The sequence below is a fragment of the Ambystoma mexicanum genome, chromosome 12 (assembly GCF_040938575.1).
Source record: "Ambystoma mexicanum isolate Mex_15411 chromosome 12, UKY_AmexF1_1, whole genome shotgun sequence".
Classification (NCBI taxonomy): domain Eukaryota; kingdom Metazoa; phylum Chordata; class Amphibia; order Caudata; family Ambystomatidae; genus Ambystoma; species Ambystoma mexicanum.
The window spans coordinates 1,003,466,344-1,003,601,779 of record NC_090936.1 but is presented as its reverse complement, the minus strand read 5'-3'; the positions used below and the strand labels follow the sequence as shown (position 1 = coordinate 1,003,601,779).

Below are 135,436 nucleotides of genomic sequence, written 5' to 3'. Positions count from 1 at the left end.
TCACCATGTGCAGGGTTATCCCTCCCTGCGAAGCCATATAGGCCTCATCCCATATATTTCCCAGGAACAGGTTAATCCCTTCCCGATGAGCCAATATACAAACCCCATAAATCTTCCCTGTGCAGGTTCATCCCTCTCCGCAGAGCCCTTTAAGAATCCCCCACATCTACTATATATCATTTCCCCCCACCCCCATGAGAATCCCACAGATCTCCCATGTATATGTTCATTCTTCTAGAGATCTCCCGTTTATAAGTTCATCCCTCAATTTAGAGCTGAATGGAATTTGCACACATTAGCATGTACATCCCTCCCCGTGCATCCCTACAGAAATCCCTCACATCTATGTGTCTGCTCATCCCTCCGAGCACAGCCGTATAGGAATAGCACACATAGGATTGAACATATTCCTCACTTCCCACTGAGCCCTACATGGATCTCACAGATCCCCAATGTTCATCCTTCCCAGCAGAGACCTTTAGGAATATAACAGATCCCCCATGTACAGGTTCACCCCTCCCCGCTCAGCTGCATAGGAATCCCTTGGGTCTCCCATTTTCAGGCTTCCCTGAAGAGCCCTATAGGAATATGCCAGATCTCCCATGTAAAGGTCCAGCCCTCCCCACCCAGCTGTGAAGGGATCCCTTGGATCTCCCATATTCATCCTTCCCTGAAGAGCCCTATAGGAATATACCAGATCTCCCCTGTAAAGGTCCATCCCTCCCCACCCAGCTGTGAAGGGATCCCTTGGATCTCCCATATTCATCCTTCCCTGAAGAGGAATATACAGATCTCTCATGTGCATGTCCATCCCTCCCCGCCCACCTGCATAGGAATCCCTTGGATCGCCCATATTCATCCTTCCCTGAAGAGCCCTATAGGAATATATAGATCTCCCATGTACAGGCCCACCCCTCCCCACCCAGCTGCTTAGGAATCCCTTTGATCTCCCATATTCATCCTTCCCTGAAGAGCCCTATAGGAATATACCAGATCTCCCATGTACAGGTTCATCCCTCCATGCCCAGCTGTATCGGAATCCCACGGATCACCCACGTCCATCCTTCCCTGCAGAATAGGAATATAACACATCTCCCATGTACAGGTCCATCCCTCCCTGCCCACCCGTGTAGGAATCCCTTGGCGCTCCCATATTCATCCTTCCCTGAAGAATCCCATAGGAATATTTCACATCTCCCATGTACAGGTCCATCCCTCCCTGCCCACCCGTATATGAATCCCACGGATCACCCATGTCCATCCTTCCCTGCAGACCCCTATATGAATATACCAGATCTCTCATGTACAGGTCCAACTCTCCCTGCCAAGTGGATAGGAATACCTTGGATCTCCCATGTTCATCCCTCCCTGCAGAGCCCTTTAGGAATATAAGATCTCCAATGTACAGGTTCGTCCCTCCCTTCCCAGCTGTATCGGAATCCCACGGATCACCCATGTCCATCCTTCCCTGCAGAGCCCAATAGGAAAATAGCAGATCTCCCATGTACAGGTACATCCCAGCCCACCGAGCTGTATAGGAAACCCACAGATCTCCCATGTTCATCCTTCTCCACTGAGCACTATATGAACATAAGATCTCTTATCCCTGCCCGCCCAGCTGTATAAGAATCCCTTGTCTCTCCCATATTCATCCTTCCCTGAAGAATCCCATAGGACTATACCAGATCTCCAATGTACAGGTCCACCCCTCCCCGCCCAGCTGTATAGGAATCCCTTGGATCTCTCGTGTAGTGGTTCATCCCTCCGCACTGAGCTATATAGGAATCCCTTGGAGCAGGTTTATCCCTCCTCCCGTTCTTGGATCCGTATTTTTTCACCTGCACACAATGGGTCAGAATCACACACAGGTGAATTCCTCCCCTCCCAAATGAGGCACTCACAGACCTCGAGGGCTTGGAACAACTATTACATAATTTGTTTGCATGCCCCTGTCCAACCAAGACTGCGTGTGATCTTTGGAGTGGCTTAATCCTGCAAGCCCCACGTCTTTAGACCACTCACACGCTCTTCTTCTTGTTTTTGATATGACGCCTTTTCAGTGTATCTTTCTCGCGTGTGTTTTTTACTGCCCTTCCTCTATTGATGTGAAAAAAATATGAGCGCTTTTCAGTCGATCCTTCCTGCAGTTGGGTGATAGTTTGCCACTGCTCATAGATGGCTTCTTGGTCTTGGGTTGTGATTGTTGCTCAGGGTGCGAAAGGAGCGTTTAAATGTATCCAAAACAAAACGGGGCTCGTCCGGGATTTGAACCCGGGACCTCTCGCACCCAAAGCGAGAATCATACCCCTAGACCAACGAGCCAGCTGTGAGCAGAGCCATGAGCGAGCAGTCAGCCTTGTGGCGTGCCACATCAGCACTGCTTCCTATTTTACTGTTCATTTATGCATGATATTAAATGGGAGTTTTGTGTTGCAATCACAACTGATCGTTAATATCAGTTCACCCTCCTATTAAATTTAGAGGTGGAAAGACATTGCCCGTTTTGTTAATTTATGTACACAGTTTTGAAAAAAAGAGGTGTCATTTTGCTGAAAGCAACTCTGATTCTGTTCGATGCCCCTCCCTGCCTGATCCTCTCCATGATCTCTAGCATCTTGCACTGCGCGATTGAAACATGAATAAGAGGATACTGCTCCAGTCTGTGGAAAAGTGGATCTGAGAGTCTTATGAAATTATGCACAGCAGCTGTGCAGTGGCTCGTTGGTCTAGGGGTATGATTCTCGCTTAGGGTGCGAGAGGTCCCGGGTTCAAATCCCGGACGAGCCCTCACTTCTTTTTTGACTCTTTCCAAATACGAAATAAACACAAGATTTAAATCTTCTATCACAATAAAACAACAGCAGTTTAGGATTTGAAGCCGCAACCCTATCGCACCCAAAGCAACAATCATACCAATTGACCAAGAAGCAGACCCACATAGAGCAAGGTGCTGAGATGGGAGTGGAATCTTTCACAGCTCCAAGTCCATTGAGTGCAGCATAAGGGACTGGGTCTGCTCAGAGCATTTACACATCGCAATCCTAATGTGGTGAGCTCAATGGAATAAGGGCAGCGAGCCGGTCCTTGGAGATAGAGCTCTGATTACACATTTCTTTACATGGGCTCTTGGGTGCCAACTATTGATTTTCGCAACAGGGTCCAAAACGAAATTTTTATTTTCGCTATGACGGCACAAATTCCATCTCCAGGGCCAAAGCACACATTTTACAGCACATGTAGCAGCAGTAAATGGAAGAAAGCCATAGCATTACAGGCATGGCATGTCTAAATATAACCCCTCAGCAACAGTCGCCTAACCTGCTGAGGTGTGTCTGCAGCATTCTGCTTTAGTATTCCCTACCTCTCCCATGCCCGCAAACCGCTTAAGCCGGTCCCCCACTCACACACCTCCCCAATCAAGGCTAAGGGGACAATGATGCAGCCTTCCCCCTTTGAAATGAGCAACACTTGCTAATTTTGCAAGCTGTGTACTAAGCTTTATTAAGTCCGAGCCCAGCACGGGAGGAGCCAGAAGCCCTGCTTCGCCCAGTGATATCGAAGAGCATGTCACTGAATCTTTTATATTTCATGGTTTGTGGTTGTAGAAACTCCACGGGGCAACATAATACTCCTGCCCCCCCATTGTTTGAGGAGAACAGGGGCAAGTGTGCCCTCTATCCCCATGTACTCGTTGCCTATACCTGAAGCGCCCTTAATGGTTGCCTGGTCCGTGCAAAGCAGCGTAAGCGGCAGAGGGGAATAGGTACACGGTACAAATGCCCCAGAACTTCATGCACTCTGCCTTGCCCTCCACCCTCCTCTACCTTCGTTGAGAGTTTTCCCATTTTTAGAATACACTTTTCTTTTGCTGTCAAACGTTTTGCTAGGAATTGTCCCCAGTGTTTAGCGGCTGAACGTTGACCTCACTATATCTCCTCATTGGATAATCCTTCATTACCTCAACGGCCTTCTTCTTCGGCCTAGTACTTAAGAGGTATCAATCCGCATGACAGGGACCCTTTCCTTTTTTTTTTGTTGTGGCAGATTCCACGCTTTTCCACCAAGAGCCCAATACCCACAGATGAAGGTTTTCTAGTGTGGGAATCCCCCAGATTTCCCATCTACAGGTTCATCCCCCCCTGCAGAGCCGTATAGGAATCGCATATTTAGGAATGCACAGGTTCATCCCTTGCGCAGGGCCCTATAGAAATCCCAAGGATCTCCAGTGTACAGGTTCAACATTCCCAGCTAAGCCATCTAGAAATCCCTCATATCTCGCATGTATCGTTTCCTCCCTTCTTGCAAATCTAGTATGGAAATCCCCCAAATCTCCCAATTACAGGTTCATCCCTTCCGGCAAAGCTGCATATGCATCATCCAATATATCTCACAGGAGCCGATTCACCCCTCCCCGTGGAGCCCAATAGGAATCTTGCATATAGGAATGCCCAGGTTCATCCCGTCCGTCGTGCTCAATAGGAATGCCAAGGATCTTCAGTTTAAAGGCTCACCATTCCCCTCAGAGCCCTAGAGGAATCCCCCATATCTCCTGTGTTTCGTTTCCTCCATCCCTGCAAAGGTAGCAAAGGGACCTCAGATATCTGTCATTTATCGGCTCATCTCTCCACGCAGAACTGTATAGGAATCCCATTGATCACCATGTGCAGGGTTATCCCTCCCTGCGAAGCCATATAGGCCTCATCCCATATATCTCCCAGGAACAGGTTAATCCCTTCCCGATGAGCCAATATACAAACCCCATAAATCTTCCCTGTGCAGGTTCATCCCTCTCCGCAGAGCCCTTTAAGAATCCCCCACATCTACTATATATCATTTCCCCCCACCCCCATGAGAATCCCACAGATCTCCCATGTATATGTTCATTCTTCTAGAGATCTCCCGTTTATAAGTTCATCCCTCAATTTAGAGCTGAATGGAATTTGCACACATTAGCATGTACATCCCTCCCCGTGCATCCCTACAGAAATCCCTCACATCTATGTGTCTGCTCATCCCTCCGAGCACAGCCGTATAGGAATAGCACACATAGGATTGAACATATTCCTCACTTCCCACTGAGCCCTACATGGATCTCACAGATCCCCAATGTTCATCCTTCCCAGCAGAGACCTTTAGGAATATAACAGATCCCCCATGTACAGGTTCACCCCTCCCCGCTCAGCTGCATAGGAATCCCTTGGGTCTCCCATTTTCAGGCTTCCCTGAAGAGCCCTATAGGAATATGCCAGATCTCCCATGTAAAGGTCCATCCCTCCCCACCCAGCTGTGAAGGGATCCCTTGGATCTCCCATATTCATCCTTCCCTGAAGAGCCCTATAGGAATATACCAGATCTCCCCTGTAAAGGTCCATCCCTCCCCACCCAGCTGTGAAGGGATCCCTTGGATCTCCCATATTCATCCTTCCCTGAAGAGGAATATACAGATCTCTCATGTGCATGTCCATCCCTCCCCGCCCACCTGCATAGGAATCCCTTGGATCGCCCATATTCATCCTTCCCTGAAGAGCCCTATAGGAATATATAGATCTCCCATGTACAGGCCCACCCCTCCCCACCCAGCTGCTTAGGAATCCCTTTGATCTCCCATATTCATCCTTCCCTGAAGAGCCCTATAGGAATATACCAGATCTCCCATGTACAGGTTCATCCCTCCATGCCCAGCTGTATCGGAATCCCACGGATCACCCACGTCCATCCTTCCCTGCAGAATAGGAATATAACACATCTCCCATGTACAGGTCCATCCCTCCCTGCCCACCCGTGTAGGAATCCCTTGGCGCTCCCATATTCATCCTTCCCTGAAGAATCCCATAGGAATATTTCACATCTCCCATGTACAGGTCCATCCCTCCCTGCCCACCCGTATATGAATCCCACGGATCACCCATGTCCATCCTTCCCTGCAGACCCCTATATGAATATAACAGATCTCTCATGTACAGGTCCAACTCTCCCTGCCAAGTGGATAGGAATACCTTGGATCTCCCATGTTCATCCTCCCTGCAGAGCCCTATAGGAATATAAGATCTCCAATGTACAGGTTCGTCCCTCCCTTCCCAGCTGTATCGGAATCCCACGGATCACCCATGTCCATCCTTCCCTGCAGAGCCCAATAGGAAAATAGCAGATCTCCCATGTACAGGTACATCCCAGCCCACCGAGCTGTATAGGAAACCCACAGATCTCCCACGTTCATCCTTCTCCACTGAGCACTATATGAACATAAGATCTCTTATCCCTGCCCGCCCAGCTGTATAAGAATCCCTTGTCTCTCCCATATTCATCCTTCCCTGAAGAATCCCATAGGACTATACCAGATCTCCAATGTACAGGTCCACCCCTCCCCGCCCAGCTGTATAGGAATCCCTTGGATCTCTCGTGTAGTGGTTCATCCCTCCGCACTGAGCTATATAGGAATCCCTTGGAGCAGGTTTATCCCTCCTCCCGTTCTTGGATCCGTATTTTTTCACCTGCACACAATGGGTCAGAATCACACACAGGTGAATTCCTCCCCTCCCAAATGAGGCACTCACAGACCTCGAGGGCTTGGAACAACTATTACATAATTTGTTTGCATGCCCCTGTCCAACCAAGACTGCGTGTGATCTTTGGAGTGGCTTAATCCTGCAAGCCCCACGTCTTTAGACCACTCACACGCTCTTCTTCTCGTTTTTGATATGACGCCTTTTCAGTGTATCTTTCTCGCGTGTGTTTTTTACTGCCCTTCCTATATTGATGTGAAAAAAATATGAGCGCTTTTCAGTCGATCCTTCCTGCAGTTGGGTGATAGTTTGCCACTGCTCATAGATGGCTTCTTGGTCTTGGGTTGTGATTGTTGCTCAGGGTGCGAAAGGAGCGTTTAAATGTATCCAAAACAAAACGGGGCTCGTCCGGGATTTGAACCCGGGACCTCTCGCACCCAAAGCGAGAATCATACCCCTAGACCAACGAGCCAGCTGTGAGCATAGCCATGAGCGAGCAGTCAGCCTTGTGGCGTGCCACATCAGCACTGCTTCCTATTTTACTGTTCATTTATGCATGATATTAAATGGGAGTTTTGTGTTGCAATCACAACTGATCGTTAATATCAGTTCACCCTCCTATTAAATTTAGAGGTGGAAAGACATTGCCCGTTTTGTTAATTTATGTACACAGTTTTGAAAAAAAGAGGTGTCATTTTGCTGAAAGCAACTCTGACTCTGTACGATGCCCCGCCCTGCCTGATCCTCTCCATGATCTCTAGCATCTTGCACTGCGCGATTGAAACATGAATAAGAGGATACTGCTCCAGTCTGTGGAAAAGTGGATCTGAGAGTCTTATGAAATTATGCACAGCAGCTGTGCAGTGGCTCGTTGGTCTAGGGGTATGATTCTCGCTTAGGGTGCGAGAGGTCCTGGGTTCAAATCCCGGACGAGCCCTCACTTCTTTTTTGACTCTTTCCAAATACAAAATAAACACAAGATTTAAATCTTCTATCACAATAAAACAACAGCAGTTTAGGATTTGAAGCCGCAACCCTATCGCACCCAAAGCAACAATCATACCAATTGACCAAGAAGCAGACCCACATAGAGCAAGGTGCTGAGATGGGAGTGGAATCTTTCACAGCTCCAAGTCCATTGAGTGCAGCATAAGGGACTGGGTCTGCTCAGAGCATTTACACATCGCAATCCTAATGTGGTGAGCTCAATGGAATAAGGGCAGCGAGCCGGTCCTTGGAGATAGAGCTCTGATTACACATTTCTTTACATGGGCTCTTGGGTGCCAACTATTGATTTTCGCAACAGGGTCCAAAACGAAATTTTTATTTTCGCTATGACGGCACAAATTCCATCTCCAGGGCCAAAGCACACATTTTACAGCACATGTAGCAGCAGTAAATGGAAGAAAGCCATAGCATTACAGGCATGGCATGTCTAAATATAACCCCTCAGCAACAGTCGCCTAACCTGCTGAGGTGTGTCTGCAGCATTCTGCTTTAGTATTCCCTACCTCTCCCATGCCCGCAAACCGCTTAAGCCGGTCCCCCACTCACACACCTCCCCAATCAAGGCTAAGGGGACAATGATGCAGCCTTCCCCCTTTGAAATGAGCAACACTTGCTAATTTTGCAAGCTGTGTACTAAGCTTTATTAAGTCCGAGCCCAGCACGGGAGGAGCCAGAAGCCCTGCTTCGCCCAGTGATATCGAAGAGCATGTCACTGAATCTTTTATATTTCATGGTTTGTGGTTGTAGAAACTCCACGGGGCAACATAATACTCCTGCCCCCCCATTGTTTGAGGAGAACAGGGGCAAGTGTGCCCTCTATCCCCATGTACTCGTTGCCTATACCTGAAGCGCCCTTAATGGTTGCCTGGTCCGTGCAAAGCAGCGTAAGCGGCAGGGGGGAATAGGTACACGGTACAAATGCCCCAGAACTTCATGCACTCTGCCTTGCCCTCCACCCTCCTCTACCTTCGTTGAGAGTTTTCCCATTTTTAGAATACACTTTTCTTTTGCTGTCAAACGTTTTGCTAGGAATTGTCCCCAGTGTTTAGCGGCTGAACGTTGACCTCACTATATCTCCTCATTGGATAATCCTTCATTACCTCAACGGCCTTCTTCTTCGGCCTAGTACTTAAGAGGTATCAATCCGCATGACAGGGACCCTTTCCTTTTTTTTTTGTTGTGGCAGATTCCACGCTTTTCCACCAAGAGCCCAATACCCACAGATGAAGGTTTTCTAGTGTGGGAATCCCCCAGATTTCCCATCTACAGGTTCATCCCCCCCTGCAGAGCCGTATAGGAATCGCATATTTAGGAATGCACAGGTTCATCCCTTGCGCAGGGCCCTATAGAAATCCCAAGGATCTCCAGTGTACAGGTTCAACATTCCCAGCTAAGCCATCTAGAAATCCCTCATATCTCGCATGTATCGTTTCCTCCCTTCTTGCAAATCTAGTATGGAAATCCCCCAAATCTCCCAATTACAGGTTCATCCCTTCCGGCAAAGCTGCATATGCATCATCCAATATATCTCACAGGAGCCGATTCACCCCTCCCCGTGGAGCCCAATAGGAATCTTGCATATAGGAATGCCCAGGTTCATCCCGTCCGTCGTGCTCAATAGGAATGCCAAGGATCTTCAGTTTAAAGGCTCACCATTCCCCTCAGAGCCCTAGAGGAATCCCCCATATCTCCTGTGTTTCGTTTCCTCCATCCCTGCAAAGGTAGCAAAGGGACCTCAGATATCTGTCATTTATCGGCTCATCTCTCCACGCAGAACTGTATAGGAATCCCATTGATCACCATGTGCAGGGTTATCCCTCCCTGCGAAGCCATATAGGCCTCATCCCATATATCTCCCAGGAACAGGTTAATCCCTTCCCGATGAGCCAATATACAAACCCCATAAATCTTCCCTGTGCAGGTTCATCCCTCTCCGCAGAGCCCTTTAAGAATCCCCCACATCTACTATATATCATTTCCCCCCACCCCCATGAGAATCCCACAGATCTCCCATGTATATGTTCATTCTTCTAGAGATCTCCCGTTTATAAGTTCATCCCTCAATTTAGAGCTGAATGGAATTTGCACACATTAGCATGTACATCCCTCCCCGTGCATCCCTACAGAAATCCCTCACATCTATGTGTCTGCTCATCCCTCCGAGCACAGCTGTATAGGAATAGCACACATAGGATTGAACATATTCCTCACTTCCCACTGAGCCCTACATGGATCTCACAGATCCCCAATGTTCATCCTTCCCAGCAGAGACCTTTAGGAATATAACAGATCCCCCATGTACAGGTTCACCCCTCCCCGCTCAGCTGCATAGGAATCCCTTGGGTCTCCCATTTTCAGGCTTCCCTGAAGAGCCCTATAGGAATATGCCAGATCTCCCATGTAAAGGTCCATCCCTCCCCACCCAGCTGTGAAGGGATCCCTTGGATCTCCCATATTCATCCTTCCCTGAAGAGCCCTATAGGAATATACCAGATCTCCCCTGTAAAGGTCCATCCCTCCCCACCCAGCTGTGAAGGGATCCCTTGGATCTCCCATATTCATCCTTCCCTGAAGAGGAATATACAGATCTCTCATGTGCATGTCCATCCCTCCCCGCCCACCTGCATAGGAATCCCTTGGATCGCCCATATTCATCCTTCCCTGAAGAGCCCTATAGGAATATATAGATCTCCCATGTACAGGCCCACCCCTCCCCACCCAGCTGCTTAGGAATCCCTTTGATCTCCCATATTCATCCTTCCCTGAAGAGCCCTATAGGAATATACCAGATCTCCCATGTACAGGTTCATCCCTCCATGCCCAGCTGTATCGGAATCCCACGGATCACCCACGTCCATCCTTCCCTGCAGAATAGGAATATAACACATCTCCCATGTACAGGTCCATCCCTCCCTGCCCACCCGTGTAGGAATCCCTTGGCGCTCCCATATTCATCCTTCCCTGAAGAATCCCATAGGAATATTTCACATCTCCCATGTACAGGTCCATCCCTCCCTGCCCACCCGTATATGAATCCCACGGATCACCCATGTCCATCCTTCCCTGCAGACCCCTATATGAATATAACAGATCTCTCATGTACAGGTCCAACTCTCCCTGCCAAGTGGATAGGAATACCTTGGATCTCCCATGTTCATCCTCCCTGCAGAGCCCTATAGGAATATAAGATCTCCAATGTACAGGTTCGTCCCTCCCTTCCCAGCTGTATCGGAATCCCACGGATCACCCATGTCCATCCTTCCCTGCAGAGCCCAATAGGAAAATAGCAGATCTCCCATGTACAGGTACATCCCAGCCCACCGAGCTGTATAGGAAACCCACAGATCTCCCACGTTCATCCTTCTCCACTGAGCACTATATGAACATAAGATCTCTTATCCCTGCCCGCCCAGCTGTATAAGAATCCCTTGTCTCTCCCATATTCATCCTTCCCTGAAGAATCCCATAGGACTATACCAGATCTCCAATGTACAGGTCCACCCCTCCCCGCCCAGCTGTATAGGAATCCCTTGGATCTCTCGTGTAGTGGTTCATCCCTCCGCACTGAGCTATATAGGAATCCCTTGGAGCAGGTTTATCCCTCCTCCCGTTCTTGGATCCGTATTTTTTCACCTGCACACAATGGGTCAGAATCACACACAGGTGAATTCCTCCCCTCCCAAATGAGGCACTCACAGACCTCGAGGGCTTGGAACAACTATTACATAATTTGTTTGCATGCCCCTGTCCAACCAAGACTGCGTGTGATCTTTGGAGTGGCTTAATCCTGCAAGCCCCACGTCTTTAGACCACTCACACGCTCTTCTTCTCGTTTTTGATATGACGCCTTTTCAGTGTATCTTTCTCGCGTGTGTTTTTTACTGCCCTTCCTATATTGATGTGAAAAAAATATGAGCGCTTTTCAGTCGATCCTTCCTGCAGTTGGGTGATAGTTTGCCACTGCTCATAGATGGCTTCTTGGTCTTGGGTTGTGATTGTTGCTCAGGGTGCGAAAGGAGCGTTTAAATGTATCCAAAACAAAACGGGGCTCGTCCGGGATTTGAACCCGGGACCTCTCGCACCCAAAGCGAGAATCATACCCCTAGACCAACGAGCCAGCTGTGAGCATAGCCATGAGCGAGCAGTCAGCCTTGTGGCGTGCCACATCAGCACTGCTTCCTATTTTACTGTTCATTTATGCATGATATTAAATGGGAGTTTTGTGTTGCAATCACAACTGATCGTTAATATCAGTTCACCCTCCTATTAAATTTAGAGGTGGAAAGACATTGCCCGTTTTGTTAATTTATGTACACAGTTTTGAAAAAAAGAGGTGTCATTTTGCTGAAAGCAACTCTGACTCTGTACGATGCCCCGCCCTGCCTGATCCTCTCCATGATCTCTAGCATCTTGCACTGCGCGATTGAAACATGAATAAGAGGATACTGCTCCAGTCTGTGGAAAAGTGGATCTGAGAGTCTTATGAAATTATGCACAGCAGCTGTGCAGTGGCTCGTTGGTCTAGGGGTATGATTCTCGCTTAGGGTGCGAGAGGTCCTGGGTTCAAATCCCGGACGAGCCCTCACTTCTTTTTTGACTCTTTCCAAATACAAAATAAACACAAGATTTAAATCTTCTATCACAATAAAACAACAGCAGTTTAGGATTTGAAGCCGCAACCCTATCGCACCCAAAGCAACAATCATACCAATTGACCAAGAAGCAGACCCACATAGAGCAAGGTGCTGAGATGGGAGTGGAATCTTTCACAGCTCCAAGTCCATTGAGTGCAGCATAAGGGACTGGGGCTGCTCAGAGCATGTACACATCGCAATCCTAATGTGGTGAGCTCAATGGAATAAGGGCAGCGAGCCGGTCCTTGGAGATAGAGCTCTGATTACACATTTCTGTACATGGGCTCTTGGGTGCCAACTATTGATTTTCGCAACGGGGTCCAAAACGAAATTTTTATTTTCGCTATGACGGCACAAACTCCATCTCCAGGGCCAAAGCACACATTTTACAGCACATGTAGCAGCAGTAAATGGAAGAAAGCCATAGCATTACAGGCATGGCATGTCTAAATATAACCCCTCAGCAACAGTCGCCTAACCTGCTGAGGTGTGTCTGCAGCATTCTGCTTTAGTATTCCCTACCTCTCCCATGCCCGCAAACCGCTTAAGCCGGTCCCCCACTCACACACCTCCCCAATCAAGGCTAAGGGGACAATGATGCAGCCTTCCCTCTTTGAAATGAGCAACACTTGCTAATTTTGCAAGCTGTGTACTAAGCTTTATTAAGTCCGAGCCCAGCACGGGAGGAGCCAGAAGCCCTGCTTCGCCCAGTGATATCGAAGAGCATGTCACTGAATCTTTTATATTTCATGGTTTGTGGTTGTAGAAACTCCACGGGGCAACATAATACTCCTGCCCCCCCATTGTTTGAGGAGAACAGGGGCAAGTGTGCCCTTTATCCCCATGTACTCGTTGCCTATACCTGAAGCGCCCTTAATGGTTGCCTGGTCCGTGCAAAGCAGCGTAAGCGGCAGGGGGGAATAGGTACACGGTACAAATGCCCCAGAACTTCATGCACTCTGCCTTGCCCTCCTCCCTCCTCTACCTTCGTTGAGAGTTTTCCCATTTTTAGAATACACTTTTCTTTTGCTGTCAAACGTTTTGCTAGGAATTGTCCCCAGTGTTTAGCGGCTGAACGTTGACCTCACTATATCTCCTCATTGGATAATCCTTCATTACCTCAACGGCCTTCTTCTTCGGCCTAGTACTTAAGAGGTATCAATCCGCATGACAGGGACCCTTTCCTTTTTTTTTTGTTGTTGCAGATTCCACGCTTTTCCACCAAGAGCCCAATACCCACACATGAAGGTTTTCTAGTGTGGGAATCCCCCAGATTTCCCATCTACAGGTTCATCCCCCCCTGCAGAGCCGTATAGGAATCGCATATTTAGGAATGCACAGGTTCATCCCTTGCGCAGGGCCCTATAGAAATCCCAAGGATCTCCAGTGTACAGGTTCAACATTCCCAGCTAAGCCATCTAGAAATCCCTCATATCTCGCATGTATCGTTTCCTCCCTTCTTGCAAATCTAGTATGGAAATCCCCCAAATCTCCCAATTACAGGTTCATCCCTTCCGGCAAAGCTGCATATGCATCATCCAATATATCTCACAGGAGCCGATTCACCCCTCCCCGTGGAGCCCAATAGGAATCTTGCATATAGGAATGCCCAGGTTCATCCCGTCCGTCGTGCTCAATAGGAATGCCAAGGATCTTCAGTTTAAAGGCTCACCATTCCCCTCAGAGCCCTAGAGGAATCCCCCATATCTCCTGTGTTTCGTTTCCTCCATCCCTGCAAAGGTAGCAAAGGGACCTCAGATATCTGTCATTTATCGGCTCATCTCTCCACACAGAACTGTATAGGAATCCCATTGATCACCATGTGCAGGGTTATCCCTCCCTGCGAAGCCATATAGGCCTCATCCCATATATCTCCCAGGAACAGGTTAATCCCTTCCCGATGAGCCAATATACAAACCCCATAAATCTTCCCTGTGCAGGTTCATCCCTCTCCGCAGAGCCCTTTAAGAATCCCCCACATCTACTATATATCATTTCCCCCCACCCCCATGAGAATCCCACAGATCTCCCATGTATATGTTCATTCTTCTAGAGATCTCCCGTTTATAAGTTCATCCCTCAATTTAGAGCTGAATGGAATTTGCACACATTAGCATGTACATCCCTCCCCGTGCATCCCTACAGAAATCCCTCACATCTATGTGTCTGCTCATCCCTCCGAGCACAGCCGTATAGGAATAGCACACATAGGATTGAACATATTCCTCACTTCCCACTGAGCCCTACATGGATCTCACAGATCCCCAATGTTCATCCTTCCCAGCAGAGACCTTTAGGAATATAACAGATCCCCCATGTACAGGTTCACCCCTCCCCGCTCAGCTGCATAGGAATCCCTTGGGTCTCCCATTTTCAGGCTTCCCTGAAGAGCCCTAAAGGAATATGCCAGATCTCCCATGTAAAGGTCCATCCCTCCCCACCCAGCTGTGAAGGGATCCCTTGGATCTCCCATATTCATCCTTCCCTGAAGAGCCCTATAGGAATATACCAGATCTCCCCTGTAAAGGTCCATCCCTCCCCACCCAGCTGTGAAGGGATCCCTTGGATCTCCCATATTCATCCTTCCCTGAAGAGGAATATACAGAGCTCTCATGTGCATGTCCATCCCTCCCCGCCCACCTGCATAGGAATCCCTTGGATCGCCCATATTCATCCTTCCCTGAAGAGCCCTATAGGAATATATAGATCTCCCATGTACAGGCCCACCCCTCCCCACCCAGCTGCTTAGGAATCCCTTTGATCTCCCATATTCATCCTTCCCTGAAGAGCCCTATAGGAATATACCAGATCTCCCATGTACAGGTTCATCCCTCCATGCCCAGCTGTATCGGAATCCCACGGATCACCCACGTCCATCCTTCCCTGCAGAATAGGAATATAACACATCTCCCATGTACAGGTCCATCCCTCCCTGCCCACGCGTGTAGGAATCCCTTGGCGCTCCCATATTCATCCTTCCCTGAAGAATCCCATAGGAATATTTCACATCTCCCATGTACAGGTCCATCCCTCCCTGCCCACCCGTATATGAATCCCACGGATCACCCATGTCCATCCTTCCCTGCAGACCCCTATATGAATATAACAGATCTCTCATGTACAGGTCCAACTCTCCCTGCCAAGTGGATAGGAATACCTTGGATCTCCCATGTTCATCCCTCCCTGCAGAGCCCTTTAGGAATATAAGATCTCCAATGTACAGGTTCGTCCCTCCCTTCCCAGCTGTATCGGAATCCCACGGATCACCCATGTCCATCCTTCCCTGCAGAGCCCAATAGGAAAATAGCAGATCTCCCATGTACAGGTACATCCCAGCCCACCGAGCTGTATAGGAAACCCACAGATCTCCCACGTTCATCCTTCTCCACTGAGCACTATATGAACATAAGATCTCTTATCCCTGCCCGCCCAGCTGTATAAGAATCCCTTGTCTCTCCCATATTCATCCTTCCCTGAAGAATCCCATAGGACTATACCAGATCTCCAATGTACAGGTCCACCCCTCCCCGCCCAGCTGTATAGGAATCCCTTGGATCTCTCGTGTAGTGGTTCATCCCTCCGCACTGAGCTATATAGGAATCCCTTGGAGCAGGTTTATCCCTCCTCCCGTTCTTGGATCTGTATTTTTTCACCTGCACACAATGGGTCAGAATCACACACAGGTGAATTCCTCCCCTCCCAAATGAGGCACTCACAGACCTCGAGGGCTTGGAACAACGATTACATAATTTGTTTGCATGCCCCTGTCCAACCAAGACTGCGTGTGATCTTTGGAGTGGCTTAATCCTGCAAGCCCCACGTCTTTAGACCACTCACACGCTCTTCTTCTTGTTTTTGATATGACGCCTTTTCAGTGTATCTTTCTCGCGTGTGTTTTTTACTGCCCTTCCTCTATTGATGTGAAAAAAATATGAGCGCTTTTCAGTCGATCCTTCCTGCAGTTAGGTGATAGTTTGCCACTGCTCATAGATGGCTTCTTGGTCTTGGGTTGTGATTGTTGCTCAGGGTGCGAAAGGAGCGTTTAAATGTATCCAAAACAAAACGGGGCTCGTCCGGGATTTGAACCCGGGAAAGCGAGAATCATACCCCTAGACCAACGAGCCAGCTGTGAGCAGAGCCATGAGCGAGCAGTCAGCCTTGTGGCGTGCCACATCAGCACTGCTTCCTATTTTACTGTTCATTTATGCATGATATTAAATGGGAGTTTTGTGTTGCAATCACAACTGATCGTTAATATCAGTTCACCCTCCTATTAAATTTAGAGGTGGAAAGACATTGCCCGTTTTGTTAATTTATGTACACAGTTTTGAAAAAAAGAGGTGTCATTTTGCTGAAAGCAACTCTGACTCTGTACGATGCCCCTCCCTGCCTGATCCTCTCCATGATCTCTAGCATCTTGCACTGCGCGATTGAAACATGAATAAGAGGATACTGCTCCAGTCTGTGGAAAAGTGGATCTGAGAGTCTTATGAAATTATGCACAGCAGCTGCGCAGTGGCTCGTTGGTCTAGGGGTATGATTCTCGCTTAGGGTGCGAGAGGTCCCGGGTTCAAATCCCGGACGAGCCCTCACTTCTTTTTTGACTCTTTCCAAATACGAAATAAACACAAGATTTAAATCTTCTATCACAATAAAACAACAGCAGTTTAGGATTTGAAGCCGCAACCCTAACGCACCCAAAGCAACAATCATACCAATTGACCAAGAAGCAGACCCACATAGAGCAAGGTGCTGAGATGGGAGTGGAATCTTTCACAGCTCCAAGTCCATTGAGTGCAGCATAAGGGACTGGGGCTGGGGCTGCTCAGAGCATGTACACATCGCAATCCTAATGTGGTGAGCTCAATGGAATAAGGGCAGCGAGCCGGTCCTTGGAGATAGAGCTCTGATTACACATTTCTGTACATGGGCTCTTGGGTGCCAACTATTGATTTTCGCAATGGGGTCCAAAACGAAATTTTTATTTTCGCTATGACGGCACAAATTCCATCTCCAGGGCCAAAGCACACATTTTACAGCACATGTAGCAGCAGTAAATGGAAGAAAGCCATAGCATTACAGGCATGGCATGTCTAAATATAACCCCTCAGCAACAGTCGCCTAACCTGCTGAGGTGTGTCTGCAGCATTCTGCTTTAGTATTCCCTACCTCTCCCATGCCCGCAAACCGCTTAAGCCGGTCCCCCACTCACACTCCTCCCCAATCAAGGCTAAGGGGACAATGATGCAGCCTTCCCTCTTTGAAATGAGCAACACTTGCTAATTTTGCAAGCTGTGTACTAAGCTTTATTAAGTCCGAGCCCAGCACCGGAGGAGCCAGAAGCCCTGCTTCGCCCAGTGATATCGAAGAGCATGTCACTGAATCTTTTATATTTCATGGTTTGTGGTTGTAGAAACTCCACGGGGCAACATAATACTCCTGCCCCCCCATTGTTTGAGGAGAACAGGGGCAAGTGTGCCCTCTATCCCCATGTACTCGTTGCCTATACCTGAAGCGCCCTTAATGGTTGCCTGGTCCGTGCAAAGCAGCGTAAGTGGCAGGGGGGAATAGGTACACGGTACAAATGCCCCAGAACTTCATGCACTCTGCCTTGCCCTCCTCCCTCCTCTACCTTCGTTGAGAGTTTTCCCATTTTTAGAATACACTTTTCTTTTGCTGTCAAACGTTTTGCTAGGAATTGTCCCCAGTGTTTAGCGGCTGAACGTTGACCTCACTATATCTCCTCATTGGATAATCCTTCATTACCTCAACGGCCTTCTTCTTCGGCCTAGTACTTAAGAGGTATCAATCCGCATGACAGGGACCCTTTCCTTTTTTTTGTTGTTGTTGCAGATTCCACGCTTTTCCACCAAGAGCCCAATACCCACAGATGAAGGTTTTCTAGTGTGGGAATCCCCCAGATTTCCCATCTACAGGTTCATCCCCCCCTGCAGAGCCGTATAGGAATCGCATATTTAGGAATGCACAGGTTCATCCCTTGCGCAGGGCCCTATAGAAATCCCAAGGATCTCCAGTGTACAGGTTCAACATTCCCAGCTAAGCCATCTAGAAATCCCTCATATCTCGCATGTATCGTTTCCTCCCTTCTTGCAAATCTAGTATGGAAATCCCCCAAATATCCCAATTACAGGTTCATCCCTTCCGGCAAAGCTGCATATGCATCATCCAATATATCTCACAGGAGCCGATTCACCCCTCCCCGTGGAGCCCAATAGGAATCTTGCATATAGGAATGCCCAGGTTCATCCCGTCCGTCGTGCTCAATAGGAATGCCAAGGATCTTCAGTTTAAAGGCTCACCATTCCCCTCAGAGCCCTAGAGGAATCCCCCATATCTCCTGTGTTTCGTTTCCTCCATCCCTGCAAAGGTAGCAAAGGGACCTCAGATATCTGTCATTTATCGGCTCATCTCTCCACACAGAACTGTATAGGAATCCCATTGATCACCATGTGCAGGGTTATCCCTCCCTGCGAAGCCATATAGGCCTCATCCCATATATCTCCCAGGAACAGGTTAATCCCTTCCCGATGAGCCAATATACAAACCCCATAAATCTTCCCTGTGCAGGTTCATCCCTCTCCGCAGAGCCCTTTAAGAATCCCCCACATCTACTATATATCATTTCCCCCCACCCCCATGAGAATCCCACAGATCTCCCATGTATATGTTCATTCTTCTAGAGATCTCCCGTTTATAAGTTCATCCCTCAATTTAGAGCTGAATGGAATTTGCACACATTAGCATGTACATCCCTCCCCGTGCATCCCTACAGAAATCCCTCACATCTATGTGTCTGCTCATCCCTCCGAGCACAGCCGTATAGGAATAGCACACATAGGATTGAACATATTCCTCACTTCCCACTGAGCCCTACATGGATCTCACAGATCCCCAATGTTCATCCTTCCCAGCAGAGACCTTTAGGAATATAACAGATCCCCCATGTACAGGTTCACCCCTCCCCGCTCAGCTGCATAGGAATCCCTTGGGTCTCCCATTTTCAGGCTTCCCTGAAGAGCCCTATAGGAATGTGCCAGATCTCCCATGTAAAGGTCCAGCCCTCCCCACCCAGCTGTGAAGGGATCCCTTGGATCTCCCATATTCATCCTTCCCTGAAGAGCCCTATAGGAATATACCAGATCTCCCCTGTAAAGGTCCATCCCTCCCCACCCAGCTGTGAAGGGATCCCTTGGATCTCCCATATTCATCCTTCCCTGAAGAGGAATATACAGATCTCTCATGTGCATGTCCATCCCTCACCGCCCAGCTGCATAGGAATCCCTTGGATCGCCCATATTCATCCTTCCCTGAAGAGCCCTATAGGAATATATAGATCTCCCATGTACAGGCCCACCCCTCCCCACCCAGCTGCTTAGGAATCCCTTTGATCTCCCATATTCATCCTTCCCTGAAGAGCCCTATAGGAATATACCAGATCTCCCATGTACAGGTTCATCCCTCCATGCCCAGCTGTATCGGAATCCCACGGATCACCCACGTCCATCCTTCCCTGCAGAATAGGAATATAACACATCTCCCATGTACAGGTCCATCCCTCCCTGCCCACCCGTGTAGGAATCCCTTGGCGCTCCCATATTCATCCTTCCCTGAAGAATCCCATAGGAATATTTCACATCTCCCATGTACAGGTCCATCCCTCCCTGCCCACCCGTATATGAATCCCACGGATCACCCATGTCCATCCTTCCCTGCAGACCCCTATATGAATATAACAGATCTCTCATGTACAGGTCCAACTCTCCCTGCCAAGTGGATAGGAATACCTTGGATCTCCCATGTTCATCCCTCCCTGCAGAGCCCTATAGGAATATAAGATCTCCAATGTACAGGTTCGTCCCTCCCTTCCCAGCTGTATCGGAATCCCACGGATCACCCATATCCATCCTTCCCTGCAGAGCCCAATAGGAAAATAGCAGATCTCCCATGTACAGGTACATCCCAGCCCACCGAGCTGTATAGGAAACCCACAGATCTCCCATGTTCATCCTTCTCCACTGAGCACTATATGAACATAAGATCTCTTATCCCTGCCCGCCCAGCTGTATAAGAATCCCTTGTCTCTCCCATATTCATCCTTCCCTGAAGAATCCCATAGGACTATACCAGATCTCCAATGTACAGGTCCACCCCTCCCCGCCCAGCTGTATAGGAATCCCTTGGATCTCTCGTGTAGTGGTTCATCCCTCCGCACTGAGCTATATAGGAATCCCTTGGAGCAGGTTTATCCCTCCTCCCGTTCTTGGATCCGTATTTTTTCACCTGCACACAATGGGTCAGAATCACACACAGGTGGATTCCTCCCCTCCCAAATGAGGCACTCACAGACCTCGAGGGCTTGGAACAACTATTACATAATTTGTTTGCATGCCCCTGTCCAACCAAGACTGCGTGTGATCTTTGTAGTGGCTTAATCCTGCAAGCCCCACGTCTTTAGACCACTCACACGCTCTTCTTCTTGTTTTTGATATGACGTCTTTTCAGTGTATCTTTCTCGCGTGTGTTTTTTACTGCCCTTCCTCTATTGATGTGAAAAAAATATGAGCGCTTTTCAGTCGATCCTTCCTGCAGTTGGGTGATAGTTTGCCACTGCTCATAGATGGCTTCTTGGTCTTGGGTTGTGATTGTTGCTCAGGGTGCGAAAGGAGCGTTTAAATGTATCCAAAACAAAACGGGGCTCGCCCGGAATATGAACCCGGGACCTCTCGCACCCAAAGCGAGAATCATACCCCTAGACCAACGAGCCAGCTGTGAGCAGAGCCATGAGCGAGCAGTCAGCCTTGTGGAGTGCCACATCAGCACTGCTTCCTATTCTACTGTTCATTTATGCATGATATTAAATGGGAGTTTTGTGTTGCAATCACAACTGATCGTTAATTTCAGTTCACCCTCCTATTAAATTTAGAGGTGGAAAGACATTGCCCGTTTTGTTAATTTATGTACACAGTTTTGAAAAAAAGAGGTGTCATTTTGCTGAAAGCAACTCTGACTCTGTACGATGCCCCTCCCTGCCTGATCCTCTCCATGATCTCTAGCATCTTGCACTGCGCGATTGAAACATGAATAAGAGGATACTGCTCCAGTCTGTGGAAAAGTGGATCTGAGAGTCTTATGAAATTATGCACAGCAGTTGTGCAGTGGCTCGTTGGTCTAGGGGTATGATTCTCGCTTAGGGTGCGAGAGGTGCCGAGCCCTCTCTTCTTTTTTGACTCTTTCCAAATACGAAATAAACACAAGATTTAAATCTTCTATCACAATAAAACAACAGCAGTTTAGGATTTGAAGCCGCAACCCTATCGCACCCAAAGCAACAATCATACCAATTGACCAAGAAGCAGACCAACATAGAGCAAGGTGCTGAGATGGGAGTGGAATCTTTCACAGCTCCAAGTCCATTGAGTGCAGCATAAGGGACTGGGGCTGCTCAGAGCATGTACACATCGCAATCCTAATGTGGTGAGCTCAATGGAATAAGGGCAGCGAGCCGGTCCTTGGAGATAGAGCTCTGATTACACATTTCTGTACATGGGCTCTTGGGTGCCAACTATTGATTTTCGCAACGGGGTCCAAAACGAAATTTTTATTTTCGCTATGACGGCACGAACTCCATCTCCAGGGCCAAAGCACACATTTTACAGCACATGTAGCAGCAGTAAATGGAAGAAAGCCATAGCATTACAGGCATGGCATGTCTAAATATAACCCCTCAGCAACAGTCGCCTAACCTGCTGAGGTGTGTCTGCAGCATTCTGCTTTAGTATTCCCTACCTCTCCCATGCCCGCAAACCGCTTAAGCCGGTCCCCCACTCACACACCTCCCCAATCAAGGCTAAGGGGACAATGATGCAGCCTTCCCTCTTTGAAATGAGCAACACTTGCTAATTTTGCAAGCTGTGTACTAAGCTTTATTAAGTCCGAGCCCAGCACGGGAGGAGCCAGAAGCCCTACTTCGCCCAGTGATATCGAAGAGCATGTCACTGAATCTTTTATATTTCATGGTTTGTGGTTGTAGAAACTCCACGGGGCAACATAATACTCCTGCCCCCCCATTGTTTGAGGAGAACAGGGGCAAGTGTGCCCTCTATCCTCATGTACTCGTTGCCTATACCTGAAGCGCCCTTAATGGTTGCCTGGTCCGTGCAAAGCAGCGTAAGCGGCAGGGGGGAATAGGTACACGGTACAAATGCCCCAGAACTTCATGCACTCTGCCTTGCCCTCCACCCTCCTCTACCTTCGTTGAGAGTTTTCCCATTTTTAGAATACACTTTTCTTTTGCTGTCAAACGTTTTGCTAGGAAGTGTCCCTAGTGTTTAGCGGCTGAACGTTGACCTCACAATATCTCCTCATTGGATAATCCTTCATTACCTCAACGGCCTTCTTCTTCGGCCTAGTACTTAAGAGGTATCAATCCGCATGACAGGGACCCTTTCGTTTTTTTTTTGTTGTGGCAGATTCCACGCTTTTCCACCAAAAGCCCAATACCCACAGATGAAGGTTTTCTAGTGTGGGAATCCCCCAGATTTCCCATCTACAGGTTCATCCCCCCCTGCAGAGCCGTATAGGAATCGCATATTTAGGAATGCACAGGTTAATCCCTTGCGCAGGGCCCTATAGAAATCCCAAGGATCTCCAGTGTACAGGTTCAACATTCCCAGCTAAGCCATCTAGAAATCCCTCATATCTCGCATGTATCGTTTCCTCCCTTCTTGCAAATCTAGTATGGAAATCCCCCAAATCTCCCAATTACAGGTTCATCCCTTCCGGCAAAGCTGCATATGCATCATCCAATATATCTCACAGGAGCCGATTCACCCCTCCCCGTGGAGCCCAATAGGAATCTTGCATATAGGAATGCCCAGGTTCATCCCGTCCGTCGTGCTCAATAGGAATGCCAAGGATCTTCAGTTTAAAGGCTCACCATTCCCCTCAGAGCCCTAGAGGAATCCCCCATATCTCCTGTGTTTCGTTTCCTCCATCCCTACAAAGGTAGCAAAGGGACCTCAGATATCTGTCATTTATCGGCTCATCTCTCCACACAGAACTGTATAGGAATCCCATTGATCACCATGTGCAGGGTTATCCCTCCCTGCGAAGCCATATAGGCCTCATCCCATATATCTCCCAGGAACAGGTTAATCCCTTCCCGATGAGCCAATATACAAACCCCATAAATCTTCCCTGTGCAGGTTCATCCCTCTCCGCAGAGCCCTTTAAGAATCCCCCACATCTACTATATATCATTTCCCCCCACCCCCATGAGAATCCCACAGATCTCCCATGTATATGTTCATTCTTCTAGAGATCTCCCGTTTATAAGTTCATCCCTCAATTTAGAGCTGAATGGAATTTGCACACATTAGCATGTACATCCCTCCCCGTGCATCCCTACAGAAATCCCTCACATCTATCTGTCTGCTCATCCCTCCGAGCACAGCCGTATAGGAATAGCACACATAGGATTGAACATATTCCTCACTTCCCACTGAGCCCTACATGGATCTCACAGATCCCCAATGTTCATCCTTCCCAGCAGAGACCTTTAGGAATATAACAGATCCCCCATGTACAGGTTCACCCCTCCCCGCTCAACTGCATAGGAATCCCTTGGGTCTCCCATTTTCAGGCTTCCCTGAAGAGCCCTAAAGGAATATGCCAGATCTCCCATGTAAAGGTCCATCCCTCCCCACCCAGCTGTGAAGGGATCCCTTGGATCTCCCATATTCATCCTTCCCTGAAGAGCCCTATAGGAATATACCAGATCTCCCCTGTAAAGGTCCATCCCTCCCCACCCAGCTGTGAAGGGATCCCTTGGATCTCCCATATTCATCCTTCCCTGAAGAGGAATATACAGATCTCTCATTTGCATGTCCATCCCTCCCCGCCCACCTGCATAGGAATCCCTTGGATCGCCCATATTCATCCTTCCCTGAAGAGCCCTAAAGGAATATATAGATCTCCCATGTACAGGCCCACCCCTCCCCACCCAGCTGCTTAGGAATCCCTTTGATCTCCCATATTCATCCTTCCCTGAAGAGCCCTATAGGAATATACCAGATCTCCCATGTACAGGTTCATCCCTCCATGCCCAGCTGTATCGGAATCCCACGGATCACCCACGTCCATCCTTCCCTGGGGAATAGGAATATAACACATCTCCCATGTACAGGGCCATCCCTCCCTGCCCACCCGTATATGAATCCCACGGATCACCCATGTCCATCCTTCCCTGCAGACCCCTATATGAATATAACAGATCTCTCATGTACAGGTTCAACTCTCCCTGCCAAGTGGATAGGAATACCTTGGATCTCCCATGTTCATCCCTCCCTGCAGAGCCCTATAGGAATATAACATCTCCAATGTACAGGTTCGTCCCTCCCTTCCCAGCTGTATCGGAATCCCACGGATCACCCATGTCCATCCTTCCCTGCAGAGCCCAATAGGAAAATAGCAGATCTCCCATGTACAGGTACATCCCAGCCCACCGAGCTGTATAGGAAACCCACAGATCTCCCATGTTCATCCTTCTCCACTGAGCACTATATGAACATAAGATCTCTTATCCCTGCCCGCCCAGCTGTATAAGAATCCCTTGTCTCTCCCATATTCATCCTTCCCTGAAGAATCCCATAGGACTATACCAGATCTCCAATGTACAGGTCCACCCCTCCCCGCCCAGCTGTATAGGAATCCCTTGGATCTCTCGTGTAGTGGTTCATCCCTCCGCACTGAGCTATATAGGAATCCCTTGGAGCAGGTTTATCCCTCCTCCCGTTCTTGGATCCGTATTTTTTCACCTGCACACAATGGGTCAGAATCACACACAGGTGGATTCCTCCCCTCCCAAATGAGGCACTCACAGACCTCGAGGGCTTGGAACAACTATTACATAATTTGTTTGCATGCCCCTGTCCAACCAAGACTGCGTGTGATCTTTGTAGTGGCTTAATCCTGCAAGCCCCACGTCTTTAGACCACTCACACGCTCTTCTTCTTGTTTTTGATATGACGTCTTTTCAGTGTATCTTTCTCGCGTGTGTTTTTTACTGCCCTTCCTCTATTGATGTGAAAAAAATATGAGCGCTTTTCAGTCGATCCTTCCTGCAGTTGGGTGATAGTTTGCCACTGCTCATAGATGGCTTCTTGGTCTTGGGTTGTGATTGTTGCTCAGGGTGCGAAAGGAGCGTTTAAATGTATCCAAAACAAAACGGGGCTCGTCCGGGATATGAACCCGGGACCTCTCGCACCCAAAGCGAGAATCATACCCCTAGACCAACGAGCCAGCTGTGAGCAGAGCCATGAGCGAGCAGTCAGCCTTGTGGAGTGCCACATCAGCACTGCTTCCTATTCTACTGTTCATTTATGCATGATATTAAATGGGAGTTTTGTGTTGCAATCACAACTGATCGTTAATTTCAGTTCACCCTCCTATTAAATTTAGAGGTGGAAAGACATTGCCCGTTTTGTTAATTTATGTACACAGTTTTGAAAAAAAGAGGTGTCATTTTGCTGAAAGCAACTCTGACTCTGTACGATGCCCCTCCCTGCCTGATCCTCTCCATGATCTCTAGCATCTTGCACTGCGCGATTGAAACATGAATAAGAGGATACTGCTCCAGTCTGTGGAAAAGTGGATCTGAGAGTCTTATGAAATTATGCACAGCAGCTGTGCAGTGGCTCGTTGGTCTAGGGGTATGATTCTCGCTTAGGGTGCGAGAGGTCCCGAGCCCTCACTTCTTTTTTGACTCTTTCCAAATACGAAATAAACACAAGATTTAAATCTTCTATCACAATAAAACAACAGCAGTTTAGGATTTGAAGCCGCAACCCTATCGCACCCAAAGCAACAATCATACCAATTGACCAAGAAGCAGACCAACATAGAGCAAGGTGCTGAGATGGGAGTGGAATCTTTCACAGCTCCAAGTCCATTGAGTGCAGCATAAGGGACTGGGGCTGCTCAGAGCATGTACACATCGCAATCCTAATGTGGTGAGCTCAATGGAATAAGGGCAGCGAGCCGGTCCTTGGAGATAGAGCTCTGATTACACATTTCTGTACATGGGCTCTTGGGTGCCAACTATTGATTTTCGCAACGGGGTCCAAAACGAAATTTTTATTTTCGCTATGACGGCACGAACTCCATCTCCAGGGCCAAAGCACACATTTTACAGCACATGTAGCAGCAGTAAATGGAAGAAAGCCATAGCATTACAGGCATGGCATGTCTAAATATAACCCCTCAGCAACAGTCGCCTAACCTGCTGAGGTGTGTCTGCAGCATTCTGCTTTAGTATTCCCTACCTCTCCCATGCCCGCAAACCGCTTAAGCCGGTCCCCCACTCACACACCTCCCCAATCAAGGCTAAGGGGACAATGATGCAGCCTTCCCTCTTTGAAATGAGCAACACTTGCTAATTTTGCAAGCTGTGTACTAAGCTTTATTAAGTCCGAGCCGAGCACGGGAGGAGCCAGAAGCCCTACTTCGCCCAGTGATATCGAAGAGCATGTCACTGAATCTTTTATATTTCATGGTTTGTGGTTGTAGAAACTCCACGGGGCAACATAATACTCCTGCCCCCCCATTGTTTGAGGAGAACAGGGGCAAGTGTGCCCTCTATCCTCATGTACTCGTTGCCTATACCTGAAGCGCCCTTAATGGTTGCCTGGTCCGTGCAAAGCAGCGTAAGCGGCAGGGGGGAATAGGTACACGGTACAAATGCCCCAGAACTTCATGCACTCTGCCTTGCCCTCCACCCTCCTCTACCTTCGTTGAGAGTTTTCCCATTTTTAGAATACACTTTTCTTTTGCTGTCAAACGTTTTGCTAGGAAGTGTCCCTAGTGTTTAGCGGCTGAACGTTGACCTCACAATATCTCCTCATTGGATAATCCTTCATTACCTCAACGGCCTTCTTCTTCGGCCTAGTACTTAAGAGGTATCAATCCGCATGACAGGGACCCTTTCCTTTTTTTTTTGTTGTGGCAGATTCCACGCTTTTCCGCCAAAAGCCCAATACCCACAGATGAAGGTTTTCTAGTGTGGGAATCCCCCAGATTTCCCATCTACAGGTTCATCCCCCCCTGCAGAGCCGTATAGGAATCGCATATTTAGGAATGCACAGGTTAATCCCTTGCGCAGGGCCCTATAGAAATCCCAAGGATCTCCAGTGTACAGGTTCAACATTCCCAGCTAAGCCATCTAGAAATCCCTCATATCTCGCATGTATCGTTTCCTCCCTTCTTGCAAATCTAGTATGGAAATCCCCCAAATATCCCAATTACAGGTTCATCCCTTCCGGCAAAGCTGCATATGCATCATCCAATATATCTCACAGGAGCCGATTCACCCCTCCCCGTGGAGCCCAATAGGAATCTTGCATATAGGAATGCCCAGGTTCATCCCGTCCGTCGTGCTCAATAGGAATGCCAAGGATCTTCAGTTTAAAGGCTCACCATTCCCCTCAGAGCCCTAGAGGAATCCCCCATATCTCCTGTGTTTCGTTTCCTCCATCCCTACAAAGGTAGCAAAGGGACCTCAGATATCTGTCATTTATCGGCTCATCTCTCCACACAGAACTGTATAGGAATCCCATTGATCACCATGTGCAGGGTTATCCCTCCCTGCGAAGCCATATAGGCCTCATCCCATATATCTCCCAGGAACAGGTTAATCCCTTCCCGATGAGCCAATATACAAACCCCATAAATCTTCCCTGTGCAGGTTCATCCCTCTCCGCAGAGCCCTTTAAGAATCCCCCACATCTACTATATATCATTTCCCCCCACCCCCATGAGAATCCCACATATCTCCCATGTATATGTTCATTCTTCTAGAGATCTCCCGTTTATAAGTTCATCCCTCAATTTAGAGCTGAATGGAATTTGCACACATTAGCATGTACATCCCTCCCCGTGCATCCCTACAGAAATCCCTCACATCTATGTGTCTGCTCATCCCTCCGAGCACAGCCGTATAGGAATAGCACACATAGGATTGAACATATTCCTCACTTCCCACTGAGCCCTACATGGATCTCACAGATCCCCAATGTTCATCCTTCCCAGCAGAGACCTTTAGGAATATAACAGATCCCCCATGTACAGGTTCACCCCTCCCCGCTCAGCTGCATAGGAATCCCTTGGGTCTCCCATTTTCAGGCTTCCCTGAAGAGCCCTAAAGGAATATGCCAGATCTCCCATGTAAAGGTCCACCCCTCCCCACCCAGCTGTGAAGGGATCCCTTGGATCTCCCATATTCATCCTTCCCTGAAGAGCCCTATAGGAATACACCAGATCTCCCCTGTAAAGGTCCATCCCTCCCCACCCAGCTGTGAAGGGATCCCTTGGATCTCCCATATTCATCCTTCCCTGAAGAGGAATATACAGATCTCTCATTTGCATGTCCATCCCTCCCCGCCCACCTGCATAGGAATCCCTTGGATCGCCCATATTCATCCTTCCCTGAAGAGCCCTATAGGAATATATAGATCTCCCATGTACAGGCCCACCCCTCCCCACCCAGCTGCTTAGGAATCCCTTTGATCTCCCATATTCATCCTTCCCTGAAGAGCCCTATAGGAATATACCAGATCTCCCATGTACAGGTTCATCCCTCCATGCCCAGCTGTATCGGAATCCCACGGATCACCCACGTCCATCCTTCCCTGCAGAATAGGAATATAACACATCTCCCATGTACAGGGCCATCCCTCCCTGCCCACCCGTATATGAATCCCACGGATCACCCATGTCCATCCTTCCCTGCAGACCCCTATATGAATATAACAGATCTCTCATGTACAGGTCCAACTCTCCCTGCCAAGTGGATAGGAATACCTTGGATCTCCCATGTTCATCCCTCCCTGCAGAGCCCTATAGGAATATAACATCTCCAATGTACAGGTTCGTCCCTCCCTTCCCAGCTGTATCGGAATCCCACGGATCACCCATGTCCATCCTTCCCTGCAGAGCCCAATAGGAAAATAGCAGATCTCCCATGTACAGGTACATCCCAGCCCACCGAGCTGTATAGGAAACCCACAGATCTCCCATGTTCATCCTTCTCCACTGAGCACTATATGAACATAAGATCTCTTATCCCTGCCCGCCCAGCTGTATAAGAATCCCTTGTCTCTCCCATATTCATCCTTCCCTGAAGAATCCCATAGGACTATACCAGATCTCCAATGTACAGGTCCACCCCTCCCCGCCCAGCTGTATAGGAATCCCTTGGATCTCTCTTGTAGTGGTTCATCCCTCCGCACTGAGCTATATAGGAATCCCTTGGAGCAGGTTTATCCCTCCTCCCGTTCTTGGATCCGTATTTTTTCACCTGCACACAATGGGTCAGAATCACACACAGGTGAATTCCTCCCCTCCCAAATGAGGCACTCACAGACCTCGAGGGCTTGGAACAACTATTACATAATTTGTTTGCATGCCCCTGTCCAACCAAGACTGCGTGTGATCTTTGGAGTGGCTTAATCCTGCAAGCCCCACGTCTTTAGACCACTCACACGCTCTTCTTCTTGTTTTTGATATGACGCCTTTTCAGTGTATCTTTCTCGCGTGTGTTTTTTACTGCCCTTCCTCTATTGATGTGAAAAAATATGAGCGCTTTTCAGTCCATCCTTCCTGCAGTTGGGTGATAGTTTGCCACTGCTCATAGATGGCTTCTTGGTCTTGGGTTGTGATTGTTGCTCAGGGTGCGAAAGGAGCGTTTAAATGTATCCAAAACAAAACGGGGCTCGTCCGGGATCTCTCGCACCCAAAGCGAGAATCATACCCCTAGACCAACTAGCCAGCTGTGAGCAGAGCCATGAGCGAGCAGTCAGCTTTGTGGCGTGCCACATCAGCACTGCTTCCTATTTTACTGTTCATTTATGCATGATATTAAATGGGAGTTTTGTGTTGCAATCACAACTGATCGTTAATATCAGTTCACCCTCCTATTAAATTTAGAGGTGGAAAGACATTGCCCGTTTTGTTAATTTATGTACACAGTTTGGAAAAAAAGAGGTGTCATTTTGCTGAAAGCAACTCTGACTCTGTACGATGCCCCGCCCTGCCTGATCCTCTCCATGATCTCTAGCATCTGCACTGCGCGATTGAAACATGAATAAGAGGATACTGCTCCAGTCTTTGGAAAAGTGGATCTGAGAGTCTTATGAAATTATGCACAGCAGCTGTGCAGTGGCTCGCTGGTCTAGGGGTATGATTCTCACTTAGGATGCGAGAGGTCCCGGGTTCAAATCCCGGACGAGCCCTCGCTTCTTTTTTGACTCTTTCCAAATACGAAATAAACACAAGATTTAAATCTTCTATCACAATAAAACAACAGCAGTTTAGGATTTGAAGCCGCAACCCTATCGCACCCAAAGCAACAATCATACCAATTGACCAAGAAGCAGACCCACATAGAGCAAGGTGCTGAGATGGGAGTGGAATCTTTCACAGATCCAAGTCCATTGAGTGCAGCATAAGGGACTGGGGCTGCTCAGAGCATGTACACATCGCAATCCTAATGTGGTGAGCTCAATGGAATAAGGGCAGCGAGCCGGTCCTTGGAGATAGAGCTCTGATTACACATTTCTTTACATGGGCTCTTGGGTGCCAACTATTGATTTTCGCAACGGGGTCCAAAACGAAATTTTTATTTTCGCTATGACGGCACAAATTCCATCTCCAGGGCCAAAGCACACATTTTACAGCACATGTAGCAGCAGTAAATGGAAGAAAGCCATAGAATTACAGGCATGGCATGTCTAAATATAACCCCTCAGCAACAGTCGCCTAACCTGCTGAGGTGTGTCTGCAGCATTCTGCTTTAGTATTCCCTACCTCTCCCATGCCCGCAAACCGCTTAAGCCGGTCCCCCACTCACACACCTCCCCAATCAAGGCTAAGGGGACAATGATGCAGCCTTCCCCCTTTGAAATGAGCAACACTTGCTAATTTTGCAAGCTGTGTACTAAGCTTTATTAAGTCCGAGCCCCGCACGGGAGGAGCCAGAAGCCCTGCTTCGCCCAGTGATATCGAAGAGCATGTCACTGAATCTTTTATATTTCATGGTTTGTGGTTGTAGAAACTCCACGGGGCAACATAATACTCCTGCCCCCCCATTGTTTGAGGAGAACAGGGGCAAGTGTGCCCTCTATCCCCATGTACTCGTTGCCTATACCTGAAGCGCCCTTAATGGTTGCCTGGTCCGTGCAAAGCAGCGTAAGCGGCAGGGGGGAATAGGTACACGGTACAAATGCCCCAGAACTTCATGCACTCTGCCTTGCCCTCCTCCCTCCTCTACCTTCGTTGAGAGTTTTCCCATTTTTAGAATACACTTTTCTTTTGCTGGCAAACGTTTTGCTAGGAATTGTCCCCAGTGTTTAGCGGCTGAACGTTGACCTCACTATATCTCCTCATTGGATAATCCTTCATTACCTCAACGGCCTTCTTCTTCGGCCTAGTACTTAAGAGGTATCAATCCGCATGACAGGGACCCTTTCCTTTTTTTTTTTGTTGTTGCAGATTCCACGCTTTTCCACCAAGAGCCCAATACCCACAGATGAAGGTTTTCTAGTGTGGGAATCCCCCAGATTTCCCATCTACAGGTTCATCCCCCCCTGCAGAGCCGTATAGGAATCGCATATTTAGGAATGCACAGGTTCATCCCTTGCGCAGGGCCCTATAGAAATCCCAAGGATCTCCAGTGTACAGGTTCAACATTCCCAGCTAAGCCATCTAGAAATCCCTCATATCTCGCATGTATCGTTTCCTCCCTTCTTGCAAATCTAGTATGGAAATCCCCCAAATATCCCAATTACAGGTTCATCCCTTCCGGCAAAGCTGCATATGCATCATCCAATATATCTCACAGGAGCCGATTCACCCCTCCCCGTGGAGCCCAATAGGAATCTTGCATATAGGAATGCCCAGGTTCATCCCGTCCGTCGTGCTCAATAGGAATGCCAAGGATCTTCAGTTTAAAGGCTCACCATTCCCCTCAGAGCCCTAGAGGAATCCCCCATATCTCCTGTGTTTCGTTTCCTCCATCCCTGCAAAGGTAGCAAAGGGACCTCAGATATCTGTCATTTCTCGGCTCATCTCTCCACACAGAACTGTATAGGAATCCCATTGATCACCATGTGCAGGGTTATCCCTCCCTGCGAAGCCATATAGGCCTCATCCCATATATCTCCCAGGAACAGGTTAATCCCTTCCCGATGAGCCAATATACAAACCCCATAAATCTTCCCTGTGCAGGTTCATCCCTCTCCGCAGAGCCCTTTAAGAATCCCCCACATCTACTATATATCATTTCCCCCCACCCCCATGAGAATCCCACAGATCTCCCATGTATATGTTCATTCTTCTAGAGATCTCCCGTTTATAAGTTCATCCCTCAATTTAGAGCTGAATGGAATTTGCACACATTAGCATGTACATCCCTCCCCGTGCATCCCTACAGAAATCCCTCACATCTATGTGTCTGCTCATCCCTCCGAGCACAGCCGTATAGGAATAGCACACATAGGATTGAACATATTCCACACTTCCCACTGAGCCCTACATGGATCTCACAGATCCCCAATGTTCATCCTTCCCAGCAGAGACCTTTAGGAATATAACAGATCCCCCGTGTACAGGTTCACCCCTCCCCGCTCAGCTGCATAGGAATCCCTTGGGTCTCCCATTTTCAGGCTTCCCTGAAGAGCCCTATAGGAATATGCCAGATCTCCCATGTAAAGGTCCATCCCTCCCCACCCAGCTGTGAAGGGATCCCTTGGATCTCCCATATTCATCCTTCCCTGAAGAGCCCTATAGGAATATACCAGATCTCCCCTGTAAAGGTCCATCCCTCCCCACCCAGCTGTGAAGGGATCCCTTGGATCTCCCATATTCATCCTTCCCTGAAGAGGAATATACAGATCTCTCATGTGCATGTCCATCCCTCCCCGCCCACCCGCATAGGAATCCCTTGGATCGCCCATATTCATCCTTCCCTGAAGAGCCCTATAGGAATATATAGATCTCCCATGTACAGGCCCACCCCTCCCCACCCAGCTGCTTAGGAATCCCTTTGATCTCCCATATTCATCCTTCCCTGAAGAGCCCTATAGGAATATACCAGATCTCCCATGTACAGGTTCATCCCACCATGCCCAGCTGTATCGGAATCCCACGGATCACCCACGTCCATCCTTCCCTGCAGAATAGGAATATAACACATCTCCCATGTACAGGTCCATCCCTCCCTGCCCACCCGTGTAGGAATCCCTTGGCGCTCCCATATTCATCCTTCCCTGAAGAATCCCATAGGAATATTTCAGATCTCCCATGTACAGGTCCATCCCTCCCTGCCCACCCGTATATGAATCCCACGGATAACCCATGTCCATCCTTCCCTGCAGACCCCTATATGAATATAACAGATCTCTCATGTACAGGTCCAACTCTCCCTGCCAAGTGGATAGGAATCCCTTGGATCTCCCATGTTCATCCCTCCCTGCAGAGCCCTATAGGAATATAACATCTCCAATGTACTGGTTCGTCCCTCCCTTCCCAGCTGTATCGGAATCCCACGGATCACCCATGTCCATCCTTCCCTGCAGAGCCCAATAGGAAAATAGCAGATCTCCCATGTACAGGTACATCCCAGCCCACCGAGCTGTATAGGAAACCCACAGATCTCCCATGTTCATCCTTCTCCACTGAGCACTATATGAACATAAGATCTCTTATCCCTGCCCGCCCAGCTGTATAAGAATCCCTTGTATCTCCCATATTCATCCTTCCCTGAAGAATCCCATAGGACTATACCAGATTTCCAATGTACAGGTCCACCCCTCCCCGCCCAGCTGTATAGGAATCCCTTGGATCTCTCATGTAGTGGTTCATCCCTCCGCACTGAGCTATATAGGAATCCCTTGGAGCAGGTTTATCCCTCCTCCCGTTCTTGGATCCGTATTTTTTCACCTGCACACAATGGGTCAGAATCACACACAGGTGAATTCCTCCCCTCCCAAATGAGGCACTCACAGACCTCGAGGGCTTGGAACAACTATTACATAATTTGTTTGCATGCCCCTGTCCAACCAAGACTGCGTGTGATCTTTGGAGTGGCTTAATCCTGCAAGCCCCACGTCTTTAGACCACTCACACGCTCTTCTTCTTGTTTTTGATATGACGCCTTTTCAGTGTATCTTTCTCGCGTGTGTTTTTTACTGCCCTTCCTCTATTGATGTGAAAAAAATATGAGCGCTTTTCAGTCGATCCTTCCTGCAGTTGGGTGATAGTTTGCCACTGCTCATAGATGGCTTCTTGGTCTTGGGTTGTGATTGTTGCTCAGGGTGCGAAAGGAGCGTTTAAATGTATCCAAAACAAAACGGGGCTCGTCCGGGATTTGAACCCGGGACCTCTCGCACCCAAAGCGAGAATCATACCCCTAGACCAACGAGCCAGCTGTGAGCAGAGCCATGAGCGAGCAGTCAGCCTTGTGGCGTGCCACATCAGCACTGCTTCCTATTTTACTGTTCATTTATGCATGATATTAAATGGGAGTTTTGTGTTGCAATCACAACTGATCGTTAATATCAGTTCACCCTCCTATTAAATTTAGAGGTGGAAAGACATTGCCCGTTTTGTTAATTTATGTACACAGTTTTGAAAAAAAGAGGTGTCATTTTGCTGAAAGCAACTCTGACTCTGTACGATGCCCCTCCCTGCCTGATCCTCTCCATGATCTCTAGCATCTTGCACTGCGCGATTGAAACATGAATAAGAGGATACTGCTCCAGTCTGTGGAAAAGTGGATCTGAGAGTCTTATGAAATTATGCACAGCAGCTGTGCAGTGGCTCGTTGGTCTAGGGGTATGATTCTCGCTTAGGGTGCGAGAGGTCCCTGGTTCAAATCCCGGACGAGCCCTCACTTCTTTTTTGACTCTTTCCAATTACGAAATAAACACAAGATTTAAATCTTCTATCACAATAAAACAACAGCAGTTTAGGATTTGAAGCCGCAACCCTATCGCACCCAAAGCAACAATCATACCAATTGACCAAGAAGCAGACCCACATAGAGCAAGGTGCTGAGATGGGAGTGGAATCTTTCACAGATCCAAGTCCATTGAGTGCAGCATAAGGGACTGGGGCTGCTCAGAGCATGTACACATCGCAATCCTAATGTGGTGAGCTCAATGGAATAAGGGCAGCGAGCCGGTCCTTGGAGATAGAGCTCTGATTACACATTTCTTTACATGGGCTCTTGGGTGCCAACTATTGATTTTCGCAACGGGGTCCAAAACGAAATTTTTATTTTCGCTATGACGGCACAAATTCCATCTCCAGGGCCAAAGCACACATTTTACAGCACATGTAGCAGCAGTAAATGGAAGAAAGCCATAGAATTACAGGCATGGCATGTCTAAATATAACCCCTCAGCAACAGTCGCCTAACCTGCTGAGGTGTGTCTGCAGCATTCTGCTTTAGTATTCCCTACCTCTCCCATGCCCGCAAACCGCTTAAGCCGGTCCCCCACTCACACACCTCCCCAATCAAGGCTAAGGGGACAATGATGCAGCCTTCCCCCTTTGAAATGAGCAACACTTGCTAATTTTGCAAGCTGTGTACTAAGCTTTATTAAGTCCGAGCCCCGCACGGGAGGAGCCAGAAGCCCTGCTTCGCCCAGTGATATCGAAGAGCATGTCACTGAATCTTTTATATTTCATGGTTTGTGGTTGTAGAAACTCCACGGGGCAACATAATACTCCTGCCCCCCCATTGTTTGAGGAGAACAGGGGCAAGTGTGCCCTCTATCCCCATGTACTCGTTGCCTATACCTGAAGCGCCCTTAATGGTTGCCTGGTCCGTGCAAAGCAGCGTAAGCGGCAGGGGGGAATAGGTACACGGTACAAATGCCCCAGAACTTCATGCACTCTGCCTTGCCCTCCTCCCTCCTCTACCTTCGTTGAGAGTTTTCCCATTTTTAGAATACACTTTTCTTTTGCTGGCAAACGTTTTGCTAGGAATTGTCCCCAGTGTTTAGCGGCTGAACGTTGACCTCACTATATCTCCTCATTGGATAATCCTTCATTACCTCAACGGCCTTCTTCTTCGGCCTAGTACTTAAGAGGTATCAATCCGCATGACAGGGACCCTTTCCTTTTTTTTTTTGTTGTTGCAGATTCCACGCTTTTCCACCAAGAGCCCAATACCCACAGATGAAGGTTTTCTAGTGTGGGAATCCCCCAGATTTCCCATCTACAGGTTCATCCCCCCCTGCAGAGCCGTATAGGAATCGCATATTTAGGAATGCACAGGTTCATCCCTTGCGCAGGGCCCTATAGAAATCCCAAGGATCTCCAGTGTACAGGTTCAACATTCCCAGCTAAGCCATCTAGAAATCCCTCATATCTCGCATGTATCGTTTCCTCCCTTCTTGCAAATCTAGTATGGAAATCCCCCAAATATCCCAATTACAGGTTCATCCCTTCCGGCAAAGCTGCATATGCATCATCCAATATATCTCACAGGAGCCGATTCACCCCTCCCCGTGGAGCCCAATAGGAATCTTGCATATAGGAATGCCCAGGTTCATCCCGTCCGTCGTGCTCAATAGGAATGCCAAGGATCTTCAGTTTAAAGGCTCACCATTCCCCTCAGAGCCCTAGAGGAATCCCCCATATCTCCTGTGTTTCGTTTCCTCCATCCCTGCAAAGGTAGCAAAGGGACCTCAGATATCTGTCATTTCTCGGCTCATCTCTCCACACAGAACTGTATAGGAATCCCATTGATCACCATGTGCAGGGTTATCCCTCCCTGCGAAGCCATATAGGCCTCATCCCATATATCTCCCAGGAACAGGTTAATCCCTTCCCGATGAGCCAATATACAAACCCCATAAATCTTCCCTGTGCAGGTTCATCCCTCTCCGCAGAGCCCTTTAAGAATCCCCCACATCTACTATATATCATTTCCCCCCACCCCCATGAGAATCCCACAGATCTCCCATGTATATGTTCATTCTTCTAGAGATCTCCCGTTTATAAGTTCATCCCTCAATTTAGAGCTGAATGGAATTTGCACACATTAGCATGTACATCCCTCCCCGTGCATCCCTACAGAAATCCCTCACATCTATGTGTCTGCTCATCCCTCCGAGCACAGCCGTATAGGAATAGCACACATAGGATTGAACATATTCCACACTTCCCACTGAGCCCTACATGGATCTCACAGATCCCCAATGTTCATCCTTCCCAGCAGAGACCTTTAGGAATATAACAGATCCCCCGTGTACAGGTTCACCCCTCCCCGCTCAGCTGCATAGGAATCCCTTGGGTCTCCCATTTTCAGGCTTCCCTGAAGAGCCCTATAGGAATATGCCAGATCTCCCATGTAAAGGTCCATCCCTCCCCACCCAGCTGTGAAGGGATCCCTTGGATCTCCCATATTCATCCTTCCCTGAAGAGCCCTATAGGAATATACCAGATCTCCCCTGTAAAGGTCCATCCCTCCCCACCCAGCTGTGAAGGGATCCCTTGGATCTCCCATATTCATCCTTCCCTGAAGAGGAATATACAGATCTCTCATGTGCATGTCCATCCCTCCCCGCCCACCCGCATAGGAATCCCTTGGATCGCCCATATTCATCCTTCCCTGAAGAGCCCTATAGGAATATATAGATCTCCCATGTACAGGCCCACCCCTCCCCACCCAGCTGCTTAGGAATCCCTTTGATCTCCCATATTCATCCTTCCCTGAAGAGCCCTATAGGAATATACCAGATCTCCCATGTACAGGTTCATCCCACCATGCCCAGCTGTATCGGAATCCCACGGATCACCCACGTCCATCCTTCCCTGCAGAATAGGAATATAACACATCTCCCATGTACAGGTCCATCCCTCCCTGCCCACCCGTGTAGGAATCCCTTGGCGCTCCCATATTCATCCTTCCCTGAAGAATCCCATAGGAATATTTCAGATCTCCCATGTACAGGTCCATCCCTCCCTGCCCACCCGTATATGAATCCCACGGATAACCCATGTCCATCCTTCCCTGCAGACCCCTATATGAATATAACAGATCTCTCATGTACAGGTCCAACTCTCCCTGCCAAGTGGATAGGAATCCCTTGGATCTCCCATGTTCATCCCTCCCTGCAGAGCCCTATAGGAATATAACATCTCCAATGTACTGGTTCGTCCCTCCCTTCCCAGCTGTATCGGAATCCCACGGATCACCCATGTCCATCCTTCCCTGCAGAGCCCAATAGGAAAATAGCAGATCTCCCATGTACAGGTACATCCCAGCCCACCGAGCTGTATAGGAAACCCACAGATCTCCCATGTTCATCCTTCTCCACTGAGCACTATATGAACATAAGATCTCTTATCCCTGCCCGCCCAGCTGTATAAGAATCCCTTGTATCTCCCATATTCATCCTTCCCTGAAGAATCCCATAGGACTATACCAGATCTCCAATGTACAGGTCCACCCCTCCCCGCCCAGCTGTATAGGAATCCCTTGGATCTCTCATGTAGTGGTTCATCCCTCCGCACTGAGCTATATAGGAATCCCTTGGAGCAGGTTTATCCCTCCTCCCGTTCTTGGATCCGTATTTTTTCACCTGCACACAATGGGTCAGAATCACACACAGGTGAATTCCTCCCCTCCCAAATGAGGCACTCACAGACCTCGAGGGCTTGGAACAACTATTACATAATTTGTTTGCATGCCCCTGTCCAACCAAGACTGCGTGTGATCTTTGGAGTGGCTTAATCCTGCAAGCCCCACGTCTTTAGACCACTCACACGCTCTTCTTCTTGTTTTTGATATGACGCCTTTTCAGTGTATCTTTCTCGCGTGTGTTTTTTACTGCCCTTCCTCTATTGATGTGAAAAAAATATGAGCGCTTTTCAGTCGATCCTTCCTGCAGTTGGGTGATAGTTTGCCACTGCTCATAGATGGCTTCTTGGTCTTGGGTTGTGATTGTTGCTCAGGGTGCGAAAGGAGCGTTTAAATGTATCCAAAACAAAACGGGGCTCGTCCGGGATTTGAACCCGGGACCTCTCGCACCCAAAGCGAGAATCATACCCCTAGACCAACGAGCCAGCTGTGAGCAGAGCCATGAGCGAGCAGTCAGCCTTGTGGCGTGCCACATCAGCACTGCTTCCTATTTTACTGTTCATTTATGCATGATATTAAATGGGAGTTTTGTGTTGCAATCACAACTGATCGTTAATATCAGTTCACCCTCCTATTAAATTTAGAGGTGGAAAGACATTGCCCGTTTTGTTAATTTATGTACACAGTTTTGAAAAAAAGAGGTGTCATTTTGCTGAAAGCAACTCTGACTCTGTACGATGCCCCTCCCTGCCTGATCCTCTCCATGATCTCTAGCATCTTGCACTGCGCGATTGAAACATGAATAAGAGGATACTGCTCCAGTCTGTGGAAAAGTGGATCTGAGAGTCTTATGAAATTATGCACAGCAGCTGTGCAGTGGCTCGTTGGTCTAGGGGTATGATTCTCGCTTAGGGTGCGAGAGGTCCCTGGTTCAAATCCCGGACGAGCCCTCACTTCTTTTTTGACTCTTTCCAATTACGAAATAAACACAAGATTTAAATCTTCTATCACAATAAAACAACAGCAGTTTAGGATTTGAAGCCGCAACCCTATCGCACCCAAAGCAACAATCATACCAATTGACCAAGAAGCAGACCCACATAGAGCAAGGTGCTGAGATGGGAGTGGAATCTTTCACAGCTCCAAGTCCATTGAGTGCAGCATAAGGGACTTGGGCTGCTCAGAGCATGTACACATCGCAATCCTAATGTGGTGAGCTCAATGGAATAAGGGCAGCGAGCCGGTCCTTGGAGATAGAGCTCTGATTACACATTTCTTTACATGGGCTCTTGGGTGCCAACTATTGATTTTCGCAACGGGGTCCAAAACGAAATTTTTATTTTCGCTATGACGGCACAAACTCCATCTCCAGGGCCAAAGCACACATTTTACAGCACATGTAGCAGCAGTAAATGGAAGAAAGCCATAGCATTACAGGCATGGCATGTCTAAATATAACCCCTCAGCAACAGTCGCCTAACCTGCTGAGGTGTGTCTGCAGCATTCTGCTTTAGTATTCCCTACCTCTCCCATGCCCGCAAACCGCTTAAGCCGGTCCCCCGCTCACACACCTCCCCAATCAAGGCTAAGGGGACAATGATGCAGCCTTCCCTCTTTGAAATGAGCAACACTTGCTAATTTTGCAAGCTGTGTACTAAGCTTTATTAAGTCCGAGCCCAGCACGGGAGGAGCCAGAAGCCCTGCTTCGCCCAGTGATATCGAAGAGCATGTCACTGAATCTTTTATATTTCATGGTTTGTGGTTGTAGGGGCAACATAATACTCCTGCCCCCCCATTGTTTGAGGAGAACAGGGGCAAGTGTGCCCTCTATCCCCATGTACTCATTGCCTATACCTGAAGCGCCCTTAATGGTTGCCTGGTCCGTGCAAAGCAGCGTAAGCGGCAGGGGGGAATAGGTACACGGTACAAATGCCCCAGAACTTCATGCATTCTGCCTTGCCCTCCTCCCTCCTCTACCTTCGTTGAGAGTTTTCCCATTTTTAGAATACACTTTTCTTTTGCTGTCAAACGTTTTGCTAGGAATTGTCCCCAGTGTTTAGCGGCTGAACGTTGACCTCACTATATCTCCTCATTGGATAATCCTTCATTACCTCAACGGCCTTCTTCTTCGGCCTAGTACTTAAGAGGTATCAATCCGCATGACAGGGACCCTTTCCTTTTTTTTTTGTTGTTGCAGATTCCACGCTTTTCCACCAAGAGCCCAATACCCACAGATGAAGGATTTCTAGTGTGGGAATCCCCCAGATTTCCCATCTACAGGTTCATCCCCCCCTGCAGAGCCGTATAGGAATCGCATATTTAGGAATGCACAGGTTCATCCCTTGCGCAGGGCCCAATAGAAATCCCAAGGATCTCCAGTGTACAGGTTCAACATTCCCAGCTAAGCCATCTAGAAATCCCTCATATCTCGCATGTATCGTTTCCTCCCTTCTTGCAAATCTAGTATGGAAATCCCCCAAATCTCCCAATTACAGGTTCATCCCTTCCGGCAAAGCTTCATATGCATCATCCAATATATCTCACAGGAGCCGATTCACCCCTCCCCGTGGAGCCCAATAGGAATCTTGCATATAGGAATGCCCAGGTTCATCCCGTCCGTCGTGCTCAATAGGAATGCCAAGGATCTTCAGTTTAAAGGCTCACCATTCCCCTCAGAGCCCTAGAGGAATCCCCCATATCTCCTGTGTTTCGTTTCCTCCATCCCTGCAAAGGTAGCAAAGGGACCTCAGATATCTGTCATTTATCGGCTCATCTCTCCACACAGAACTGTATAGGAATCCCATTGATCACCATGTGCAGGGTTATCCCTCCCTGCGAAGCCATATAGGCCTCATCCCATATATCTCCCAGGAACAGGTTAATCCCTTCCCGATGAGCCAATATACAAACCCCATAAATCTTCCCTGTGCAGGTTCATCCCTCTCCGCAGAGCCCTTTAAGAATCCCCCACATCTACTATATATCATTTCCCCCCACCCCCATGAGAATCCCACAGATCTCCCATGTATATGTTCATTCTTCTAGAGATCTCCCGTTTATAAGTTCATCCCTCAATTTAGAGCTGAATGGAATTTGCACACATTAGCATGTACATCCCTCCCCGTGCATCCCTACAGAAATCCCTCACATCTATGTGTCTGCTCATCCCTCCGAGCACAGCCGTATAGGAATAGCACACATAGGATTGAACATATTCCTCACTTCCCACTGAGCCCTACATGGATCTCACAGATCCCCAATGTTCATCCTTCCCAGCAGAGACCTTTAGGAATATAACAGATCCCCCATGTACAGGTTCACCCCTCCCCGCTCAGCTGCATAGGAATCCCTTGGGTCTCCCATTTTCAGGCTTCCCTGAAGAGCCCTATAGGAATATGCCAGATCTCCCATGTAAAGGTCCAGCCCTCCCCACCCAGCTGTGAAGGGATCCCTTGGATCTCCCATATTCATCCTTCCCTGAAGAGCCCTATAGGAATATACCAGATCTCCCCTGTAAAGGTCCATCCCTCCCCACCCAGCTGTGAAGGGATCCCTTGGATCTCCCATATTCATCCTTCCCTGAAGAGGAATATACAGATCTCTCATGTGCATGTCCATCCCTCCCCGCCCACCTGCATAGGAATCCCTTGGATCGCCCATATTCATCCTTCCCTGAAGAGCCCTATAGGAATATATAGATCTCCCATGTACAGGCCCACCCCTCCCCACCCAGCTGCTTAGGAATCCCTTTGATCTCCCATATTCATCCTTCCCTGAAGAGCCCTATAGGAATATACCAGATCTCCCATGTACAGGTTCATCCCTCCATGCCCAGCTGTATCGGAATCCCACGGATCACCCACGTCCATCCTTCCCTGCAGAATAGGAATATAACACATCTCCCATGTACAGGTCCATCCCTCCCTGCCCACCCGTGTAGGAATCCCTTGGCGCTCCCATATTCATCCTTCCCTGAAGAATCCCATAGGAATATTTCACATCTCCCATGTACAGGTCCATCCCTCCCTGCCCACCCGTATATGAATCCCACGGATCACCCATGTCCATCCTTCCCTGCAGACCCCTATATGAATATACCAGATCTCTCATGTACAGGTCCAACTCTCCCTGCCAAGTGGATAGGAATACCTTGGATCTCCCATGTTCATCCCTCCCTGCAGAGCCCTTTAGGAATATAAGATCTCCAATGTACAGGTTCGTCCCTCCCTTCCCAGCTGTATCGGAATCCCACGGATCACCCATGTCCATCCTTCCCTGCAGAGCCCAATAGGAAAATAGCAGATCTCCCATGTACAGGTACATCCCAGCCCACCGAGCTGTATAGGAAACCCACAGATCTCCCATGTTCATCCTTCTCCACTGAGCACTATATGAACATAAGATCTCTTATCCCTGCCCGCCCAGCTGTATAAGAATCCCTTGTCTCTCCCATATTCATCCTTCCCTGAAGAATCCCATAGGACTATACCAGATCTCCAATGTACAGGTCCACCCCTCCCCGCCCAGCTGTATAGGAATCCCTTGGATCTCTCGTGTAGTGGTTCATCCCTCCGCACTGAGCTATATAGGAATCCCTTGGAGCAGGTTTATCCCTCCTCCCGTTCTTGGATCCGTATTTTTTCACCTGCACACAATGGGTCAGAATCACACACAGGTGAATTCCTCCCCTCCCAAATGAGGCACTCACAGACCTCGAGGGCTTGGAACAACTATTACATAATTTGTTTGCATGCCCCTGTCCAACCAAGACTGCGTGTGATCTTTGGAGTGGCTTAATCCTGCAAGCCCCACGTCTTTAGACCACTCACACGCTCTTCTTCTTGTTTTTGATATGACGCCTTTTCAGTGTATCTTTCTCGCGTGTGTTTTTTACTGCCCTTCCTCTATTGATGTGAAAAAAATATGAGCGCTTTTCAGTCGATCCTTCCTGCAGTTGGGTGATAGTTTGCCACTGCTCATAGATGGCTTCTTGGTCTTGGGTTGTGATTGTTGCTCAGGGTGCGAAAGGAGCGTTTAAATGTATCCAAAACAAAACGGGGCTCGTCCGGGATTTGAACCCGGGACCTCTCGCACCCAAAGCGAGAATCATACCCCTAGACCAACGAGCCAGCTGTGAGCAGAGCCATGAGCGAGCAGTCAGCCTTGTGGCGTGCCACATCAGCACTGCTTCCTATTTTACTGTTCATTTATGCATGATATTAAATGGGAGTTTTGTGTTGCAATCACAACTGATCGTTAATATCAGTTCACCCTCCTATTAAATTTAGAGGTGGAAAGACATTGCCCGTTTTGTTAATTTATGTACACAGTTTGGAAAAAAAGAGGTGTCATTTTGCTGAAAGCAACTCTGACTCTGTACGATGCCCCTCCCTGCCTGATCCTCTCCATGATCTCTAGCATCTTGCACTGCGCGATTGAAACATGAATAAGAGGATACTGCTCCAGTCTGTGGAAAAGTGGATCTGAGAGTCTTATGAAATTATGCACAGCAGCTGTGCAGTGGCTCGTTGGTCTAGGGGTATGATTCTCGCTTAGGGTGCGAGAGGTCCCGAGCCCTCACTTCTTTTTTGACTCTTTCCAAATACGAAATAAACACAAGATTTAAATCTTCTATCACAATAAAACAACAGCAGTTTAGGATTTGAAGCCGCAACCCTATCGCACCCAAAGCAACAATCATACCAATTGACCAAGAAGCAGACCCACATAGAGCAAGGTGCTGAGATGGGAGTGGAATCTTTCACAGCTCCAAGTCCATTGAGTGCAGCATAAGGGACTGGGTCTGCTCAGAGCATTTACACATCGCAATCCTAATGTGGTGAGCTCAATGGAATAAGGGCAGCGAGCCGGTCCTTGGAGATAGAGCTCTGATTACACATTTCTTTACATGGGCTCTTGGGTGCCAACTATTGATTTTCGCAACGGGGTCCAAAACGAAATTTTTATTTTCGCTATGACGGCACAAATTCCATCTCCAGGGCCAAAGCACACATTTTACAGCACATGTAGCAGCAGTAAATGGAAGAAAGCCATAGCATTACAGGCATGGCATGTCTAAATATAACCCCTCAGCAACAGTCGCCTAACCTGCTGAGGTGTGTCTGCAGCATTCTGCTTTAGTATTCCCTACCTCTCCCATGCCCGCAAACCGCTTAAGCCGGTCCCCCACTCACACACCTCCCCAATCAAGGCTAAGGGGACAATGATGCAGCCTTCCCCCTTTGAAATGAGCAACACTTGCTAATTTTGCAAGCTGTGTACTAAGCTTTATTAGGTCCGAGCCCAGCACGGGAGGAGCCAGAAGCCCTGCTTCGCCCAGTGATATCGAAGAGCATGTCACTGAATCTTTTATATTTCATGGTTTGTGGTTGTAGAAACTCCACGGGGCAACATAATACTCCTGCCCCCCCATTGTTTGAGGAGAACAGGGGCAAGTGTGCCCTCTATCCCCATGTACTCGTTGCCTATACCTGAAGCGCCCTTAATGGTTGCCTGGTCCGTGCAAAGCAGCGTAAGCGGCAGGGGGGAATAGGTACACGGTACAAATGCCCCAGAACTTCATGCACTCTGCCTTGCCCTCCACCCTCCTCTACCTTCGTTGAGAGTTTTCCCATTTTTAGAATACACTTTTCTTTTGCTGTCAAACGTTTTGCTAGGAATTGTCCCCAGTGTTTAGCGGCTGAACGTTGACCTCACTATATCTCCTCATTGGATAATCCTTCATTACCTCAACGGCCTTCTTCTTCGGCCTAGTACTTAAGAGGTATCAATCCGCATGACAGGGACCCTTTCCTTTTTTTTTTTTGTTGTTGCAGATTCCACGCTTTTCCACCAAGAGCCCAATACCCACACATGAAGGTTTTCTAGTGTGGGAATCCCCCAGATTTCCCATCTACAGGTTCATCCCCCCCTGCAGAGCCGTATAGGAATCGCATATTTAGGAATGCACAGGTTCATCCCTTGCGCAGGGCCCTATAGAAATCCCAAGGATCTCCAGTGTACAGGTTCAACATTCCCAGCTAAGCCATCTAGAAATCCCTCATATCTCGCATGTATCGTTTCCTCCCTTCTTGCAAATCTAGTATGGAAATCCCCCAAATCTCCCAATTACAGGTTCATCCCTTCCGGCAAAGCTGCATATGCATCATCCAATATATCTCACAGGAGCCGATTCACCCCTCCCCGTGGAGCCCAATAGGAATCTTGCATATAGGAATGCCCAGGTTCATCCCGTCCGTCGTGCTCAATAGGAATGCCAAGGATCTTCAGTTTAAAGGCTCACCATTCCCCTCAGAGCCCTAGAGGAATCCCCCATATCTCCTGTGTTTCGTTTCCTCCATCCCTGCAAAGGTAGCAAAGGGACCTCAGATATCTGTCATTTATCGGCTCATCTCTCCACACAGAACTGTATAGGAATCCCATTGATCACCATGTGCAGGGTTATCCCTCCCTGCGAAGCCATATAGGCCTCATCCCATATATCTCCCAGGAACAGGTTAATCCCTTCCCGATGAGCCAATATACAAACCCCATAAATCTTCCCTGTGCAGGTTCATCCCTCTCCGCAGAGCCCTTTAAGAATCCCCCACATCTACTATATATCATTTCCCCCCACCCCCATGAGAATCCCACAGATCTCCCATGTATATGTTCATTCTTCTAGAGATCTCCCGTTTATAAGTTCATCCCTCAATTTAGAGCTGAATGGAATTTGCACACATTAGCATGTACATCCCTCCCCGTGCATCCCTACAGAAATCCCTCACATCTATGTGTCTGCTCATCCCTCCGAGCACAGCCGTATAGGAATAGCACACATAGGATTGAACATATTCCTCACTTCCCACTGAGCCCTACATGGATCTCACAGATCCCCAATGTTCATCCTTCCCAGCAGAGACCTTTAGGAATATAACAGATCCCCCATGTACAGGTTCACCCCTCCCCGCTCAGCTGCATAGGAATCCCTTGGGTCTCCCATTTTCAGGCTTCCCTGAAGAGCCCTAAAGGAATATGCCAGATCTCCCATGTAAAGGTCCATCCCTCCCCACCCAGCTGTGAAGGGATCCCTTGGATCTCCCATATTCATCCTTCCCTGAAGAGCCCTATAGGAATATACCAGATCTCCCCTGTAAAGGTCCATCCCTCCCCACCCAGCTGTGAAGGGATCCCTTGGATCTCCCATATTCATCCTTCCCTGAAGAGGAATATACAGATCTCTCATGTGCATGTCCATCCCTCCCCGCCCACCTGCATAGGAATCCCTTGGATCGCCCATATTCATCCTTCCCTGAAGAGCCCTATAGGAATATATAGATCTCCCATGTACAGGCCCACCCCTCCCCACCCAGCTGCTTAGGAATCCCTTTGATCTCCCATATTCATCCTTCCCTGAAGAGCCCTATAGGAATATACCAGATCTCCCATGTACAGGTTCATCCCTCCATGCCCAGCTGTATCGGAATCCCACGGATCACCCACGTCCATCCTTCCCTGCAGAATAGGAATATAACACATCTCCCATGTACAGGTCCATCCCTCCCTGCCCACCCGTGTAGGAATCCCTTGGCGCTCCCATATTCATCCTTCCCTGAAGAATCCCATAGGAATATTTCACATCTCCCATGTACAGGTCCATCCCTCCCTGCCCACCCGTATATGAATCCCACGGATCACCCATGTCCATCCTTCCCTGCAGACCCCTATATGAATATAACAGATCTCTCATGTACAGGTCCAACTCTCCCTGCCAAGTGGATAGGAATACCTTGGATCTCCCATGTTCATCCCTCCCTGCAGAGCCCTTTAGGAATATAAGATCTCCAATGTACAGGTTCGTCCCTCCCTTCCCAGCTGTATCGGAATCCCACGGATCACCCATGTCCATCCTTCCCTGCAGAGCCCAATAGGAAAATAGCAGATCTCCCATGTACAGGTACATCCCAGCCCACCGAGCTGTATAGGAAACCCACAGATCTCCCACGTTCATCCTTCTCCACTGAGCACTATATGAACATAAGATCTCTTATCCCAGCCCGCCCAGCTGTATAAGAATCCCTTGTCTCTCCCATATTCATCCTTCCCTGAAGAATCCCATAGGACTATACCAGATCTCCAATGTACAGGTCCACCCCTCCCCGCCCAGCTGTATAGGAATCCCTTGGATCTCTCGTGTAGTGGTTCATCCCTCCGCACTGAGCTATATAGGAATCCCTTGGAGCAGGTTTATCCCTCCTCCCGTTCTTGGATCCGTATTTTTTCACCTGCACACAATGGGTCAGAATCACACACAGGTGAATTCCTCCCCTCCCAAATGAGGCACTCACAGACCTCGAGGGCTTGGAACAACGATTACATAATTTGTTTGCATGCCCCTGTCCAACCAAGACTGCGTGTGATCTTTGGAGTGGCTTAATCCTGCAAGCCCCACGTCTTTAGACCACTCACACGCTCTTCTTCTTGTTTTTGATATGACGCCTTTTCAGTGTATCTTTCTCGCGTGTGTTTTTTACTGCCCTTCCTCTATTGATGTGAAAAAAATATGAGCGCTTTTCAGTCGATCCTTCCTGCAGTTGGGTGATAGTTTGCCACTGCTCATAGATGGCTTCTTGGTCTTGGGTTGTGATTGTTGCTCAGGGTGCGAAAGGAGCGTTTAAATGTATCCAAAACAAAACGGGGCTCGTCTGGGATTTGAACCCGGGAAAGCGAGAATCATACCCCTAGACCAACGAGCCAGCTGTGAGCAGAGCCATGAGCGAGCAGTCAGCCTTGTGGCGTGCCACATCAGCACTGCTTCCTATTTTACTGTTCATTTATGCATGATATTAAATGGGAGTTTTGTGTTGCAATCACAACTGATCGTTAATATCAGTTCACCCTCCTATTAAATTTAGAGGTGGAAAGACATTGCCCGTTTTGTTAATTTATGTACACAGTTTTGAAAAAAAGAGGTGTCATTTTGCTGAAAGCAACTCTGACTCTGTACGATGCCCCTCCCTGCCTGATCCTCTCCATGATCTCTAGCATCTTGCACTGCGCGATTGAAACATGAATAAGAGGATACTGCTCCAGTCTGTGGAAAAGTGGATCTGAGAGTCTTATGAAATTATGCACAGCAGCTGCGCAGTGGCTCGTTGGTCTAGGGGTATGATTCTCGCTTAGGGTGCGAGAGGTCCCGGGTTCAAATCCCGGACGAGCCCTCACTTCTTTTTTGACTCTTTCCAAATACGAAATAAACACAAGATTTAAATCTTCTATCACAATAAAACAACAGCAGTTTAGGATTTGAAGCCGCAACCCTATCGCACCCAAAGCAACAATCATACCAATTGACCAAGAAGCAGACCCACATAGAGCAAGGTGCTGAGATGGGAGTGGAATCTTTCACAGCTCCAAGTCCATTGAGTGCAGCATAAGGGACTGGGGCTGGGGCTGCTCAGAGCATGTACACATCGCAATCCTAATGTGGTGAGCTCAATGGAATAAGGGCAGCGAGCCGGTCCTTGGAGATAGAGCTCTGATTACACATTTCTGTACATGGGCTCTTGGGTGCCAACTATTGATTTTCGCAATGGGGTCCAAAACGAAATTTTTATTTTCGCTATGACGGCACAAATTCCATCTCCAGGGCCAAATTACACATTTTACAGCACATGTAGCAGCAGTAAATGGAAGAAAGCCATAGCATTACAGGCATGGCATGTCTAAATATAACCCCTCAGCAACAGTCGCCTAACCTGCTGAGGTGTGTCTGCAGCATTCTGCTTTAGTATTCCCTACCTCTCCCATGCCCGCAAACCGCTTAAGCCGGTCCCCCACTCACACTCCTCCCCAATCAAGGCTAAGGGGACAATGATGCAGCCTTCCCTCTTTGAAATGAGCAACACTTGCTAATTTTGCAAGCTGTGTACTAAGCTTTATTAAGTCTGAGCCCAGCACCGGAGGAGCCAGAAGCCCTGCTTCGCCCAGTGATATCGAAGAGCATGTCACTGAATCTTTTATATTTCATGGTTTGTGGTTGTAGAAACTCCACGGGGCAACATAATACTCCTGCCCCCCCATTGTTTGAGGAGAACAGGGGCAAGTGTGCCCTCTATCCCCATGTACTCGTTGCCTATACCTGAAGCGCCCTTAATGGTTGCCTGGTCCGTGCAAAGCAGCGTAAGTGGCAGGGGGGAATAGGTACACGGTACAAATGCCCCAGAACTTCATGCACTCTGCCTTGCCCTCCTCCCTCCTCTACCTTCGTTGAGAGTTTTCCCATTTTTAGAATACACTTTTCTTTTGCTGTCAAACGTTTTGCTAGGAATTGTCCCCAGTGTTTAGCGGCTGAACGTTGACCTCACTATATCTCCTCATTGGATAATCCTTCATTACCTCAACGGCCTTCTTCTTCGGCCTAGTACTTAAGAGGTATCAATCCGCATGACAGGGACCCTTTCCTTTTTTTTTTGTTGTTGCAGATTCCACGCTTTTCCACCAAGAGCCCAATACCCACAGATGAAGGTTTTCTAGTGTGGGAATCCCCCAGATTTCCCATCTACAGGTTCATCCCCCCCTGCAGAGCCGTATAGGAATCGCATATTTAGGAATGCACAGGTTCATCCCTTGCGCAGGGCCCTATAGAAATCCCAAGGATCTCCAGTGTACAGGTTCAACATTCCCAGCTAAGCCATCTAGAAATCCCTCATATCTCGCATGTATCGTTTCCTCCCTTCTTGCAAATCTAGTATGGAAATCCCCCAAATATCCCAATTACAGGTTCATCCCTTCCGGCAAAGCTGCATATGCATCATCCAATATATCTCACAGGAGCCGATTCACCCCTCCCCGTGGAGCCCAATAGGAATCTTGCATATAGGAATGCCCAGGTTCATCCCGTCCGTCGTGCTCAATAGGAATGCCAAGGATCTTCAGTTTAAAGGCTCACCATTCCCCTCAGAGCCCTAGAGGAATCCCCCATATCTCCTGTGTTTCGTTTCCTCCATCCCTGCAAAGGTAGCAAAGGGACCTCAGATATCTGTCATTTCTCGGCTCATCTCTCCACACAGAACTGTATAGGAATCCCATTGATCACCATGTGCAGGGTTATCCCTCCCTGCGAAGCCATATAGGCCTTATCCCATATATCTCCCAGGAACAGGTTAATCCCTTCCCGATGAGCCAATATACAAACCCCATAAATCTTCCCTGTGCAGGTTCATCCCTCTCCGCAGAGCCCTTTAAGAATCCCCCACATCTACTATATATCATTTCCCCCCACCCCCATGAGAATCCCACAGATCTCCCATGTATATGTTCATTCTTCTAGAGATCTCCCGTTTATAAGTTCATCCCTCAATTTAGAGCTGAATGGAATTTGCACACATTAGCATGTACATCCCTCCCCGTGCATCCCTACAGAAATCCCTCACATCTATGTGTCTGCTCATCCCTCCGAGCACAGCCGTATAGGAATAGCACACATAGGATTGAACATATTCCACACTTCCCACTGAGCCTTACATGGATCTCACAGATCCCCAATGTTCATCCTTCCCAGCAGAGACCTTTAGGAATATAACAGATCCCCCATGTACAGGTTCACCCCTCCCCGCTCAGCTGCATAGGAATCCCTTGGGTCTCCCATTTTCAGGCTTCCCTGAAGAGCCCTATAGGAATATGCCAGATCTCCCATGTAAAGGTCCATCCCTCCCCACCCAGCTGTGAAGGGATCCCTTGGATCTCCCATATTCATCCTTCCCTGAAGAGCCCTATAGGAATATACCAGATCTCCCCTGTAAAGGTCCATCCCTCCCCACCCAGCTGTGAAGGGATCCCTTGGATCTCCCATATTCATCCTTCCCTGAAGAGGAATATACAGATCTCTCATGTGCATGTCCATCCCTCCCCGCCCACCCGCATAGGAATCCCTTGGATCGCCCATATTCATCCTTCCCTGAAGAGCCCTATAGGAATATATAGATCTCCCATGTACAGGCCCACCCCTCCCCACCCAGCTGCTTAGGAATCCCTTTGATCTCCCATATTCATCCTTCCCTGAAGAGCCCTATAGGAATATACCAGATCTCCCATGTACAGGTTCATCCCACCATGCCCAGCTGTATCGGAATCCCACGGATCACCCACGTCCATCCTTCCCTGCAGAATAGGAATATAACACATCTCCCATGTACAGGTCCATCCCTCCCTGCCCACCCGTGTAGGAATCCCTTGGCGCTCCCATATTCATCCTTCCCTGAAGAATCCCATAGGAATATTTCAGATCTCCCATGTACAGGTCCATCCCTCCCTGCCCACCCGTATATGAATCCCACGGATAACCCATGTCCATCCTTCCCTGCAGACCCCTATATGAATATAACAGATCTCTCATGTACAGGTCCAACTCTCCCTGCCAAGTGGATAGGAATCCCTTGGATCTCCCATGTTCATCCCTCCCTGCAGAGCCCTATAGGAATATAAGATCTCCAATGTACAGGTTCGTCCCTCCCTTCCCAGCTGTATCGGAATCCCACGGATCACCCATGTCCATCCTTCCCTGCAGAGCCCAATAGGAAAATAGCAGATCTCCCATGTACAGGTACATCCCAGCCCACCGAGCTGTATAGGAAACCCACAGATCTCCCATGTTCATCCTTCTCCACTGAGCACTATATGAACATAAGATCTCTTATCCCTGCCCGCCCAGCTGTATAAGAATCCCTTGTCTCTCCCATATTCATCCTTCCCTGAAGAATCCCATAGGACTATACCAGATCTCCAATGTACAGGTCCACCCCTCCCCGCCCAGCTGTATAGGAATCCCTTGGATCTCTCGTGTAGTGGTTCATCCCTCCGCACTGAGCTATATAGGAATCCCTTGGAGCAGGTTTATCCCTCCTCCCGTTCTTGGATCCGTATTTTTTCACCTGCACACAATGGGTCAGAATCACACACAGGTGAATTCCTCCCCTCCCAAATGAGGCACTCACAGACCTCGAGGGCTTGGAACAACTATTACATAATTTGTTTGCATGCCCCTGTCCAACCAAGACTGCGTGTGATCTTTGGAGTGGCTTAATCCTGCAAGCCCCACGTCTTTAGACCACTCACACGCTCTTCTTCTTGTTTTTGATATGACGCCTTTTCAGTGTATCTTTCTCGCGTGTGTTTTTTACTGCCCTTCCTCTATTGATGTGAAAAAAATATGAGCGCTTTTCAGTCGATCCTTCCTGCAGTTGGGTGATAGTTTGCCACTGCTCATAGATGGCTTCTTGGTCTTGGGTTGTGATTGTTGCTCAGGGTGCGAAAGGAGCGTTTAAATGTATCCAAAACAAAACGGGGCTCGTCCGGGATTTGAACTCGGGACCTCTCGCACCCAAAGCGAGAATCATACCCCTAGACCAACGAGCCAGCTGTGAGCAGAGCCATGAGCGAGCAGTCAGCCTTGTGGCGTGCCACATCAGCACTGCTTCCTATTTTACTGTTCATTTATGCATGATATTAAATGGGAGTTTTGTGTTGCAATCACAACTGATCGTTAATATCAGTTCACCCTCCTATTAAATTTAGAGGTGGAAAGACATTGCCCGTTTTGTTAATTTATGTACACAGTTTTGAAAAAAAGAGGTGTCATTTTGCTGAAAGCAACTCTGACTCTGTACGATGCCCCTCCCTGCCTGATCCTCTCCATGATCTCTAGCATCTTGCACTGCGCGATTGAAACATGAATAAGAGGATACTGCTCCAGTCTGTGGAAAAGTGGATCTGAGAGTCTTATGAAATTATGCACAGCAGCTGTGAAGTGGCTCGTTGGTCTAGGGGTATGATTCTCGCTTAGGGTGCGAGAGGTCCCGGGTTCAAATCCCGGACGAGCCCTCACTTCTTTTTTGACTCTTTCCAAATACGAAATAAACACAAGATTTAAATCTTCTATCACAATAAAACAACAGCAGTTTAGGATTTGAAGCCGCAACCCTATCGCACCCAAAGCAACAATCATACCAATTGACCAAGAAGCAGACCCACATAGAGCAAGGTGCTGAGATGGGAGTGGAATCTTTCACAGATCCAAGTCCATTGAGTGCAGCATAAGGGACTGGGGCTGCTCAGAGCATGTACACATCGCAATCCTAATGTGGTGAGCTCAATGGAATAAGGGCAGCGAGCCGGTCCTTGGAGATAGAGCTCTGATTACACATTTCTTTACATGGGCTCTTGGGTGCCAACTATTGATTTTCGCAACGGGGTCCAAAACGAAATTTTTATTTTCGCTATGACGGCACAAATTCCATCTCCAGGGCCAAAGCACACATTTTACAGCACATGTAGCAGCAGTAAATGGAAGAAAGCCATAGAATTACAGGCATGGCATGTCTAAATATAACCCCTCAGCAACAGTCGCCTAACCTGCTGAGGTGTGTCTGCAGCATTCTGCTTTAGTATTCCCTACCTCTCCCATGCCCGCAAACCGCTTAAGCCGGTCCCCCACTCACACACCTCCCCAATCAAGGCTAAGGGGACAATGATGCAGCCTTCCCCCTTTGAAATGAGCAACACTTGCTAATTTTGCAAGCTGTGTACTAAGCTTTATTAAGTCCGAGCCCAGCACGGGAGGAGCCAGAAGCCCTGCTTCGCCCAGTGATATCGAAGAGCATGTCACTGAATCTTTTATATTTCATGGTTTGTGGTTGTAGAAACTCCACGGGGCAACATAATACTCCTGCCCTCCCATTGTTTGAGGAGAACAGGGGCAAGTGTGCCCTCTATCCCCATGTACTCGTTGCCTATACCTGAAGCGCCCTTAATGGTTGCCTGGTCCGTGCAAAGCAGCGTAAGCGGCAGGGGGGAATAGGTACACGGTACAAATGCCCCAGAACTTCATGCACTCTGCCTTGCCCTCCTCCCTCCTCTACCTTCGTTGAGAGTTTTCCCATTTTTAGAATACACTTTTCTTTTGCTGGCAAACGTTTTGCTAGGAATTGTCCCCAGTGTTTAGCGGCTGAACGTTGACCTCACTATATCTCCTCATTGGATAATCCTTCATTACCTCAACGGCCTTCTTCTTCGGCCTAGTACTTAAGAGGTATCAATCCGCATGACAGGGACCCTTTCCTTTTTTTTTTTGTTGTTGCAGATTCCACGCTTTTCCACCAAGAGCCCAATACCCACAGATGAAGGTTTTCTAGTGTGGGAATCCCCCAGATTTCCCATCTACAGGTTCATCCCCCCCTGCAGAGCCGTATAGGAATCGCATATTTAGGAATGCACAGGTTCATCCCTTGCGCAGGGCCCTATAGAAATCCCAAGGATCTCCAGTGTACAGGTTCAACATTCCCAGCTAAGCCATCTAGAAATCCCTCATATCTCGCATGTATCGTTTCCTCCCTTCTTGCAAATCTAGTATGGAAATCCCCCAAATCTCCCAATTACAGGTTCATCCCTTCCGGCAAAGCTGCATATGCATCATCCAATATATCTCACAGGAGCCGATTCACCCCTCCCCGTGGAGCCCAATAGGAATCTTGCATATAGGAATGCCCAGGTTCATCCCGTCCGTCGTGCTCAATAGGAATGCCAAGGATCTTCAGTTTAAAGGCTCACCATTCCCCTCAGAGCCCTAGAGGAATCCCCCATATCTCCTGTGTTTCGTTTCCTCCATCCCTGCAAAGGTAGCAAAGGGACCTCAGATATCTGTCATTTCTCGGCTCATCTCTCCACACAGAACTGTATAGGAATCCCATTGATCACCATGTGCAGGGTTATCCCTCCCTGCGAAGCCATATAGGCCTCATCCCATATATCTCCCAGGAACAGGTTAATCCCTTCCCGATGAGCCAATATACAAACCCCATAAATCTTCCCTGTGCAGGTTCATCCCTCTCCGCAGAGCCCTTTAAGAATCCCCCACATCTACTATATATCATTTCCCCCCACCCCCATGAGAATCCCACAGATCTCCCATGTATATGTTCATTCTTCTAGAGATCTCCCGTTTATAAGTTCATCCCTCAATTTAGAGCTGAATGGAATTTGCACACATTAGCATGTACATCCCTCCCCGTGCATCCCTACAGAAATCCCTCACATCTATGTGTCTGCTCATCCCTCCGAGCACAGCCGTATAGGAATAGCACACATAGGATTGAACATATTCCACACTTCCCACTGAGCCCTACATGGATCTCACAGATCCCCAATGTTCATCCTTCCCAGCAGAGACCTTTAGGAATATAACAGATCCCCCATGTACAGGTTCACCCCTCCCCGCTCAGCTGCATAGGAATCCCTTGGGTCTCCCATTTTCAGGCTTCCCTGAAGAGCCCTATAGGAATATGCCAGATCTCCCATGTAAAGGTCCATCCCTCCCCACCCAGCTGTGAAGGGATCCCTTGGATCTCCCATATTCATCCTTCCCTGAAGAGCCCTATAGGAATATACCAGATCTCCCCTGTAAAGGTCCATCCCTCCCCACCCAGCTGTGAAGGGATCCCTTGGATCTCCCATATTCATCCTTCCCTGAAGAGGAATATACAGATCTCTCATGTGCATGTCCATCCCTCCCCGCCCACCCGCATAGGAATCCCTTGGATCGCCCATATTCATCCTTCCCTGAAGAGCCCTATAGGAATATATAGATCTCCCATGTACAGGCCCACCCCTCCCCACCCAGCTGCTTAGGAATCCCTTTGATCTCCCATATTCATCCTTCCCTGAAGAGCCCTATAGGAATATACCAGATCTCCCATGTACAGGTTCATCCCACCATGCCCAGCTGTATCGGAATCCCACGGATCACCCACGTCCATCCTTCCCTGCAGAATAGGAATATAACACATCTCCCATGTACAGGTCCATCCCTCCCTGCCCACCCGTGTAGGAATCCCTTGGCGCTCCCATATTCATCCTTCCCTGAAGAATCCCATAGGAATATTTCAGATCTCCCATGTACAGGTCCATCCCTCCCTGCCCACCCGTATATGAATCCCACGGATAACCCATGTCCATCCTTCCCTGCAGACCCCTATATGAATATAACAGATCTCTCATGTACAGGTCCAACTCTCCCTGCCAAGTGGATAGGAATCCCTTGGATCTCCCATGTTCATCCCTCCCTGCAGAGCCCTATAGGAATATAACATCTCCAATGTACTGGTTCGTCCCTCCCTTCCCAGCTGTATCGGAATCCCACGGATCACCCATGTCCATCCTTCCCTGCAGAGCCCAATAGGAAAATAGTAGATCTCCCATGTACAGGTACATCCCAGCCCACCGAGCTGTATAGGAAACCCACAGATCTCCCATGTTCATCCTTCTCCACTGAGCACTATATGAACATAAGATCTCTTATCCCTGCCCGCCCAGCTGTATAAGAATCCCTTGTATCTCCCATATTCATCCTTCCCTGAAGAATCCCATAGGACTATACCAGATCTCCAATGTACAGGTCCACCCCTCCCCGCCCAGCTGTATAGGAATCCCTTGGATCTCTCATGTAGTGGTTCACCCCTCCGCACTGAGCTATATAGGAATCCCTTGGAGCAGGTTTATCCCTCCTCCCGTTCTTGGATCCGTATTTTTTCACCTGCACACAATGGGTCAGAATCACACACAGGTGAATTCCTCCCCTCCCAAATGAGGCACTCACAGACCTCGAGGGCTTGGAACAACTATTACATAATTTGTTTGCATGCCCCTGTCCAACCAAGACTGCGTGTGATCTTTGGAGTGGCTTAATCCTGCAAGCCCCACGTCTTTAGACCACTCACACGCTCTTCTTCTTGTTTTTGATATGACGCCTTTTCAGTGTATCTTTCTCGCGTGTGTTTTTTACTGCCCTTCCTCTATTGATGTGAAAAAAATATGAGCGCTTTTCAGTCGATCCTTCCTGCAGTTGGGTGATAGTTTGCCACTGCTCATAGATGGCTTCTTGGTCTTGGGTTGTGATTGTTGCTCAGGGTGCGAAAGGAGCGTTTAAATGTATCCAAAACAAAACGGGGCTCGTCCGGGATTTGAACCCGGGACCTCTCGCACCCAAAGCGAGAATCATACCCCTAGACCAACGAGCCAGCTGTGAGCAGAGCCATGAGCGAGCAGTCAGCCTTGTGGCGTGCCACATCAGCACTGCTTCCTATTTTACTGTTCATTTATGCATGATATTAAATGGGAGTTTTGTGTTGCAATCACAACTGATCGTTAATATCAGTTCACCCTCCTATTAAATTTAGAGGTGGAAAGACATTGCCCGTTTTGTTAATTTATGTACACAGTTTGGAAAAAAAGAGGTGTCATTTTGCTGAAAGCAACTCTGACTCTGTACGATGCCCCTCCCTGCCTGATCCTCTCCATGATCTCTAGCATCTTGCACTGCGCGATTGAAACATGAATAAGAGGATACTGCTCCAGTCTGTGAAAAAGTGGATCTGAGAGTCTTATGAAATTATGCACAGCAGCTGTGCAGTGGCTCGTTGGTCTAGGGGTATGATTCTCGCTTAGGGTGCGAGAGGTCCCTGGTTCAAATCCCGGACGAGCCCTCACTTCTTTTTTGACTCTTTCCAATTACGAAATAAACACAAGATTTAAATCTTCTATCACAATAAAACAACAGCAGTTTAGGATTTGAAGCCGCAACCCTATCGCACCCAAAGCAACAATCATACCAATTGACCAAGAAGCAGACCCACATAGAGCAAGGTGCTGAGATGGGAGTGGAATCTTTCACAGCTCCAAGTCCATTGAGTGCAGCATAAGGGACTTGGGCTGCTCAGAGCATGTACACATCGCAATCCTAATGTGGTGAGCTCAATGGAATAAGGGCAGCGAGCCGGTCCTTGGAGATAGAGCTCTGATTACACATTTCTTTACATGGGCTCTTGGGTGCCAACTATTGATTTTCGCAACGGGGTCCAAAACGAAATTTTTATTTTCGCTATGACGGCACAAACTCCATCTCCAGGGCCAAAGCACACATTTTACAGCACATGTAGCAGCAGTAAATGGAAGAAAGCCATAGCATTACAGGCATGGCATGTCTAAATATAACCCCTCAGCAACAGTCGCCTAACCTGCTGAGGTGTGTCTGCAGCATTCTGCTTTAGTATTCCCTACCTCTCCCATGCCCGCAAACCGCTTAAGCCGGTCCCCCGCTCACACACCTCCCCAATCAAGGCTAAGGGGACAATGATGCAGCCTTCCCTCTTTGAAATGAGCAACACTTGCTAATTTTGCAAGCTGTGTACTAAGCTTTATTAAGTCCGAGCCCAGCACGGGAGGAGCCAGAAGCCCTGCTTCGCCCAGTGATATCGAAGAGCATGTCACTGAATATTTTATATTTCATGGTTTGTGGTTGTAGAAACTCCACGGGGCAACATAATACTCCTGCCCCCCCATTGTTTGAGGAGAACAGGGGCAAGTGTGCCCTCTATCCCCATGTACTCATTGCCTATACCTGAAGCGCCCTTAATGGTTGCCTGGTCCGTGCAAAGCAGCGTAAGCGGCAGGGGGGAATAGGTACACGGTACAAATGCCCCAGAACTTCATGCATTCTGCCTTGCCCTCCTCCCTCCTCTACCTTCGTTGAGAGTTTTCCCATTTTTAGAATACACTTTTCTTTTGCTGTCAAACGTTTTGCTAGGAATTGTCCCCAGTGTTTAGCGGCTGAACGTTGACCTCACTATATCTCCTCATTGGATAATCCTTCATTACCTCAACGGCCTTCTTCTTCGGCCTAGTACTTAAGAGGTATCAATCCGCATGACAGGGACCCTTTCCTTTTTTTTTTGTTGTTGCAGATTCCACGCTTTTCCACCAAGAGCCCAATACCCACAGATGAAGGTTTTCTAGTGTGGGAATCCCCCAGATTTCCCATCTACAGGTTCATCCCCCCCTGCAGAGCCGTATAGGAATCGCATATTTAGGAATGCACAGGTTCATCCCTTGCGCAGGGCCCAATAGAAATCCCAAGGATCTCCAGTGTACAGGTTCAACATTCCCAGCTAAGCCATCTAGAAATCCCTCATATCTCGCATGTATCGTTTCCTCCCTTCTTGCAAATCTAGTATGGAAATCCCCCAAATCTCCCAATTACAGGTTCATCCCTTCCGGCAAAGCTTCATATGCATCATCCAATATATCTCACAGGAGCCGATTCACCCCTCCCCGTGGAGCCCAATAGGAATCTTGCATATAGGAATGCCCAGGTTCATCCCGTCCGTCGTGCTCAATAGGAATGCCAAGGATCTTCAGTTTAAAGGCTCACCATTCCCCTCAGAGCCCTAGAGGAATCCCCCATATCTCCTGTGTTTCGTTTCCTCCATCCCTGCAAAGGTAGCAAAGGGACCTCAGATATCTGTCATTTATCGGCTCATCTCTCCACACAGAACTGTATAGGAATCCCATTGATCACCATGTGCAGGGTTATCCCTCCCTGCGAAGCCATATAGGCCTCATCCCATATATCTCCCAGGAACAGGTTAATCCCTTCCCGATGAGCCAATATACAAACCCCATAAATCTTCCCTGTGCAGGTTCATCCCTCTCCGCAGAGCCCTTTAAGAATCCCCCACATCTACTATATATCATTTCCCCCCACCCCCATGAGAATCCCACAGATCTCCCATGTATATGTTCATTCTTCTAGAGATCTCCCGTTTATAAGTTCATCCCTCAATTTAGAGCTGAATGGAATTTGCACACATTAGCATGTACATCCCTCCCCGTGCATCCCTACAGAAATCCCTCACATCTATGTGTCTGCTCATCCCTCCGAGCACAGCCGTATAGGAATAGCACACATAGGATTGAACATATTCCTCACTTCCCACTGAGCCCTACATGGATCTCACAGATCCCCAATGTTCATCCTTCCCAGCAGAGACCTTTAGGAATATAACAGATCCCCCATGTACAGGTTCACCCCTCCCCGCTCAGCTGCATAGGAATCCCTTGGGTCTCCCATTTTCAGGCTTCCCTGAAGAGCCCTATAGGAATATGCCAGATCTCCCATGTAAAGGTCCAGCCCTCCCCACCCAGCTGTGAAGGGATCCCTTGGATCTCCCATATTCATCCTTCCCTGAAGAGCCCTATAGGAATATACCAGATCTCCCCTGTAAAGGTCCATCCCTCCCCACCCAGCTGTGAAGGGATCCCTTGGATCTCCCATATTCATCCTTCCCTGAAGAGGAATATACAGATCTCTCATGTGCATGTCCATCCCTCCCCGCCCACCTGCATAGGAATCCCTTGGATCGCCCATATTCATCCTTCCCTGAAGAGCCCTATAGGAATATATAGATCTCCCATGTACAGGCCCACCCCTCCCCACCCAGCTGCTTAGGAATCCCTTTGATCTCCCATATTCATCCTTCCCTGAAGAGCCCTATAGGAATATGCCAGATCTCCCATGTAAAGGTCCATCCCTCCCCACCCAGCTGTGAAGGGATCCCTTGGATCTCCCATATTCATCCTTCCCTGAAGAGCGCTCTAGGAATATACCAGATCTCCCCTGTAAAGGTCCATCCCTCCCCACCCAGCTGTGAAGGGATCCCTTGGATCTCCCATATTCATCCTTCCCTGAAGAGGAATATACAGATCTCTCATGTGCATGTCCATCCCTCACCGCCCACCTGCATAGGAATCCCTTGGATCGCCCATATTCATCCTTCCCTGAAGAGCCCTATAGGAATATATAGATCTCCCATGTACAGGCCCACCCCTCCCCACCCAGCTGCTTAGGAATCCCTTTGATCTCCCATATTCATCCTTCCCTGAAGAGCCCTATAGGAATATACCAGATCTCCCATGTACAGGTTCATCCCTCCATGCCCAGCTGTATCGGAATCCCACGGATCACCCACGTCCATCCTTCCCTGCAGAATAGGAATATAACACATCTCCCATGTACAGGTCCATCCCTCCCTGCCCACCCGTGTAGGAATCCCTTGGCGCTCCCATATTCATCCTTCCCTGAAGAATCCCATAGGAATATTTCACATCTCCCATGTACAGGTCCATCCCTCCCTGCCCACCCGTATATGAATCCCACGGATCACCCATGTCCATCCTTCCCTGCAGACCCCTATATGAATATACCAGATCTCTCATGTACAGGTCCAACTCTCCCTGCCAAGTGGATAGGAATACCTTGGATCTCCCATGTTCATCCCTCCCTGCAGAGCCCTTTAGGAATATAAGATCTCCAATGTACAGGTTCGTCCCTCCCTTCCCAGCTGTATCGGAATCCCACGGATCACCCATGTCCATCCTTCCCTGCAGAGCCCAATAGGAAAATAGCAGATCTCCCATGTACAGGTACATCCCAGCCCACCGAGCTGTATAGGAAACCCACAGATCTCCCATGTTCATCCTTCTCCACTGAGCACTATATGAACATAAGATCTCTTATCCCTGCCCGCCCAGCTGTATAAGAATCCCTTGTCTCTCCCATATTCATCCTTCCCTGAAGAATCCCATAGGACTATACCAGATCTCCAATGTACAGGTCCACCCCTCCCCGCCCAGCTGTATAGGAATCCCTTGGATCTCTCGTGTAGTGGTTCATCCCTCCGCACTGAGCTATATAGGAATCCCTTGGAGCAGGTTTATCCCTCCTCCCGTTCTTGGATCCGTATTTTTTCACCTGCACACAATGGGTCAGAATCACACACAGGTGAATTCCTCCCCTCCCAAATGAGGCACTCACAGACCTCGAGGGCTTGGAACAACTATTACATAATTTGTTTGCATGCCCCTGTCCAACCAAGACTGCGTGTGATCTTTGGAGTGGCTTAATCCTGCAAGCCCCACGTCTTTAGACCACTCACACGCTCTTCTTCTTGTTTTTGATATGACGCCTTTTCAGTGTATCTTTCTCGCGTGTGTTTTTTACTGCCCTTCCTCTATTGATGTGAAAAAAATATGAGCGCTTTTCAGTCGATCCTTCCTGCAGTTGGGTGATAGTTTGCCACTGCTCATAGATGGCTTCTTGGTCTTGGGTTGTGATTGTTGCTCAGGGTGCGAAAGGAGCGTTTAAATGTATCCAAAACAAAACGGGGCTCGTCCGGGATTTGAACCCGGGACCTCTCGCACCCAAAGCGAGAATCATACCCCTAGACCAACGAGCCAGCTGTGAGCAGAGCCATGAGCGAGCAGTCAGCCTTGTGGCGTGCAACATCAGCACTGCTTCCTATTTTACTGTTCATTTATGCATGATATTAAATGGGAGTTTTGTGTTGCAATCACAACTGATCGTTAATATCAGTTCACCCTCCTATTAAATTTAGAGGTGGAAAGACATTGCCCGTTTTGTTAATTTATGTACACAGTTTTGAAAAAAAGAGGTGTCATTTTGCTGAAAGCAACTCTGACTCTGTACGATGCCCCTCCCTGCCTGATCCTCTCCATGATCTCTAGCATCTTGCACTGCGCGATTGAAACATGAATAAGAGGATACTGCTCCAGTCTGTGGAAAAGTGGATCTGAGAGTCTTATGAAATTATGCACAGCAGCTGTGCAGTGGCTCGTTGGTCTAGGGGTATGATTCTCGCTTAGGGTGCGAGAGGTCCCGGGTTCAAATCCCGGACGAGCCCTCACTTCTTTTTTGACTCTTTCCAAATACGAAATAAACACAAGATTTAAATCTTCTATCACAATAAAACAACAGCAGTTTAGGATTTGAAGCCGCAACCCTATCGCACCCAAAGCAACAATCATACCAATTGACCAAGAAGCAGACCCACATAGAGCAAGGTGCTGAGATGGGAGTGGAATCTTTCACAGATCCAAGTCCATTGAGTGCAGCATAAGGGACTGGGGCTGCTCAGAGCATGTACACATCGCAATCCTAATGTGGTGAGCTCAATGGAATAAGGGCAGCGAGCCGGTCCTTGGAGATAGAGCTCTGATTACACATTTCTTTACATGGGCTCTTGGGTGCCAACTATTGATTTTCGCAACGGGGTCCAAAACGAAATTTTTATTTTCGCTATGACGGCACAAATTCCATCTCCAGGGCCAAAGCACACATTTTACAGCACATGTAGCAGCAGTAAATGGAAGAAAGCCATAGAATTACAGGCATGGCATGTCTAAATATAACCCCTCAGCAACAGTCGCCTAACCTGCTGAGGTGTGTCTGCAGCATTCTGCTTTAGTATTCCCTACCTCTCCCATGCCCGCAAACCGCTTAAGCCGGTCCCCCACTCACACACCTCCCCAATCAAGGCTAAGGGGACAATGATGCAGCCTTCCCCCTTTGAAATGAGCAACACTTGCTAATTTTGCAAGCTGTGTACTAAGCTTTATTAAGTCCGAGCCCCGCACGGGAGGAGCCAGAAGCCCTGCTTCGCCCAGTGATATCGAAGAGCATGTCACTGAATCTTTTATATTTCATGGTTTGTGGTTGTAGAAACTCCACGGGGCAACATAATACTCCTGCCCCCCCATTGTTTGAGGAGAACAGGGGCAAGTGTGCCCTCTATCCCCATGTACTCGTTGCCTATACCTGAAGCGCCCTTAATGGTTGCCTGGTCCGTGCAAAGCAGCGTAAGCGGCAGGGGGGAATAGGTACACGGTACAAATGCCCCAGAACTTCATGCACTCTGCCTTGCCCTCCTCCCTCCTCTACCTTCGTTGAGAGTTTTCCCATTTTTAGAATACACTTTTCTTTTGCTGGCAAACGTTTTGCTAGGAATTGTCCCCAGTGTTTAGCGGCTGAACGTTGACCTCACTATATCTCCTCATTGGATAATCCTTCATTACCTCAACGGCCTTCTTCTTCGGCCTAGTACTTAAGAGGTATCAATCCGCATGACAGGGACCCTTTCCTTTTTTTTTTTGTTGTTGCAGATTCCACGCTTTTCCACCAAGAGCCCAATACCCACAGATGAAGGTTTTCTAGTGTGGGAATCCCCCAGATTTCCCATCTACAGGTTCATCCCCCCCTGCAGAGCCGTATAGGAATCGCATATTTAGGAATGCACAGGTTCATCCCTTGCGCAGGGCCCTATAGAAATCCCAAGGATCTCCAGTGTACAGGTTCAACATTCCCAGCTAAGCCATCTAGAAATCCCTCATATCTCGCATGTATCGTTTCCTCCCTTCTTGCAAATCTAGTATGGAAATCCCCCAAATCTCCCAATTACAGGTTCATCCCTTCCGGCAAAGCTGCATATGCATCATCCAATATATCTCACAGGAGCCGATTCACCCCTCCCCGTGGAGCCCAATAGGAATCTTGCATATAGGAATGCCCAGGTTCATCCCGTCCGTCGTGCTCAATAGGAATGCCAAGGATCTTCAGTTTAAAGGCTCACCATTCCCCTCAGAGCCCTAGAGGAATCCCCCATATCTCCTGTGTTTCGTTTCCTCCATCCCTGCAAAGGTAGCAAAGGGACCTCAGATATCTGTCATTTATCGGCTCATCTCTCCACACAGAACTGTATAGGAATCCCATTGATCACCATGTGCAGGGTTATCCCTCCCTGCGAAGCCATATAGGCCTCATCCCATATATCTCCCAGGAACAGGTTAATCCCTTCCCGATGAGCCAATATACAAACCCCATAAATCTTCCCTGTGCAGGTTCATCCCTCTCCGCAGAGCCCTTTAAGAATCCCCCACATCTACTATATATCATTTCCCCCCACCCCCATGAGAATCCCACAGATCTCCCATGTATATGTTCATTCTTCTAGAGATCTCCCGTTTATAAGTTCATCCCTCAATTTAGAGCTGAATGGAATTTGCACACATTAGCATGTACATCCCTCCCCGTGCATCCCTACAGAAATCCCTCACATCTATGTGTCTGCTCATCCCTCCGAGCACAGCCGTATAGGAATAGCACACATAGGATTGAACATATTCCACACTTCCCACTGAGCCCTACATGGATCTCACAGATCCCCAATGTTCATCCTTCCCAGCAGAGACCTTTAGGAATATAACAGATCCCCCATGTACAGGTTCACCCCTCCCCGCTCAGCTGCATAGGAATCCCTTGGGTCTCCCATTTTCAGGCTTCCCTGAAGAGCCCTATAGGAATATGCCAGATCTCCCATGTAAAGGTCCATCCCTCCCCACCCAGCTGTGAAGGGATCCCTTGGATCTCCCATATTCATCCTTCCCTGAAGAGCCCTATAGGAATATACCAGATCTCCCCTGTAAAGGTCCATCCCTCCCCACCCAGCTGTGAAGGGATCCCTTGGATCTCCCATATTCATCCTTCCCTGAAGAGGAATATACAGATCTCTCATGTGCATGTCCATCCCTCCCCGCCCACCCGCATAGGAATCCCTTGGATCGCCCATATTCATCCTTCCCTGAAGAGCCCTATAGGAATATATAGATCTCCCATGTACAGGCCCACCCCTCCCCACCCAGCTGCTTAGGAATCCCTTTGATCTCCCATATTCATCCTTCCCTGAAGAGCCCTATAGGAATATACCAGATCTCCCATGTACAGGTTCATCCCACCATGCCCAGCTGTATCGGAATCCCACGGATCACCCACGTCCATCCTTCCCTGCAGAATAGGAATATAACACATCTCCCATGTACAGGTCCATCCCTCCCTGCCCACCCGTGTAGGAATCCCTTGGCGCTCCCATATTCATCCTTCCCTGAAGAATCCCATAGGAATATTTCAGATCTCCCATGTACAGGTCCATCCCTCCCTGCCCACCCGTATATGAATCCCACGGATAACCCATGTCCATCCTTCCCTGCAGACCCCTATATGAATATAACAGATCTCTCATGTACAGGTCCAACTCTCCCTGCCAAGTGGATAGGAATCCCTTGGATCTCCCATGTTCATCCCTCCCTGCAGAGCCCTATAGGAATATAACATCTCCAATGTACTGGTTCGTCCCTCCCTTCCCAGCTGTATCGGAATCCCACGGATCACCCATGTCCATCCTTCCCTGCAGAGCCCAATAGGAAAATAGCAGATCTCCCATGTACAGGTACATCCCAGCCCACCGAGCTGTATAGGAAACCCACAGATCTCCCATGTTCATCCTTCTCCACTGAGCACTATATGAACATAAGATCTCTTATCCCTGCCCGCCCAGCTGTATAAGAATCCCTTGTATCTCCCATATTCATCCTTCCCTGAAGAATCCCATAGGACTATACCAGATCTCCAATGTACAGGTCCACCCCTCCCCGCCCAGCTGTATAGGAATCCCTTGGATCTCTCATGTAGTGGTTCACCCCTCCGCACTGAGCTATATAGGAATCCCTTGGAGCAGGTTTATCCCTCCTCCCGTTCTTGGATCCGTATTTTTTCACCTGCACACAATGGGTCAGAATCACACACAGGTGAATTCCTCCCCTCCCAAATGAGGCACTCACAGACCTCGAGGGCTTGGAACAACTATTACATAATTTGTTTGCATGCCCCTGTCCAACCAAGACTGCGTGTGATCTTTGGAGTGGCTTAATCCTGCAAGCCCCACGTCTTTAGACCACTCACACGCTCTTCTTCTTGTTTTTGATATGACGCCTTTTCAGTGTATCTTTCTCGCGTGTGTTTTTTACTGCCCTTCCTCTATTGATGTGAAAAAAATATGAGCGCTTTTCAGTCGATCCTTCCTGCAGTTGGGTGATAGTTTGCCACTGCTCATAGATGGCTTCTTGGTCTTGGGTTGTGATTGTTGCTCAGGGTGCGAAAGGAGCGTTTAAATGTATCCAAAACAAAACGGGGCTCGTCCGGGATTTGAACCCGGGACCTCTCGCACCCAAAGCGAGAATCATACCCCTAGACCAACGAGCCAGCTGTGAGCAGAGCCATGAGCGAGCAGTCAGCCTTGTGGCGTGCCACATCAGCACTGCTTCCTATTTTACTGTTCATTTATGCATGATATTAAATGGGAGTTTTGTGTTGCAATCACAACTGATCGTTAATATCAGTTCACCCTCCTATTAAATTTAGAGGTGGAAAGACATTGCCCGTTTTGTTAATTTATGTACACAGTTTGGAAAAAAAGAGGTGTCATTTTGCTGAAAGCAACTCTGACTCTGTACGATGCCCCTCCCTGCCTGATCCTCTCCATGATCTCTAGCATCTTGCACTGCGCGATTGAAACATGAATAAGAGGATACTGCTCCAGTCTGTGGAAAAGTGGATCTGAGAGTCTTATGAAATTATGCACAGCAGCTGTGCAGTGGCTCGTTGGTCTAGGGGTATGATTCTCGCTTAGGGTGCGAGAGATCCCGGGTTCAAATCCCGGACGAGCCCTCACTTCTTTTTTGACTCTTTCCAAATACGAAATAAACACAAGATTTAAATCTTCTATCACAATAAAACAACAGCAGTTTAGGATTTGAAGCCGCAACCCTATCGCACCCAAAGCAACAATCATACCAATTGACCAAGAAGCAGACCCACATAGAGCAAGGTGCTGAGATGGGAGTGGAATCTTTCACAGATCCAAGTCCATTGAGTGCAGCATAAGGGACTGGGGCTGCTCAGAGCATGTACACATCGCAATCCTAATGTGGTGAGCTCAATGGAATAAGGGCAGCGAGCCGGTCCTTGGAGATAGAGCTCTGATTACACATTTCTTTACATGGGCTCTTGGGTGCCAACTATTGATTTTCGCAACGGGGTCCAAAACGAAATTTTTATTTTCGCTATGACGGCACAAATTCCATCTCCAGGGCCAAAGCACACATTTTACAGCACATGTAGCAGCAGTAAATGGAAGAAAGCCATAGAATTACAGGCATGGCATGTCTAAATATAACCCCTCAGCAACAGTCGCCTAACCTGCTGAGGTGTGTCTGCAGCATTCTGCTTTAGTATTCCCTACCTCTCCCATGCCCGCAAACCGCTTAAGCCGGTCCCCCACTCACACACCTCCCCAATCAAGGCTAAGGGGACAATGATGCAGCCTTCCCCCTTTGAAATGAGCAACACTTGCTAATTTTGCAAGCTGTGTACTAAGCTTTATTAAGTCCGAGCCCCGCACGGGAGGAGCCAGAAGCCCTGCTTCGCCCAGTGATATCGAAGAGCATGTCACTGAATCTTTTATATTTCATGGTTTGTGGTTGTAGAAACTCCACGGGGCAACATAATACTCCTGCCCCCCCATTGTTTGAGGAGAACAGGGGCAAGTGTGCCCTCTATCCCCATGTACTCGTTGCCTATACCTGAAGCGCCCTTAATGGTTGCCTGGTCCGTGCAAAGCAGCGTAAGCGGCAGGGGGGAATAGGTACACGGTACAAATGCCCCAGAACTTCATGCACTCTGCCTTGCCCTCCTCCCTCCTCTACCTTCGTTGAGAGTTTTCCCATTTTTAGAATACACTTTTCTTTTGCTGGCAAACGTTTTGCTAGGAATTGTCCCCAGTGTTTAGCGGCTGAACGTTGACCTCACTATATCTCCTCATTGGATAATCCTTCATTACCTCAACGGCCTTCTTCTTCGGCCTAGTACTTAAGAGGTATCAATCCGCATGACAGGGACCCTTTCCTTTTTTTTTTTGTTGTTGCAGATTCCACGCTTTTCCACCAAGAGCCCAATACCCACAGATGAAGGTTTTCTAGTGTGGGAATCCCCCAGATTTCCCATCTACAGGTTCATCCCCCCCTGCAGAGCCGTATAGGAATCGCATATTTAGGAATGCACAGGTTCATCCCTTGCGCAGGGCCCTATAGAAATCCCAAGGATCTCCAGTGTACAGGTTCAACATTCCCAGCTAAGCCATCTAGAAATCCCTCATATCTCGCATGTATCGTTTCCTCCCTTCTTGCAAATCTAGTATGGAAATCCCCCAAATCTCCCAATTACAGGTTCATCCCTTCCGGCAAAGCTGCATATGCATCATCCAATATATCTCACAGGAGCCGATTCACCCCTCCCCGTGGAGCCCAATAGGAATCTTGCATATAGGAATGCCCAGGTTCATCCCGTCCGTCGTGCTCAATAGGAATGCCAAGGATCTTCAGTTTAAAGGCTCACCATTCCCCTCAGAGCCCTAGAGGAATCCCCCATATCTCCTGTGTTTCGTTTCCTCCATCCCTGCAAAGGTAGCAAAGGGACCTCAGATATCTGTCATTTCTCGGCTCATCTCTCCACACAGAACTGTATAGGAATCCCATTGATCACCATGTGCAGGGTTATCCCTCCCTGCGAAGCCATATAGGCCTCATCCCATATATCTCCCAGGAACAGGTTAATCCCTTCCCGATGAGCCAATATACAAACCCCATAAATCTTCCCTGTGCAGGTTCATCCCTCTCCGCAGAGCCCTTTAAGAATCCCCCACATCTACTATATATCATTTCCCCCCACCCCCATGAGAATCCCACAGATCTCCCATGTATATGTTCATTCTTCTAGAGATCTCCCGTTTATAAGTTCATCCCTCAATTTAGAGCTGAATGGAATTTGCACACATTAGCATGTACATCCCTCCCCGTGCATCCCTACAGAAATCCCTCACATCTATGTGTCTGCTCATCCCTCCGAGCACAGCCGTATAGGAATAGCACACATAGGATTGAACATATTCCACACTTCCCACTGAGCCCTACATGGATCTCACAGATCCCCAATGTTCATCCTTCCCAGCAGAGACCTTTAGGAATATAACAGATCCCCCATGTACAGGTTCACCCCTCCCCGCTCAGCTGCATAGGAATCCCTTGGGTCTCCCATTTTCAGGCTTCCCTGAAGAGCCCTATAGGAATATGCCAGATCTCCCATGTAAAGGTCCATCCCTCCCCACCCAGCTGTGAAGGGATCCCTTGGATCTCCCATATTCATCCTTCCCTGAAGAGCCCTATAGGAATATACCAGATCTCCCCTGTAAAGGTCCATCCCTCCCCACCCAGCTGTGAAGGGATCCCTTGGATCTCCCATATTCATCCTTCCCTGAAGAGGAATATACAGATCTCTCATGTGCATGTCCATCCCTCCCCGCCCACCCGCATAGGAATCCCTTGGATCGCCCATATTCATCCTTCCCTGAAGAGCCCTATAGGAATATATAGATCTCCCATGTACAGGCCCACCCCTCCCCACCCAGCTGCTTAGGAATCCCTTTGATCTCCCATATTCATCCTTCCCTGAAGAGCCCTATAGGAATATACCAGATCTCCCATGTACAGGTTCATCCCACCATGCCCAGCTGTATCGGAATCCCACGGATCACCCACGTCCATCCTTCCCTGCAGAATAGGAATATAACACATCTCCCATGTACAGGTCCATCCCTCCCTGCCCACCCGTGTAGGAATCCCTTGGCGCTCCCATATTCATCCTTCCCTGAAGAATCCCATAGGAATATTTCAGATCTCCCATGTACAGGTCCATCCCTCCCTGCCCACCCGTATATGAATCCCACGGATAACCCATGTCCATCCTTCCCTGCAGACCCCTATATGAATATAACAGATCTCTCATGTACAGGTCCAACTCTCCCTGCCAAGTGGATAGGAATCCCTTGGATCTCCCATGTTCATCCCTCCCTGCAGAGCCCTATAGGAATATAACATCTCCAATGTACTGGTTCGTCCCTCCCTTCCCAGCTGTATCGGAATCCCACGGATCACCCATGTCCATCCTTCCCTGCAGAGCCCAATAGGAAAATAGCAGATCTCCCATGTACAGGTACATCCCAGCCCACCGAGCTGTATAGGAAACCCACAGATCTCCCATGTTCATCCTTCTCCACTGAGCACTATATGAACATAAGATCTCTTATCCCTGCCCGCCCAGCTGTATAAGAATCCCTTGTATCTCCCATATTCATCCTTCCCTGAAGAATCCCATAGGACTATACCAGATCTCCAATGTACAGGTCCACCCCTCCCCGCCCAGCTGTATAGGAATCCCTTGGATCTCTCATGTAGTGGTTCACCCCTCCGCACTGAGCTATATAGGAATCCCTTGGAGCAGGTTTATCCCTCCTCCCGTTCTTGGATCCGTATTTTTTCACCTGCACACAATGGGTCAGAATCACACACAGGTGAATTCCTCCCCTCCCAAATGAGGCACTCACAGACCTCGAGGGCTTGGAACAACTATTACATAATTTGTTTGCATGCCCCTGTCCAACCAAGACTGCGTGTGATCTTTGGAGTGGCTTAATCCTGCAAGCCCCACGTCTTTAGACCACTCACACGCTCTTCTTCTTGTTTTTGATATGACGCCTTTTCAGTGTATCTTTCTCGCGTGTGTTTTTTACTGCCCTTCCTCTATTGATGTGAAAAAAATATGAGCGCTTTTCAGTCGATCCTTCCTGCAGTTGGGTGATAGTTTGCCACTGCTCATAGATGGCTTCTTGGTCTTGGGTTGTGATTGTTGCTCAGGGTGCGAAAGGAGCGTTTAAATGTATCCAAAACAAAACGGGGCTCGTCCGGGATTTGAACCCGGGACCTCTCGCACCCAAAGCGAGAATCATACCCCTAGACCAACGAGCCAGCTGTGAGCAGAGCCATGAGCGAGCAGTCAGCCTTGTGGCGTGCCACATCAGCACTGCTTCCTATTTTACTGTTCATTTATGCATGATATTAAATGGGAGTTTTGTGTTGCAATCACAACTGATCGTTAATATCAGTTCACCCTCCTATTAAATTTAGAGGTGGAAAGACATTGCCCGTTTTGTTAATTTATGTACACAGTTTGGAAAAAAAGAGGTGTCATTTTGCTGAAAGCAACTCTGACTCTGTACGATGCCCCTCCCTGCCTGATCCTCTCCATGATCTCTAGCATCTTGCACTGCGCGATTGAAACATGAATAAGAGGATACTGCTCCAGTCTGTGGAAAAGTGGATCTGAGAGTCTTATGAAATTATGCACAGCAGCTGTGCAGTGGCTCGTTGGTCTAGGGGTATGATTCTCGCTTAGGGTGCGAGAGGTCCCTGGTTCAAATCCCGGACGAGCCCTCACTTCTTTTTTGACTCTTTCCAATTACGAAATAAACACAAGATTTAAATCTTCTATCACAATAAAACAACAGCAGTTTAGGATTTGAAGCCGCAACCCTATCGCACCCAAAGCAACAATCATACCAATTGACCAAGAAGCAGACCCACATAGAGCAAGGTGCTGAGATGGGAGTGGAATCTTTCACAGCTCCAAGTCCATTGAGTGCAGCATAAGGGACTTGGGCTGCTCAGAGCATGTACACATCGCAATCCTAATGTGGTGAGCTCAATGGAATAAGGGCAGCGAGCCGGTCCTTGGAGATAGAGCTCTGATTACACATTTCTTTACATGGGCTCTTGGGTGCCAACTATTGATTTTCGCAACGGGGTCCAAAACGAAATTTTTATTTTCGCTATGACGGCACAAACTCCATCTCCAGGGCCAAAGCACACATTTTACAGCACATGTAGCAGCAGTAAATGGAAGAAAGCCATAGCATTACAGGCATGGCATGTCTAAATATAACCCCTCAGCAACAGTCGCCTAACCTGCTGAGGTGTGTCTGCAGCATTCTGCTTTAGTATTCCCTACCTCTCCCATGCCCGCAAACCGCTTAAGCCGGTCCCCCGCTCACACACCTCCCCAATCAAGGCTAAGGGGACAATGATGCAGCCTTCCCTCTTTGAAATGAGCAACACTTGCTAATTTTGCAAGCTGTGTACTAAGCTTTATTAAGTCCGAGCCCAGCACGGGAGGAGCCAGAAGCCCTGCTTCGCCCAGTGATATCGAAGAGCATGTCACTGAATATTTTATATTTCATGGTTTGTGGTTGTAGAAACTCCACGGGGCAACATAATACTCCTGCCCCCCCATTGTTTGAGGAGAACAGGGGCAAGTGTGCCCTCTATCCCCATGTACTCATTGCCTATACCTGAAGCGCCCTTAATGGTTGCCTGGTCCGTGCAAAGCAGCGTAAGCGGCAGGGGGGAATAGGTACACGGTACAAATGCCCCAGAACTTCATGCATTCTGCCTTGCCCTCCTCCCTCCTCTACCTTCGTTGAGAGTTTTCCCATTTTTAGAATACACTTTTCTTTTGCTGTCAAACGTTTTGCTAGGAATTGTCCCCAGTGTTTAGCGGCTGAACGTTGACCTCACTATATCTCCTCATTGGATAATCCTTCATTACCTCAACGGCCTTCTTCTTCGGCCTAGTACTTAAGAGGTATCAATCCGCATGACAGGGACCCTTTCCTTTTTTTTTTGTTGTTGCAGATTCCACGCTTTTCCACCAAGAGCCCAATACCCACAGATGAAGGTTTTCTAGTGTGGGAATCCCCCAGATTTCCCATCTACAGGTTCATCCCCCCCTGCAGAGCCGTATAGGAATCGCATATTTAGGAATGCACAGGTTCATCCCTTGCGCAGGGCCCAATAGAAATCCCAAGGATCTCCAGTGTACAGGTTCAACATTCCCAGCTAAGCCATCTAGAAATCCCTCATATCTCGCATGTATCGTTTCCTCCCTTCTTGCAAATCTAGTATGGAAATCCCCCAAATCTCCCAATTACAGGTTCATCCCTTCCGGCAAAGCTTCATATGCATCATCCAATATATCTCACAGGAGCCGATTCACCCCTCCCCGTGGAGCCCAATAGGAATCTTGCATATAGGAATGCCCAGGTTCATCCCGTCCGTCGTGCTCAATAGGAATGCCAAGGATCTTCAGTTTAAAGGCTCACCATTCCCCTCAGAGCCCTAGAGGAATCCCCTATATCTCCTGTGTTTCGTTTCCTCCATCCCTGCAAAGGTAGCAAAGGGACCTCAGATATCTGTCATTTATCGGCTCATCTCTCCACACAGAACTGTATAGGAATCCCATTGATCACCATGTGCAGGGTTATCCCTCCCTGCGAAGCCATATAGGCCTCATCCCATATATCTCCCAGGAACAGGTTAATCCCTTCCCGATGAGCCAATATACAAACCCCATAAATCTTCCCTGTGCAGGTTCATCCCTCTCCGCAGAGCCCTTTAAGAATCCCCCACATCTACTATATATCATTTCCCCCCACCCCCATGAGAATCCCACAGATCTCCCATGTATATGTTCATTCTTCTAGAGATCTCCCGTTTATAAGTTCATCCCTCAATTTAGAGCTGAATGGAATTTGCACACATTAGCATGTACATCCCTCCCCGTGCATCCCTACAGAAATCCCTCACATCTATGTGTCTGCTCATCCCTCCGAGCACAGCCGTATAGGAATAGCACACATAGGATTGAACATATTCCTCACTTCCCACTGAGCCCTACATGGATCTCACAGATCCCCAATGTTCATCCTTCCCAGCAGAGACCTTTAGGAATATAACAGATCCCCCATGTACAGGTTCACCCCTCCCCGCTCAGCTGCATAGGAATCCCTTGGGTCTCCCATTTTCAGGCTTCCCTGAAGAGCCCTATAGGAATATGCCAGATCTCCCATGTAAAGGTCCAGCCCTCCCCACCCAGCTGTGAAGGGATCCCTTGGATCTCCCATATTCATCCTTCCCTGAAGAGCCCTATAGGAATATACCAGATCTCCCCTGTAAAGGTCCATCCCTCCCCACCCAGCTGTGAAGGGATCCCTTGGATCTCCCATATTCATCCTTCCCTGAAGAGGAATATACAGATCTCTCATGTGCATGTCCATCCCTCCCCGCCCACCTGCATAGGAATCCCTTGGATCGCCCATATTCATCCTTCCCTGAAGAGCCCTATAGGAATATATAGATCTCCCATGTACAGGCCCACCCCTCCCCACCCAGCTGCTTAGGAATCCCTTTGATCTCCCATATTCATCCTTCCCTGAAGAGCCCTATAGGAATATACCAGATCTCCCATGTACAGGTTCATCCCTCCATGCCCAGCTGTATCGGAATCCCACGGATCACCCACGTCCATCCTTCCCTGCAGAATAGGAATATAACACATCTCCCATGTACAGGTCCATCCCTCCCTGCCCACCCGTGTAGGAATCCCTTGGCGCTCCCATATTCATCCTTCCCTGAAGAATCCCATAGGAATATTTCACATCTCCCATGTACAGGTCCATCCCTCCCTGCCCACCCGTATATGAATCCCACGGATCACCCATGTCCATCCTTCCCTGCAGACCCCTATATGAATATACCAGATCTCTCATGTACAGGTCCAACTCTCCCTGCCAAGTGGATAGGAATACCTTGGATCTCCCATGTTCATCCCTCCCTGCAGAGCCCTTTAGGAATATAAGATCTCCAATGTACAGGTTCGTCCCTCCCTTCCCAGCTGTATCGGAATCCCACGGATCACCCATGTCCATCCTTCCCTGCAGAGCCCAATAGGAAAATAGCAGATCTCCCATGTACAGGTACATCCCAGCCCACCGAGCTGTATAGGAAACCCACAGATCTCCCATGTTCATCCTTCTCCACTGAGCACTATATGAACATAAGATCTCTTATCCCTGCCCGCCCAGCTGTATAAGAATCCCTTGTCTCTCCCATATTCATCCTTCCCTGAAGAATCCCATAGGACTATACCAGATCTCCAATGTACAGGTCCACCCCTCCCCGCCCAGCTGTATAGGAATCCCTTGGATCTCTCGTGTAGTGGTTCATCCCTCCGCACTGAGCTATATAGGAATCCCTTGGAGCAGGTTTATCCCTCCTCCCGTTCTTGGATCCGTATTTTTTCACCTGCACACAATGGGTCAGAATCACACACAGGTGAATTCCTCCCCTCCCAAATGAGGCACTCACAGACCTCGAGGGCTTGGAACAACTATTACATAATTTGTTTGCATGCCCCTGTCCAACCAAGACTGCGTGTGATCTTTGGAGTGGCTTAATCCTGCAAGCCCCACGTCTTTAGACCACTCACACGCTCTTCTTCTTGTTTTTGATATGACGCCTTTTCAGTGTATCTTTCTCGCGTGTGTTTTTTACTGCCCTTCCTCTATTGATGTGAAAAAAATATGAGCGCTTTTCAGTCGATCCTTCCTGCAGTTGGGTGATAGTTTGCCACTGCTCATAGATGGCTTCTTGGTCTTGGGTTGTGATTGTTGCTCAGGGTGCGAAAGGAGCGTTTAAATGTATCCAAAACAAAACGGGGCTCGTCCGGGATTTGAACCCGTGACCTCTCGCACCCAAAGCGAGAATCATACCCCTAGACCAACGAGCCAGCTGTGAGCAGAGCCATGAGCAAGCAGTCAGCCTTGTGGCGTGCAACATCAGCACTGCTTCCTATTTTACTGTTCATTTATGCATGATATTAAATGGGAGTTTTGTGTTGCAATCACAACTGATCGTTAATATCAGTTCACCCTCCTATTAAATTTAGAGGTGGAAAGACATTGCCCGTTTTGTTAATTTATGTACACAGTTTTGAAAAAAAGAGGTGTCATTTTGCTGAAAGCAACTCTGACTCTGTACGATGCCCCTCCCTGCCTGATCCTCTCCATGATCTCTAGCATCTTGCACTGCGCGATTGAAACATGAATAAGAGGATACTGCTCCAGTCTGTGGAAAAGTGGATCTGAGAGTCTTATGAAATTATGCACAGCAGCTGTGCAGTGGCTCGTTGGTCTAGGGGTATGATTCTCGCTTAGGGTGCGAGAGGTCCCGGGTTCAAATCCCGGACGAGCCCTCACTTCTTTTTTGACTCTTTCCAAATACGAAATAAACACAAGATTTAAATCTTCTATCACAATAAAACAACAGCAGTTTAGGATTTGAAGCCGCAACCCTATCGCACCCAAAGCAACAATCATACCAATTGACCAAGAAGCAGACCCACATAGAGCAAGGTGCTGAGATGGGAGTGGAATCTTTCACAGATCCAAGTCCATTGAGTGCAGCATAAGGGACTGGGGCTGCTCAGAGCATGTACACATCGCAATCCTAATGTGGTGAGCTCAATGGAATAAGGGCAGCGAGCCGGTCCTTGGAGATAGAGCTCTGATTACACATTTCTTTACATGGGCTCTTGGGTGCCAACTATTGATTTTCGCAACGGGGTCCAAAACGAAATTTTTATTTTCGCTATGACGGCACAAATTCCATCTCCAGGGCCAAAGCACACATTTTACAGCACATGTAGCAGCAGTAAATGGAAGAAAGCCATAGAATTACAGGCATGGCATGTCTAAATATAACCCCTCAGCAACAGTCGCCTAACCTGCTGAGGTGTGTCTGCAGCATTCTGCTTTAGTATTCCCTACCTCTCCCATGCCCGCAAACCGCTTAAGCCGGTCCCCCACTCACACACCTCCCCAATCAAGGCTAAGGGGACAATGATGCAGCCTTCCCCCTTTGAAATGAGCAACACTTGCTAATTTTGCAAGCTGTGTACTAAGCTTTATTAAGTCCGAGCCCCGCACGGGAGGAGCCAGAAGCCCTGCTTCGCCCAGTGATATCGAAGAGCATGTCACTGAATCTTTTATATTTCATGGTTTGTGGTTGTAGAAACTCCACGGGGCAACATAATACTCCTGCCCCCCCATTGTTTGAGGAGAACAGGGGCAAGTGTGCCCTCTATCCCCATGTACTCGTTGCCTATACCTGAAGCGCCCTTAATGGTTGCCTGGTCCGTGCAAAGCAGCGTAAGCGGCAGGGGGGAATAGGTACACGGTACAAATGCCCCAGAACTTCATGCACTCTGCCTTGCCCTCCTCCCTCCTCTACCTTCGTTGAGAGTTTTCCCATTTTTAGAATACACTTTTCTTTTGCTGGCAAACGTTTTGCTAGGAATTGTCCCCAGTGTTTAGCGGCTGAACGTTGACCTCACTATATCTCCTCATTGGATAATCCTTCATTACCTCAACGGCCTTCTTCTTCGGCCTAGTACTTAAGAGGTATCAATCCGCATGACAGGGACCCTTTCCTTTTTTTTTTTGTTGTTGCAGATTCCACGCTTTTCCACCAAGAGCCCAATACCCACAGATGAAGGTTTTCTAGTGTGGGAATCCCCCAGATTTCCCATCTACAGGTTCATCCCCCCCTGCAGAGCCGTATAGGAATCGCATATTTAGGAATGCACAGGTTCATCCCTTGCGCAGGGCCCTATAGAAATCCCAAGGATCTCCAGTGTACAGGTTCAACATTCCCAGCTAAGCCATCTAGAAATCCCTCATATCTCGCATGTATCGTTTCCTCCCTTCTTGCAAATCTAGTATGGAAATCCCCCAAATCTCCCAATTACAGGTTCATCCCTTCCGGCAAAGCTGCATATGCATCATCCAATATATCTCACAGGAGCCGATTCACCCCTCCCCGTGGAGCCCAATAGGAATCTTGCATATAGGAATGCCCAGGTTCATCCCGTCCGTCGTGCTCAATAGGAATGCCAAGGATCTTCAGTTTAAAGGCTCACCATTCCCCTCAGAGCCCTAGAGGAATCCCCCATATCTCCTGTGTTTCGTTTCCTCCATCCCTGCAAAGGTAGCAAAGGGACCTCAGATATCTGTCATTTCTCGGCTCATCTCTCCACACAGAACTGTATAGGAATCCCATTGATCACCATGTGCAGGGTTATCCCTCCCTGCGAAGCCATATAGGCCTCATCCCATATATCTCCCAGGAACAGGTTAATCCCTTCCCGATGAGCCAATATACAAACCCCATAAATCTTCCCTGTGCAGGTTCATCCCTCTCCGCAGAGCCCTTTAAGAATCCCCCACATCTACTATATATCATTTCCCCCCACCCCCATGAGAATCCCACAGATCTCCCATGTATATGTTCATTCTTCTAGAGATCTCCCGTTTATAAGTTCATCCCTCAATTTAGAGCTGAATGGAATTTGCACACATTAGCATGTACATCCCTCCCCGTGCATCCCTACAGAAATCCCTCACATCTATGTGTCTGCTCATCCCTCCGAGCACAGCCGTATAGGAATAGCACACATAGGATTGAACATATTCCACACTTCCCACTGAGCCCTACATGGATCTCACAGATCCCCAATGTTCATCCTTCCCAGCAGAGACCTTTAGGAATATAACAGATCCCCCATGTACAGGTTCACCCCTCCCCGCTCAGCTGCATAGGAATCCCTTGGGTCTCCCATTTTCAGGCTTCCCTGAAGAGCCCTATAGGAATATGCCAGATCTCCCATGTAAAGGTCCATCCCTCCCCACCCAGCTGTGAAGGGATCCCTTGGATCTCCCATATTCATCCTTCCCTGAAGAGCCCTATAGGAATATACCAGATCTCCCCTGTAAAGGTCCATCCCTCCCCACCCAGCTGTGAAGGGATCCCTTGGATCTCCCATATTCATCCTTCCCTGAAGAGGAATATACAGATCTCTCATGTGCATGTCCATCCCTCCCCGCCCACCCGCATAGGAATCCCTTGGATCGCCCATATTCATCCTTCCCTGAAGAGCCCTATAGGAATATATAGATCTCCCATGTACAGGCCCACCCCTCCCCACCCAGCTGCTTAGGAATCCCTTTGATCTCCCATATTCATCCTTCCCTGAAGAGCCCTATAGGAATATACCAGATCTCCCATGTACAGGTTCATCCCACCATGCCCAGCTGTATCGGAATCCCACGGATCACCCACGTCCATCCTTCCCTGCAGAATAGGAATATAACACATCTCCCATGTACAGGTCCATCCCTCCCTGCCCACCCGTGTAGGAATCCCTTGGCGCTCCCATATTCATCCTTCCCTGAAGAATCCCATAGGAATATTTCAGATCTCCCATGTACAGGTCCATCCCTCCCTGCCCACCCGTATATGAATCCCACGGATAACCCATGTCCATCCTTCCCTGCAGACCCCTATATGAATATAACAGATCTCTCATGTACAGGTCCAACTCTCCCTGCCAAGTGGATAGGAATCCCTTGGATCTCCCATGTTCATCCCTCCCTGCAGAGCCCTATAGGAATATAACATCTCCAATGTACTGGTTCGTCCCTCCCTTCCCAGCTGTATCGGAATCCCACGGATCACCCATGTCCATCCTTCCCTGCAGAGCCCAATAGGAAAATAGCAGATCTCCCATGTACAGGTACATCCCAGCCCACCGAGCTGTATAGGAAACCCACAGATCTCCCATGTTCATCCTTCTCCACTGAGCACTATATGAACATAAGATCTCTTATCCCTGCCCGCCCAGCTGTATAAGAATCCCTTGTATCTCCCATATTCATCCTTCCCTGAAGAATCCCATAGGACTATACCAGATCTCCAATGTACAGGTCCACCCCTCCCCGCCCAGCTGTATAGGAATCCCTTGGATCTCTCATGTAGTGGTTCATCCCTCCGCACTGAGCTATATAGGAATCCCTTGGAGCAGGTTTATCCCTCCTCCCGTTCTTGGATCCGTATTTTTTCACCTGCACACAATGGGTCAGAATCACACACAGGTGAATTCCTCCCCTCCCAAATGAGGCACTCACAGACCTCGAGGGCTTGGACCAACTATTACATAATTTGTTTGCATGCCCCTGTCCAACCAAGACTGCGTGTGATCTTTGGAGTGGCTTAATCCTGCAAGCCCCACGTCTTTAGACCACTCACACGCTCTTCTTCTTGTTTTTGATATGACGCCTTTTCAGTGTATCTTTCTCGCGTGTGTTTTTTACTGCCCTTCCTCTATTGATGTGAAAAAAATATGAGCGCTTTTCAGTCGATCCTTCCTGCAGTTGGGTGATAGTTTGCCACTGCTCATAGATGGCTTCTTGGTCTTGGGTTGTGATTGTTGCTCAGGGTGCGAAAGGAGCGTTTAAATGTATCCAAAACAAAACGGGGCTCGTCCGGGATTTGAACCCGGGACCTCTCGCACCCAAAGCGAGAATCATACCCCTAGACCAACGAGCCAGCTGTGAGCAGAGCCATGAGCGAGCAGTCAGCCTTGTGGCGTGCCACATCAGCACTGCTTCCTATTTTACTGTTCATTTATGCATGATATTAAATGGGAGTTTTGTGTTGCAATCACAACTGATCGTTAATATCAGTTCACCCTCCTATTAAATTTAGAGGTGGAAAGACATTGCCCGTTTTGTTAATTTATGTACACAGTTTTGAAAAAAAGAGGTGTCATTTTGCTGAAAGCAACTCTGACTCTGTACGATGCCCCTCCCTGCCTGATCCTCTCCATGATCTCTAGCATCTTGCACTGCGCGATTGAAACATGAATAAGAGGATACTGCTCCAGTCTGTGGAAAAGTGGATCTGAGAGTCTTATGAAATTATGCACAGCAGCTGTGCAGTGGCTCGTTGGTCTAGGGGTATGATTCTCGCTTAGGGTGCAACAGGTCCCTGGTTCAAATCCCGGACGAGCCCTCACTTCTTTTTTGACTCTTTCCAATTACGAAATAAACACAAGATTTAAATCTTCTATCACAATAAAACAACAGCAGTTTAGGATTTGAAGCCGCAACCCTATCGCACCCAAAGCAACAATCATACCAATTGACCAAGAAGCAGACCCACATAGAGCAAGGTGCTGAGATGGGAGTGGAATCTTTCACAGCTCCAAGTCCATTGAGTGCAGCATAAGGGACTTGGGCTGCTCAGAGCATGTACACATCGCAATCCTAATGTGGTGAGCTCAATGGAATAAGGGCAGCGAGCCGGTCCTTGGAGATAGAGCTCTGATTACACATTTCTTTACATGGGCTCTTGGGTGCCAACTATTGATTTTCGCAACGGGGTCCAAAACGAAATTTTTATTTTCGCTATGACGGCACAAACTCCATCTCCAGGGCCAAAGCACACATTTTACAGCACATGTAGCAGCAGTAAATGGAAGAAAGCCATAGCATTACAGGCATGGCATGTCTAAATATAACCCCTCAGCAACAGTCGCCTAACCTGCTGAGGTGTGTCTGCAGCATTCTGCTTTAGTATTCCCTACCTCTCCCATGCCCGCAAACCGCTTAAGCCGGTCCCCCGCTCACACACCTCCCCAATCAAGGCTAAGGGGACAATGATGCAGCCTTCCCTCTTTGAAATGAGCAACACTTGCTAATTTTGCAAGCTGTGTACTAAGCTTTATTAAGTCCGAGCCCAGCACGGGAGGAGCCAGAAGCCCTGCTTCGCCCAGTGATATCGAAGAGCATGTCACTGAATATTTTATATTTCATGGTTTGTGGTTGTAGAAACTCCACGGGGCAACATAATACTCCTGCCCCCCCATTGTTTGAGGAGAACAGGGGCAAGTGTGCCCTCTATCCCCATGTACTCATTGCCTATACCTGAAGCGCCCTTAATGGTTGCCTGGTCCGTGCAAAGCAGCGTAAGCGGCAGGGGGGAATAGGTACACGGTACAAATGCCCCAGAACTTCATGCATTCTGCCTTGCCCTCCTCCCTCCTCTACCTTCGTTGAGAGTTTTCCCATTTTTAGAATACACTTTTCTTTTGCTGTCAAACGTTTTGCTAGGAATTGTCCCCAGTGTTTAGCGGCTGAACGTTGACCTCACTATATCTCCTCATTGGATAATCCTTCATTACCTCAACGGCCTTCTTCTTCGGCCTAGTACTTAAGAGGTATCAATCCGCATGACAGGGACCCTTTCCTTTTTTTTTTGTTGTTGCAGATTCCACGCTTTTCCACCAAGAGCCCAATACCCACAGATGAAGGTTTTCTAGTGTGGGAATCCCCCAGATTTCCCATCTACAGGTTCATCCCCCCCTGCAGAGCCGTATAGGAATCGCATATTTAGGAATGCACAGGTTCATCCCTTGCGCAGGGCCCAATAGAAATCCCAAGGATCTCCAGTGTACAGGTTCAACATTCCCAGCTAAGCCATCTAGAAATCCCTCATATCTCGCATGTATCGTTTCCTCCCTTCTTGCAAATCTAGTATGGAAATCCCCCAAATCTCCCAATTACAGGTTCATCCCTTCCGGCAAAGCTTCATATGCATCATCCAATATATCTCACAGGAGCCGATTCACCCCTCCCCGTGGAGCCCAATAGGAATCTTGCATATAGGAATGCCCAGGTTCATCCCGTCCGTCGTGCTCAATAGGAATGCCAAGGATCTTCAGTTTAAAGGCTCACCATTCCCCTCAGAGCCCTAGAGGAATCCCCCATATCTCCTGTGTTTCGTTTCCTCCATCCCTGCAAAGGTAGCAAAGGGACCTCAGATATCTGTCATTTATCGGCTCATCTCTCCACACAGAACTGTATAGGAATCCCATTGATCACCATGTGCAGGGTTATCCCTCCCTGCGAAGCCATATAGGCCTCATCCCATATATCTCCCAGGAACAGGTTAATCCCTTCCCGATGAGCCAATATACAAACCCCATAAATCTTCCCTGTGCAGGTTCATCCCTCTCCGCAGAGCCCTTTAAGAATCCCCCACATCTACTATATATCATTTCCCCCCACCCCCATGAGAATCCCACAGATCTCCCATGTATATGTTCATTCTTCTAGAGATCTCCCGTTTATAAGTTCATCCCTCAATTTAGAGCTGAATGGAATTTGCACACATTAGCATGTACATCCCTCCCCGTGCATCCCTACAGAAATCCCTCACATCTATGTGTCTGCTCATCCCTCCGAGCACAGCCGTATAGGAATAGCACACATAGGATTGAACATATTCCTCACTTCCCACTGAGCCCTACATGGATCTCACAGATCCCCAATGTTCATCCTTCCCAGCAGAGACCTTTAGGAATATAACAGATCCCCCATGTACAGGTTCACCCCTCCCCGCTCAGCTGCATAGGAATCCCTTGGGTCTCCCATTTTCAGGCTTCCCTGAAGAGCCCTATAGGAATATGCCAGATCTCCCATGTAAAGGTCCAGCCCTCCCCACCCAGCTGTGAAGGGATCCCTTGGATCTCCCATATTCATCCTTCCCTGAAGAGCCCTATAGGAATATACCAGATCTCCCCTGTAAAGGTCCATCCCTCCCCACCCAGCTGTGAAGGGATCCCTTGGATCTCCCATATTCATCCTTCCCTGAAGAGGAATATACAGATCTCTCATGTGCATGTCCATCCCTCCCCGCCCACCTGCATAGGAATCCCTTGGATCGCCCATATTCATCCTTCCCTGAAGAGCCCTATAGGAATATATAGATCTCCCATGTACAGGCCCACCCCTCCCCACCCAGCTGCTTAGGAATCCCTTTGATCTTCCATATTCATCCTTCCCTGAAGAGCCCTATAGGAATATACCAGATCTCCCATGTACAGGTTCATCCCTCCATGCCCAGCTGTATCGGAATCCCACGGATCACCCACGTCCATCCTTCCCTGCAGAATAGGAATATAACACATCTCCCATGTACAGGTCCATCCCTCCCTGCCCACCCGTGTAGGAATCCCTTGGCGCTCCCATATTCATCCTTCCCTGAAGAATCCCATAGGAATATTTCACATCTCCCATGTACAGGTCCATCCCTCCCTGCCCACCCGTATATGAATCCCACGGATCACCCATGTCCATCCTTCCCTGCAGACCCCTATATGAATATACCAGATCTCTCATGTACAGGTCCAACTCTCCCTGCCAAGTGGATAGGAATACCTTGGATCTCCCATGTTCATCCCTCCCTGCAGAGCCCTTTAGGAATATAAGATCTCCAATGTACAGGTTCGTCCCTCCCTTCCCAGCTGTATCGGAATCCCACGGATCACCCATGTCCATCCTTCCCTGCAGAGCCCAATAGGAAAATAGCAGATCTCCCATGTACAGGTACATCCCAGCCCACCGAGCTGTATAGGAAACCCACAGATCTCCCATGTTCATCCTTCTCCACTGAGCACTATATGAACATAAGATCTCTTATCCCTGCCCGCCCAGCTGTATAAGAATCCCTTGTCTCTCCCATATTCATCCTTCCCTGAAGAATCCCATAGGACTATACCAGATCTCCAATGTACAGGTCCACCCCTCCCCGCCCAGCTGTATAGGAATCCCTTGGATCTCTCGTGTAGTGGTTCATCCCTCCGCACTGAGCTATATAGGAATCCCTTGGAGCAGGTTTATCCCTCCTCCCGTTCTTGGATCCGTATTTTTTCACCTGCACACAATGGGTCAGAATCACACACAGGTGAATTCCTCCCCTCCCAAATGAGGCACTCACAGACCTCGAGGGCTTGGAACAACTATTACATAATTTGTTTGCATGCCCCTGTCCAACCAAGACTGCGTGTGATCTTTGGAGTGGCTTAATCCTGCAAGCCCCACGTCTTTAGACCACTCACACGCTCTTCTTCTTGTTTTTGATATGACGCCTTTTCAGTGTATTCAGTGTGAGCAGAGCCATGAGCGAGCAGTCAGCCTTGTGGCGTGCCACATCAGCACTGCTTCCTATTTTACTGTTCATTTATGCATGATATTAAATGGGAGTTTTGTGTTGCAATCACAACTGATCGTTAATATCAGTTCACCCTCCTATTAAATTTAGAGGTGGAAAGACATTGCCCGTTTTGTTAATTTATGTACACAGTTTGGAAAAAAAGAGGTGTCATTTTGCTGAAAGCAACTCTGACTCTGTACGATGCCCCTCCCTGCCTGATCCTCTCCATGATCTCTAGCATCTTGCACTGCGCGATTGAAACATGAATAAGAGGATACTGCTCCAGTCTGTGGAAAAGTGGATCTGAGAGTCTTATGAAATTATGCACAGCAGCTGTGCAGTGGCTCGTTGGTCTAGGGGTATGATTCTCGCTTAGGGTGCGAGAGGTCCCTGGTTCAAATCCCGGACGAGCCCTCACTTCTTTTTTGACTCTTTCCAATTACGAAATAAACACAAGATTTAAATCTTCTATCACAATAAAACAACAGCAGTTTAGGATTTGAAGCCGCAACCCTATCGCACCCAAAGCAACAATCATACCAATTGACCAAGAAGCAGACCCACATAGAGCAAGGTGCTGAGATGGGAGTGGAATCTTTCACAGCTCCAAGTCCATTGAGTGCAGCATAAGGGACTTGGGCTGCTCAGAGCATGTACACATCGCAATCCTAATGTGGTGAGCTCAATGGAATAAGGGCAGCGAGCCGGTCCTTGGAGATAGAGCTCTGATTACACATTTCTTTACATGGGCTCTTGGGTGCCAACTATTGATTTTCGCAACGGGGTCCAAAACGAAATTTTTATTTTCGCTATGACGGCACAAACTCCATCTCCAGGGCCAAAGCACACATTTTACAGCACATGTAGCAGCAGTAAATGGAAGAAAGCCATAGCATTACAGGCATGGCATGTCTAAATATAACCCCTCAGCAACAGTCGCCTAACCTGCTGAGGTGTGTCTGCAGCATTCTGCTTTAGTATTCCCTACCTCTCCCATGCCCGCAAACCGCTTAAGCCGGTCCCCGCTCACACACCTCCCCAATCAAGGCTAAGGGGACAATGATGCAGCCTTCCCTCTTTGAAATGAGCAACACTTGCTAATTTTGCAAGCTGTGTACTAAGCTTTATTAAGTCCGAGCCCAGCACGGGAGGAGCCAGAAGCCCTGCTTCGCCCAGTGATATCGAAGAGCATGTCACTGAATCTTTTATATTTCATGGTTTGTGGTTGTAGAAACTCCACGGGGCAACATAATACTCCTGCCCCCCCATTGTTTGAGGAGAACAGGGGCAAGTGTGCCCTCTATCCCCATGTACTCGTTGCCTATACCTGAAGCGCCCTTAATGGTTGCCTGGTCCGTGCAAAGCAGCGTAAGCGGCAGGGGGGAATAGGTACACGGTACAAATGCCCCAGAACTTCATGCATTCTGCCTTGCCCTCCTCCCTCCTCTACCTTCGTTGAGAGTTTTCCCATTTTTAGAATACACTTTTCTTTTGCTGTCAAACGTTTTGCTAGGAATTGTCCCCAGTGTTTAGCGGCTGAACGTTGACCTCACTATATCTCCTCATTGGATAATCCTTCATTACCTCAACGGCCTTCTTCTTCGGCCTAGTACTTAAGAGGTATCAATCCGCATGACAGGGACCCTTTCCTTTTTTTTTTGTTGTTGCAGATTCCACGCTTTTCCACCAAGAGCCCAATACCCACAGATGAAGGTTTTCTAGTGTGGGAATCCCCCAGATTTCCCATCTACAGGTTCATCCCCCCCTGCAGAGCCGTATAGGAATCGCATATTTAGGAATGCACAGGTTCATCCCTTGCGCAGGGCCCAATAGAAATCCCAAGGATCTCCAGTGTACAGGTTCAACATTCCCAGCTAAGCCATCTAGAAATCCCTCATATCTCGCATGTATCGTTTCCTCCCTTCTTGCAAATCTAGTATGGAAATCCCCCAAATCTCCCAATTACAGGTTCATCCCTTCCGGCAAAGCTTCATATGCATCATCCAATATATCTCACAGGAGCCGATTCACCCCTCCCCGTGGAGCCCAATAGGAATCTTGCATATAGGAATGCCCAGGTTCATCCCGTCCGTCGTGCTCAATAGGAATGCCAAGGATCTTCAGTTTAAAGGCTCACCATTCCCCTCAGAGCCCTAGAGGAATCCCCCATATCTCCTGTGTTTCGTTTCCTCCATCCCTGCAAAGGTAGCAAAGGGACCTCAGATATCTGTCATTTATCGGCTCATCTCTCCACACAGAACTGTATAGGAATCCCATTGATCACCATGTGCAGGGTTATCCCTCCCTGCGAAGCCATATAGGCCTCATCCCATATATCTCCCAGGAACAGGTTAATCCCTTCCCGATGAGCCAATATACAAACCCCATAAATCTTCCCTGTGCAGGTTCATCCCTCTCCGCAGAGCCCTTTAAGAATCCCCCACATCTACTATATATCATTTCCCCCCACCCCCATGAGAATCCCACAGATCTCCCATGTATATGTTCATTCTTCTAGAGATCTCCCGTTTATAAGTTCATCCCTCAATTTAGAGCTGAATGGAATTTGCACACATTAGCATGTACATCCCTCCCCGTGCATCCCTACAGAAATCCCTCACATCTATGTGTCTGCTCATCCCTCCGAGCACAGCCGTATAGGAATAGCACACATAGGATTGAACATATTCCTCACTTCCCACTGAGCCCTACATGGATCTCACAGATCCCCAATGTTCATCCTTCCCAGCAGAGACCTTTAGGAATATAACAGATCCCCCATGTACAGGTTCACCCCTCCCCGCTCAGCTGCATAGGAATCCCTTGGGTCTCCCATTTTCAGGCTTCCCTGAAGAGCCCTATAGGAATATGCCAGATCTCCCATGTAAAGGTCCAGCCCTCCCCACCCAGCTGTGAAGGGATCCCTTGGATCTCCCATATTCATCCTTCCCTGAAGAGCCCTATAGGAATATACCAGATCTCCCCTGTAAAGGTCCATCCCTCCCCACCCAGCTGTGAAGGGATCCCTTGGATCTCCCATATTCATCCTTCCCTGAAGAGGAATATACAGATCTCTCATGTGCATGTCCATCCCTCCCCGCCCACCTGCATAGGAATCCCTTGGATCGCCCATATTCATCCTTCCCTGAAGAGCCCTATAGGAATATATAGATCTCCCATGTACAGGCCCACCCCTCCCCACCCAGCTGCTTAGGAATCCCTTTGATCTCCCATATTCATCCTTCCCTGAAGAGCCCTATAGGAATATACCAGATCTCCCATGTACAGGTTCATCCCTCCATGCCCAGCTGTATCGGAATCCCACGGATCACCCACGTCCATCCTTCCCTGCAGAATAGGAATATAACACATCTCCCATGTACAGGTCCATCCCTCCCTGCCCACCCGTGTAGGAATCCCTTGGCGCTCCCATATTCATCCTTCCCTGAAGAATCCCATAGGAATATTTCACATCTCCCATGTACAGGTCCATCCCTCCCTGCCCACCCGTATATGAATCCCACGGATCACCCATGTCCATCCTTCCCTGCAGACCCCTATATGAATATACCAGATCTCTCATGTACAGGTCCAACTCTCCCTGCCAAGTGGATAGGAATACCTTGGATCTCCCATGTTCATCCCTCCCTGCAGAGCCCTTTAGGAATATAAGATCTCCAATGTACAGGTTCGTCCCTCCCTTCCCAGCTGTATCGGAATCCCACGGATCACCCATGTCCATCCTTCCCTGCAGAGCCCAATAGGAAAATAGCAGATCTCCCATGTACAGGTACATCCCAGCCCACCGAGCTGTATAGGAAACCCACAGATCTCCCATGTTCATCCTTCTCCACTGAGCACTATATGAACATAAGATCTCTTATCCCTGCCCGCCCAGCTGTATAAGAATCCCTTGTCTCTCCCATATTCATCCTTCCCTGAAGAATCCCATAGGACTATACCAGATCTCCAATGTACAGGTCCACCCCTCCCCGCCCAGCTGTATAGGAATCCCTTGGATCTCTCGTGTAGTGGTTCATCCCTCCGCACTGAGCTATATAGGAATCCCTTGGAGCAGGTTTATCCCTCCTCCCGTTCTTGGATCCGTATTTTTTCACCTGCACACAATGGGTCAGAATCACACACAGGTGAATTCCTCCCCTCCCAAATGAGGCACTCACAGACCTCGAGGGCTTGGAACAACTATTACATAATTTGTTTGCATGCCCCTGTCCAACCAAGACTGCGTGTGATCTTTGGAGTGGCTTAATCCTGCAAGCCCCACGTCTTTAGACCACTCACACGCTCTTCTTCTTGTTTTTGATATGACGCCTTTTCAGTGTATTCAGTGTGAGCAGAGCCATGAGCGAGCAGTCAGCCTTGTGGCGTGCCACATCAGCACTGCTTCCTATTTTACTGTTCATTTATGCATGATATTAAATGGGAGTTTTGTGTTGCAATCACAACTGATCGTTAATATCAGTTCACCCTCCTATTAAATTTAGAGGTGGAAAGACATTGCCCGTTTTGTTAATTTATGTACACAGTTTGGAAAAAAAGAGGTGTCATTTTGCTGAAAGCAACTCTGACTCTGTACGATGCCCCTCCCTGCCTGATCCTCTCCATGATCTCTAGCATCTTGCACTGCGCGATTGAAACATGAATAAGAGGATACTGCTCCAGTCTGTGGAAAAGTGGATCTGAGAGTCTTATGAAATTATGCACAGCAGCTGTGCAGTGGCTCGTTGGTCTAGGGGTATGATTCTCGCTTAGGGTGCGAGAGGTCCCTGGTTCAAATCCCGGACGAGCCCTCACTTCTTTTTTGACTCTTTCCAATTACGAAATAAACACAAGATTTAAATCTTCTATCACAATAAAAAAACAGCAGTTTAGGATTTGAAGCCGCAACCCTATCGCACCCAAAGCAACAATCATACCAATTGACCAAGAAGCAGACCCACATAGAGCAAGGTGCTGAGATGGGAGTGGAATCTTTCACAGCTCCAAGTCCATTGAGTGCAGCATAAGGGACTTGGGCTGCTCAGAGCATGTACACATCGCAATCCTAATGTGGTGAGCTCAATGGAATAAGGGCAGCGAGCCGGTCCTTGGAGATAGAGCTCTGATTACACATTTCTTTACATGGGCTCTTGGGTGCCAACTATTGATTTTCGCAACGGGGTCCAAAACGAAATTTTTATTTTCGCTATGACGGCACAAACTCCATCTCCAGGGCCAAAGCACACATTTTACAGCACATGTAGCAGCAGTAAATGGAAGAAAGCCATAGCATTACAGGCATGGCATGTCTAAATATAACCCCTCAGCAACAGTCGCCTAACCTGCTGAGGTGTGTCTGCAGCATTCTGCTTTAGTATTCCCTACCTCTCCCATGCCCGCAAACCGCTTAAGCCGGTCCCCCGCTCACACACCTCCCCAATCAAGGCTAAGGGGACAATGATGCAGCCTTCCCTCTTTGAAATGAGCAACACTTGCTAATTTTGCAAGCTGTGTACTAAGCTTTATTAAGTCCGAGCCCAGCACGGGAGGAGCCAGAAGCCCTGCTTCGCCCAGTGATATCGAAGAGCATGTCACTGAATATTTTATATTTCATGGTTTGTGGTTGTAGAAACTCCACGGGGCAACATAATACTCCTGCCCCCCCATTGTTTGAGGAGAACAGGGGCAAGTGTGCCCTCTATCCCCATGTACTCGTTGCCTATACCTGAAGCGCCCTTAATGGTTGCCTGGTCCGTGCAAAGCAGCGTAAGCGGCAGGGGGGAATAGGTACACGGTACAAATGCCCCAGAACTTCATGCATTCTGCCTTGCCCTCCTCCCTCCTCTACCTTCGTTGAGAGTTTTCCCATTTTTAGAATACACTTTTCTTTTGCTGTCAAACGTTTTGCTAGGAATTGTCCCCAGTGTTTAGCGGCTGAACGTTGACCTCACTATATCTCCTCATTGGATAATCCTTCATTACCTCAACGGCCTTCTTCTTCGGCCTAGTACTTAAGAGGTATCAATCCGCATGACAGGGACCCTTTCCTTTTTTTTTTGTTGTTGCAGATTCCACGCTTTTCCACCAAGAGCCCAATACCCACAGATGAAGGTTTTCTAGTGTGGGAATCCCCCAGATTTCCCATCTACAGGTTCATCCCCCCCTGCAGAGCCGTATAGGAATCGCATATTTAGGAATGCACAGGTTCATCCCTTGCGCAGGGCCCAATAGAAATCCCAAGGATCTCCAGTGTACAGGTTCAACATTCCCAGCTAAGCCATCTAGAAATCCCTCATATCTCGCATGTATCGTTTCCTCCCTTCTTGCAAATCTAGTATGGAAATCCCCCAAATCTCCCAATTACAGGTTCATCCCTTCCGGCAAAGCTTCATATGCATCATCCAATATATCTCACAGGAGCCGATTCACCCCTCCCCGTGGAGCCCAATAGGAATCTTGCATATAGGAATGCCCAGGTTCATCCCGTCCGTCGTGCTCAATAGGAATGCCAAGGATCTTCAGTTTAAAGGCTCACCATTCCCCTCAGAGCCCTAGAGGAATCCCCCATATCTCCTGTGTTTCGTTTCCTCCATCCCTGCAAAGGTAGCAAAGGGACCTCAGATATCTGTCATTTATCGGCTCATCTCTCCACACAGAACTGTATAGGAATCCCATTGATCACCATGTGCAGGGTTATCCCTCCCTGCGAAGCCATATAGGCCTCATCCCATATATCTCCCAGGAACAGGTTAATCCCTTCCCGATGAGCCAATATACAAACCCCATAAATCTTCCCTGTGCAGGTTCATCCCTCTCCGCAGAGCCCTTTAAGAATCCCCCACATCTACTATATATCATTTCCCCCCACCCCCATGAGAATCCCACAGATCTCCCATGTATATGTTCATTCTTCTAGAGATCTCCCGTTTATAAGTTCATCCCTCAATTTAGAGCTGAATGGAATTTGCACACATTAGCATGTACATCCCTCCCCGTGCATCCCTACAGAAATCCCTCACATCTATGTGTCTGCTCATCCCTCCGAGCACAGCCGTATAGGAATAGCACACATAGGATTGAACATATTCCTCACTTCCCACTGAGCCCTACATGGATCTCACAGATCCCCAATGTTCATCCTTCCCAGCAGAGACCTTTAGGAATATAACAGATCCCCCATGTACAGGTTCACCCCTCCCCGCTCAGCTGCATAGGAATCCCTTGGGTCTCCCATTTTCAGGCTTCCCTGAAGAGCCCTATAGGAATATGCCAGATCTCCCATGTAAAGGTCCAGCCCTCCCCACCCAGCTGTGAAGGGATCCCTTGGATCTCCCATATTCATCCTTCCCTGAAGAGCCCTATAGGAATATACCAGATCTCCCCTGTAAAGGTCCATCCCTCCCCACCCAGCTGTGAAGGGATCCCTTGGATCTCCCATATTCATCCTTCCCTGAAGAGGAATATACAGATCTCTCATGTGCATGTCCATCCCTCCCCGCCCACCTGCATAGGAATCCCTTGGATCGCCCATATTCATCCTTCCCTGAAGAGCCCTATAGGAATATATAGATCTCCCATGTACAGGCCCACCCCTCCCCACCCAGCTGCTTAGGAATCCCTTTGATCTCCCATATTCATCCTTCCCTGAAGAGCCCTATAGGAATATACCAGATCTCCCATGTACAGGTTCATCCCTCCATGCCCAGCTGTATCGGAATCCCACGGATCACCCACGTCCATCCTTCCCTGCAGAATAGGAATATAACACATCTCCCATGTACAGGTCCATCCCTCCCTGCCCACCCGTGTAGGAATCCCTTGGCGCTCCCATATTCATCCTTCCCTGAAGAATCCCATAGGAATATTTCACATCTCCCATGTACAGGTCCATCCCTCCCTGCCCACCCGTATATGAATCCCACGGATCACCCATGTCCATCCTTCCCTGCAGACCCCTATATGAATATACCAGATCTCTCATGTACAGGTCCAACTCTCCCTGCCAAGTGGATAGGAATACCTTGGATCTCCCATGTTCATCCCTCCCTGCAGAGCCCTTTAGGAATATAAGATCTCCAATGTACAGGTTCGTCCCTCCCTTCCCAGCTGTATCGGAATCCCACGGATCACCCATGTCCATCCTTCCCTGCAGAGCCCAATAGGAAAATAGCAGATCTCCCATGTACAGGTACATCCCAGCCCACCGAGCTGTATAGGAAACCCACAGATCTCCCATGTTCATCCTTCTCCACTGAGCACTATATGAACATAAGATCTCTTATCCCTGCCCGCCCAGCTGTATAAGAATCCCTTGTCTCTCCCATATTCATCCTTCCCTGAAGAATCCCATAGGACTATACCAGATCTCCAATGTACAGGTCCACCCCTCCCCGCCCAGCTGTATAGGAATCCCTTGGATCTCTCGTGTAGTGGTTCATCCCTCCGCACTGAGCTATATAGGAATCCCTTGGAGCAGGTTTATCCCTCCTCCCGTTCTTGGATCCGTATTTTTTCACCTGCACACAATGGGTCAGAATCACACACAGGTGAATTCCTCCCCTCCCAAATGAGGCACTCACAGACCTCGAGGGCTTGGAACAACTATTACATAATTTGTTTGCATGCCCCTGTCCAACCAAGACTGCGTGTGATCTTTGGAGTGGCTTAATCCTGCAAGCCCCACGTCTTTAGACCACTCACACGCTCTTCTTCTTGTTTTTGATATGACGCCTTTTCAGTGTATCTTTCTCGCGTGTGTTTTTTACTGCCCTTCCTCTATTGATGTGAAAAAAATATGAGCGCTTTTCAGTCGATCCTTCCTGCAGTTGGGTGATAGTTTGCCACTGCTCATAGATGGCTTCTTGGTCTTGGGTTGTGATTGTTGCTCAGGGTGCGAAAGGAGCGTTTAAATGTATCCAAAACAAAACGGGGCTCGTCCGGGATTTGAACCCGGGACCTCTCGCACCCAAAGCGAGAATCATACCCCTAGACCAACGAGCCAGCTGTGAGCAGAGCCATGAGCGAGCAGTCAGCCTTGTGGCGTGCCACATCAGCACTGCTTCCTATTTTACTGTTCATTTATGCATGATATTAAATGGGAGTTTTGTGTTGCAATCACAACTGATCGTTAATATCAGTTCACCCTCCTATTAAATTTAGAGGTGGAAAGACATTGCCCGTTTTGTTAATTTATGTACACAGTTTGGAAAAAAAGAGGTGTCATTTTGCTGAAAGCAACTCTGACTCTGTACGATGCCCCTCCCTGCCTGATCCTCTCCATGATCTCTAGCATCTTGCACTGCGCGATTGAAACATGAATAAGAGGATACTGCTCCAGTCTGTGGAAAAGTGGATCTGAGAGTCTTATGAAATTATGCACAGCAGCTGTGCAGTGGCTCGTTGGTCTAGGGGTATGATTCTCGCTTAGGGTGCGAGAGGTCCCGAGCCCTCACTTCTTTTTTGACTCTTTCCAAATACGAAATAAACACAAGATTTAAATCTTCTATCACAATAAAACAACAGCAGTTTAGGATTTGAAGCCGCAACCCTATCGCACCCAAAGCAACAATCATACCAATTGACCAAGAAGCAGACCCACATAGAGCAAGGTGCTGAGATGGGAGTGGAATCTTTCACAGCTCCAAGTCCATTGAGTGCAGCATAAGGGACTGGGTCTGCTCAGAGCATTTACACATCGCAATCCTAATGTGGTGAGCTCAATGGAATAAGGGCAGCGAGCCGGTCCTTGGAGATAGAGCTCTGATTACACATTTCTTTACATGGGCTCTTGGGTGCCAACTATTGATTTTCGCAACGGGGTCCAAAACGAAATTTTTATTTTCGCTATGACGGCACAAATTCCATCTCCAGGGCCAAAGCACACATTTTACAGCACATGTAGCAGCAGTAAATGGAAGAAAGCCATAGCATTACAGGCATGGCATGTCTAAATATAACCCCTCAGCAACAGTCGCCTAACCTGCTGAGGTGTGTCTGCAGCATTCTGCTTTAGTATTCCCTACCTCTCCCATGCCCGCAAACCGCTTAAGCCGGTCCCCCACTCACACACCTCCCCAATCAAGGCTAAGGGGACAATGATGCAGCCTTCCCCCTTTGAAATGAGCAACACTTGCTAATTTTGCAAGCTGTGTACTAAGCTTTATTAGGTCCGAGCCCAGCACGGGAGGAGCCAGAAGCCCTGCTTCGCCCAGTGATATCGAAGAGCATGTCACTGAATCTTTTATATTTCATGGTTTGTGGTTGTAGAAACTCCACGGGGCAACATAATACTCCTGCCCCCCCATTGTTTGAGGAGAACAGGGGCAAGTGTGCCCTCTATCCCCATGTACTCGTTGCCTATACCTGAAGCGCCCTTAATGGTTGCCTGGTCCGTGCAAAGCAGCGTAAGCGGCAGGGGGGAATAGGTACACGGTACAAATGCCCCAGAACTTCATGCACTCTGCCTTGCCCTCCACCCTCCTCTACCTTCGTTGAGAGTTTTCCCATTTTTAGAATACACTTTTCTTTTGCTGTCAAACGTTTTGCTAGGAATTGTCCCCAGTGTTTAGCGGCTGAACGTTGACCTCACTATATCTCCTCATTGGATAATCCTTCATTACCTCAACGGCCTTCTTCTTCGGCCTAGTACTTAAGAGGTATCAATCCGCATGACAGGGACCCTTTCCTTTTTTTTTTTTGTTGTTGCAGATTCCACGCTTTTCCACCAAGAGCCCAATACCCACACATGAAGGTTTTCTAGTGTGGGAATCCCCCAGATTTCCCATCTACAGGTTCATCCCCCCCTGCAGAGCCGTATAGGAATCGCATATTTAGGAATGCACAGGTTCATCCCTTGCGCAGGGCCCTATAGAAATCCCAAGGATCTCCAGTGTACAGGTTCAACATTCCCAGCTAAGCCATCTAGAAATCCCTCATATCTCGCATGTATCGTTTCCTCCCTTCTTGCAAATCTAGTATGGAAATCCCCCAAATCTCCCAATTACAGGTTCATCCCTTCCGGCAAAGCTGCATATGCATCATCCAATATATCTCACAGGAGCCGATTCACCCCTCCCCGTGGAGCCCAATAGGAATCTTGCATATAGGAATGCCCAGGTTCATCCCGTCCGTCGTGCTCAATAGGAATGCCAAGGATCTTCAGTTTAAAGGCTCACCATTCCCCTCAGAGCCCTAGAGGAATCCCCCATATCTCCTGTGTTTCGTTTCCTCCATCCCTGCAAAGGTAGCAAAGGGACCTCAGATATCTGTCATTTATCGGCTCATCTCTCCACACAGAACTGTATAGGAATCCCATTGATCACCATGTGCAGGGTTATCCCTCCCTGCGAAGCCATATAGGCCTCATCCCATATATCTCCCAGGAACAGGTTAATCCCTTCCCGATGAGCCAATATACAAACCCCATAAATCTTCCCTGTGCAGGTTCATCCCTCTCCGCAGAGCCCTTTAAGAATCCCCCACATCTACTATATATCATTTCCCCCCACCCCCATGAGAATCCCACAGATCTCCCATGTATATGTTCATTCTTCTAGAGATCTCCCGTTTATAAGTTCATCCCTCAATTTAGAGCTGAATGGAATTTGCACACATTAGCATGTACATCCCTCCCCGTGCATCCCTACAGAAATCCCTCACATCTATGTGTCTGCTCATCCCTCCGAGCACAGCCGTATAGGAATAGCACACATAGGATTGAACATATTCCTCACTTCCCACTGAGCCCTACATGGATCTCACAGATCCCCAATGTTCATCCTTCCCAGCAGAGACCTTTAGGAATATAACAGATCCCCCATGTACAGGTTCACCCCTCCCCGCTCAGCTGCATAGGAATCCCTTGGGTCTCCCATTTTCAGGCTTCCCTGAAGAGCCCTAAAGGAATATGCCAGATCTCCCATGTAAAGGTCCATCCCTCCCCACCCAGCTGTGAAGGGATCCCTTGGATCTCCCATATTCATCCTTCCCTGAAGAGCCCTATAGGAATATACCAGATCTCCCCTGTAAAGGTCCATCCCTCCCCACCCAGCTGTGAAGGGATCCCTTGGATCTCCCATATTCATCCTTCCCTGAAGAGGAATATACAGATCTCTCATGTGCATGTCCATCCCTCCCCGCCCACCTGCATAGGAATCCCTTGGATCGCCCATATTCATCCTTCCCTGAAGAGCCCTATAGGAATATATAGATCTCCCATGTACAGGCCCACCCCTCCCCACCCAGCTGCTTAGGAATCCCTTTGATCTCCCATATTCATCCTTCCCTGAAGAGCCCTATAGGAATATACCAGATCTCCCATGTACAGGTTCATCCCTCCATGCCCAGCTGTATCGGAATCCCACGGATCACCCACGTCCATCCTTCCCTGCAGAATAGGAATATAACACATCTCCCATGTACAGGTCCATCCCTCCCTGCCCACCCGTGTAGGAATCCCTTGGCGCTCCCATATTCATCCTTCCCTGAAGAATCCCATAGGAATATTTCACATCTCCCATGTACAGGTCCATCCCTCCCTGCCCACCCGTATATGAATCCCACGGATCACCCATGTCCATCCTTCCCTGCAGACCCCTATATGAATATAACAGATCTCTCATGTACAGGTCCAACTCTCCCTGCCAAGTGGATAGGAATACCTTGGATCTCCCATGTTCATCCCTCCCTGCAGAGCCCTTTAGGAATATAAGATCTCCAATGTACAGGTTCGTCCCTCCCTTCCCAGCTGTATCGGAATCCCACGGATCACCCATGTCCATCCTTCCCTGCAGAGCCCAATAGGAAAATAGCAGATCTCCCATGTACAGGTACATCCCAGCCCACCGAGCTGTATAGGAAACCCACAGATCTCCCACGTTCATCCTTCTCCACTGAGCACTATATGAACATAAGATCTCTTATCCCAGCCCGCCCAGCTGTATAAGAATCCCTTGTCTCTCCCATATTCATCCTTCCCTGAAGAATCCCATAGGACTATACCAGATCTCCAATGTACAGGTCCACCCCTCCCCGCCCAGCTGTATAGGAATCCCTTGGATCTCTCGTGTAGTGGTTCATCCCTCCGCACTGAGCTATATAGGAATCCCTTGGAGCAGGTTTATCCCTCCTCCCGTTCTTGGATCCGTATTTTTTCACCTGCACACAATGGGTCAGAATCACACACAGGTGAATTCCTCCCCTCCCAAATGAGGCACTCACAGACCTCGAGGGCTTGGAACAACGATTACATAATTTGTTTGCATGCCCCTGTCCAACCAAGACTGCGTGTGATCTTTGGAGTGGCTTAATCCTGCAAGCCCCACGTCTTTAGACCACTCACACGCTCTTCTTCTTGTTTTTGATATGACGCCTTTTCAGTGTATCTTTCTCGCGTGTGTTTTTTACTGCCCTTCCTCTATTGATGTGAAAAAAATATGAGCGCTTTTCAGTCGATCCTTCCTGCAGTTGGGTGATAGTTTGCCACTGCTCATAGATGGCTTCTTGGTCTTGGGTTGTGATTGTTGCTCAGGGTGCGAAAGGAGCGTTTAAATGTATCCAAAACAAAACGGGGCTCGTCTGGGATTTGAACCCGGGAAAGCGAGAATCATACCCCTAGACCAACGAGCCAGCTGTGAGCAGAGCCATGAGCGAGCAGTCAGCCTTGTGGCGTGCCACATCAGCACTGCTTCCTATTTTACTGTTCATTTATGCATGATATTAAATGGGAGTTTTGTGTTGCAATCACAACTGATCGTTAATATCAGTTCACCCTCCTATTAAATTTAGAGGTGGAAAGACATTGCCCGTTTTGTTAATTTATGTACACAGTTTTGAAAAAAAGAGGTGTCATTTTGCTGAAAGCAACTCTGACTCTGTACGATGCACCTCCCTGCCTGATCCTCTCCATGATCTCTAGCATCTTGCACTGCGCGATTGAAACATGAATAAGAGGATACTGCTCCAGTCTGTGGAAAAGTGGATCTGAGAGTCTTATGAAATTATGCACAGCAGCTGCGCAGTGGCTCGTTGGTCTAGGGGTATGATTCTCGCTTAGGGTGCGAGAGGTCCCGGGTTCAAATCCCGGACGAGCCCTCACTTCTTTTTTGACTCTTTCCAAATACGAAATAAACACAAGATTTAAATCTTCTATCACAATAAAACAACAGCAGTTTAGGATTTGAAGCCGCAACCCTATCGCACCCAAAGCAACAATCATACCAATTGACCAAGAAGCAGACCCACATAGAGCAAGGTGCTGAGATGGGAGTGGAATCTTTCACAGCTCCAAGTCCATTGAGTGCAGCATAAGGGACTGGGGCTGGGGCTGCTCAGAGCATGTACACATCGCAATCCTAATGTGGTGAGCTCAATGGAATAAGGGCAGCGAGCCGGTCCTTGGAGATAGAGCTCTGATTACACATTTCTGTACATGGGCTCTTGGGTGCCAACTATTGATTTTCGCAATGGGGTCCAAAACGAAATTTTTATTTTCGCTATGACGGCACAAATTCCATCTCCAGGGCCAAATTACACATTTTACAGCACATGTAGCAGCAGTAAATGGAAGAAAGCCATAGCATTACAGGCATGGCATGTCTAAATATAACCCCTCAGCAACAGTCGCCTAACCTGCTGAGGTGTGTCTGCAGCATTCTGCTTTAGTATTCCCTACCTCTCCCATGCCCGCAAACCGCTTAAGCCGGTCCCCCACTCACACTCCTCCCCAATCAAGGCTAAGGGGACAATGATGCAGCCTTCCCTCTTTGAAATGAGCAACACTTGCTAATTTTGCAAGCTGTGTACTAAGCTTTATTAAGTCCGAGCCCAGCACCGGAGGAGCCAGAAGCCCTGCTTCGCCCAGTGATATCGAAGAGCATGTCACTGAATCTTTTATATTTCATGGTTTGTGGTTGTAGAAACTCCACGGGGCAACATAATACTCCTGCCCCCCCATTGTTTGAGGAGAACAGGGGCAAGTGTGCCCTCTATCCCCATGTACTCGTTGCCTATACCTGAAGCGCCCTTAATGGTTGCCTGGTCCGTGCAAAGCAGCGTAAGTGGCAGGGGGGAATAGGTACACGGTACAAATGCCCCAGAACTTCATGCACTCTGCCTTGCCCTCCTCCCTCCTCTACCTTCGTTGAGAGTTTTCCCATTTTTAGAATACACTTTTCTTTTGCTGTCAAACGTTTTGCTAGGAATTGTCCCCAGTGTTTAGCGGCTGAACGTTGACCTCACTATATCTCCTCATTGGATAATCCTTCATTACCTCAACGGCCTTCTTCTTCGGCCTAGTACTTAAGAGGTATCAATCCGCATGACAGGGACCCTTTCCTTTTTTTTTTGTTGTTGCAGATTCCACGCTTTTCCACCAAGAGCCCAATACCCACAGATGAAGGTTTTCTAGTGTGGGAATCCCCCAGATTTCCCATCTACAGGTTCATCCCCCCCTGCAGAGCCGTATAGGAATCGCATATTTAGGAATGCACAGGTTCATCCCTTGCGCAGGGCCCTATAGAAATCCCAAGGATCTCCAGTGTACAGGTTCAACATTCCCAGCTAAGCCATCTAGAAATCCCTCATATCTCGCATGTATCGTTTCCTCCCTTCTTGCAAATCTAGTATGGAAATCCCCCAAATATCCCAATTACAGGTTCATCCCTTCCGGCAAAGCTGCATATGCATCATCCAATATATCTCACAGGAGCCGATTCACCCCTCCCCGTGGAGCCCAATAGGAATCTTGCATATAGGAATGCCCAGGTTCATCCCGTCCGTCGTGCTCAATAGGAATGCCAAGGATCTTCAGTTTAAAGGCTCACCATTCCCCTCAGAGCCCTAGAGGAATCCCCCATATCTCCTGTGTTTCGTTTCCTCCATCCCTGCAAAGGTAGCAAAGGGACCTCAGATATCTGTCATTTCTCGGCTCATCTCTCCACACAGAACTGTATAGGAATCCCATTGATCACCATGTGCAGGGTTATCCCTCCCTGCGAAGCCATATAGGCCTTATCCCATATATCTCCCAGGAACAGGTTAATCCCTTCCCGATAAGCCAATATACAAACCCCATAAATCTTCCCTGTGCAGGTTCATCCCTCTCCGCAGAGCCCTTTAAGAATCCCCCACATCTACTATATATCATTTCCCCCCACCCCCATGAGAATCCCACAGATCTCCCATGTATATGTTCATTCTTCTAGAGATCTCCCGTTTATAAGTTCATCCCTCAATTTAGAGCTGAATGGAATTTGCACACATTAGCATGTACATCCCTCCCCGTGCATCCCTACAGAAATCCCTCACATCTATGTGTCTGCTCATCCCTCCGAGCACAGCCGTATAGGAATAGCACACATAGGATTGAACATATTCCACACTTCCCACTGAGCCTTACATGGATCTCACAGATCCCCAATGTTCATCCTTCCCAGCAGAGACCTTTAGGAATATAACAGATCCCCCATGTACAGGTTCACCCCTCCCCGCTCAGCTGCATAGGAATCCCTTGGGTCTCCCATTTTCAGGCTTCCCTGAAGAGCCCTATAGGAATATGCCAGATCTCCCATGTAAAGGTCCATCCCTCCCCACCCAGCTGTGAAGGGATCCCTTGGATCTCCCATATTCATCCTTCCCTGAAGAGCCCTATAGGAATATACCAGATCTCCCCTGTAAAGGTCCATCCCTCCCCACCCAGCTGTGAAGGGATCCCTTGGATCTCCCATATTCATCCTTCCCTGAAGAGGAATATACAGATCTCTCATGTGCATGTCCATCCCTCCCCGCCCACCCGCATAGGAATCCCTTGGATCGCCCATATTCATCCTTCCCTGAAGAGCCCTATAGGAATATATAGATCTCCCATGTACAGGCCCACCCCTCCCCACCCAGCTGCTTAGGAATCCCTTTGATCTCCCATATTCATCCTTCCCTGAAGAGCCCTATAGGAATATACCAGATCTCCCATGTACAGGTTCATCCCACCATGCCCAGCTGTATCGGAATCCCACGGATCACCCACGTCCATCCTTCCCTGCAGAATAGGAATATAACACATCTCCCATGTACAGGTCCATCCCTCCCTGCCCACCCGTGTAGGAATCCCTTGGCGCTCCCATATTCATCCTTCCCTGAAGAATCCCATAGGAATATTTCAGATCTCCCATGTACAGGTCCATCCCTCCCTGCCCACCCGTATATGAATCCCACGGATAACCCATGTCCATCCTTCCCTGCAGACCCCTATATGAATATAACAGATCTCTCATGTACAGGTCCAACTCTCCCTGCCAAGTGGATAGGAATCCCTTGGATCTCCCATGTTCATCCCTCCCTGCAGAGCCCTATAGGAATATAACATCTCCAATGTACTGGTTCGTCCCTCCCTTCCCAGCTGTATCGGAATCCCACGGATCACCCATGTCCATCCTTCCCTGCAGAGCCCAATAGGAAAATAGCAGATCTCCCATGTACAGGTACATCCCAGCCCACCGAGCTGTATAGGAAACCCACAGATCTCCCATGTTCATCCTTCTCCACTGAGCACTATATGAACATAAGATCTCTTATCCCTGCCCGCCCAGCTGTATAAGAATCCCTTGTATCTCCCATATTCATCCTTCCCTGAAGAATCCCATAGGACTATACCAGATCTCCAATGTACAGGTCCACCCCTCCCCGCCCAGCTGTATAGGAATCCCTTGGATCTCTCATGTAGTGGTTCATCCCTCCGCACTGAGCTATATAGGAATCCCTTGGAGCAGGTTTATCCCTCCTCCCGTTCTTGGATCCGTATTTTTTCACCTGCACACAATGGGTCAGAATCACACACAGGTGAATTCCTCCCCTCCCAAATGAGGGACTCACAGACCTCGAGGGCTTGGAACAACTATTACATAATTTGTTTGCATGCCCCTGTCCAACCAAGACTGCGTGTGATCTTTGGAGTGGCTTAATCCTGCAAGCCCCACGTCTTTAGACCACTCACACGCTCTTCTTCTTGTTTTTGATATGACGCCTTTTCAGTGTATCTTTCTCGCGTGTGTTTTTTACTGCCCTTCCTCTATTGATGTGAAAAAAATATGAGCGCTTTTCAGTCGATCCTTCCTGCAGTTGGGTGATAGTTTGCCACTGCTCATAGATGGCTTCTTGGTCTTGGGTTGTGATTGTTGCTCAGGGTGCGAAAGGAGCGTTTAAATGTATCCAAAACAAAACGGGGCTCGTCCGGGATTTGAACCCGGGACCTCTCGCACCCAAAGCGAGAATCATACCCCTAGACCAACGAGCCAGCTGTGAGCAGAGCCATGAGCGAGCAGTCAGCCTTGTGGCGTGCCACATCAGCACTGCTTCCTATTTTACTGTTCATTTATGCATGATATTAAATGGGAGTTTTGTGTTGCAATCACAACTGATCGTTAATATCAGTTCACCCTCCTATTAAATTTAGAGGTGGAAAGACATTGCCCGTTTTGTTAATTTATGTACACAGTTTTGAAAAAAAGAGGTGTCATTTTGCTGAAAGCAACTCTGACTCTGTACGATGCCCCTCCCTGCCTGATCCTCTCCATGATCTCTAGCATCTTGCACTGCGCGATTGAAACATGAATAAGAGGATACTGCTCCAGTCTGTGGAAAAGTGGATCTGAGAGTCTTATGAAATTATGCACAGCAGCTGTGCAGTGGCTCGTTGGTCTAGGGGTATGATTCTCGCTTAGGGTGCGAGAGGTCCCTGGTTCAAATCCCGGACGAGCCCTCACTTCTTTTTTGACTCTTTCCAATTACGAAATAAACACAAGATTTAAATCTTCTATCACAATAAAACAACAGCAGTTTAGGATTTGAAGCCGCAACCCTATCGCACCCAAAGCAACAATCATACCAATTGACCAAGAAGCAGAACCACATAGAGCAAGGTGCTGAGATGGGAGTGGAATCTTTCACAGCTCCAAGTCCATTGAGTGCAGCATAAGGGACTTGGGCTGCTCAGAGCATGTACACATCGCAATCCTAATGTGGTGAGCTCAATGGAATAAGGGCAGCGAGCCGGTCCTTGGAGATAGAGCTCTGATTACACATTTCTTTACATGGGCTCTTGGGTGCCAACTATTGATTTTCGCAACGGGGTCCAAAACGAAATTTTTATTTTCGCTATGACGGCACAAACTCCATCTCCAGGGCCAAAGCACACATTTTACAGCACATGTAGCAGCAGTAAATGGAAGAAAGCCATAGCATTACAGGCATGGCATGTCTAAATATAACCCCTCAGCAACAGTCGCCTAACCTGCTGAGGTGTGTCTGCAGCATTCTGCTTTAGTATTCCCTACCTCTCCCATGCCCGCAAACCGCTTAAGCCGGTCCCCCGCTCACACACCTCCCCAATCAAGGCTAAGGGGACAATGATGCAGCCTTCCCTCTTTGAAATGAGCAACACTTGCTAATTTTGCAAGCTGTGTACTAAGCTTTATTAAGTCCGAGCCCAGCACGGGAGGAGCCAGAAGCCCTGCTTCGCCCAGTGATATCGAAGAGCATGTCACTGAATATTTTATATTTCATGGTTTGTGGTTGTAGAAACTCCACGGGGCAACATAATACTCCTGCCCCCCCATTGTTTGAGGAGAACAGGGGCAAGTGTGCCCTCTATCCCCATGTACTCATTGCCTATACCTGAAGCGCCCTTAATGGTTGCCTGGTCCGTGCAAAGCAGCGTAAGCGGCAGGGGGGAATAGGTACACGGTACAAATGCCCCAGAACTTCATGCATTCTGCCTTGCCCTCCTCCCTCCTCTACCTTCGTTGAGAGTTTTCCCATTTTTAGAATACACTTTTCTTTTGCTGTCAAACGTTTTGCTAGGAATTGTCCCCAGTGTTTAGCGGCTGAACGTTGACCTCACTATATCTCCTCATTGGATAATCCTTCATTACCTCAACGGCCTTCTTCTTCGGCCTAGTACTTAAGAGGTATCAATCCGCATGACAGGGACCCTTTCCTTTTTTTTTTGTTGTTGCAGATTCCACGCTTTTCCACCAAGAGCCCAATACCCACAGATGAAGGTTTTCTAGTGTGGGAATCCCCCAGATTTCCCATCTACAGGTTCATCCCCCCCTGCAGAGCCGTATAGGAATCGCATATTTAGGAATGCACAGGTTCATCCCTTGCGCAGGGCCCAATAGAAATCCCAAGGATCTCCAGTGTACAGGTTCAACATTCCCAGCTAAGCCATCTAGAAATCCCTCATATCTCGCATGTATCGTTTCCTCCCTTCTTGCAAATCTAGTATGGAAATCCCCCAAATCTCCCAATTACAGGTTCATCCCTTCCGGCAAAGCTTCATATGCATCATCCAATATATCTCACAGGAGCCGATTCACCCCTCCCCGTGGAGCCCAATAGGAATCTTGCATATAGGAATGCCCAGGTTCATCCCGTCCGTCGTGCTCAATAGGAATGCCAAGGATCTTCAGTTTAAAGGCTCACCATTCCCCTCAGAGCCCTAGAGGAATCCCCCATATCTCCTGTGTTTCGTTTCCTCCATCCCTGCAAAGGTAGCAAAGGGACCTCAGATATCTGTCATTTATCGGCTCATCTCTCCACACAGAACTGTATAGGAATCCCATTGATCACCATGTGCAGGGTTATCCCTCCCTGCGAAGCCATATAGGCCTCATCCCATATATCTCCCAGGAACAGGTTAATCCCTTCCCGATGAGCCAATATACAAACCCCATAAATCTTCCCTGTGCAGGTTCATCCCTCTCCGCAGAGCCCTTTAAGAATCCCCCACATCTACTATATATCATTTCCCCCCACCCCCATGAGAATCCCACAGATCTCCCATGTATATGTTCATTCTTCTAGAGATCTCCCGTTTATAAGTTCATCCCTCAATTTAGAGCTGAATGGAATTTGCACACATTAGCATGTACATCCCTCCCCGTGCATCCCTACAGAAATCCCTCACATCTATGTGTCTGCTCATCCCTCCGAGCACAGCCGTATAGGAATAGCACACATAGGATTGAACATATTCCTCACTTCCCACTGAGCCCTACATGGATCTCACAGATCCCCAATGTTCATCCTTCCCAGCAGAGACCTTTAGGAATATAACAGATCCCCCATGTACAGGTTCACCCCTCCCCGCTCAGCTGCATAGGAATCCCTTGGGTCTCCCATTTTCAGGCTTCCCTGAAGAGCCCTATAGGAATATGCCAGATCTCCCATGTAAAGGTCCAGCCCTCCCCACCCAGCTGTGAAGGGATCCCTTGGATCTCCCATATTCATCCTTCCCTGAAGAGCCCTATAGGAATATACCAGATCTCCCCTGTAAAGGTCCATCCCTCCCCACCCAGCTGTGAAGGGATCCCTTGGATCTCCCATATTCATCCTTCCCTGAAGAGGAATATACAGATCTCTCATGTGCATGTCCATCCCTCCCCGCCCACCTGCATAGGAATCCCTTGGATCGCCCATATTCATCCTTCCCTGAAGAGCCCTATAGGAATATATAGATCTCCCATGTACAGGCCCACCCCTCCCCACCCAGCTGCTTAGGAATCCCTTTGATCTCCCATATTCATCCTTCCCTGAAGAGCCCTATAGGAATATACCAGATCTCCCATGTACAGGTTCATCCCTCCATGCCCAGCTGTATCGGAATCCCACGGATCACCCACGTCCATCCTTCCCTGCAGAATAGGAATATAACACATCTCCCATGTACAGGTCCATCCCTCCCTGCCCACCCGTGTAGGAATCCCTTGGCGCTCCCATATTCATCCTTCCCTGAAGAATCCCATAGGAATATTTCACATCTCCCATGTACAGGTCCATCCCTCCCTGCCCACCCGTATATGAATCCCACGGATCACCCATGTCCATCCTTCCCTGCAGACCCCTATATGAATATACCAGATCTCTCATGTACAGGTCCAACTCTCCCTGCCAAGTGGATAGGAATACCTTGGATCTCCCATGTTCATCCCTCCCTGCAGAGCCCTTTAGGAATATAAGATCTCCAATGTACAGGTTCGTCCCTCCCTTCCCAGCTGTATCGGAATCCCACGGATCACCCATGTCCATCCTTCCCTGCAGAGCCCAATAGGAAAATAGCAGATCTCCCATGTACAGGTACATCCCAGCCCACCGAGCTGTATAGGAAACCCACAGATCTCCCATGTTCATCCTTCTCCACTGAGCACTATATGAACATAAGATCTCTTATCCCTGCCCGCCCAGCTGTATAAGAATCCCTTGTCTCTCCCATATTCATCCTTCCCTGAAGAATCCCATAGGACTATACCAGATCTCCAATGTACAGGTCCACCCCTCCCCGCCCAGCTGTATAGGAATCCCTTGGATCTCTCGTGTAGTGGTTCATCCCTCCGCACTGAGCTATATAGGAATCCCTTGGAGCAGGTTTATCCCTCCTCCCGTTCTTGGATCCGTATTTTTTCACCTGCACACAATGGGTCAGAATCACACACAGGTGAATTCCTCCCCTCCCAAATGAGGCACTCACAGACCTCGAGGGCTTGGAACAACTATTACATAATTTGTTTGCATGCCCCTGTCCAACCAAGACTGCGTGTGATCTTTGGAGTGGCTTAATCCTGCAAGCCCCACGTCTTTAGACCACTCACACGCTCTTCTTCTTGTTTTTGATATGACGCCTTTTCAGTGTATCTTTCTCGCGTGTGTTTTTTACTGCCCTTCCTCTATTGATGTGAAAAAAATATGAGCGCTTTTCAGTCGATCCTTCCTGCAGTTGGGTGATAGTTTGCCACTGCTCATAGATGGCTTCTTGGTCTTGGGTTGTGATTGTTGCTCAGGGTGCGAAAGGAGCGTTTAAATGTATCCAAAACAAAACGGGGCTCGTCCGGGATTTGAACCCGGGACCTCTCGCACCCAAAGCGAGAATCATACCCCTAGACCAACGAGCCAGCTGTGAGCAGAGCCATGAGCGAGCAGTCAGCCTTGTGGCGTGCCACATCAGCACTGCTTCCTATTTTACTGTTCATTTATGCATGATATTAAATGGGAGTTTTGTGTTGCAATCACAACTGATCGTTAATATCAGTTCACCCTCCTATTAAATTTAGAGGTGGAAAGACATTGCCCGTTTTGTTAATTTATGTACACAGTTTTGAAAAAAAGAGGTGTCATTTTGCTGAAAGCAACTCTGACTCTGTACGATGCCCCTCCCTGCCTGATCCTCTCCATGATCTCTAGCATCTTGCACTGCGCGATTGAAACATGAATAAGAGGATACTGCTCCAGTCTGTGGAAAAGTGGATCTGAGAGTCTTATGAAATTATGCACAGCAGCTGTGCAGTGGCTCGTTGGTCTAGGGGTATGATTCTCGCTTAGGGTGCGAGAGGTCCCGGGTTCAAATCCCGGACGAGCCCTCACTTCTTTTTTGACTCTTTCCAAATACGAAATAAACACAAGATTTAAATCTTCTATCACAATAAAACAACAGCAGTTTAGGATTTGAAGCCGCAACCCTATCGCACCCAAAGCAACAATCATACCAATTGACCAAGAAGCAGACCCACATAGAGCAAGGTGCTGAGATGGGAGTGGAATCTTTCACAGCTCCAAGTCCATTGAGTGCAGCATAAGGGACTGGGTCTGCTCAGAGCATTTACACATCGCAATCCTAATGTGGTGAGCTCAATGGAATAAGGGCAGCGAGCCGGTCCTTGGAGATAGAGCTCTGATTACACATTTCTTTACATGGGCTCTTGGGTGCCAACTATTGATTTTCGCAACGGGGTCCAAAACGAAATTTTTATTTTCGCTATGACGGCACAAATTCCATCTCCAGGGCCAAAGCACACATTTTACAGCACATGTAGCAGCAGTAAATGGAAGAAAGCCATAGCATTACAGGCATGGCATGTCTAAATATAACCCCTCAGCAACAGTCGCCTAACCTGCTGAGGTGTGTCTGCAGCATTCTGCTTTAGTATTCCCTACCTCTCCCATGCCCGCAAACCGCTTAAGCCGGTCCCCCACTCACACACCTCCCCAATCAAGGCTAAGGGGACAATGATGCAGCCTTCCCCCTTTGAAATGAGCAACACTTGCTAATTTTGCAAGCTGTGTACTAAGCTTTATTAAGTCCGAGCCCAGCACGGGAGGAGCCAGAAGCCCTGCTTCGCCCAGTGATATCGAAGAGCATGTCACTGAATCTTTTATATTTCATGGTTTGTGGTTGTAGAAACTCCACGGGGCAACATAATACTCCTGCCCCCCCATTGTTTGAGGAGAACAGGGGCAAGTGTGCCCTCTATCCCCATGTACTCGTTGCCTATACCTGAAGCGCCCTTAATGGTTGCCTGGTCCGTGCAAAGCAGCGTAAGCGGCAGGGGGGAATAGGTACACGGTACAAATGCCCCAGAACTTCATGCACTCTGCCTTGCCCTCCACCCTCCTCTACCTTCGTTGAGAGTTTTCCCATTTTTAGAATACACTTTTCTTTTGCTGTCAAACGTTTTGCTAGGAATTGTCCCCAGTGTTTAGCGGCTGAACGTTGACCTCACTATATCTCCTCATTGGATAATCCTTCATTACCTCAACGGCCTTCTTCTTCGGCCTAGTACTTAAGAGGTATCAATCCGCATGACAGGGACCCTTTCCTTTTTTTTTTGTTGTGGCAGATTCCACGCTTTTCCACCAAGAGCCCAATACCCACAGATGAAGGTTTTCTAGTGTGGGAATCCCCCAGATTTCCCATCTACAGGTTCATCCCCCCCTGCAGAGCCGTATAGGAATCGCATATTTAGGAATGCACAGGTTCATCCCTTGCGCAGGGCCCTATAGAAATCCCAAGGATCTCCAGTGTACAGGTTCAACATTCCCAGCTAAGCCATCTAGAAATCCCTCATATCTCGCATGTATCGTTTCCTCCCTTCTTGCAAATCTAGTATGGAAATCCCCCAAATCTCCCAATTACAGGTTCATCCCTTCCGGCAAAGCTGCATATGCATCATCCAATATATCTCACAGGAGCCGATTCACCCCTCCCCGTGGAGCCCAATAGGAATCTTGCATATAGGAATGCCCAGGTTCATCCCGTCCGTCGTGCTCAATAGGAATGCCAAGGATCTTCAGTTTAAAGGCTCACCATTCCCCTCAGAGCCCTAGAGGAATCCCCCATATCTCCTGTGTTTCGTTTCCTCCATCCCTGCAAAGGTAGCAAAGGGACCTCAGATATCTGTCATTTATCGGCTCATCTCTCCACGCAGAACTGTATAGGAATCCCATTGATCACCATGTGCAGGGTTATCCCTCCCTGCGAAGCCATATAGGCCTCATCCCATATATCTCCCAGGAACAGGTTAATCCCTTCCCGATGAGCCAATATACAAACCCCATAAATCTTCCCTGTGCAGGTTCATCCCTCTCCGCAGAGCCCTTTAAGAATCCCCCACATCTACTATATATCATTTCCCCCCACCCCCATGAGAATCCCACAGATCTCCCATGTATATGTTCATTCTTCTAGAGATCTCCCGTTTATAAGTTCATCCCTCAATTTAGAGCTGAATGGAATTTGCACACATTAGCATGTACATCCCTCCCCGTGCATCCCTACAGAAATCCCTCACATCTATGTGTCTGCTCATCCCTCCGAGCACAGCCGTATAGGAATAGCACACATAGGATTGAACATATTCCTCACTTCCCACTGAGCCCTACATGGATCTCACAGATCCCCAATGTTCATCCTTCCCAGCAGAGACCTTTAGGAATATAACAGATCCCCCATGTACAGGTTCACCCCTCCCCGCTCAGCTGCATAGGAATCCCTTGGGTCTCCCATTTTCAGGCTTCCCTGAAGAGCCCTATAGGAATATGCCAGATCTCCCATGTAAAGGTCCATCCCTCCCCACCCAGCTGTGAAGGGATCCCTTGGATCTCCCATATTCATCCTTCCCTGAAGAGCCCTATAGGAATATACCAGATCTCCCCTGTAAAGGTCCATCCCTCCCCACCCAGCTGTGAAGGGATCCCTTGGATCTCCCATATTCATCCTTCCCTGAAGAGGAATATACAGATCTCTCATGTGCATGTCCATCCCTCCCCGCCCACCTGCATAGGAATCCCTTGGATCGCCCATATTCATCCTTCCCTGAAGAGCCCTATAGGAATATATAGATCTCCCATGTACAGGCCCACCCCTCCCCACCCAGCTGCTTAGGAATCCCTTTGATCTCCCATATTCATCCTTCCCTGAAGAGCCCTATAGGAATATACCAGATCTCCCATGTACAGGTTCATCCCTCCATGCCCAGCTGTATCGGAATCCCACGGATCACCCACGTCCATCCTTCCCTGCAGAATAGGAATATAACACATCTCCCATGTACAGGTCCATCCCTCCCTGCCCACCCGTGTAGGAATCCCTTGGCGCTCCCATATTCATCCTTCCCTGAAGAATCCCATAGGAATATTTCACATCTCCCATGTACAGGTCCATCCCTCCCTGCCCACCCGTATATGAATCCCACGGATCACCCATGTCCATCCTTCCCTGCAGACCCCTATATGAATATAACAGATCTCTCATGTACAGGTCCAACTCTCCCTGCCAAGTGGATAGGAATACCTTGGATCTCCCATGTTCATCCTCCCTGCAGAGCCCAATAGGAAAATAGCAGATCTCCCATGTACAGGTACATCCCAGCCCACCGAGCTGTATAGGAAACCCACAGATCTCCCACGTTCATCCTTCTCCACTGAGCACTATATGAACATAAGATCTCTTATCCCTGCCCGCCCAGCTGTATAAGAATCCCTTGTCTCTCCCATATTCATCCTTCCCTGAAGAATCCCATAGGACTATACCAGATCTCCAATGTACAGGTCCACCCCTCCCCGCCCAGCTGTATAGGAATCCCTTGGATCTCTCGTGTAGTGGTTCATCCCTCCGCACTGAGCTATATAGGAATCCCTTGGAGCAGGTTTATCCCTCCTCCCGTTCTTGGATCCGTATTTTTTCACCTGCACACAATGGGTCAGAATCACACACAGGTGAATTCCTCCCCTCCCAAATGAGGCACTCACAGACCTCGAGGGCTTGGAACAACTATTACATAATTTGTTTGCATGCCCCTGTCCAACCAAGACTGCGTGTGATCTTTGGAGTGGCTTAATCCTGCAAGCCCCACGTCTTTAGACCACTCACACGCTCTTCTTCTCGTTTTTGATATGACGCCTTTTCAGTGTATCTTTCTCGCGTGTGTTTTTTACTGCCCTTCCTCTATTGATGTGAAAAAAATATGAGCGCTTATGAGCGCTTTTCAGTCGATCCTTCCTGCAGTTGGGTGATAGTTTGCCACTGCTCATAGATGGCTTCTTGGTCTTGGGTTGTGATTGTTGCTCAGGGTGCGAAAGGAGCGTTTAAATGTATCCAAAACAAAACGGGGCTCGTCCGGGATTTGAACCCGGGACCTCTCGCACCCAAAGCGAGAATCATACCCCTAGACCAACGAACCAGCTGTGAGCATAGCCATGAGCGAGCAGTCAGCCTTGTGGCGTGCCACATCAGCACTGCTTCCTATTTTACTGTTCATTTATGCATGATATTAAATGGGAGTTTTGTGTTGCAATCACAACTGATCGTTAATATCAGTTCACCCTCCTATTAAATTTAGAGGTGGAAAGACATTGCCCTCTTTTGTTAATTTATGTACACAGTTTTGAAAAAAAGAGGTGTCATTTTGCTGAAAGCAACTCTGACTCTGTACGATGCCCCTCCCTGCCTGATCCTCTCCATGATCTCTAGCATCTTGCACTGCGCGATTGAAACATGAATAAGAGGATACTGCTCCAGTCTGTGGAAAAGTGGATCTGAGAGTCTTATGAAATTATGCACATGTGCAGTGGCTCGTTGGTCTAGGGGTATGATTCTCGCTTAGGGTGCGAGAGGTCCCGGGTTCAAATCCCGGACGAGACTCACTTCTTTTTTGACTCTTTCCAAATACAAAATAAACACAAGATTTAAATCTTCTATCACAATAAAACAACAGCAGTTTAGGATTTGAAGCCGCAACCCTATCGCACCCAAAGCAACAATCATACCAATTGACCAAGAAGCAGACCCACATAGAGCAAGGTGCTGAGATGGGAGTGGAATCTTTCACAGCTCCAAGTCCATTGAGTGCAGCATAAGGGACTGGGGCTGCTCAGAGCATGTACACATCGCAATCCTAATGTGGTGAGCTCAATGGAATAAGGGCAGCGAGCCGGTCCTTGGAGATAGAGCTCTGATTACACATTTCTGTACATGGGCTCTTGGGTGCCAACTATTGATTTTCGCAACGGGGTCCAAAACGAAATTTTTATTCTCGCTATGACGGCACAAACTCCATCTCCAGGGCCAAAGCACACATTTTACAGCACATGTAGCAGCAGTAAATGGAAGAAAGCCATAGCATTACAGGCATGGCATGTCTAAATATAACCCCTCAGCAACAGTCGCCTAACCTGCTGAGGTGTGTCTGCAGCATTCTGCTTTAGTATTCCCTACCTCTCCCATGCCCGCAAACCGCTTAAGCCGGTCCCCCACTCACACACCTCCCCAATCAAGGCTAAGGGGACAATGATGCAGCCTTCCCTCTTTGAAATGAGCAACACTTGCTAATTTTGCAAGCTGTGTACTAAGCTTTATTAAGTCCGAGCCCAGCACGGGAGGAGCCAGAAGCCCTGCTTCGCCCAGTGATATCGAAGAGCATGTCACTGAATCTTTTATATTTCATGGTTTGTGGTTGTATAAACTCCACGGGGCAACATAATACTCCTGCCCCCCCATTGTTTGAGGAGAACAGGGGCAAGTGTGCCCTCTATCCCCATGTACTCGTTGCCTATACCTGAAGCGCCCTTAATGGTTGCCTGGTCCGTGCAAAGCAGCGTAAGCGGCAGGGGGGAATAGGTACACGGTACAAATGCCCCAGAACTTCATGCACTCTGCCTTGCCCTCCTCCCTCCTCTACCTTCGTTGAGAGTTTTCCCATTTTTAGAATACACTTTTCTTTTGCTGTCAAACGTTTTGCTAGGAATTGTCCCCAGTGTTTAGCGGCTGAACGTTGACCTCACTATATCTCCTCATTGGATAATCCTTCATTACCTCAACGGCCTTCTTCTTCGGCCTAGTACTTAAGAGGTATCAATCCGCATGACAGGGACCCTTTCCTTTTTTTTTTGTTGTTGCAGATTCCACGCTTTTCCACCAAGAGCCCAATACCCACACATGAAGGTTTTCTAGTGTGGGAATCCCCCAGATTTCCCATCTACAGGTTCATCCCCCCCTGCAGAGCCGTATAGGAATCGCATATTTAGGAATGCACAGGTTCATCCCTTGCGCAGGGCCCTATAGAAATCCCAAGGATCTCCAGTGTACAGGTTCAACATTCCCAGCTAAGCCATCTAGAAATCCCTCATATCTCGCATGTATCGTTTCCTCCCTTCTTGCAAATCTAGTATGGAAATCCCCCAAATCTCCCAATTACAGGTTCATCCCTTCCGGCAAAGCTGCATATGCATCATCCAATATATCTCACAGGAGCCGATTCACCCCTCCCCGTGGAGCCCAATAGGAATCTTGCATATAGGAATGCCCAGGTTCATCCCGTCTGTCGTGCTCAATAGGAATGCCAAGGATCTTCAGTTTAAAGGCTCACCATTCCCCTCAGAGCCCTAGAGGAATCCCCCATATCTCCTGTGTTTCGTTTCCTCCATCCCTGCAAAGGTAGCAAAGGGACCTCAGATATCTGTCATTTATCGGCTCATCTCTCCACACAGAACTGTATAGGAATCCCATTGATCACCATGTGCAGGGTTATCCCTCCCTGCGAAGCCATATAGGCCTCATCCCATATATCTCCCAGGAACAGGTTAATCCCTTCCCGATGAGCCAATATACAAACCCCATAAATCTTCCCTGTGCAGGTTCATCCCTCTCCGCAGAGCCCTTTAAGAATCCCCCACATCTACTATATATCATTTCCCCCCACCCCCATGAGAATCCCACAGATCTCCCATGTATATGTTCATTCTTCTAGAGATCTCCCGTTTATAAGTTCATCCCTCAATTTAGAGCTGAATGGAATTTGCACACATTAGCATGTACATCCCTCCCCGTGCATCCCTACAGAAATCCCTCACATCTATGTGTCTGCTCATCCCTCCGAGCACAGCCGTATAGGAATAGCACACATAGGATTGAACATATTCCTCACTTCCCACTGAGCCCTACATGGATCTCACAGATCCCCAATGTTCATCCTTCCCAGCAGAGACCTTTAGGAATATAACAGATCCCCCATGTACAGGTTCACCCCTCCCCGCTCAGCTGCATAGGAATCCCTTGGGTCTCCCATTTTCAGGCTTCCCTGAAGAGCCCTATAGGAATATGCCAGATCTCCCATGTAAAGGTCCATCCCTCCCCACCCAGCTGTGAAGGGATCCCTTGGATCTCCCATATTCATCCTTCCCTGAAGAGCCCTATAGGAATATACCAGATCTCCCCTGTAAAGGTCCATCCCTCCCCACCCAGCTGTGAAGGGATCCCTTGGATCTCCCATATTCATCCTTCCCTGAAGAGGAATATACAGATCTCTCATGTGCATGTCCATCCCTCCCCGCCCACCTGCATAGGAATCCCTTGGATCGCCCATATTCATCCTTCCCTGAAGAGCCCTATAGGAATATATAGATCTCCCATGTACAGGCCCACCCCTCCCCACCCAGCTGCTTAGGAATCCCTTTGATCTCCCATATTCATCCTTCCCTGAAGAGCCCTATAGGAATATACCAGATCTCCCATGTACAGGTTCATCCCTCCATGCCCAGCTGTATCGGAATCCCACGGATCACCCACGTCCATCCTTCCCTGCAGAATAGGAATATAACACATCTCCCATGTACAGGTCCATCCCTCCCTGCCCACCCGTGTAGGAATCCCTTGGCGCTCCCATATTCATCCTTCCCTGAAGAATCCCATAGGAATATTTCACATCTCCCATGTACAGGTCCATCCCTCCCTGCCCACCCGTATATGAATCCCACGGATCACCCATGTCCATCCTTCCCTGCAGACCCCTATATGAATATAACAGATCTCTCATGTACAGGTCCAACTCTCCCTGCCAAGTGGATAGGAATACCTTGGATCTCCCATGTTCATCCCTCCCTGCAGAGCCCTTTAGGAATATAAGATCTCCAATGTACAGGTTCGTCCCTCCCTTCCCAGCTGTATCGGAATCCCACGGATCACCCATGTCCATCCTTCCCTGCAGAGCCCAATAGGAAAATAGCAGATCTCCCATGTACAGGTACATCCCAGCCCACCGAGCTGTATAGGAAACCCACAGATCTCCCACGTTCATCCTTCTCCACTGAGCACTATATGAACATAAGATCTCTTATCCCTGCCCGCCCAGCTGTATAAGAATCCCTTGTCTCTCCCATATTCATCCTTCCCTGAAGAATCCCATAGGACTATACCAGATCTCCAATGTACAGGTCCACCCCTCCCCGCCCAGCTGTATAGGAATCCCTTGGATCTCTCGTGTAGTGGTTCATCCCTCCGCACTGAGCTATATAGGAATCCCTTGGAGCAGGTTTATCCCTCCTCCCGTTCTTGGATCCGTATTTTTTCACCTGCACACAATGGGTCAGAATCACACACAGGTGAATTCCTCCCCTCCCAAATGAGGCACTCACAGACCTCGAGGGCTTGGAACAACGATTACATAATTTGTTTGCATGCCCCTGTCCAACCAAGACTGCGTGTGATCTTTGGAGTGGCTTAATCCTGCAAGCCCCACGTCTTTAGACCACTCACACGCTCTTCTTCTTGTTTTTGATATGACGCCTTTTCAGTGTATCTTTCTCGCGTGTGTTTTTTACTGCCCTTCCTCTATTGATGTGAAAAAAATATGAGCGCTTTTCAGTCGATCCTTCCTGCAGTTGGGTGATAGTTTGCCACTGCTCATAGATGGCTTCTTGGTCTTGGGTTGTGATTGTTGCTCAGGGTGCGAAAGGAGCGTTTAAATGTATCCAAAACAAAACGGGGCTCGTCCGGGATTTGAACCCGGGAAAGCGAGAATCATACCCCTAGACCAACGAGCCAGCTGTGAGCAGAGCCATGAGCGAGCAGTCAGCCTTGTGGCTTGCCACATCAGCACTGCTTCCTATTTTACTGTTCATTTATGCATGATATTAAATGGGAGTTTTGTGTTGCAATCACAACTGATCGTTAATATCAGTTCACCCTCCTATTAAATTTAGAGGTGGAAAGACATTGCCCGTTTTGTTAATTTATGTACACAGTTTTGAAAAAAAGAGGTGTCATTTTGCTGAAAGCAACTCTGACTCTGTACGATGCCCCTCCCTGCCTGATCCTCTCCATGATCTCTAGCATCTTGCACTGCGCGATTGAAACATGAATAAGAGGATACTGCTCCAGTCTGTGGAAAAGTGGATCTGAGAGTCTTATGAAATTATGCACAGCAGCTGCGCAGTGGCTCGTTGGTCTAGGGGTATGATTCTCGCTTAGGGTGCGAGAGGTCCCGGGTTCAAATCCCGGACGAGCCCTCACTTCTTTTTTGACTCTTTCCAAATACGAAATAAACACAAGATTTAAATCTTCTATCACAATAAAACAACAGCAGTTTAGGATTTGAAGCCGCAACCCTATCGCACCCAAAGCAACAATCATACCAATTGACCAAGAAGCAGACCCACATAGAGCAAGGTGCTGAGATGGGAGTGGAATCTTTCACAGCTCCAAGTCCATTGAGTGCAGCATAAGGGACTGGGTCTGCTCAGAGCATTTACACATCGCAATCCTAATGTGGTGAGCTCAATGGAATAAGGGCAGCGAGCCGGTCCTTGGAGATAGAGCTCTGATTACACATTTCTTTACATGGGCTCTTGGGTGCCAACTATTGATTTTCGCAACGGGGTCCAAAACGAAATTTTTATTTTCGCTATGACGGCACAAATTCCATCTCCAGGGCCAAAGCACACATTTTACAGCACATGTAGCAGCAGTAAATGGAAGAAAGCCATAGCATTACAGGCATGGCATGTCTAAATATAACCCCTCAGCAACAGTCGCCTAACCTGCTGAGGTGTGTCTGCAGCATTCTGCTTTAGTATTCCCTACCTCTCCCATGCCCGCAAACCGCTTAAGCCGGTCCCCCACTCACACACCTCCCCAATCAAGGCTAAGGGGACAATGATGCAGCCTTCCCCCTTTGAAATGAGCAACACTTGCTAATTTTGCAAGCTGTGTACTAAGCTTTATTAAGTCCGAGCCCAGCACGGGAGGAGCCAGAAGCCCTGCTTCGCCCAGTGATATCGAAGAGCATGTCACTGAATCTTTTATATTTCATGGTTTGTGGTTGTAGAAACTCCACGGGGCAACATAATACTCCTGCCCCCCCATTGTTTGAGGAGAACAGGGGCAAGTGTGCCCTCTATCCCCATGTACTCGTTGCCTATACCTGAAGCGCCCTTAATGGTTGCCTGGTCCGTGCAAAGCAGCGTAAGCGGCAGGGGGGAATAGGTACACGGTACAAATGCCCCAGAACTTCATGCACTCTGCCTTGCCCTCCACCCTCCTCTACCTTCGTTGAGAGTTTTCCCATTTTTAGAATACACTTTTCTTTTGCTGTCAAACGTTTTGCTAGGAATTGTCCCCAGTGTTTAGCGGCTGAACGTTGACCTCACTATATCTCCTCATTGGATAATCCTTCATTACCTCAACGGCCTTCTTCTTCGGCCTAGTACTTAAGAGGTATCAATCCGCATGACAGGGACCCTTTCCTTTTTTTTTTGTTGTGGCAGATTCCACGCTTTTCCACCAAGAGCCCAATACCCACAGATGAAGGTTTTCTAGTGTGGGAATCCCCCAGATTTCCCATCTACAGGTTCATCCCCCCCTGCAGAGCCGTATAGGAATCGCATATTTAGGAATGCACAGGTTCATCCCTTGCGCAGGGCCCTATAGAAATCCCAAGGATCTCCAGTGTACAGGTTCAACATTCCCAGCTAAGCCATCTAGAAATCCCTCATATCTCGCATGTATCGTTTCCTCCCTTCTTGCAAATCTAGTATGGAAATCCCCCAAATCTCCCAATTACAGGTTCATCCCTTCCGGCAAAGCTGCATATGCATCATCCAATATATCTCACAGGAGCCGATTCACCCCTCCCCGTGGAGCCCAATAGGAATCTTGCATATAGGAATGCCCAGGTTCATCCCGTCCGTCGTGCTCAATAGGAATGCCAAGGATCTTCAGTTTAAAGGCTCACCATTCCCCTCAGAGCCCTAGAGGAATCCCCCATATCTCCTGTGTTTCGTTTCCTCCATCCCTGCAAAGGTAGCAAAGGGACCTCAGATATCTGTCATTTATCGGCTCATCTCTCCACGCAGAACTGTATAGGAATCCCATTGATCACCATGTGCAGGGTTATCCCTCCCTGCGAAGCCATATAGGCCTCATCCCATATATCTCCCAGGAACAGGTTAATCCCTTCCCGATGAGCCAATATACAAACCCCATAAATCTTCCCTGTGCAGGTTCATCCCTCTCCGCAGAGCCCTTTAAGAATCCCCCACATCTACTATATATCATTTCCCCCCACCCCCATGAGAATCCCACAGATCTCCCATGTATATGTTCATTCTTCTAGAGATCTCCCGTTTATAAGTTCATCCCTCAATTTAGAGCTGAATGGAATTTGCACACATTAGCATGTACATCCCTCCCCGTGCATCCCTACAGAAATCCCTCACATCTATGTGTCTGCTCATCCCTCCGAGCACAGCCGTATAGGAATAGCACACATAGGATTGAACATATTCCTCACTTCCCACTGAGCCCTACATGGATCTCACAGATCCCCAATGTTCATCCTTCCCAGCAGAGACCTTTAGGAATATAACAGATCCCCCATGTACAGGTTCACCCCTCCCCGCTCAGCTGCATAGGAATCCCTTGGGTCTCCCATTTTCAGGCTTCCCTGAAGAGCCCTATAGGAATATGCCAGATCTCCCATGTAAAGGTCCATCCCTCCCCACCCAGCTGTGAAGGGATCCCTTGGATCTCCCATATTCATCCTTCCCTGAAGAGCCCTATAGGAATATACCAGATCTCCCCTGTAAAGGTCCATCCCTCCCCACCCAGCTGTGAAGGGATCCCTTGGATCTCCCATATTCATCCTTCCCTGAAGAGGAATATACAGATCTCTCATGTGCATGTCCATCCCTCCCCGCCCACCTGCATAGGAATCCCTTGGATCGCCCATATTCATCCTTCCCTGAAGAGCCCTATAGGAATATATAGATCTCCCATGTACAGGCCCACCCCTCCCCACCCAGCTGCTTAGGAATCCCTTTGATCTCCCATATTCATCCTTCCCTGAAGAGCCCTATAGGAATATACCAGATCTCCCATGTACAGGTTCATCCCTCCATGCCCAGCTGTATCGGAATCCCACGGATCACCCACGTCCATCCTTCCCTGCAGAATAGGAATATAACACATCTCCCATGTACAGGTCCATCCCTCCCTGCCCACCCGTGTAGGAATCCCTTGGCGCTCCCATATTCATCCTTCCCTGAAGAATCCCATAGGAATATTTCACATCTCCCATGTACAGGTCCATCCCTCCCTGCCCACCCGTATATGAATCCCACGGATCACCCATGTCCATCCTTCCCTGCAGACCCCTATATGAATATAACAGATCTCTCATGTACAGGTCCAACTCTCCCTGCCAAGTGGATAGGAATACCTTGGATCTCCCATGTTCATCCTCCCTGCAGAGCCCTATAGGAATATAAGATCTCCAATGTACAGGTTCGTCCCTCCCTTCCCAGCTGTATCGGAATCCCACAGATCACCCATGTCCATCCTTCCCTGCAGAGCCCAATAGGAAAATAGCAGATCTCCCATGTACAGGTACATCCCAGCCCACCGAGCTGTATAGGAAACCCACAGATCTCCCACGTTCATCCTTCTCCACTGAGCACTATATGAACATAAGATCTCTTATCCCTGCCCGCCCAGCTGTATAAGAATCCCTTGTCTCTCCCATATTCATCCTTCCCTGAAGAATCCCATAGGACTATACCAGATCTCCAATGTACAGGTCCACCCCTCCCCGCCCAGCTGTATAGGAATCCCTTGGATCTCTCGTGTAGTGGTTCATCCCTCCGCACTGAGCTATATAGGAATCCCTTGGAGCAGGTTTATCCCTCCTCCCGTTCTTGGATCCGTATTTTTTCACCTGCACACAATGGGTCAGAATCACACACAGGTGAATTCCTCCCCTCCCAAATGAGGCACTCACAGACCTCGAGGGCTTGGAACAACTATTACATAATTTGTTTGCATGCCCCTGTCCAACCAAGACTGCGTGTGATCTTTGGAGTGGCTTAATCCTGCAAGCCCCACGTCTTTAGACCACTCACACGCTCTTCTTCTCGTTTTTGATATGACGCCTTTTCAGTGTATCTTTCTCGCGTGTGTTTTTTACTGCCCTTCCTCTATTGATGTGAAAAAAATATGAGCGCTTTTCAGTCGATCCTTCCTGCAGTTGGGTGATAGTTTGCCACTGCTCATAGATGGCTTCTTGGTCTTGGGTTGTGATTGTTGCTCAGGGTGCGAAAGGAGCGTTTAAATGTATCCAAAACAAAACGGGGCTCGTCCGGGATTTGAACCCGGGACCTCTCGCACCCAAAGCGAGAATCATACCCCTAGACCAACGAGCCAGCTGTGAGCATAGCCATGAGCGAGCAGTCAGCCTTGTGGCGTGCCACATCAGCACTGCTTCCTATTTTACTGTTCATTTATGCATGATATTAAATGGGAGTTTTGTGTTGCAATCACAACTGATCGTTAATATCAGTTCACCCTCCTATTAAATTTAGAGGTGGAAAGACATTGCCCGTTTTGTTAATTTATGTACACAGTTTTGAAAAAAAGAGGTGTCATTTTGCTGAAAGCAACTCTGACTCTGTACGATGCCCCTCCCTGCCTGATCCTCTCCATGATCTCTAGCATCTTGCACTGCGCGATTGAAACATGAATAAGAGGATACTGCTCCAGTCTGTGGAAAAGTGGATCTGAGAGTCTTATGAAATTATGCACAGCAGCTGTGCAGTGGCTCGTTGGTCTAGGGGTATGATTCTCGCTTAGGGTGCGAGAGGTCCCGGGTTCAAATCCCGGACGAGCCCTCACTTCTTTTTTGACTCTTTCCAAATACAAAATAAACACAAGATTTAAATCTTCTATCACAATAAAACAACAGCAGTTTAGGATTTGAAGCCGCAACCCTATCGCACCCAAAGCAACAATCATACCAATTGACCAAGAAGCAGACCCACATAGAGCAAGGTGCTGAGATGGGAGTGGAATCTTTCACAGCTCCAAGTCCATTGAGTGCAGCATAAGGGACTGGGGCTGCTCAGAGCATGTACACATCGCAATCCTAATGTGGTGAGCTCAATGGAATAAGGGCAGCGAGCCGGTCCTTGGAGATAGAGCTCTGATTACACATTTCTGTACATGGGCTCTTGGGTGCCAACTATTGATTTTCGCAACGGGGTCCAAAACGAAATTTTTATTTTCGCTATGACGGCACAAACTCCATCTCCAGGGCCAAAGCACACATTTTACAGCACATGTAGCAGCAGTAAATGGAAGAAAGCCACAGCATTACAGGCATGGCATGTCTAAATATAACCCCTCAGCAACAGTCGCCTAACCTGCTGAGGTGTGTCTGCAGCATTCTGCTTTAGTATTCCCTACCTCTCCCATGCCCGCAAACCGCTTAAGCCGGTCCCCCACTCACACACCTCCCCAATCAAGGCTAAGGGGACAATGATGCAGCCTTCCCTCTTTGAAATGAGCAACACTTGCTAATTTTGCAAGCTGTGTACTAAGCTTTATTAAGTCCGAGCCCAGCACGGGAGGAGCCAGAAGCCCTGCTTCGCCCAGTGATATCGAAGAGCATGTCACTGAATCTTTTATATTTCATGGTTTGTGGTTGTATAAACTCCACGGGGCAACATAATACTCCTGCCCCCCCATTGTTTGAGGAGAACAGGGGCAAGTGTGCCCTCTATCCCCATGTACTCGTTGCCTATACCTGAAGCGCCCTTAATGGTTGCCTGGTCCGTGCAAAGCAGCGTAAGCGGCAGGGGGGAATAGGTACACGGTACAAATGCCCCAGAACTTCATGCACTCTGCCTTGCCCTCCTCCCTCCTCTACCTTCGTTGAGAGTTTTCCCATTTTTAGAATACACTTTTCTTTTGCTGTCAAACGTTTTGCTAGGAATTGTCCCCAGTGTTTAGCGGCTGAACGTTGACCTCACTATATCTCCTCATTGGATAATCCTTCATTACCTCAACGGCCTTCTTCTTCGGCCTAGTACTTAAGAGGTATCAATCCGCATGACAGGGACCCTTTCCTTTTTTTTTTGTTGTTGCAGATTCCACGCTTTTCCACCAAGAGCCCAATACCCACACATGAAGGTTTTCTAGTGTGGGAATCCCCCAGATTTCCCATCTACAGGTTCATCCCCCCCTGCAGAGCCGTATAGGAATCGCATATTTAGGAATGCACAGGTTCATCCCTTGCGCAGGGCCCTATAGAAATCCCAAGGATCTCCAGTGTACAGGTTCAACATTCCCAGCTAAGCCATCTAGAAATCCCTCATATCTCGCATGTATCGTTTCCTCCCTTCTTGCAAATCTAGTATGGAAATCCCCCAAATCTCCCAATTACAGGTTCATCCCTTCCGGCAAAGCTGCATATGCATCATCCAATATATCTCACAGGAGCCGATTCACCCCTCCCCGTGGAGCCCAATAGGAATCTTGCATATAGGAATGCCCAGGTTCATCCCGTCCGTCGTGCTCAATAGGAATGCCAAGGATCTTCAGTTTAAAGGCTCACCATTCCCCTCAGAGCCCTAGAGGAATCCCCCATATCTCCTGTGTTTCGTTTCCTCCATCCCTGCAAAGGTAGCAAAGGGACCTCAGATATCTGTCATTTATCGGCTCATCTCTCCACACAGAACTGTATAGGAATCCCATTGATCACCATGTGCAGGGTTATCCCTCCCTGCGAAGCCATATAGGCCTCATCCCATATATCTCCCAGGAACAGGTTAATCCCTTCCCGATGAGCCAATATACAAACCCCATAAATCTTCCCTGTGCAGGTTCATCCCTCTCCGCAGAGCCCTTTAAGAATCCCCCACATCTACTATATATCATTTCCCCCCACCCCCATGAGAATCCCACAGATCTCCCATGTATATGTTCATTCTTCTAGAGATCTCCCGTTTATAAGTTCATCCCTCAATTTAGAGCTGAATGGAATTTGCACACATTAGCATGTACATCCCTCCCCGTGCATCCCTACAGAAATCCCTCACATCTATGTGTCTGCTCATCCCTCCGAGCACAGCCGTATAGGAATAGCACACATAGGATTGAACATATTCCTCACTTCCCACTGAGCCCTACATGGATCTCACAGATCCCCAATGTTCATCCTTCCCAGCAGAGACCTTTAGGAATATAACAGATCCCCCATGTACAGGTTCACCCCTCCCCGCTCAGCTGCATAGGAATCCCTTGGGTCTCCCATTTTCAGGCTTCCCTGAAGAGCCCTAAAGGAATATGCCAGATCTCCCATGTAAAGGTCCATCCCTCCCCACCCAGCTGTGAAGGGATCCCTTGGATCTCCCATATTCATCCTTCCCTGAAGAGCCCTATAGGAATATACCAGATCTCCCCTGTAAAGGTCCATCCCTCCCCACCCAGCTGTGAAGGGATCCCTTGGATCTCCCATATTCATCCTTCCCTGAAGAGGAATATACAGAGCTCTCATGTGCATGTCCATCCCTCCCCGCCCACCTGCATAGGAATCCCTTGGATCGCCCATATTCATCCTTCCCTGAAGAGCCCTATAGGAATATATAGATCTCCCATGTACAGGCCCACCCCTCCCCACCCAGCTGCTTAGGAATCCCTTTGATCTCCCATATTCATCCTTCCCTGAAGAGCCCTATAGGAATATACCAGATCTCCCATGTACAGGTTCATCCCTCCATGCCCAGCTGTATCGGAATCCCACGGATCACCCACGTCCATCCTTCCCTGCAGAATAGGAATATAACACATCTCCCATGTACAGGTCCATCCCTCCCTGCCCACCCGTGTAGGAATCCCTTGGCGCTCCCATATTCATCCTTCCCTGAAGAATCCCATAGGAATATTTCACATCTCCCATGTACAGGTCCATCCCTCCCTGCCCACCCGTATATGAATCCCACGGATCACCCATGTCCATCCTTCCCTGCAGACCCCTATATGAATATAACAGATCTCTCATGTACAGGTCCAACTCTCCCTGCCAAGTGGATAGGAATACCTTGGATCTCCCATGTTCATCCCTCCCTGCAGAGCCCTTTAGGAATATAAGATCTCCAATGTACAGGTTCGTCCCTCCCTTCCCAGCTGTATCGGAATCCCACGGATCACCCATGTCCATCCTTCCCTGCAGAGCCCAATAGGAAAATAGCAGATCTCCCATGTACAGGTACATCCCAGCCCACCGAGCTGTATAGGAAACCCACAGATCTCCCACGTTCATCCTTCTCCACTGAGCACTATATGAACATAAGATCTCTTATCCCTGCCCGCCCAGCTGTATAAGAATCCCTTGTCTCTCCCATATTCATCCTTCCCTGAAGAATCCCATAGGACTATACCAGATCTCCAATGTACAGGTCCACCCCTCCCCGCCCAGCTGTATAGGAATCCCTTGGATCTCTCGTGTAGTGGTTCATCCCTCCGCACTGAGCTATATAGGAATCCCTTGGAGCAGGTTTATCCCTCCTCCCGTTCTTGGATCCGTATTTTTTCACCTGCACACAATGGGTCAGAATCACACACAGGTGAATTCCTCCCCTCCCAAATGAGGCACTCACAGACCTCGAGGGCTTGGAACAACGATTACATAATTTGTTTGCATGCCCCTGTCCAACCAAGACTGCGTGTGATCTTTGGAGTGGCTTAATCCTGCAAGCCCCACGTCTTTAGACCACTCACACGCTCTTCTTCTTGTTTTTGATATGACGCCTTTTCAGTGTATCTTTCTCGCGTGTGTTTTTTACTGCCCTTCCTCTATTGATGTGAAAAAAATATGAGCGCTTTTCAGTCGATCCTTCCTGCAGTTGGGTGATAGTTTGCCACTGCTCATAGATGGCTTCTTGGTCTTGGGTTGTGATTGTTGCTCAGGGTGCGAAAGGAGCGTTTAAATGTATCCAAAACAAAACGGGGCTCGTCCGGGATTTGAACCCGGGAAAGCGAGAATCATACCCCTAGACCAACGAGCCAGCTGTGAGCAGAGCCATGAGCGAGCAGTCAGCCTTGTGGCTTGCCACATCAGCACTGCTTCCTATTTTACTGTTCATTTATGCATGATATTAAATGGGAGTTTTGTGTTGCAATCACAACTGATCGTTAATATCAGTTCACCCTCCTATTAAATTTAGAGGTGGAAAGACATTGCCCGTTTTGTTAATTTATGTACACAGTTTTGAAAAAAAGAGGTGTCATTTTGCTGAAAGCAACTCTGACTCTGTACGATGCCCCTCCCTGCCTGATCCTCTCCATGATCTCTAGCATCTTGCACTGCGCGATTGAAACATGAATAAGAGGATACTGCTCCAGTCTGTGGAAAAGTGGATCTGAGAGTCTTATGAAATTATGCACAGCAGCTGCGCAGTGGCTCGTTGGTCTAGGGGTATGATTCTCGCTTAGGGTGCGAGAGGTTCTTTTTTGACTCTTTCCAAATACGAAATAAACACAAGATTTAAATCTTCTATCACAATAAAACAACAGCAGTTTAGGATTTGAAGCCGCAACCCTATCGCACCCAAAGCAACAATCATACCAATTGACCAAGAAGCAGACCCACATAGAGCAAGGTGCTGAGATGGGAGTGGAATCTTTCACAGCTCCAAGTCCATTGAGTGCAGCATAAGGGACTGGGGCTGGGGCTGCTCAGAGCATGTACACATCGCAATCCTAATGTGGTGAGCTCAATGGAATAAGGGCAGCGAGCCGGTCCTTGGAGATAGAGCTCTGATTACACATTTCTGTACATGGGCTCTTGGGTGCCAACTATTGATTTTCGCAATGGGGTCCAAAACGAAATTTTTATTTTCGCTATGACGGCACAAATTCCATCTCCAGGGCCAAATTACACATTTTACAGCACATGTAGCAGCAGTAAATGGAAGAAAGCCATAGCATTACAGGCATGGCATGTCTAAATATAACCCCTCAGCAACAGTCGCCTAACCTGCTGAGGTGTGTCTGCAGCATTCTGCTTTAGTATTCCCTACCTCTCCCATGCCCGCAAACCGCTTAAGCCGGTCCCCCACTCACACTCCTCCCCAATCAAGGCTAAGGGGACAATGATGCAGCCTTCCCTCTTTGAAATGAGCAACACTTGCTAATTTTGCAAGCTGTGTACTAAGCTTTATTAAGTCCGAGCCCAGCACCGGAGGAGCCAGAAGCCCTGCTTCGCCCAGTGATATCGAAGAGCATGTCACTGAATCTTTTATATTTCATGGTTTGTGGTTGTAGAAACTCCACGGGGCAACATAATACTCCTGCCCCCCCATTGTTTGAGGAGAACAGGGGCAAGTGTGCCCTCTATCCCCATGTACTCGTTGCCTATACCTGAAGCGCCCTTAATGGTTGCCTGGTCCGTGCAAAGCAGCGTAAGTGGCAGGGGGGAATAGGTACACGGTACAAATGCCCCAGAACTTCATGCACTCTGCCTTGCCCTCCTTCCTCCTCTACCTTCGTTGAGAGTTTTCCCATTTTTAGAATACACTTTTCTTTTGCTGTCAAACGTTTTGCTAGGAATTGTCCCCAGTGTTTAGCGGCTGAACGTTGACCTCACTATATCTCCTCATTGGATAATCCTTCATTACCTCAACGGCCTTCTTCTTCGGCCTAGTACTTAAGAGGTATCAATCCGCATGACAGGGACCCTTTCCTTTTTTTTTTTGTTGTTGCAGATTCCACGCTTTTCCACCAAGAGCCCAATACCCACAGATGAAGGTTTTCTAGTGTGGGAATCCCCCAGATTTCCCATCTACAGGTTCATCCCCCCCTGCAGAGCCGTATAGGAATCGCATATTTAGGAATGCACAGGTTCATCCCTTGCGCAGGGCCCTATAGAAATCCCAAGGATCTCCAGTGTACAGGTTCAACATTCCCAGCTAAGCCATCTAGAAATCCCTCATATCTCGCATGTATCGTTTCCTCCCTTCTTGCAAATCTAGTATGGAAATCCCCCAAATATCCCAATTACAGGTTCATCCCTTCCGGCAAAGCTGCATATGCATCATCCAATATATCTCACAGGAGCCGATTCACCCCTCCCCGTGGAGCCCAATAGGAATCTTGCATATAGGAATGCCCAGGTTCATCCCGTCCGTCGTGCTCAATAGGAATGCCAAGGATCTTCAGTTTAAAGGCTCACCATTCCCCTCAGAGCCCTAGAGGAATCCCCCATATCTCCTGTGTTTCGTTTCCTCCATCCCTGCAAAGGTAGCAAAGGGACCTCAGATATCTGTCATTTATCGGCTCATCTCTCCACACAGAACTGTATAGGAATCCCATTGATCACCATGTGCAGGGTTATCCCTCCCTGCGAAGCCATATAGGCCTCATCCCATATATCTCCCAGGAACAGGTTAATCCCTTCCCGATGAGCCAATATACAAACCCCATAAATCTTCCCTGTGCAGGTTCATCCCTCTCCGCAGAGCCCTTTAAGAATCCCCCACATCTACTATATATCATTTCCCCCCACCCCCATGAGAATCCCACAGATCTCCCATGTATATGTTCATTCTTCTAGAGATCTCCCGTTTATAAGTTCATCCCTCAATTTAGAGCTGAATGGAATTTGCACACATTAGCATGTACATCCCTCCCCGTGCATCCCTACAGAAATCCCTCACATCTATGTGTCTGCTCATCCCTCCGAGCACAGCCGTATAGGAATAGCACACATAGGATTGAACATATTCCTCACTTCCCACTGAGCCCTACATGGATCTCACAGATCCCCAATGTTCATCCTTCCCAGCAGAGACCTTTAGGAATATAACAGATCCCCCATGTACAGGTTCACCCCTCCCCGCTCAGCTGCATAGGAATCCCTTGGGTCTCCCATTTTCAGGCTTCCCTGAAGAGCCCTATAGGAATATGCCAGATCTCCCATGTAAAGGTCCATCCCTCCCCACCCAGCTGTGAAGGGATCCCTTGGATCTCCCATATTCATCCTTCCCTGAAGAGCGCTCTAGGAATATACCAGATCTCCCCTGTAAAGGTCCATCCCTCCCCACCCAGCTGTGAAGGGATCCCTTGGATCTCCCATATTCATCCTTCCCTGAAGAGGAATATACAGATCTCTCATGTGCATGTCCATCCCTCACCGCCCAGCTGCATAGGAATCCCTTGGATCGCCCATATTCATCCTTCCCTGAAGAGCCCTATAGGAATATATAGATCTCCCATGTACAGGCCCACCCCTCCCCACCCAGCTGCTTAGGAATCCCTTTGATCTCCCATATTCATCCTTCCCTGAAGAGCCCTATAGGAATATACCAGATCTCCCATGTACAGGTTCATCCCTCCATGCCCAGCTGTATCGGAATCCCACGGATCACCCACGTCCATCCTTCCCTGCAGAATAGGAATATAACACATCTCCCATGTACAGGTCCATCCCTCCCTGCCCACCCGTGTAGGAATCCCTTGGCGCTCCCATATTCATCCTTCCCTGAAGAATCCCATAGGAATATTTCACATCTCCCATGTACAGGTCCATCCCTCCCTGCCCACCCGTATATGAATCCCACGGATTACCCATGTCCATCCTTCCCTGCAGACCCCTATATGAATATAACAGATCTCTCATGTACAGGTCCAACTCTCCCTGCCAAGTGGATAGGAATACCTTGGATCTCCCATGTTCATCCCTCCCTGCAGAGCCCTATAGGAATATAAGATCTCCAATGTACAGGTTCGTCCCTCCCTTCCCAGCTGTATCGGAATCCCACGGATCACCCATATCCATCCTTCCCTGCAGAGCCCAATAGGAAAATAGCAGATCTCCCATGTACAGGTACATCCCAGCCCACCGAGCTGTATAGGAAACCCACAGATCTCCCATGTTCATCCTTCTCCACTGAGCACTATATGAACATAAGATCTCTTATCCCTGCCTGCCCAGCTGTATAAGAATCCCTTGTCTCTCCCATATTCATCCTTCCCTGAAGAATCCCATAGGACTATACCAGATCTCCAATGTACAGGTCCACCCCTCCCCGCCCAGCTGTATAGGAATCCCTTGGATCTCTCGTGTAGTGGTTCATCCCTCCGCACTGAGCTATATAGGAATCCCTTGGAGCAGGTTTATCCCTCCTCCCGTTCTTGGATCCGTATTTTTTCACCTGCACACAATGGGTCAGAATCACACACAGGTGGATTCCTCCCCTCCCAAATGAGGCACTCACAGACCTCGAGGGCTTGGAACAACTATTACATAATTTGTTTGCATGCCCCTGTCCAACCAAGACTGCGTGTGATCTTTGTAGTGGCTTAATCCTGCAAGCCCCACGTCTTTAGACCACTCACACGCTCTTCTTCTTGTTTTTGATATGACGTCTTTTCAGTGTATCTTTCTCGCGTGTGTTTTTTACTGCCCTTCCTCTATTGATGTGAAAAAAATATGAGCGCTTTTCAGTCGATCCTTCCTGCAGTTGGGTGATAGTTTGCCACTGCTCATAGATGGCTTCTTGGTCTTGGGTTGTGATTGTTGCTCAGGGTGCGAAAGGAGCGTTTAAATGTATCCAAAACAAAACGGGGCTCGTCCGGAATATGAACCCGGGACCTCTCGCACCCAAAGCGAGAATCATACCCCTAGACCAACGAGCCAGCTGTGAGCAGAGCCATGAGCGAGCAGTCAGCCTTGTGGAGTGCCACATCAGCACTGCTTCCTATTCTACTGTTCATTTATGCATGATATTAAATGGGAGTTTTGTGTTGCAATCACAACTGATCGTTAATTTCAGTTCACCCTCCTATTAAATTTAGAGGTGGAAAGACATTGCCCGTTTTGTTAATTTATGTACACAGTTTTGAAAAAAAGAGGTGTCATTTTGCTGAAAGCAACTCTGACTCTGTACGATGCCCCTCCCTGCCTGATCCTCTCCATGATCTCTAGCATCTTGCACTGCGCGATTGAAACATGAATAAGAGGATACTGCTCCAGTCTGTGGAAAAGTGGATCTGAGAGTCTTATGAAATTATGCACAGCAGCTGTGCAGTGGCTCGTTGGTCTAGGGGTATGATTCTCGCTTAGGGTGCGAGAGGTCCCGAGCCCTGTCTTCTTTTTTGACTCTTTCCAAATACGAAATAAACACAAGATTTAAATCTTCTATCACAATAAAACAACAGCAGTTTAGGATTTGAAGCCGCAACCCTATCGCACCCAAAGCAACAATCATACCAATTGACCAAGAAGCAGACCAACATAGAGCAAGGTGCTGAGATGGGAGTGGAATCTTTCACAGCTCCAAGTCCATTGAGTGCAGCATAAGGGACTGGGGCTGCTCAGAGCATGTACACATCGCAATCCTAATGTGGTGAGCTCAATGGAATAAGGGCAGCGAGCCGATCCTTGGAGATAGAGCTCTGATTACACATTTCTGTACATGGGCTCTTGGGTGCCAACTATTGATTTTCGCAAAGGGGTCCAAAACGAAATTTTTATTTTCGCTATGACGGCACGAACTCCATCTCCAGGGCCAAAGCACACATTTTACAGCACATGTAGCAGCAGTAAATGGAAGAAAGCCATAGCATTACAGGCATGGCATGTCTAAATATAACCCCTCAGCAACAGTCGCCTAACCTGCTGAGGTGTGTCTGCAGCATTCTGCTTTAGTATTCCCTACCTCTCCCATGCCCGCAAACCGCTTAAGCCGGTCCCCCACTCACACACCTCCCCAATCAAGGCTAAGGGGACAATGATGCAGCCTTCCCTCTTTGAAATGAGCAACACTTGCTAATTTTGCAAGCTGTGTACTAAGCTTTATTAAGTCCGAGCCCAGCACGGGAGGAGCCAGAAGCCCTGCTTCGCCCAGTGATATCGAAGAGCATGTCACTGAATCTTTTATATTTCATGGTTTGTGGTTGTAGAAACTCCACGGGGCAACATAATACTCCTGCCCCCCCATTGTTTGAGGAGAACAGGGGCAAGTGTGCCCTCTATCCTCATGTACTCGTTGCCTATACCTGAAGCGCCCTTAATGGTTGCCTGGTCCGTGCAAAGCAGCGTAAGCGGCAGGGGGGAATAGGTACACGGTACAAATGCCCCAGAACTTCATGCACTCTGCCTTGCCCTCCACCCTCCTCTACCTTCGTTGAGAGTTTTCCCATTTTTAGAATACACTTTTCTTTTGCTGTCAAACGTTTTGCTAGGAAGTGTCCCTAGTGTTTAGCGGCTGAACGTTGACCTCACAATATCTCCTCATTGGATAATCCTTCATTACCTCAACGGCCTTCTTCTTCGGCCTAGTACTTAAGAGGTATCAATCCGCATGACAGGGACCCTTTCCTTTTTTTTTTGTTGTGGCAGATTCCACGCTTTTCCACCAAAAGCCCAATACCCACAGATGAAGGTTTTCTAGTGTGGGAATCCCCCAGATTTCCCATCTACAGGTTCATCCCCCCCTGCAGAGCCGTATAGGAATCGCATATTTAGGAATGCACAGGTTAATCCCTTGCGCAGGGCCCTATAGAAATCCCAAGGATCTCCAGTGTACAGGTTCAACATTCCCAGCTAAGCCATCTAGAAATCCCTCATATCTCGCATGTATCGTTTCCTCCCTTCTTGCAAATCTAGTATGGAAATCCCCCAAATCTCCCAATTACAGGTTCATCCCTTCCGGCAAAGCTGCATATGCATCATCCAATATATCTCACAGGAGCCGATTCACCCCTCCCCGTGGAGCCCAATAGGAATCTTGCATATAGGAATGCCCAGGTTCATCCCGTCCGTCGTGCTCAATAGGAATGCCAAGGATCTTCAGTTTAAAGGCTCACCATTCCCCTCAGAGCCCTAGAGGAATCCCCCATATCTCCTGTGTTTCGTTTCCTCCATCCCTACAAAGGTAGCAAAGGGACCTCAGATATCTGTCATTTATCGGCTCATCTCTCCACACAGAACTGTATAGGAATCCCATTGATCACCATGTGCAGGGTTATCCCTCCCTGCGAAGCCATATAGGCCTCATCCCATATATCTCCCAGGAACAGGTTAATCCCTTCCCGATGAGCCAATATACAAACCCCATAAATCTTCCCTGTGCAGGTTCATCCCTCTCCGCAGAGCCCTTTAAGAATCCCCCACATCTACTATATATCATTTCCCCCCACCCCCATGAGAATCCCACAGATCTCCCATGTATATGTTCATTCTTCTAGAGATCTCCCGTTTATAAGTTCATCCCTCAATTTAGAGCTGAATGGAATTTGCACACATTAGCATGTACATCCCTCCCCGTGCATCCCTACAGAAATCCCTCACATCTATGTGTCTGCTCATCCCTCCGAGCACAGCCGTATAGGAATAGCACACATAGGATTGAACATATTCCTCACTTCCCACTGAGCCCTACATGGATCTCACAGATCCCCAATGTTCATCCTTCCCAGCAGAGACCTTTAGGAATATAACAGATCCCCCATGTACAGGTTCACCCCTCCCCGCTCAGCTGCATAGGAATCCCTTGGGTCTCCCATTTTCAGGCTTCCCTGAAGAGCCCTAAAGGAATATGCCAGATCTCCCATGTAAAGGTCCATCCCTCCCCACCCAGCTGTGAAGGGATCCCTTGGATCTCCCATATTCATCCTTCCCTGAAGAGCCCTATAGGAATATACCAGATCTCCCCTGTAAAGGTCCATCCCTCCCCACCCAGCTGTGAAGGGATCCCTTGGATCTCCCATATTCATCCTTCCCTGAAGAGGAATATACAGATCTCTCATTTGCATGTCCATCCCTCCCCGCCCACCTGCATAGGAATCCCTTGGATCGCCCATATTCATCCTTCCCTGAAGAGCCCTAAAGGAATATATAGATCTCCCATGTACAGGCCCACCCCTCCCCACCCCACCCAGCTGCTTAGGAATCCCTTTGATCTCCCATATTCATCCTTCCCTGAAGAGCCCTATAGGAATATACCAGATCTCCCATGTACAGGTTCATCCCTCCATGCCCAGCTGTATCGGAATCCCACGGATCACC

General features: G+C 48.4%; 19 non-coding genes across 19 annotated transcripts; all 19 read right to left on the bottom strand.

Moving 5' to 3' along the window:
• Positions 1-2,250: 2,250 nt before the first annotated feature.
• Positions 2,251-2,322, bottom strand: TRNAP-UGG (transfer RNA proline (anticodon UGG)). The gene has a single exon. It is a non-coding gene; the product is annotated as a tRNA-Pro (tRNA).
• Positions 2,323-6,903: 4,581 nt separating this feature from the next.
• Positions 6,904-6,975, bottom strand: TRNAP-UGG (transfer RNA proline (anticodon UGG)). Its single transcript has one exon. It is a non-coding gene; the product is annotated as a tRNA-Pro (tRNA).
• A 4,581-nt stretch (positions 6,976-11,556) lies between these two features.
• TRNAP-UGG (transfer RNA proline (anticodon UGG)) lies at positions 11,557-11,628 on the bottom strand. The gene has a single exon. It is a non-coding gene; the product is annotated as a tRNA-Pro (tRNA).
• Positions 11,629-25,393: 13,765 nt separating this feature from the next.
• On the bottom strand, positions 25,394-25,465 carry TRNAP-UGG (transfer RNA proline (anticodon UGG)). The gene has a single exon. It is a non-coding gene; the product is annotated as a tRNA-Pro (tRNA).
• A 9,103-nt stretch (positions 25,466-34,568) lies between these two features.
• Positions 34,569-34,640, bottom strand: TRNAP-UGG (transfer RNA proline (anticodon UGG)). Its single transcript has one exon. It is a non-coding gene; the product is annotated as a tRNA-Pro (tRNA).
• A 4,583-nt stretch (positions 34,641-39,223) lies between these two features.
• Positions 39,224-39,295, bottom strand: TRNAP-UGG (transfer RNA proline (anticodon UGG)). The gene has a single exon. It is a non-coding gene; the product is annotated as a tRNA-Pro (tRNA).
• A 4,572-nt stretch (positions 39,296-43,867) lies between these two features.
• TRNAP-UGG (transfer RNA proline (anticodon UGG)) lies at positions 43,868-43,939 on the bottom strand. The gene has a single exon. It is a non-coding gene; the product is annotated as a tRNA-Pro (tRNA).
• Positions 43,940-53,153: 9,214 nt separating this feature from the next.
• Positions 53,154-53,225, bottom strand: TRNAP-UGG (transfer RNA proline (anticodon UGG)). Its single transcript has one exon. It is a non-coding gene; the product is annotated as a tRNA-Pro (tRNA).
• Positions 53,226-57,808: 4,583 nt separating this feature from the next.
• On the bottom strand, positions 57,809-57,880 carry TRNAP-UGG (transfer RNA proline (anticodon UGG)). Its single transcript has one exon. It is a non-coding gene; the product is annotated as a tRNA-Pro (tRNA).
• A 4,980-nt stretch (positions 57,881-62,860) lies between these two features.
• TRNAP-UGG (transfer RNA proline (anticodon UGG)) lies at positions 62,861-62,932 on the bottom strand. The gene has a single exon. It is a non-coding gene; the product is annotated as a tRNA-Pro (tRNA).
• Positions 62,933-67,515: 4,583 nt separating this feature from the next.
• TRNAP-UGG (transfer RNA proline (anticodon UGG)) lies at positions 67,516-67,587 on the bottom strand. The gene has a single exon. It is a non-coding gene; the product is annotated as a tRNA-Pro (tRNA).
• A 4,583-nt stretch (positions 67,588-72,170) lies between these two features.
• Positions 72,171-72,242, bottom strand: TRNAP-UGG (transfer RNA proline (anticodon UGG)). The gene has a single exon. It is a non-coding gene; the product is annotated as a tRNA-Pro (tRNA).
• Positions 72,243-76,824: 4,582 nt separating this feature from the next.
• TRNAP-UGG (transfer RNA proline (anticodon UGG)) lies at positions 76,825-76,896 on the bottom strand. Its single transcript has one exon. It is a non-coding gene; the product is annotated as a tRNA-Pro (tRNA).
• Positions 76,897-81,479: 4,583 nt separating this feature from the next.
• TRNAP-UGG (transfer RNA proline (anticodon UGG)) lies at positions 81,480-81,551 on the bottom strand. Its single transcript has one exon. It is a non-coding gene; the product is annotated as a tRNA-Pro (tRNA).
• Positions 81,552-94,928: 13,377 nt separating this feature from the next.
• Positions 94,929-95,000, bottom strand: TRNAP-UGG (transfer RNA proline (anticodon UGG)). The gene has a single exon. It is a non-coding gene; the product is annotated as a tRNA-Pro (tRNA).
• A 9,214-nt stretch (positions 95,001-104,214) lies between these two features.
• TRNAP-UGG (transfer RNA proline (anticodon UGG)) lies at positions 104,215-104,286 on the bottom strand. The gene has a single exon. It is a non-coding gene; the product is annotated as a tRNA-Pro (tRNA).
• A 4,582-nt stretch (positions 104,287-108,868) lies between these two features.
• On the bottom strand, positions 108,869-108,940 carry TRNAP-UGG (transfer RNA proline (anticodon UGG)). The gene has a single exon. It is a non-coding gene; the product is annotated as a tRNA-Pro (tRNA).
• Positions 108,941-113,431: 4,491 nt separating this feature from the next.
• Positions 113,432-113,503, bottom strand: TRNAP-UGG (transfer RNA proline (anticodon UGG)). Its single transcript has one exon. It is a non-coding gene; the product is annotated as a tRNA-Pro (tRNA).
• Positions 113,504-122,720: 9,217 nt separating this feature from the next.
• Positions 122,721-122,792, bottom strand: TRNAP-UGG (transfer RNA proline (anticodon UGG)). Its single transcript has one exon. It is a non-coding gene; the product is annotated as a tRNA-Pro (tRNA).
• Positions 122,793-135,436: the final 12,644 nt, after the last annotated feature.